Consider the following 144179-nt stretch of genomic DNA (forward strand, 5'->3'; position numbering starts at 1 on the left):
TTTTACCCCGTGCTTTCTCACTCATGGCAGGCTCAATGCGGCTTACATGGGGCAATGGAGGGTTAAGTGCACCAGATTGTATAAGCTCCTTCTCATTTGTTTTGTCCCTCCCTCTGCACTATCATTATAGATTTCTCCCTTTCTCTACTTTAAGTCCAGTCCTGTCTTTGTCTATGTAAAGGTTTGTTTTCAGCTTAATATTATTTTAGACTGTAAACTGCCATGAAGGGTCCCAAAGGGCAGAGTAGCAAATGGAAAAACTTGGAAATATATCAAAAGTCTCTAAAAAATCTTTGAAATTGTTCATTTACCAAAAACTCCAAATGTTTAGCCATCCAAGGAATACTAGCCACAGGCTGATAATTTTCAACTTTAGTCAGGTCTCCATTAGGAGACTTTGGTAAAGGAGTTAGGATAATTTTGGATAACAGCCTTCCAATAATCTTAATTAATTCTGTCAAAGAATTTGAACTGGAACATTGCCTAGCAGATAAGAAAGACATGTATCTAAAAAACAACTTTTCTTGGATAATCTAAGAAGTAATTTATGAACAGAGTCAGAAGTTACACTTTCAAAATTTTCACAATTTCTATCTATTGGTATAGCATTCAAAAGATCATAGTGTGTTCAGAACATTTCAATACATTTGAACTGTTCTGAAAAAAAAAAAGACTGCCTAACTTTATTTACTTTATCCTGAAAATAAATTGTCTGCATGAGGCTAAAAAGACTTAGTCACCATAAGTATTTGTTCAGTATTAGTTAACTTCTCAAAATTTTGAAAAAGAAGTGTAGAAGAATTTCCTGGGTTCCTAATCTCTTGACTAAAATAGGCCTTTTTGGCTTCATTAACATGATATTTATACTTGGTTATCTCCTTTCTCCACAATAAACGAAATGTATCATCACCCTTTCTTTTCCAAATTTGCTCTAACCATCTACAGTTCCTTTTCATCAAAACCAGTGATTCATTATACCAAGTATTACTAATAGTTCTATTAGAGGTGCAAACCTATCTAATGTGCTGTTAATCAAATCTTCCCAAACACTAAGGGGTCCTTTTACTAAGGTGCACTGAAAAATGGCTTGCAGTAGTGCAGGCGCGGGTTGTGAGCACGCGTTGATCCAAGTTTTATCGTGCCTGTAAAAAAAGGCCTTCTTTTTTTTGCTGAAAATGGACGTGTGGCAAAATGAAAATTGTCGCGCGTCCATTTTGGGTCTGAGACCTTACCTCCAGCCATTGACCTAGCGGTAAAGACTCACGTGGTAATTGGGCAGTAATGACCTAGGCATACCAAATGCCACTTGGTGTGCATCTGTTACATGCATCCAAAAATAAAAAATATTTTTTCAGTTGCGCGTATTGGATGCACGCCAAAAATGAAATTACCGCATGAGCCACATGGTAGTCGGGCGGTAACTCCATTTTGGCACACATTGTGCGCGCATAGATGCTTACGTGGCTTAGTAAAAGGACCCCTAAGGTTACAGTCTGCTTTCTCACTACAGATTACAAGAGATACCGCATTCCAAAGTTTTAAAGGTTCAGTCCTCCTCCTTTGCAATTTTTTAGTATTATCACTCATTTTTTTAGGTTGTTCATTAATCACTGAAAACCAACCTGTTTAAGAAGGCCTATTCCCCTGACCCAAATAAACTTTCTACTTCCTGCGACTCAGAAAAACTATGGACTGTATTGGACTTTTATCACCACCCCCTCTTTATTTCTTTGTTGCTCTATACTTATGTTTCTCTCAAGTTGTTTAATATATTGTGCATTTGTATTTTATCGAACCGGAACCAGCCTCTCTGGTATTGTGTAAGCCACATTGAGCCTGCATCTAAGTGGGAAAATGTGGGATATAAATGTGTTAAATAAATAAATCAACTTTACATAAAAATAAAGAACAAAATGATTGGACCATATAAATTTGTCCCACTGTACGTGAGCTAAATTATCCTGAAAGCATCAGCTCTTGTTACTGTCCAGGCCTCTGGCCTGCCAATAACATGCAGGCTCTGAATTCAAACATGGAAAGTTCATGAAAAGAGAGTACCAAACAGTTAAAACTTTTTTTTTTTTAATAAATAAATAAATAAATAAATAAAAATCTTCCAGATTTCAGATTTATGATAATTCACCCACCTTTCTGCAAGCTACCCTGCATCCAGTGTATGACTGCAACTTAGAGATCCTGGATTTTATCTCAAGGCAATTTACATTCAGTTACAGCAGGTATTTTCCTGTCCTTGAAGGGCTCAGAATCTAGGGATTGATGTTCAAAGATTTATGCTCCTAACTTCAGAGTTATGCTTTTTAAATTGGACTTTACTAGAGCTGAGTGCAAAACTTTATAGTTAAAGGGCATTTTGCTGACTGCCACCTGGAAATTCAATGCCGAGTCATTTCCAGGCTCTGGCATTGAATTTACAGGTATATGGGGCCAGCAAAAACAGACAGTTAAGTGCAATATTCAGCCTTTAACCGGCTATGGTGAACCGTGTAAAGACAGGACTGACTTTTATGTGGTCCTATTTTTATGATTACCTTGACTGGTTAACAGGCTCATTTTCGAAAGAGAAGGACGCCCATCTTTTGACACAAATCGGAAGATGGGCGTCCTTCTCACAGGGTCGCCGAAATTGGCATAATCGAAAGCCGATTTTGGCTATCCCCAACTACGGTGATGACCAAAGTTTACTGGGGCGTGTCGGAGGTGTAGCGAAGGCGGGACTTGGGCGTGCCTAACACATGGGCATCCTTGACCCATAATGGAAAAAAAGGGCGTCCCTGATGAGCACTTGGACGACTTTACCTGGTCCTGTTTTTCTTATGACCAAGCCACAAAAAGGTGCCTGAACTGACCAGATGACCACCGGAGAGAATCGGGGATGACCTCCCCTTACTCCCCCAGTGGTCACCAACCCCCTCCCACCAGTATGCAGGTCCCTGGAGCAGATTTAGAGGGTTGCAATGTACTTCAGGCAGGTGGACCCAGGCCCATCACCCCCTACCTGTTACACTTGTGGTGGTAAATGTGAGCCCTCCAAAACCCACCAGAAACCCACTGTACCTATATCTAGCTCTAGCTGCTCCCCTTCACCCGTAAGGGCTATAGTAGAGCTGTACAGTTGGGGGTAGTGGGTTTTGGGGGGCTCAGCACACAAGGTAAGGGAGCTATGTACCTGGGAGCAATTTCTGAAGTCCACTGCAGTGCCCCCTTGGGTGTCCGGTTGGTGTCCTGGCATGTCAGGGGGACCAGTGCACTAAGAAAGCTGGCTCCTCCCATGACCAAAGGGCTTGCATTTGGTTGTTTCTGAGATGGGCGTCCTTGGTTTCCATTATCGCCAAAAATCAGAAACGAACAAGTCTAGGGACGACCATCTCTAAGGACAACCTAAATTTCAAGATTTGGGCGTCACTGACCGTATTATCGAAACGAAAGATGGGCGTCCATCTTGTTTCGATAATATGGGTTTCCCACTCCTCCAAAGGGACGTTTTGCGAGGACGTCCTCAGCAAGACTTGGGCGTCCCTTTCGATTATGCCCCTCTAGTGTTGAATACTGGCACTTAACCAGCCTATTGCTGACTCAGCCCCCAGAACACCTCGAAACTAGCTGGTTTTGGGTTGGGTGCTAATCAGACATTTTCAGTGCCTATAGTGCAGCTGAATATGCCCAGTTAGCCCCAGACAGCTGATTTAAACAGCCAGGAATCTTTCCTGGCCATTTAAATCATTTCAAATATTGGGCCCAGAATTTAAATAAACTCTTACATTTAGCAGCATAAAAAGTGTGAGGTAATGGGGCAGATTTAGGGTGGGGGAAAATTAGATGCTTTGCACTGATTTTCAGCACTAGGTTCATAAATCTAGGTAAATGAATGACAGGCCTAAGTTTGTAAGCATAACTGTTAGGCCCCTAAAGTATGATGAATTTTCAGCTGAAAACTTTTACAAAGCCACACTGCTGATTCTCGGTGCGGCAAATGAGAGGAAGTCCATTCAACTCCTATGGGCTTCCTCTCATTTGCCGCACAGGAATCGCTAGTGTGGCTTTGTAAAATAAGCCCTTAGGCTCCCAAGTTTGGCCAACAATAGGCTAGAAATTTAGGAGCATAACTGAGGAGGTCAGCTGTTTTTTTTTTTTTTAATATTGGATCCTCAGTTTGTAGTTGAGGCAATTGAGGGTTAAGGAACCCTTTTACTAAGGCATGACCAAAAGTGGCCTGGTGCTGGTGTAGGCACATGTTTCGGATGCGCACTGGTCCATTTCCTCAGTGCACCTGGAAAAAAGGGATTTTTTAAAATTGTGGCAGAAAATGGACATGTGGCAAAATGAAAACCAGCGCATGCCCATTTTTGGCCTGAGAACTTAACGCCTCCCATTGACTTGGCGGTAAGGTCTCACCTGCTAACTGGGGGGGGGGGGGGGGGGGTAAGCGTGCAGTGTGCACCAACTGATTACTGCCTGGTAAGCGCCCCATGGTAGAAAATAGAAAATATTTTCTACTGCATTTTTTGTGAGTGCGCCAGAAATGGAATTACTGCCCAGGGCATGCGGTAGCTGGGTGGTAATGCCAATTTGACATGTGTTGGACACGTGTAGGTGCCTACACACCTTTGTAAAATGGCCCTTAAGTGACTTACCCAAAATCACAAGGAGCTGCAGTGGGATTTGAACTCATCTTTCTCTGGTTTTCATCCCACTGCTCTAACCATTCTGTCTAGTGAAGAAAGGCCGGCTACTTTTTTTTTTTTTTTTATAGGCATACTTGGCTTATGTGTTTGTCTCTTTATTTACTATGAAACCTGACACAAACCTTAGCTATAAATCACATGACTGCAATCCAGAGCTGCCAAGTTACCCATTCCAGGAGGGAGACTTTTTGGCCGGTCCTGATTTTAAACTTACATCCCAAAGCAGTGTAGTATTTTTAGTCCATGATTCTAGCCATTGAAATCAGTGCTGCAGATCCCATAATGCACCAGGATGAGGTTGGTAAAAAGTCTCCTGGAATGGGTAACTTGGCAGCTCTGTTGATGGTGCCAGGTAAAGAGTGTGGGGGATGCCGTTGAGTGACTTTTAGGGATGTTAAGGCTAGGGTTGGGGTGGGAGGACCAAATCTGCTTAGTAGAGAATGATGGGGTCAGGCTTTGAAGGGGGTGACAAGAAGAGTGAACAGGATAGCTGGTGAATTTCAGCTGGTCTCACCTAATATAAACAAATAACAGATGTCCTTGGTGGTTGGAAGATTCATCTTTATTCTACAGGAAGTGACATGAGCAAGACCACAGTCTCAGTAGAATGCATGCTGTAGACAGACCAGGCTCTGCTGTGTGGTGTTACAGGACTGAAGTGTAGGTCACTTACACAGGCCTGCCCATTGCAATAATATTGTGGGATGCATAACACTGGATTGTCTGTTTAGTGCATTAACACCAATTATTTGATGAGTTTTTCTGGTTTAAAAAAAAGTATAATTATTTGATATATATATAAAATCATGGAAATTTCTCCAAGTCTTGGCTTGCAGATAGCCTATAATTCAGCTGATGTATGAACAGAGGATAGATTCATCACTGAGTGACACACTGGCTGTGGTGCAGGAGCCCACACACGGGAAGCTGGAAATGGAAGATCCCACAGCGGACGGCTGTATTGTGCTGTAACTGCTCAGAGAAGGCAAATCGCTCAATAACCCATCCAGCTGCTGGGGAAGACATAAAGGAGGTTTTCTTTGCTTGCCTGCACAAGGTTCCTGTTCAGCAGGCTCTGCAAATATACCATGCATTGAGCGAAACATCTAATGCTTACATTTGGTCCTTGTCATCTGGAATTCTTCTGTGTCTTGTCATTTTCTGAATTTGGTTTAAGAAGAGCTTTCTCCTTGTTTTTGTTTTTGGATGTATGGGACTGTCCTTTTAAAAATTCTGGTCCCGGATCAAATTAATTCAGGGTCTGCACCAGAAGCCATACTGTATGAGATAAAACTTATGGATATAGATTGTTGCACCTACATTTAGGCACACTGATTGGGGTTTCTGAGATGCCACGTTACCCAGTTCCAGGCTGGAGACATTTTGGCCAGTCTTGCTTCTGAACTTATATCCCACAACTCTTTGTTTGACATACTACACTGGCCACCCTCTTTACTTATCTAATCTGTTGACTCCTTATGTGCCTGGTTGATTACTATAATCGGGCTCCCAACAGTGTCTGGTTGTGCCATCAGCTTTGGATCACTACGCATTAAGATGTTCAGCATAGTTGGTCTGTATCTCTGGAATGCGCTGCTGCCATACTTGCGACTGGAAGGGTCATTACAGGTTTTTAAGCAATTGGTAAAATCTTATTTATTCCAGGAATGCTTTTGGGACCTAATGTGGGTTTCTATCCCTTCTTCCACTTCTCATTGGCCTGCTGATTGGGACTGGAGTACTCAGCACTGGATGAGGTTGAGAATCAATGTATGGTTCTGCATATATATCTGTTTGTATTTTTAACTTTACATTTTTATCTTTTCCTATTTTAACTGTGGTATTCTTTTCGTACTTTTATAATTAGGTTTGTAAACCGCTCAGGGAGTCATTCCAATGGGCAGTATATCGAAACTTAAATAAACTTGAAAACTTGATCCTGCCCATTAAAATCAGTGTTGCAAGTCCCATCATGCACTAGGATGCAGTGGTCAGAAATCCAGGCCTCTCCTAAAATCTCCAGCCTGGAATTGGGTAACTTGGCATCTCTGGGGTTTACACTAGCATTCTATGATGGATTTTGAATGCCCAGATGCCGTTATAGAATAGGTGATCCTCATGCTGCTTTGGGGCTCTTACGTCTAGGTGTCCCTTTATCGAATTGCCACTTTACTGTGCACAAAATTGAGCCAATGAGTGCTAACCTAGGAATTAACGCAGAGGTGGATAACCATGGTCCTCGGGAGCCACAACCCAGTTGGGTTTTTAAGATTTCCATGATGAATATGCATGAGACTGATTTTCATGTACTGCTTCCATTGTATGCATTTAGATTTCATGCCTATTTTTTGCAGAAATTTTGAAAATCTGACGGGATTGTGGCCCTCGAGGACTGATTCAATGTATGTTAAAAAATGCTTATTAACAAAAATATTGAAACCAACTGAAATAATAGCACAAAATTATGAAAAAGTTCAAAATAACCTTAAAATGAACTGAAAGTTTTGTAGTTGCACATTTCTGTATAGCCGGAATATCTAAGGAGAGACAGATTTAGGAGTAGCATGCGTTTTATTTCTAGAAAAAAAGGGGCTGGTACTCGCATGCAGGGCTACCGTTAAACAGTGTGGTGACCACTGAGGGACCTGCCCCCACTATAACCACAATCCCTGCAACCAGGCAACCAGGCACCCAGTCCAGGAAAACCAAATATTACAGCAGTTCTTAGAAGACACAGCTTATTAGGAAGAGAGAAGAAGCCAGACTGCTGCAAATCCCCACATAGAAACTACATGCTTGCAGAACACCTCACCTTGATCACTGAATTTTATAGGGGGTTAAATGTTCCCCTCCCCCAGGCTCTGTCTGGTAATGCCATTCGGTTTTCCACTTACCAGAGAGAACCTCTAGAAGGCTAACCAGGTAATCATCTGACTCCATATTTGTGTGGGAGTATAGAAGTATTTCTTAATACCCATTTGAACCCAGGATAGTTACACAGAATGTAATAAAGGAGAGAGAGAAGATTAGTTTTAACGATATATAGTTTTATTTGTCAACTTACCAAAGTAATACAAGATGAGAAGGTACACGAATATTTCAAGGTACAGAGGTCCTGTGAGGGAGGGGGGTTGAAAAAAAGGATTATTTTACTGTTGGGGGAAATAAAGAGACTAGAATATTATAAATTACCAACATAGGACAGCAAGTGACACCAGCTGTAATCTAGTATATCAGTGGGTAACTCAGGGGCGTAGAATAGCGCATGGCAAGATGTGCACGCAAATTCAAAATGTTGCCAATTAATGGCAATAGTTGATCATTGGCACCCAATCATTGGTACTAACTGGATCATTAGCCAGTTTATTTGCATGCGCATCTTAGCGCAGTTTTGCACACAGAAATTCCCCACCATTTATAGTTGACGTCTTGTATTAACACAGAAACATAGAAAATGAAGGCAGATAAAGACCTAGCCAGTGCAATCTATTTATTTATTTATTTTATTTATTTATTTGTTACATTTGCATCCCACATTTTCCCACCTATTTGCAGGCTCAATGTGGCTTACATAGTACCGGAGAGACGTTCGCCGACTCCGGTATGAACAAATACAAAGTGATGTTGTGGTAAGGTAAGGTTCATGTGGAACAGACACATCGGGGAATCGTAGAGCGGAAGAGTTGTGTTATGTCCATTATGTACTTTGGTTTCATTGTGTTGTAGAGTTCAGGCATTTAAGTTGGATCGGTAGGTTATGCTTTTTTAAACAGGTTGGTTTTTAGTGATTTCCGGAAGTTTAGGTGGTCATACGTTGTTTACCATCTACCATCCCTTTCTCTACTTTATAGATCCTATGTACTTGTTCCAAGCGTGCTTAAATTCAATTCAATTCATATTCACCTCCTTCACCGTGAGGCTGTTCCACAGCATCCACTACCTTTTCCGTGAAGAAATATTTTCTTTAGTTACTCCTGAGACTGTCCCTTTTCACCATCATGCTATGCCCCCAGAGCTTCATTTCAAAGCAAAGATGGCAGTGCCGAGGTAGGAGTGAGTGAGCATTGCTTTTGCTTCTTTCAAATACAAGGGATCGGGGAGGGGGGAACAAGATGCCAGGGAGTTTTCTGGAAGTCAGGTTGGGTCAGGCATCACTAAACACTATGACTTTGGGAGGGGGGGTGAACACCTGAGCTTTTCTTAAGTTGGGAGGGAGGGTTGGTCACATTGGGGGTAAGGGATGGGGGTGCCACTAGGCACCAGGGAAGTGTCTTTTTAAATAGGGGGAGGGGTGTGGTTAGGGCACAGGGTGTGATCTGGGTGGGGGAGGGAGATAACAAGGAGTTTATTTTAGTTTATGGTGAGGCAGGGGGTCAGGTCAGAGGGAAGGCTGATGCAGACCTGGGGGCATTATATGCCATCTCAGACATGAAGGTAGGTTTCTGGTGTTGTGAACCTGCAGGTGACATCAACACACACGGCCAGTGTTAGGGGTGGGCAAACAGGGAAATTGCAATGGGGGCCTCCAGACCTGCCTGAAGTTGAAAGAGGGACAATCTGCAAGCAAGCTTTGAGGGCCCCCTTCTTAGCATCTGCTCTGGGCCCCATCATATCTAGCAATGGTCCTGTGCACAGTCCTGCATTGCTGCGGGGTAACTAATAGGTTCTTTTACATACATTTTAATACGCTGTGTGCTGAAGTCTACCATGTGAGTAAACCAGCACAGAAACCTTGTTTGCATGCAGCAGCCATTAATGAACAGGTAAACTGCTAGTTAATTATGCACTGCAGCCCACCTAGCTTTCTACTGACCCCTAGGACAGAGTATAAAATAACATATTGCAATCAAAGTTCCCCCCCCCCAAATAAAAATCCCCTCTCCCCCCCTTCTGTCTCAGAAAGGGGATGCCTCAATTCTCTTTGAAAACTACTACAGGAGCTCCAGTGCAATATGATAAGCATATCAATAAGTGAAAGTCTTCATAAACATAAAGTGATGCTAAAAATCCAAGCAAACAACCAAAAGGAAAAGAGCATTAGTGCTCCAACCATCCAACCAAGTCTGTATATACACACTCAAGCTATACTTTGTGGTGGACTTTCTTTCTTTATTATGCACCACTCTTTTATTTCATACCACAGAGAACAAAATTCATTACAGATGCCAATAGATAAGCAAAATAAGTCAAGGTCCCATTTTTCATTCCAAGTTACAGAGCCGACTGCAAAGCAAACAGGCGCCTGGGGTGGCACATTTCCAGGGGTGGCATTTTGGCCATCATTTTGACACGTGGAGGGTAATTCTATAAAGAGGTATCTATCTGGATCCTAGTCTATAAAAGAAAGTAGGCACCCACTTTTCTTTATAGCATACTAGGGCAGGGGTTCTCAAACCAGTCCCCGGGACACACCCAGCTAGTCAGGTTTTCAGAATACCCACAATGAATATGCATGAGATAAATTTGCATGCCCTACTTCCATGCTATGCAAACCTCTCTCATGCATATTTATTGTGGGTATAATGAGTATGAAATATTGAGTGGAGTGGAACAGGTAGACGTGAAGCGTCTGTTTACTCTTTCCAAAAATACTAGGACTAGGGGGCATGCAATGAAGCTACAAAGTAGTAAAATTAAAACAATCGCAGAAAATGTTTCTTCACTCAACGTGTAATTAAACTCTGGAATTCGTTGCCAGAGAATGTGGTAAAGGCGGTTAGCTTAGCGGGGTTTAAAAACGGTTTGGCCAACTTCTTAAAGGAAAAGTCCATAGACTATTATTAAAATGGACTTGGGGGAAACTCCACTGCTTATTTCTGGGATGAGCAGCATAACATGTTTTGTACTTCTTTGGGATCTTGCCAGGTATTTGTGACCTGGATTGGCCACTGTTGGAAACAGGATGCTGGGCTTGATGGACCTTTTGTCAGTCCCAGTATGGTATGGTGCTTAACCTCTGTACTAGAGTAATAAGGCAAAGAAGTGTCTATATTTTATGTATGACAATTTATACCGGCCATAGGGCTGGTGTAAATGCTCATGTCTAGATGGCTAAAAGATGCATGTAAATGATAGTATTCTATATTTATGTTTATTCAAACTTGATATACCGCATTTACTTAAACAAGATCAAAGCGGTTTACAATAATAAAATAAAACATAAAACAACAATACAATCAATATAAAAAATGCTAATAAAAGTAAAATAAAAATTACATTACATCATAACATGTCATGTAATTAAGACTCTGTCCTCAATCCTGTCACAGTGGAACATCCAACACATCAGCCCCAGGCCCCAAAAGCCAGTTGAAAAAAAATGCAATTTTAATTTAATTTTGAAAGTTGATAAGGAAATTTGGTGTGAATGTCCGGGGGGGGGGGGGGGGGGGTAGATCATTCCACAGTTTAGGTGATAAAAAGAAAAAAGCTGATGATCTAGTAGATTCTAGGTATACAACTCTGGGTGAAGGTAGAGTAAGACGGTTGACATTGAGAGTTCTGAGATTATGAGAAGGTGTATATGGAATAACCATCTTTGACAAATAAGAGGGCTCTCCAGAGTGAAGAATTTTATGAGTCAAAAGTAAAACTTTAAACTGAATGTGGTAGAAAATAGGCAGCCAGTGAAGTTTAGATGGCAAAGGAGTGACTGAATCAAAACAATTAGTTCTAAGGAGCATTCTCTTAGCTGAAATTTGAAGTTTGTAAGCGATGCAATTGAAATTTAGGTAGACCAGCATAAATGGTGCTACAATACTCAATACATGATAAAACAAAAGCATGAAGGAGAGTATGAACTGAACGCAAATCCAAGTAGCTTCTTACTGAACGGATCCGTTTCAGCCAAAAGAATCCTTTTCTTACCTTGTCAGAAATATGTTTGTCGAAGGACAGCTTGGAGTCAATGGTAACCCCGAGTTAGCGGAAAGAGGGAACTGGCACAATTGGCAGATCCCAAAAAATTAATGGTGAAGTTGGAGGAGATAGAGAACCAGTTATCCAACAAGCAGTTGTTTTTGCAGGGTTCAAAACCAATTTATGATTATCCACCCAGCACAAAAGAGCAAGTAGTGCATTCTGAAGTGGGACCAGATTAAGAGAAAGAGAAGAAGTAGGATAGACTATCAAAATGTCAGCATAAATAAAAAAAACTGAACATTGTGATCCTGTAAAAGCAATGCCAAAGGATTATGTTGGTAAGATGGAGCCCTGGGGGATCCCACATACAAGAGGAATGTCAATAGAACTAGAGCTATGATTATGAACAGAAAATGTGCAGCCTTTCAGAAAGGATAAAAACCAAGAAAGTATATATCCAGACAATCCAATGGATTGTATAAGGGAAAGCAAGAGAGCAACCTAACCTTTCTCAAGAACTGAATGTAAATCGCTGAGTAATGCAGTTAGTCGTTTCTGTGCTATGATGCATACAAAAATCAGTCTGTCTTGGATGCAATGCATGGACTTTATCAGCAAAAGAATAGAGTTGGTCAAATACGACTTTTCAGCAATCTTAGAAGTGATACAAAGATTGGAAACAGGGCAATAGTATTTGAATCAGACGGATCACTAGAGTTGTTCTTGGGGACAGGCTTAATTACTGTCTTTTTCCACATTAATGGGACAATACCTGTAGAAAGACTAGTTGATATCATGTGAAGAAGTAATGGACTTAATCCATGTCGAGCTATTTTTAACCAGGGTGATGGAAAAGGGTCTAAAATGGAAGTCGTAAGTTTTGTGTGTTGAAGAAGTTTATCAAAAACAGTGAGCGATGGAATAGTCCCAAGAAACTGAACAGGGTAGATCCTCAGAGGCAACTGGATCAGGAGAGAATGATAATGAAGGGGGAACGCGGATTATTAGACACCCTGTCTCTTAGTTTAAGAATTCTGTTGTGGAAATAGAAAGCTAAATCATTTTTAGAAGGACTGTGAAGGTTCTGAGAATACGTAGACCAGATAATTCAGAAAAAGTTTGAAACAGAACTTCTGAATAGTTGTTTGATAACCTACTGTTCTAAGAGAATTAGTTCATCTTAGCCTTCTTTAATTCATAATTAAAGTGATTATCTAAATTTGTATACTCAAGAAGCAGAAGATTCTTATCCTTATTTTGTCTCCAACAACGTTCAGCTCTACGTAACTGTTGCTTTAATAAGATAGGGCCACTATGATACCATGGATTTTTTACAGAACGCTGTGTCAAGACAGTAGAAGAACTGGTCTGATCCGGTGGTCTTCACTGAGTAGCAAGGGAAGAATCCCAAGCTGACACCATACATATCATCTAGTGAAAGTTCTAAGAAATCAGAGGGCAGACAAATAAACAATGGATTACAGGTAGTAGGATCTTGAGAGGAAAATGTAGATCTAGGCACAACCCATGAGTTGGCAAGAGACTGAGTAATGTTATTAGTGATGGAAAAAGCATGGGAAGTTAGCAATAAAAAATGATCTGTCCACAGTAAAGGAATTGTATAAACAGAGGAATAGGAAAAAGAGGTTGCAAGGTTGCACTTTTTTTTTTATATTTAAATTTCTTTATTGATTTTCAATTTCACAAGTACAACAAACTTGCATAGGGAACACAGAAGGCAATGATTTCAAGAATCAATTACAATACATTTCCTTGTCTAAAATATGACAATTTTCATTCTTCCTTAGACCTCAAATGTGGGAGAGAGGGGCAGTTAAGAAACGTTGAGGAGAAATTTTTTTTTAAACATAACTATGTTGAATAAATCGGCTAGCCTTTATTCCACATACTATCTTAATTGGTTTGATGTTGTTATACTGTGGGGGTCTGAATCTTCTTAGCTTCCACAAAAACATTTAGCTGATATGGTTCAGAAAAAACATACTTATTTCTCTGGAAGTTAACTCTGCACTTACAGGGATAAGCTAACAAGAACGATGCTCCCAAGCTTTAACATTCTTTCTTAAATCCAAGAATTGTCTCCTTCTCTCCTGAGTTGCCTTCGCAACATCAGGGTACATCCAGATTTTTTGTCCATAAAACAATTTAACAGAATTCTTGAAATATAACTTAAACACATGATTCAAATCTTTCTCAAATACAAATTGAACTAACAACGTTCCTCGGTCTGTAATCTCAAAGTTTGAGTCCTCAAGAAATGCAGTTAAATTTTGAGGTTTCTGAGCCTCCCCTTGTAACAATCCTACAGAGTCCACAGATGAAACTTTCTTTTGGGGTAAATAATATATTTTTGTATAAGGAGGTAAAATTGAATCTGGTAACTGCAGGATATCCTTCAAATACATTGAAAATAGCTCACTCGCTTTCAATAAAGAAGAAATGGGAAAGTTCAAAAGTCTCAAATTCAAACGTCTATTATAATTCTCCATTGACTCAATTTTCCTATGAATTATTTGTTTGTCTTTAATTAAAGCCGTCACTGAGGATTTTAAACCGGTCATTTCCTCATGTGTCTTTTGTGTTTGGGCATCCACATCGTTCTTAATTTTTTCCAAAGATTGATCAAATTTTTCAATTTTACTCACTATTGCAGCAAACTCTTTTGTTGAGTTTGAAACAGCTAACGTCAGTGCCTGTACTGCCTTCCAGACCGCCATCATGGTAATCTCTCCTAGTTCTTCCTGGGACCCTAAGTCCTCCCTGTCCGATCTTTGAGGTGCCTTGCCGACCGAAATCCCACCAGCAGCGCCTTCCGCATCCAGCGGGGTTTCAGGCCCTCGAGACGAAGCAGGGCAAGGAGGCGGAACCAACTCCGGCGGCGTGAGAGAAACCTCGCAGCCCAGGAACACCGACGCTCCTCCGTCAGGGCTCAACAGCGGGCTCGCCATGCCGGTCACTGGTGGAATATTCTGCCAGAGTCTATCGAGCGATTGCTGCACTGGGGTCGACGCCATAGCCTTCGGCATCACGCTTTTCGTCGCCCCTTTCCTCTTGGTATGTGGCATATTGTTGAAGGAAAAAATTTTCAGCGTCCATTCGTTTCCTCTGGCAGTGCTCAGGCAGCCATCTTGTAACGCCCCCCTCTGAATGCCAGTTGGCGTCTCAAGGTTGCACTTATGAAGAATAAGATCAAGAGTATGTCCTGCAATATGTGTTGGTCCTGAAACTAAAGGAATAAAATGAATACGAGAAAGAAAAAAGAGAGAAAATTTAGGATGAATGTACGAGTCCACCTGCACATTAAAGTCTCCTACAATGAGTGAATAAAATTATCCCAAGTAGAAGAAGAGGGAGAAGGGGGAAGATAACAGACTAGTAGAGTCAAAGAATAAGGAGCAGTAATTCTAATCAAAAGTAGTTCAGTATAAAGGTAATTTGAAGAAGGGAGCTCTAAGGCAGAATACAAAGAGGGAAAGCAGACTGTAACACCTCCACCACATCCACCTTTCCGTGATGTTCTAGCAGAATGAAACACTGTAAACCCCAGAAGGAGACATTGAAAAAGATAAGATTCCTCACCGTCATGCAACCAAGTCTCGGTGAGACACAGGAGATCAAGTTTATAGAAATTGAAAAGATCCAAAATTTGAGTAGTTTTAGAGTGCAAAGACCGTACATTAACTAATCCTAGCTGAACTGTAGTACTACAGGGCAGTGTCTAGAGGTTGAAGGAATGCTACAACAAATTAACTGACAAGTGGAATGAGAGGTGTACCTAATACTTAACTTCTGTCGTAGAAGAAGGTGGTAAAGAGGGCTCAATCCTTAATCTCCGGCCCCAATGGATGGGAATCGGTAGTCTTTCTGCAGAGATTGAAAATGAGAGAACCATATTAGAATAAGAGAAAAAAAAAAGACAAAGAGTAAGAGAAATAACTGCCCCCATAATTCACCCCAAGGAGCATAACCTGTTTCTTCTGTGTGTGCCTTCAGTGTGCGCCCATGGCGCCGGACGCCACAGGAGAGTCAAATATATCCAAAGTTTCCAGGTTTGTGCTTAAGCAGCAGTCACGTGACCAGGAGATAGCTTGTAATTATGCACATTTTGGAGCCTAGGTGGGGCACACCATGTACATTCACCTTCAAACTACATTCCATTGCATTTAGATGCCATTTTACAGAATAGTACGTAGCTGGAATATTGGCATTTATCCATCTGTGTCCACAGGTATAAGCCTATATGCCGGTATTCTGGACATCTGCGTGCATTTTTGGTGCCTAAGGAGGGAAGTTATCAACATGGGCTACCGTTAGACATGTTATTTTACTTTTAACCCCAGTTATTAGTAACTAGGTCTCACTGCATAAAATGGGACCTGTGCTAAAATAGCAGAGATTAGTGGTAAAATGGCACATCTTAATAGTAGCCCATGTTGATAACTACACCCCATGTTGGTGCCCTCCTTATAGAAGTACACCCATAAATACGAGAGATGTGCGTTTGTTAGCACACATTCAGTTAGCTGACATGCATGATTTTTTAAATTCATTTATAGATCAAATGATACAGAATAGCATGCTAGTCAAATTAAAGAAATTACTATACACTGTAATGAGTCCCTTGGTTGTACTGCTGGTATAAAGTCTGATTAGGGTATTTTCTTGTCTTTGGAGAGGCTGCTGAATAGCAAGCCTCAGAAAACACAAAACAAAAAAAAACTTACTGCAATCCCAATCCCATAATCCGGGCAGCTCTCTCGGTAGAAGAAAGAATCAAATTAAAAAATATATATATATCCTATATAATAAAAAGCACCCTCAACATTCTGAAGCTGACTCCGTGGCTTCAGTGAAGGGTTTGAAGCTTCTGAAGCTCAGGCTCCATCTCTGTAAGCTCCGCCTTCGAGTACTTCCGGGTTCGTCACAAGCAGAAGTAACCAACCACATGAGGTTTCTCGGCTTCAGAATGTTGGAGGTGCATTCTATTAAATAGGATTGGTCAGTTCCTTGAAGCACAGCCAGAGCTCAGCATCCTGCACAGTAACGCTCAGACACCAGAGAGAGAGAGAGAGGGGGGCCTGACACCAGAGAGAGGGAGGGAGGGGGGCCTGACACCAGAGAGGGGGGGGGGGGAGGTATCTCTGTCACACACACACTCTCTCACAGTCAATGTCTTTCTCTCTCTCACTCTCACACACTGTCTCTCACACACTCTATGTCTCACACTGTATCACATTCACTCTCTATGTGTCACACAGTCACTCACACACTCTCTTAGTCTCATACACTCAGTCTCACAGAGAGTCTGTGTCTCACACACACTCTCTCTCTCGCACACATGGTATCTGTGTGAAACGCACTCTCTCTATCACACACTGTGTCTCACATACGCACTTGCACACACTCTAATTCTCACACACACACTCTCTCTCTCACAGACACACTTGCACCCAGACTCACTCTCTCTCTCACACACACACACACTCGCACATTCACTCTCTCTCACACACACAGTCACTCTCACATACACTCTCTCAAACATACACACTCCGAGGAAAACCTTGCTAGCGCCCGTTTCATTTGTGTCAGAAACGGGCCTTTTTTACTAGTGTATATATATATATATATAGATATATATAGATATAGATATAGATATATATATCTATATCTATATCTATATCTATATATATCTATATCTATATCTATATATAGATATATATATATCTATATACCTATCTATATATCTATATATAGATATAGATATAGATATATAGATATATATATATATATATATATATAGCAATCAGGGTTAATTATAGTTCCATGTAACCTTTAGGTGACACCCTTGGAGCAAGCATTACCCTTACACCAGCAATTCTTTGGTATAAACAGTTCTCAGTAATACTACTTGTCTATTTGTTCTTTCACCATCCCAAGAAACAAAGGAAGGAACACTTCACCCTTCCCCCTCAAGGTAAAGCCCTTTTATAATCAGTTGGTTTTAAGCATTATCCTTCAGCAGTGCTGGAAAACTCAGAGGGAAGTTTAAACGTCTCCCTCCCCTGGCCTGAGCACAGTCTTGTCTCCAAAAACAAAACACAAAAACAGAACCAAAGCACATCCACTGTTTGCCAGTTTAAGCAGGGGCGTAGCCAGACCTTTCATTTTGGGTGGGCCCAGAGTTTGGAAGGGTGGGCCTTCTAAAATCTCCCCTCCTTTGTTCTGCATCTTTCTCCCCCAGATCCAGCATTCCCCTCCCCTCCCTGAGGCCCAGCATCTCCCCCCTCTCTGAAACTACCCCCATACCTCAGTAGTTTCGACAGCAGCTATGTATATTCACTGCCTGGCTAGCCCCGCAGGCTTCCCTCTGCTGCGTCCTGCCAGGGAGGAAACAGGAAGTGATGTCAGTGAGGGCAGGGTGTGGCAAAGGAAAGCTGCTGAGGAAGGTGCAGAGGTAGAACAGGGAAGGGGTGTGTTGTGGAGCTGCAGGCAGGAGGCAAATGCCAGATCTGGGAGTGATGGAGAGGGGCGTGAGGCAGCCGCTGCTGAACTATTTTGAAGGCCACACAGGGTGGCCCACCCATAGCTACGCCACTGGTTTAAAGTTCACTTCATAGTTTCAATTAGTTAATAGCTTTTCACACTTTCACTGACAGCCTCAGCATATCTCTAGCTGGGCTTGTCCCACCACCCTTTTACCAGAGAAAAGCCAACACCGGTCCTCCCTCTGGGACTGTGTGAAAATACCAGAGTGCTTCCAGCCACTGAAGCACCCAACAGCTGGTTTCATTCACTCTGGAGACACCTCCATTTTCTCCTCCTCTTCAGGAACCATTGTCTCTGGGACAGTCTGAGATGCCTCCTGGTAAACCCACTCCATCTCGGTCTCCTCACTTCCTATCTCCTCTTTCTTGTTAGCCCATGGGGGCCCCTCCCCTTTCCAGCTGCGGCCTGTGTCCATATTATATTACCTAGTCAGCCAGAGAACCTGGGCTAATTTGGGATCCTGTGCTGTCTGTAGGGATTGCCTCTGAAATTGCCAGGGATCTACCTATCAGGGTCCCTTCTCTTTCTCTGGTCATGCCAGGTTTTCCACCTCTTTCAAGATACTATGCTGTGGCCGGAGGTAATACGAGTTAGATCTTTCCCTTCTCTGCCTGTCTCTCCTGGGTAGAGTCCATGAGTTATTACAAAGCCATATATACTAGCCCACATTATGAAGGACCCTACTAGAAAGGAAAAAGCAAATAAGAAAATCCCTAAAGGCTATCATTCAGGCACATCTAGAGCACTCTGGGTCATCTACAGGCAGAATGATGAATGGCCTCTTTGTTCAGGACTTCTGCTGAGGTCCCCAGTCCAGCTACAAAGGCACGTCCATGATGTGCAGTGTTTGAGGACTCTCTGGAGCACTCCAGGTCATCTGCAGGCAGAGTGGTGGACGGCATCTTTGTTCGGGACTTCTGCCAAGATCCCCAGTCTCCAGCTACAAAGGTGCATCCTTTCCATGGAATGCAGTCTTGGGTGTCTGGTTGAGGGTATATGCCTGGAGGGGCAGGTTCCGCCCTTTTGGAGCCGCTTCTGAGCCCTTTCGGAGTGTGGAGTGTGGCACTCTACTCCACTCTGATGGGGAAGTGAAATGGTGGATTTAAGAAGGTGATGGTCCTAGTAGTGGTGAAGAGACCCATGGACTTACATCTGCAGTCCACACCGGCCTGGCCTTCTGAAACTTTTTTGAGCCCTTCCTCTCCTGATGTTTCCCTTTCCATGGGGGGGGCCAAACCCTGCCTCCACAACCTGTTTCAACAGAGATCACTAATGCCCCCCAAAAGAGGGGGGGGGGTGCAGCGGTGTCTGTACAAGCTGTGCCTGCATTGGAGGACTCTAAGGATGAGCTAGGATTCGTTGGAGTTCATGTACTGACTGCTGTGCTATTACCTATAATAAAATGATAGACACATCGATTCCTGTTGGACAGACAGAGGTCTCCCTGAAAAATGTTTTTGAAGTACTGTCTAGGATGGATAAAAACTTACAAAATAGTCTTGCAAAGTTTAGTAAGTTTAGTGAGGAATCGGTTTCTAAATTTGCGAACCAGGACTTGAAGATTTCCAAGTTGGAAAAGGGTATGGAAAATTTAATTCTCAGACTGTTCTGTTTCAATCTGCCTTAGCAGCTATGACTATGGATTGTTTGCTGGTCCTTCTACAAATGGAGGCCCTGGAAAATAATGCCGGGACTAAAGGACTTGTAATTTGAGACTACTGAACTTTCTTATTACTCATTTTCTTCCTCTCCTTGAATTAAAAAAAAAATATGGTAAGGACGTTTCACAGCTTAATTTGGATGATTTAGGGGTTAAGACTCTATCTTCCTAGAAAGATGAGATCCCAGAAGAATGAAGAGGGTATGGATAATTTGGTGTCACCTGATAGTTTAGATCTCTCTCTAATTTTTTGGAATCTTCTCAGGACAATATCTCAAAGAGAGCTACTCTGTTGATTACTTTAGCTTCACCTGAACAAAAGATGTTAATTCTTAAATCTTTCTTTTCTAAAAAGGCGATTCCCTTCTGTGGTCAAACAATTTGTAAGTTTTCTGATGTGGCCAGATCTACTCAGCTGAGGAGGAAGGTCTTCCTTCAGCTGAAGCCTAAGGTTTTGGCTGTCGTGGGCATCTTCTTCCTCAAATTTCCTTGTAAGTGCCTGGTCACATATGAAAATAATTCCTTTATCTTTCCTGACCCTAGTCATTTAGAGAATTCTCTTTTGACAAAGGCAGCTTAATTTTCCTTGATTAATGTGTTCTCAGGTTACTTTATTAATGGTTAGATTAGAAATTCTGCAGAAAATCGATTTAATGCATATTAACCTTAGTGCACAGAACATTGTTTTAATGCACATTATCCTATGAATTAACAAGGGCACGATCAATTTTCACTGTAAAAATGTTGATAGAAACCTTAAAGCCAGCTCTGCCTACTTACATTTCCTTCCTGTGAACATGTTGTTTAAGATTCTCCTGAAGCTTTCTATACTTAGTTTAAGAATCAGATGGGAATATTCAGTGAAGTCAAAGTGTTGCTTTGCTGTGCTTTGTTGATTCTTATCATAACTCCCTGCAGGCATCACAAGGATATATCTTTCAAGCACAAATATAACGCAAACAGTGTGAGGTGATGACTCAGGCAAGAAAACTTTAAGAAAAACAAACAAAAAACAAGATTAGTTTGTAGTAGTAATAAAAGATATGCAGTTTTTGTTCAAAGAAAGTATAAAATGACAAGAAATTAAATCAAACAAACACATCAACCAGCAAAAAAAAAACAAAAGGAAAGGAGATCTTGGAATAAGAGCAGACAAATGTAAGTGAATATTTGGAAGACTGTATTTTATTTATTTATTTATTTTTATTTTATTGCATTTGTATCCCACATTCCCCCACCTATTTGCAGGCTCAATGTGGCACTCTTTGAAACACTGCTAGGTCCTGATCTCCTCAGCTCTCTTCTCTCACAGACACATAGTGGAAAGAAATGACTCAGGCTTAGGGTAGAGGTGAAAAGATGTGGCAGGAGGGAAGGGAGGAAAGGGAACTGATTACACAGCAGTGTGTCAGGAGATTGTCTGTGGTCTGTGCTCCCCTCTTTCTTCTTGTCACGGACTCCACATAATATTACACAGCATTTATTTAGTTATTGGGATTTATTAACCACTTTGAACAGATTCACCCAAGGCGGTGTACAGCAAGTACAGTTTAACATAAAACTTACAATTTTGTTAACATCATTACAGTACTACTACTACTACTTATCATTTCTATAGCGCTACTAGACGTACGCAGCGCTGTACACTTGAACATGAAGAGACAGTCCCTGCTCGACAGAGCTTACAATCTAATTAGGACAGACAAACAGGACAAACAAGAGATAAGGGAATATTAAAGTGAGGATGATAAAATAAGGGTTCTGAACAAGTGAACAAGGTTTAGGAGTTAAAAGCAGCATCAAAAAGGTGGGCTTTTAGCTTAGATTTGAAGACGATCAGAGATTGAGCTTGACGTACCGGCTCAGGAAGTCTATTCCAGGCATATGGTGCAGCAAGATAAAAGGAACGGAGTCTGGAATTAGCAGTGGAGGAGAATGGTGCAGATAGATTTACCCAGTGAACGGAGTTTCCGGGGAGGAATGTAGGGAGAGATGAGAGTGGAGAGGTACTGAGGAGCTGCAGAGTGAATGCACTTATACCTGTAGGTCAATAAGAGGAGTTTGAACTGCATGCGGAAACAGATAGGAAACCAGTGAAGTGACTTGAGGAGAGGGCTAATATGAGCATAATGACACTGGCGGAATATTAGTGGTGCAGCAGAATTTTGAACAGATTGAAGAGGAATAACATGTATAGAATGTTTATACGTTTGGGATGCTTGCCAGGTGCCCTTGGCCTGGATTGGCCACTATCGTGGACAGGATGCTGGGCTCGATGAACCCTTGGGCTTTTCCCAGTGTGGCATTACTTATGTACTTATGTAGGAGAGAGATGGCTAAGTGGGAGACCTGTGAGAAGCAAGTTGCAATGGTCTAAGCGAGAGGTGATAACCAAGTATAAGAAAACAATAAATTGAAACCTAATAATAGGACTACCATGAAACAGGATCAAAAATATACACATTTAACAGCACTGAAATTCAAATACCAGAGATATGATAGAATGTCAGCATAATACTAAAGAAATATCTAATAATCACACTTTTCATCATTGTGCACTATGTGGAATATTTTCCTTCACCTTGTTACAATTCATCTGTGGGATAACATCTTACTGCAGACCTTATCAATCTTTCCGTGGCTGTGACCCCATGATCACGGTCAAATAAAATTGTTTGACTCCATTCCCCAGAGGTGTAGAATAATGGTGCACTTATGGAGAGCCCATCCAGGTCATGACTCCATTTGGGCTCTCAACCCTGGGAAGCTCCACCTTATTGGTATCTCCCATTTCAATGAAAAGCACTGTGTTAATTCTTAATAGTGCATTACAGAACAAAATGGAGCACATTTCCAGAGAATCTAATTCTGTTGAATAAAAACAAAAACTGAAACTCAGTAGAAAACATGATATGATGGTTTATATTAGAGGGAAGGCATCAAGTGAGAGGTGAAAGGAGGAAATAACAGGGACTACAGAGATGCCTAAAGGTGGGCCATCCCAAAGAGTGAAATTTTTCAGGTGTTGTGTCCAGGATGTAAATCTAGAAAGATTTAAAGTGTGTTATTGCTTTACAAATGAAAAAAAAAATCAAAATTAAATCGTATTTTGTTTTCTTTGGTGTCTCTGAAATGATATAGACAGAGGGGGGAGGCACTACAAGCCCAATTTTCAAAGCTACAAGGAAAAGGGATGAGGCAGGGGGAGGCACAATGCAGAGGAAGGTGTGCACTGATTTTTTTTCTTACTGCTTGGGCCACTTGGCTTTTCTTCTCTAGTCTGGCCTCATGAAGCAGTGGTCAGGATGTGTGCAGTAACACTGCAGGCTCTAATGAATGAGAGAAAGGGACTCAAAGGACATGAGAGTGAGAGAGCCTTCAAATGAACATGACACAGTCCTACTGAGATAGACTTGGCATTTAATTCTTTTTTTGTGAAACATATATGACCATCTCTGGTAAAAGATGACTAAAGTCACCAGAATAATAATTTTTTAAAAAGTTTTATTGAATTCTGTTAGAGCAAATGATTTGTAATAGAACAGTCCAAACCCCATCCCTTTATGTGAAAAACAATTTAGAGAAGTTCAAACATGTAACTTTTGCAAACTGCTTATGGACCCATGAAATGAGTAATCAGCCACTCTCAATATTTTGGATCTGCTCCTTTAGTCACCTTTTTCCAGAGAAGTCACTTCTTGTGAGAACATACTGGCTGTTGGCACCTGAGGTATAGTTAGCAAGTTAAGAGTGTGAACTAAGGGCCCTTTCACTAAAGAGCGCTAAGCCCTTAACATGCAATTAGCACAAGCAAACAGGCTACTGCACAAACACATTAAAGAGTTTTGTGGTATTTTGCCTGTTTGCATGCACTAACCCATGTGTTACCGAATTTGCAATTTGTCATGAGGGGAGAGCAGGTGTTTCCACATTATCCAGCTAGTGCATTAGGATTAGCGTGCGCTAACTGGATAAGGGAGAGTTAACATAGGACCACTTAGTGCATCCTAAGTTACATACATACATAGGTATTGCCATACTGGGACAGACCAAAGGTCCATCAAGCCCAGCATCCTGTTTCCAACAGTGGCCAATCCAGGTCACAAATACCTGGCAAGATCCCAAAAAAGTTCAATACATTTTATGCTGCTTATCCCAGAAATAGCAGTGAATTTTCCCCAAGTCAATTTAATAATGGTCTATGGACTTTTCGTTTAGGAAGCCGCCCTGACCTTTTTTAAACCACTCTAAGCTAACGGCCTTTACCCCATTCTCTGGCAATGAATTTGAGTTTAATTACACGTTGAGTGAAGAAATATTTTCTCTGATTCGTATTAAATTTACTGCTTTGTAGCTTCATCGTATTTTTGCAAAGAGTCACGTCTACCCGTTGGAGGTGGTAAGTACTCTTGCACTGATTCTATGCAGATACCACATGCTAATGACATTAGCACATGACCTGTAATAAAATATATATATTTAAAATCCCCCAAAAGTGCTGTGCTAAATTTGCGCCTAGCACATGGTAAAATCCCATATTACCATGCATTAAGGCCAGATTCTAGTACATTTTACTAGAAGGGCTCTAAGGGGCCGATATTCAGACTGAGGGAGTTAAGTTGGACTGCCTCCTGCGGTCGGCACTGAGCCCAGATATTCAATGCCAGGCCATTTCCAGTGACTGGTGTCGAATGCCCAGTTTATTTTTGGCCAGTTTCAACCTAACCGGCCAAGTCGATATTCAGTGCTGGTCGATTAAGTTGAAACCTGTCGAATATAGGCCTGTTATTTCATTGGCCTGATTTGGCTGCCAAACTTAGCTGGTGATGCGCTGAATATTAGCAGATAACTGTTATATTGCATGATATAGCTGGTTATCCACTAAGCACTGACTGGGAATGTTCAGCAGAAGATAGCCAGCTATCTCCCACTGCATATTCACGGATTGCCGGTTAAGCACTATTTAACTGGTTAGGAGCCGTTCCTGGTTGGTTGATTAGTATTGAATATTGGGCGGTAAGTCCCTAAATTTTAAAGTTTAATCTTGCAGCTGACTAAAAGAAAAGATCTCACTTCCAGTGTAATGCTTTAGTGGCTAGACTGTAGTTTTTTAATAAACACAACAAAACAAAAAACAGTCTGATGGAAAACCTGCATTGTTCAACCTGTTTGTGAAAGGTGGTATAGCAAAATTCAGATAAACATACACATACAAATTCTTGTCATTGTATGTCTGAATCCTGGGCTCTGTTGGACATCAACTCATCATCCATCTTTTTCAGTACAGTGCGGGACAGGATGACAGTATGAATCACTTCTGCTGTGGGGCACAAGATGGATGCCCCTGATAGAGCGTAGGTGCAGGATTTTCACACTGGTTTAGCACCAAAATACAACCTCCCCATATCACAAGAACCTAGGAAGCTGCTACATTTTAGGGCTGCCCTTCATATGGCAAATCTATGAAAGTTTCTTTTTCAAAAATTTGATAAAACATTAACCACAGAGGAAAATGAACTTTGAAAATATGAATAACATGTAAAAGGAAATCAATTTTTATGTTTTTAAGCAAAATACGAAGGATTTGGTCCTATTATGTGTCCATGGGAAAAAACGCAGTGATTCAGGCATTAAACGTGGGTGGGTTCTTTTAAGTAAACCATAATTCCCCAACGGTTAACCTAAACTTGATCTGTTTCCTTCAGAGTTGCCTTTGATCCTGCTGGATGCATACTTCTCATTAAAAATAAAGGCATCTTCAAAAGTTGCTGTATAAAAACTATAAAGCATAAAGGGCTGACCTAAAAATAAACATCTCAGCAGCACAAGTAATAATCCACCAGAAGTTCACCCATAAAAGTATACTGCCCGTTCATATCGATGGTTCATTATAGTCCCCGGATACTCCAGGAAAGTTAGTGGAGGTCCTTATGAACAGCCCTGCTGCGATTCCTTGGAGTCAAAACCGTTCACTGCATGGATGCATTTCTGAGAGCTACACTTGACACTCATTGGAAATGCTTTGTGGGGTTAAGTGGTGGGACTAGATATTCTTAGAATTATGATTCCTATACTTTGACTCCAGGGATGTAAACTGCTGCTAACAACACTTTTTCTCTTCATGCTCTCCCCGTAGACTTTACTAAAGGTTTGTTACTTCTGTTCTTAAATATCACTTTAAAATAGAAGGATGTTATCTTTTCTTCTTTAAAAACAATGGTTTTGAGATTGTACGAAATCAGCAATTCTGATTTTATTTTACCTCTGTAAGAACTAGCTGTACTAAGCTTTTTTTTTTCTTATTCTTTCCCTACCTTTCTACCTACTTCTGCTCATATCTGCCACATAGGCCCCTCCTCCTCCACCCCCCAACCCATACACAATCCCTTAGGTGCCATGCTCCAAACAACCCATGCCTCACCCCCACTGTGGGACCCAAACACTACAACATGAAAGTTTCTCCTTCCACAGCCTGATGTTTTCAACACTGCTTGAGTGGCTGAAACAGCCCAGCTTCAGCTCCCAAACCCTGATCTGGCCCTGATGCTCAGAACTTCGTTACTAAAGTGAACACTGCCCACCCCAGACTGCGGGAGACAGTGCAAACTCTTAGCTCCGCAATGCTCAATGCTAATGACATGCAAATCATATGCGCACTCTGAGACCAGAAGTAAGAGGGAGGAATGTGCCTGGCACATGCACACAAGAATTTCACAGTAAGTGCAGCTCTTGTAGGCATGCCCAGGCAAACCTGGAAGTGAAGCACACATTGGCGGCATTCTTCTGCACCTTTAAATATAAGGTTTTCACATTTTTTTTCACTTGAAAAACATATTTAAGCGCAGAAAACAGGAGCCAGTGTGTGCTTTCACTTTTGGGTTTGCTTGGATTCACACACATTTGTTTCTCAGTACTGGCGCTTTTGAGGTTTGCATGGGCTTCCTTCTTCTTCCAAAAGAAATCAAAACCAGCAGATTTTAAAGAAAGTCATAAAAAAATCCTCTCTTTAACCCCCCCCCCCCCCCTTAGGTTTCCAGTGTTAAGAGCAGGGTTTGTTTATGCACTGTTTTCTGAGCATTGGGCGAGATTAGCAAATTACTTCAATAACATCCATTTAACCAAATCCTCTTGCTCCTGCTGGAGACTCCCAGGGCTGGCAGCATCACACTGGGGCCTTTTTAGCTCTCTGCCTCAGTGGTAGAGGTTCCTGATCAAAACCAAACTTGTTTTGCTTCTAAGATCTTTGTCGGTGCCAGGCTGAAATAATCACAATGATATCAATATTCAGGCAGCGATGGCAACTATGTTATTTTAAACACCGGTGTTGGTTTCTAAATTAGTGATTTAAACACATAAAACTATATGAGGTCAGTGGATTCAAAATATCAAATATTCACAACAAAAACTTCCCTCCAATTATGTTCTCGTGCAAGGCTAGTCCATTGTATTAGTAGTCAATACACTCAACATTACATGAACCAAATAACCAGATACAAAAAAACTTGTAGCCTGGGTCTCATCCAGTTCTAGCTCTGGTCCTGGGTACATAACACAGTCACTGCTCATTCAGGCCACACTTACAACACTCGAGCCTTCAGTCAAACTCCAGTTCAGCTGGGAGTGGGTCAATGGTCCAGAATACGAGGGTTTGGAAGACACTTTACCAGGCAGAATTCCTTCCTGCTCTTCAGTCCAGGAACCACGCTGCACTTTGAGAAGTTTATAAATAAACAAACAAGGTGAAATTAGGTCTTACCTGCTAATTTGCTTTCCTTGAGTCTCTCCAGACCATTCCCTACGAGTGGGTAATATGCACTCCTACCAACAGAGGGAGACTGAGAATTATTGAACAGCGCTCCTGTATAAGGGACTGTGCAACCCTGACCTGCTCAGTAGATCGAATAGCCAAGCAACACTTAAAAAAACTTCAACCACAAGGAACTGAACACTTAAAACACCACCAGAAATTGAGCTCCCAAAAGGAACTCCCCAGAAGGAAAAGAGCACCAAAAAGAATAACTGGAACAAACATTAATAAAAAACACAGATGCCGTTGCAATCCCAGTCGGAAGAAACCTCAACGATCCCACTATTCCTGGGTGGGCTCAGGAATGGTCTGGAGAGACTCAAGGAAAGAAAATTAGCAGGTAAGACCTAATTTCTCTTTCCTTATTGTCTTCTCCAGACCATTCCCTAAGAGTGGGAAGTACCAAAGCAGTACTCACCAAGGGTGGGAAAGCCCCCGGAGCAAGATGGACGCCCCAAAGGAAGCATCCTGTCGTGCCTGCACGTCCAACCTGTATTGCTTGACGAAGGAATGCAGTGAGGACCAAGTTGCCACCTTACAAATATCCTGTGGTGGAATGAGAGAGTGTTCTGCCCAGGAAGAAGCCTGCGCACGCATAGAATATGCCCAAAGAACCGTGGGCACCTGTTTCTCTGACAGCAGGTACATGGAAGAAATTGCCTCCTTGATCCAACGCGTGTTGGAAGCCACCTCCCCTTTTCAAGGTCCCCCAAACAAGACCCAGAGGCGGTCGGATTTCCCAAAGTCCGCTATACGATGCAAATAGCACCACAACGCCCGACGAACATCCAATTTAGATAAAAGAGGAGACTCATCCTCCAAGAAGGAAGGCAAGGAAATAGACTGGTTGACATGAAATGGAGAAATCACCTTAAGGGTAAGATCCTTAAGCACAGCCTGCCCTAAGGGCTCAAACGGGGCTTGAGCCAAAGCTGACAGCACCAAATTCAAGTCCCAGGGAGGGACCACCGGGCACATGGGAGGCTGCAATCGCTTAACCTCCTGGAATAAAAACCAAGAGACATCTGGATGAAGGGCTAGCGATTTCCCCTGAAGCGAACTACTGAGCAGGTCAGGGTTGCACAATCCCTGATACAGGAGCGCTGTTCAATATTTCTCAGTCTCCCTCTGCTGGTAGGAGTGCATATTACCCACTTGTAGGGAATGGTGTAAAGAAGACAATAAGAAACTTTTATTGAACTCAACTGCAACAGGCAGTTAGCAACTTGAATTTTCCTTCAATACAATCCAAATGTTTCCAACTTTCAAACAGTTTTTAGTGTCCAGACTGTTGATGTCCCCCAACCCTTTCTCACAGGTATATATGTAAATGGACTTCTTGAATCGGGCTATTTACATATAGACAAATACTCCTGTCCATGCCTATCCTGGTAGCCAGGTGTCGGTTTTCAAGGGTTATAAATTTCCTTCTTCCAATCCCTCCTCATCCACCTGGCACAGACCCCTTTAGGGCTGTCCTCCTTCCGCGAGTGCACCACGCTGGGTCACACCACAGCCTTGAGCAGACGCTTTTCTGCTCTGAGTACCGCTCCTGGATAAGACTCCCCAATCCCACCAGAGCTCTTACTCCTTTTTCAGTTATTGTGAAAACGGCAATACCTGCTCCTTAATTTCAGCCCAATTGTAAATGGCGATCCAGGATCCCCCTTCTTCTTCCTGGTCACTTGGCAGTGGCTTGCATGCAACCAGAGATCACTAGGTACCCTTAGTCAGAGGCAAAACAAAGGGCATCTTCCTTTTTTATTAACCCTTAAGGCCACCTTCCCTGTCATTCTTCTCTCCAGGGGTACTTTTCCTCTGCATTTTGTTTCATAAACACTCCCATGGGCTGGGCTTCCTCCCACCCAGGGACCTCCCAGCCACTCACTTCAGTGACTCTAGTAATCCGTAACTAACAGGGGATTACAATATTGAGGCAGGAAAAAGACTCAGAATATAGAAACCATATTATTTTTCAAAAGGTCATCAACCATTCAACCACCACCTTCTAAAAATGTCTCCATTTTTATTCAGAATTTAGAATATGTATTACATATAGAACTTATCTGAAAATAGCCTCTTTTCTTTGGTTCATGTAATTCTAAGTGTATTGCCTAGTTATACAGTGGATTAGCCTTGTACCCGAACACAACTGGAATGGAAGTTTTTGTTGAGAATATTTGGTGTTTAAATGAATACATATATTTAGTGGCGCTGAATATACATGTAGGACTAGATTCTATAAATGGCACTGAAAATTCAGCGTTGAACACTATTCAAGAAAGGATACTCTGGGGAGGGTACACTTTACAGAATAGCGCTGAGCGCCAAATTCGGCACCAAATTTGGCACTTAAATTTGGGAGTGAGGACTTACACAAGCTGAAACCTGGTGTAAATCCTGGAAAGCAAATGGGATGCGGATCCCCGCTATTCTGTCACACTGCGTACATCTTTTGTGAACACACCTGACCTGTCCATACCCCTCCCATAGCTGCACCTCCTTTTGAGTTGCCCATTATTACAGAATAGCATGTGGCCAGATGGCCACCCAAATCATAATTGGTGTCAATTAAGTGCTTGCTAGTTTCAATAATTAAATCATTGGAGTCTATTAATTAATTAATTATTTTGGGCGCTGCCCCGTTCCCAAGTTTGGGCGACTTTTATAGAATCCGCGGGGTAATGTGGTCATGATTGCCACAACTCAGCAGGGCCTAAACTAAATATATGACTTATCCAGGGAGTGGCTAAATATTGCTGTTATCTGGATAATATTTATGGCCCTCCCTCGCTCTGTTCTTCTCCCTCCAGCTCTTTAATTATACAGATAGTATCGAGCCACTTAGACAGATTTTCAGCTAATACTAACCATATAAGGGCTCAAAATCTCTGGGTACTAGAGTTACACATTCAGCAGATGGTGATGGGCAATAATAATTATATTTTATATCACTAGAATAGGTGTTTATAGTTATGTTTATTTTATCAATTGGTAAACCACTCTATCAACATCAGCTCTGAGTGGGTAATTGAACATACAATGGAAAAATGAAGTTACTTATCTGTAGCAGGTGTTCTCTGTGGACAGTAGGACATAAATCTTCAGGTATGAAGTGCTGCGTACGACTGGTAGCACTATAGAAATGATTTATAGTAGTAGTAGTAGGTATGGGTGATGTCAGTGATGTAGCCTGGTTTGTGAAGCACTACTCCATGCATGCCTGTTCCTGCCTGCCGCTCTTGGGCAGCACCTACTACTACTACTATAAATCATTTCTATAGTGCTACCAGTCGTACGCAGCCTTCACAATTGAACATGAAGAAAAGACAGTCCCTGATCAAAAGAGCTTACAATCTAAATCAGGACAGACAGACAGGACCAATAAGGATAAGGGTAGGACAGACAGAAGGACACATAGGGAAAGGGACTATTGAAGAGAGGAAGACAAGATAAAGGTTACAAGCAAGTGACAAGTTAGGAGTCAAAAGCAGCATCAAACAGGTAGGCCTTTAGCCCGGATTTGAAGGTGGCCAGGGATGGAGCTAGATGTAACGGCTCAGGAAGCCCATTCCAGGCATAAGGTGTGGCGAGACAAAAGGAACAGAGTCTGGAGTTAGCGATGGAGGAGAAGGGTGCAATTAGGAGAGATTTGCCTAGTGAACGGAGTTCCTGGGAAGGAGTGTAGGGAGAGATGAGGATGGAGAGGTAGTGAGGGGCTGCAGAATGAATGCACTTATAAGTCAATAAGAGGAGCTTGAATTTTATACGGAAATGGATAGGGAGCCAGTGAAGCACCTCCACAGTCCATTACAAGATAGAGGAATATAACATCTGGGGGAGGATGGAGAGTTCTGAGGATTTATACCCTACTGTCCACTGAGAACACCTGCTACAGATAAGTAATTTTGATTGCTCTAAGGACAAGAAGGCTTATAAATCCTCACATCTGGGTCTCCCTAGCTACAGGTTGCCTTCAACAGAAAAAGGGGGGAAAATGTAAAATTTCATGCCATAACTGGCAGACATTGCTTTCTTTTTGGTGACAACAAGCTATATTTGTCATTTTGTTTTCCATAAGGCAGCCTGGAACTGAAAGAGAAGAGCCTAGGGGAGATGGAGTTCAATTCTAAACCCCAAATATTTATGGAGAAGTGTCTGGCCAAACCTACTGTCCCGTCAGGAGTCCTAATCTAGGCAATAGTGGGATGTAAATATATGGACAGATGTCCATGTTGCAGTTCTGCAATTCTTTGTGATGGAGGCTCTTTACTGACACATTCATAACTCTAACATTTTGTCCTGTGACATGACCCTATAGCCATGATGGCGAACCTATGACACGCTTAGCCATTTTCGGTGACACGCGGCCGCATGTGGCCGCATACAGAGAAGCAGCGGCGTTCCCCGGGGCGGATCGCCGATGCGTCCCCCCCCCAGGTGCAGCGCGACCTCCCCCCCCCGGCGAAATCACCCCCCCCCCCCCCGGTGCATGTTTACCCGCTGGGGGGGTGCCGTGTGTGCTCCTATTGGCTCCCTCCGAGACCTCCGCTTGTTCCCTCCCTGCTGCTCCCTCTGCCCCGGCTCCTGCAAGGCCGTTAGGGGATCTTTGACCTCACTTCCGGCCGGCGGAGCAGAGAGCAGCGGAATGCCGTGGGGGACGCATCTCTGGGGGCCCTGTGATCGCCATTACCACATAACCACAGCAACCATCATCCAATCTACTGTTCTGGGGTGTCGTGGATTTCTAATTGACCATCATTGCTGAGATAGGTGAGGGGGAGGCTGGGAGAGGCAAGGGCATGTGCTATGGGTGCCGTTTCCCGCCATTAGAAATAGCGGCAGCCATCTTAATTTACATAAGGTGGTCAGTTAGGCTAGTTAACCCCTAATTGCCTGCAGGGCTAACAGGCTATCTATAATTCTATCTTCTGTTACTGCCCCCCTGATGGAGAACCCAAAAAATAAAAAACCAAGGTTAAGTAAAGGAAGTGGTAGTAGCAGTAGCCGACCCTTTCAAGAGACATGGACCGAGATGTATGGCATTATAGAAAAAAATGGCAGATCATTTTGCGTTCTATGTACTGAAACGGTAGTAAGCAGAACGTGGAATATAAATAGACATTTTGAAACTAATCATTCCCAGCTCTTGAAAAAAAGTGAGGATGAAAGGAAGGAATACATTTCCAGGCAGCTACACTTTTATAAGAGCCAATCTAAGTCCATCCTTAAATTTGTAAAAGGTTCTACAAATTTAACATCTGCAAGTTTGAGCATTGCTCACTCCATAGCTCAGCATGGAAAAGCACTCAGTGAGGGAGAATTTATTAAAGAAACTCTCCTAAGATGTGCACCAGTTCTATTTCACGATATGCAGAATAAAGATGCAATTATTAAGAGAATATCTGAGTTACCAGGAAATTTGGAGTGCCTGGATCCGATTACTAGACACTTTTAGCACCCTGAAAAATATAGCAATGGCTTTACTCACAATTTTTCCCTCTACGTAGTTTTGTGAAACCTTATTCTAAGCGTTAAATAATATCAAAACCAACAAAAGAAACAGATTGAAAGATGAAGTTAGTAGTGCTTGCTTGGGCTTGAAGTGTACAAAATACCAACCTTCAATTGAAGATTTAGCCAATGAAATTCAGCAACAAAAAAGTCACTAATAGGCAGATTAGTTAAAGAATTCCCCCTCCCCCTCACTTATCTTAGTTCACGGCACCCCACACAAGTTAAATAATATCAAGACCAACAAAAGAAACCGACTGACAGATGAACAAAGAAGTCACTAAGCAGGTAAGTTAAATAAATAGGTTTTGGTTTATTAAATACAGTTATATATTACAATTATACATTTTTGTTATTTAAACTATAAATATCGCGAAATTATGTTTTTTTTCTCGAAGTGACACACCACCCGAGTTATGCTCGGTTTTTTGGCGAATTTTGACACACCAAGCTCAAAAGGTTGCCCATCACTGCCCTATAGCTTGGATATATGTGAAGGCAATGCAGTCTGCTAGCCAATTGAAAAGTGTGTGCTTGCCATGGCATCCCCCATCTTGGAAACAAAAAGCTGAGTGGACTTTCTATGGGCTTTATTTCTCTCTAAATGGAAGGCCAAGGCTCTCTTGCAGTACAAATTGTGAAGTGTACTTTCACCTTTGTTGGCACGAGGGTTAGGGGAGGAGGGAAAGGCTTTAAGGACTATTGACTGGTTATGATAGAATTCCAACACAACCTTGGGAAGGAAATTTGGATGAGTGCACAGAACCACTCCATTGCTGAAAACTTTACTGTTAAATGTATCAGTTACTAGGCCTGTAGCTCACTAACCCTGTGCACTGAAGTAACTGCAACCAAAAATAAGCCCTTCTAGGTCAGGTCCTTTAAACAACATTTATCTAATGGCTCAAAAGAAACTTTCATCAGCTGGGTAAGTACACCATTGAGGTCCTATGACACTGTATGAGGCATGATGGAAAGCTTCAGATGATGCAAGTCTGCATAAAGAGAACTACAGAGATGGACGTATTTTCTATGCAATGATGATAAGCTCCTAGTGCACTAAGATGAACCCTAGCAGAGTTGGTCTTGAGACCTGCCTCTATTCAAGCAGTTTTGGGTAGGGCATGTGAAAGGATCTATAGACTCTATGTTGGGATATAACAGTTATGCCCTGCTCTTGCATGATCAGTGTTTATAACACTCCAGCCTCGTAGGACTTCTGATGGTCAGGTCAACAAAAGTGGGAACCACATTGGCCTTGGCTAATAAGTGGCTATGAGAATCATGGTTCCCCAATCTTGCTTGAGCTTCAGAACAGTCTTTGCTGTGAGAGGTGTTGGAAGAAAGGTATATAGAAGGCCCTTGTCCCAATGCAGGAGGATGGCATTCGAGACTAGTTTGCCATGCAACCACATCCTGTAGCAAACTGAGGAATTTTCTTCTTGAATGGCATGGCAAAAAGATCTTTTGAGAGGATTCCCTACTCCTGAAATAACCTGTGAATGACTTTATTGTGCAGTGTCCACTTGTAGGGTTGCAGGGCTGACTCAGTTTGTCTGCCAGGAAATTGTCCTTGCCAGTCAGACTGGTGGCTCTGAGAAACATTCCATGAGAAATGGCACATTTCCACATTCTGACAGTCTCCCAATACAGGAGTTATAATCCTGTTCCTTTCTGTTTGTTTATGTAATATATGGCCACCTGGTTGTCCGTTTGAAACCAGAATAACCTTGCTGGATAACCAATCTCTTAAAGTCATTAGAGCATTCCATACTGCTCTTACCTGTAGAAAGTTTATCTGCTGAAATCTTTCCCCAGTAGACCATGTACCCTGGTTGTGGAGCCCACCCAGATGACCCTCCCCCCACCCCCGCACAGTATGGACACTTCCTGTTATTAAGAGCTGCTTGAATATGAGAAATTTGGAATGGAATTCCTTTCAGATTCAATTGATTAGTCATCAGGACAGTGAGTCCTGGAGATTTTCCATGGCTGGCAGGGGAAGAGGAAGTGGTCTGATGCACAGCTGCTTGCTTCTTCCTTATGCCACATAATCCATGGGGGTGGAAATGTTATTTTGGCTTGCCCTCCCCTCCCCCACATACCTAAATATTTCTGTCTAGAGACCCTATGCCGCCACCCCACTTCCCTCAGCTGATTGACCTCCCCATTCCAGACACTCTCCTCCTGTAAAGAAGACACCTTCCTTCTGAAGTCTCTTTGGAAACCAAACCTTCCCCACCCCTGGCAGGGACAGAGAGGGGGGAAGCCTCTCAGAAGGAAAAAAAAAAAAGAGCTGCTTTCCTCACCTCATGTGCTCTTTTCTGCTGCTCATCAGTCTATAGCTCATTATCCAATTTATGTATTTTGAATAGATGGCCTTAATAAAGTATACCGTGGCTGCACTCACAGTAAATATGGCAGCTTAAACCCTGTAATAAGGGCTCTGTACTTTGCTCTTTTTGAAAGAATAATGCTAAACTTTTCTAGTGCAAGAAATAAAAATAGGCCCCGCTAAAGAAAGAGAGAACCTTCTTTCATGCCTTGGGATCAGCTTGGAACCTTGATCTCAGTGGCTTGTACCCTCAGAACTGCTTCCATAAAACTCTTTTTATCTGTGCTCCTTCAAGTCTGCACTGACTGTGTTGAAGTAATACCACAAACCACAGCCCTTCTCTTTGCACAGCCCTTGAACTGGGCTATGAAGTGGGAGAAAACATGGTGTGGTTCTCTGAAGAGCCTAAGAGGAAATGGAAGACCTCAGAATACGTATGACTGTACAAGGTTGCACATCTTTTTCTGTCTGTACATTGGTAATATTCTTTTCCAGTCACAGCAATAGCTGAGACATGGTCTGACACAGGGTAGTTTTTACAGATATTTATCATTTTTATTGTGCATCAACAACCGGCCTTTCCCCCATCAACTCCCACAAACAAATCACGAAAGAAGTCTTTAAGCCATAATTAGCTGAGTACAAGAAACACAGTGTCACATCTAGTAGAACTGACTTCCAGAAGCATATTTTCCCAGTGAGGGAGTGTACTTTTCAGAGAGATATGTTCCCTTTGCATGGGAAGGGGTGGGAGTGGTGATAATGGTTCCATTCCCTTACCTTATACCACAGTTTCTTACTTTGCTTTCCCACTTAATGCCACTCTTAAATACACTGATATGTAAATCTTATAAAGAGTCCACCTGCTATTCAGCCCATGCCAGTAAGCAGTGCCTGAGCTGTTCACAGCCGCGAGCTGAACTGAACCTGGATATTCATGCCAGGGCCTGCATGGCTCTCAGCATTGAACATTTGGGTATCAGCAGTCGCCTGGAAGTTAACCAGGCACCGGTCAATATTCAGACCAGTGCCCAGTTAACTTTATGTAGTTACTTAGCTGCTAAGTAGGCGCTCTGCCCTGGCCCACCCCTACCCTAACCAGTTAGGAGATGGCCAATTACCGGGGATATTCAGTAGCAGTAATCGGTTAAGTGCCGCTCAGTATCATGTGCCAGGATGCTCAGTGGGGTTTAACCGACTCCTGCCCGGTTAAATCCTTTTGAATATCAGGTATAGTCATTTTATAACAGGTCACATATGTGTGAAGGCCTATCTGTAGCCTATTTAATAAAGACATATGGATACCTGTGTGTTTTTATAAAATACTAGGCGAAAAGTATTTATTTTATTTATTTGTTACATTTGTATCCCACATTTTCCTACCTATTTGCAGGCTCAATGTGGCTTACATAGTACCGTGAAGGCGTTCGCCCAGTCCGGTAAAGAACAAATCCCGTGTGATGTGTGGTAGGATAAGGATCATGTGTTACAGACACATTTGGGAATCGTAGGATAAGGTTCATTGTGAGCTTTGGTTTCGTTGTGTAGCAGGATCCAGGCATTTAAGTTGGGTCCGTAGGGTATGCCTTTTTGAACAGGTTGATTTTTAGTGATTTCTGTAAGTCTAGGTGGTCATAAGTTTTTTTCACGGCTTTTGGTAGTGCGTTCCACAGTTGTGTGCTTATGTAGGAGAAGCTGGCTGCATAAGTTGATTTGTATTTAAGACCTTTGCAGCTCGGGTAATGGAGGGTTAAGTATGTTCTTGCTGATCTGATTATGTTTCTGGTTGGTTGATCTATGAGATCTGTCATGTATCCCGGGGCGTCGCCGTAGATAATTTTATGAACCATTGTGCAGATTTTGAAGGCTATAAGTTCTTTGATTGGGAGCCAGTGCAGTTTTTCTTGGAGGAGTTTGGCGCTTTCGAAACACATTTTTCCAAATATGAGCCTGGCCGCCGTGTTCTGAGCGGTCTGTAGTTTCTTTATGATTTGTTCTTTGCATCCTGTATAAATTCTATTGCAGTAGTCTAGATGGCTTAGTACTATTGATTGTATCAAGATGCGAAATATTTCTCTCGGGAAGAATGGCTTCACGTGTTTGAGTTTCCACATTGAGTGGAACATTTTCTTTGTTGTAGATTTCGCTTGGCTCTCTAGTGTGAGGTTTTGGTTGATTGTGACGCCGAGGATTTTCAGGCTGTTTAAGATAGGGAGGGCGTAATCTGGGGTGTTTATATTTGTGGGTTTGTTCATATTGTGTTAGGATGATAGGATGAGACAATGTGTTTTTTCGGTATTGAATTTTAGTTGAAATGCATTTGCCCATGAGTTCATGATATTCAAACTTAGATTGATTTCATTGGTGATTTCAGTCGGATTGTGTTTGTAAGGAATGTATATAATGACATCGTCTGCGAAGATGAAAGGATTAAGGCCTAGGTTGGATAAGGACTTGGCTAGTGGGGTCATCATTAGGTTGAAGAGGGTCGGAGATAATGGTGATCCTTGAGGAACTCCACTGTCCGCTTTCCACGGTGATGATATGTTTGTATTTGATTTCACTTGATATGTTCTAGTGGTTAGGAAACCCTTGATCCAACTAAGCATTTTCCCCCAAACCCGAAGTAATCCAGGAGTCTTAGTAGTATATTGTGGTTTACCATGTCGAATGCGCTAGACATATCGAATTGAAGGAGAAGTATGCTTTTTCCTGTAGCTATTTCTTGCTTGAATTTGGCTAGGAGAGTAATTAGTACTGTTTCAGTGCTATGGAGAGGGCGAAATCCTGATTTTGAGTCATGTAGTACAGAAATCATATCAAGATTAAAGCTGTGGGCTCAGGAGCAAATGTAAATGTGTGTGTGTGTGTGTGTGTGTGTGTGTGTGTGTGTGTGTGTGTGTGTGTGTGTGTGTGTAAACGATGTGAGCTTTGCCCCTAAACATGCTCACATGCAGGTTACATTAAAGTGTGCGCCTTATTGTCACCTTTCCCCTGATATTCAAAACTGTTTAACCAGCCAGGAACGACTCCTGGCCACTTCAATAGCATTTAAGCGCCTAACCGCAGAAATTCAGCAGGAGATAATCGGTTGAGCATGGATATTCAGTGCCAAACTGGCTATGTTGAGCAATCAAACTAGGCCATTTAAATATCAGGCCTATCTTCAACCGTTAAAATGTTAACTGGTTAGCACTGAATATTAGCATAGCTGATTAACTTTTTAGCTGCCAAAATAAACCCAGATCTTCAATGCTGTTCACCAGACACGGCCCGGCATTGAATATCCAGGTTTAACACCGGTGGCAGGCAGCAAATGTGGCGGCTGAATATCAGGCCCCTTGTGTATTTTTGTGTGTATAACCCCCTGGGGTTATTTTATAAAAGCCCTTTTGCACAACTACAAAGACCATTAAGTGCATAAATCCCTTTATAAAATTACCCCATAATTATTTATTCACGTAGGACATTCCCAGACCAGCCATTTACAATCAGCAGCACAGCAGAAGTAGGGAAGATTTATTTTACAACTCATCGCACAAAAATGTATTCAAATTCTGGTGTCATGTTGGTAACAGCAAGGGGAAAACAGGAGCAGAGGATGACAAAATGACCTCCAGCCTGGGAGGAGAGATTCGGAAGTTCTTTATTTATAAAGCACCAGTAGAATTGTTTCGGTGGACACAGCCGCCTGCCTCGGGGGGGGGGGGGGGGGGGGGGGTGTCACAAGAAACACTGTGTATAAGGAGTAAATAACTCTGTAAACAATAATACAAAATGTATGTACACATATTAAAAACATAATACATTAAAAGCACAAAACTGGATAAATGTCCATATGTATACGAATAAAATAGTGGACTGCAATAAACAAATATAGGAAGAGAGTCATCTGTATAGAATACATTAAACAAAATACTAAGGAGATGACCAGTATCCCAAAACTGGAAACAAGGAGAAAGGGTATTAATAATCACAGCTATGTCATCAGTAGAATCTGTGTGCCTCAGGACTCGATTAAAAGGAGATATGGTATGAAAGCCTTCACTTTTAAAGGGATTGTAAGCAAGGGATATATGTATACACTTGTAACGGGATATGCTAAAAGAGGATGTACTAAAAAGGAGGGGCTCCTACTTCTTATGTTCAGATGGTGATGTTTGAACCTGGTGCATCAAACTGCACTCGATGTACTGTAGAATAAAAGTAGGGATATTGTTCATAAAAAGCACTTCTGGGTCTGTATCCTCCAACTCATTAAACTGGAAATATTCCTGAATCTTTTCCTTTAGGAAGACATCCAAACCTTTTTTCAACCCCATCAAGCTAACTGCTTTTACTACATTCTCTGGCAATGAATTCCAGAGTTTAATTATACATTGAGTGAAGAAATATTTTCTCTGATTCGTTTTTGCTTTGTAGCTTCATTGCATGCCCCCTAGTCCAAGTATTTTTGAAAAGAGTGATTCACATCTATCCATTCCACACCACTCATTATTTTATAGACCTCTACCATATCTCACCTCAGCCGTCTTTTCTCCAAGCTAAAGAGCCGTGGAGGGGTATAATCGAACGTTGTTGGCATTGGCGCTACAGCTGGCCGGAACCGTATTATCAAAAAAGATGGCCGGCCATCTTTTTTTTCGATAATACGGTTTAGCCCGGCCAAATGCCAGAGTTCGCCGGGTTTGAGATGGCCGGTCTTGTTTTTCAGCGATAATGGAAAAAAATGCCGGCGATCACCAACCCGGCGATATCCAAGGCATTTGTTCATGGGAGGAGCCAGCATTTGTAGTGCACTGGTCCCCCTCACATGCCAGGACACCAACTGGGCACCCTAGGGGTCAGTGCGGTGGACTTCAGAAAACGCTCCCACATGCATAGCTCCCTTACTATGGGTACTGAGCCCCCCCACCCCCCCAAAACCCACTACCCACAAATGTACACCACTACCGTAGCTCTTAGGGGTGAAAGGGGCAACTACATGTGGGTACAGTGGGTTGTGGAGGGCTCCCATTTACCAGCACAAGTATTACAGGTAGGGGGGAATGGGCCTGGGTCCGCCTGCCTTAAGTGAACTGCGGTACTCACTAAAAGTGCTCCAGGGACCTGCATACACGCAGGCCTCTAGGACTTGTTGCTGCTGTATAACCTTGGCACACCAGTTGACACCTGAAGACTAATCTCTTTGAAAAAGTCCTTTATTTGAATAAGCATGTTTACTCACAGTTAACTGCAGATCAGAGGTTGTGCCCCACTGGCAAACAGTCTCCCTGGTACTGAGATTAGCAGTAGGTCAGAGCTGGCACAATGGTGTATAATGCCCTCTTTCAGCAACATTCAAAGTAATAACTAAGTTCTCTAATGTGGGTAACACATGAAAGGGATCTAAAACTGGCTTACAAAAATGGCCACTACCTCATGGACTACCGGAAACAAAACTGGACACACTCTGACCCAGTTAGCAGGGGGAAAAGCACCATGGGAGTAGAGCCCACTACCCTACACCCACCACAATGCATTGCTGATGTGACTCTGCAGTGCACCTAACAGAAAAGGTGTCACCCTCACCCGAGAGCCACATCAGAACCAGGGAAAGGCTGTCAGAGGATAGAACACATTCTGCTGTCATGGAGGTGGGAACGGCATTTGAGGCTGGCATACAGGCTGGCAAAAAAAAGGTTTTTAGTTTTATTGTTTTAGTGTGGGAGGGGGTTAGTGACCACTGGGGGAGTGCGGGGAGGTCATCCCTGATTCCTTCCGGTGGTCATCTGATCAGTTGGGGCACCTTTTTGAGGCTTGGTCATGAAAATAAAAGGACCAAGTAAACCCAGCGAAATACTGCTGAGCTCCATTTTTTGTTTTCCATTATCCGCAAAAGCCGGCCATCTGGTAGCCACGCCCATGCCTGCCCATGTCCCGCCTTCGCTTCACCGCCAACACACCCCCTTGAACTTTCGCCGGCGAGGTGACGGGAAAGCGGCAATGCTGTCAAAAAATACACTTTCGATTATACCAATTTGGCCGCTTTTGCGAGATCGCCGATTTATGTCGGAAGATGGCTGGCGATCACTTTCGAAAATAAGCTGGCTAGTCACTTTAGCCTTTTCTTATAGGGAAGTCATCCCATCCCTTTTATCATTTTCGTTGCCCTTCTCTGTACCTTTTCTAATTCCATTATATCTTTTTTGAGATTCGGTGACTAGAATTGCACACAATATTTGAGGTGAAGTCGCACCATGGAGCGATACAAAGGCATTATAACATCCTCATTTTTGTTTTCCATTCCTTTTCTAATAATATCTAACATTGTATTTGTTTTTTTAGCCGCTGCTGCGGCTGCCACACACTGAGCAGAGGGTTTCAACATATCATCAATGTGTAACTTTGCATTATATAGCTAGAATTTGAGTTCCTCTTTCCCACATGCATCAGTTTGCACTTGCTCACATTAAACGTCATCTGCCATTTGGACGCCCAGTTTCATAAGGTTCTCTTGTAATTTTTCACAATCCTCTCGTGATTTAACAATTTTGAATAACTTTATGTCGTCAGCAAATTTAATTACCTCACTAGTTACAACCATCTCTAGATTATTTTTAAATATGTTAAAAGCAGCGGTCCCAGCACAGACCCCTGGGGAACTCCACTATCTACCCTTCTCCACTGAGAATACTGACCATTTAACCTTACTCTCTGTTTTTTGTCTTTTAACCAGTTATTAATCCTCAATAGCACATTATCTGCTATCCCATGTCTCTCCAATTTCCTGCTGTAAATTTTTAATAGCGGTTTTGAGTTCATCCATCCAAGAATGGAGTTCCGCTCTGTTCGCGGGACGCTTGTCATGCTCTTTCATGTGCCACTCGCTATCAGCATTCCCTTCTTCATAGTCTCCACCTGTGCCTGTGCCATATTGTCCAGGAGCTGCTCTGGTGAGTATGACGAGTGGTATGCGAACCCCTTGAGATCCAGCTTAGATTTTCGGCTTGCCATGATCCCTGCACCTTCCACCTCTGGTCTTTAACCAAAATGCCTGAAATCAAGTCGTTCAATATTGCTTATAATTGCTAGTTGTGTCAGGGTAAGGAGGAGCTTGACGGCTAAGCAGCCATTTTCACAGTGATATCACTTCCTCCCCCACTCAGTAAGCATAAGATAACAATATTAGGAAACAGAAAGTAAATGGCCTTTCCAGATCCTCGTCAAACTCAAAAGGCTAGATGCACTAAACCTTAATGACCCTCTAACAACCCTTTAACGAACGAAATTCCTAACCGTTGCATGCATTAAAGGCCTTTTTCCAATGAATCAAGCAGCTAACTAAAACGGAATAAAAAACAGCAAAAACCATTGTTCTGCGAATGATTCGGGATGCACTAACAATACCGACGATTATACTGAATCATTTACCGGTACATATTAAACGTCTGGTCAGAGCAGTCGTACAGACCTAAGCTGTCATACAGCTGCATCATAATACGTGCTTTAACAACGTGCGTCTTCCACGTGTGTGTGTGTGTGTGTGTGTATACATACGCGCTATGCACGTGCCCAAAATTGTCTGACGAGTAATGGCTGCAAGGGGTAGGAAACCAAATTTTTCAGACATGGATGTGCTGTGGCTTCTCTAGAAGGAGGAGTGGAATTAAACCAGAGGAGATTAATAGGAGCTCACAGAAAAAAGGAAACAATGCCTTTATGAGTCCAACTGTATCACATCAGTCAATGCAAATTAAAATTTTGAACTAATGTAAGCCACATTGAACCTGCCCATGGGCGGCAAAGTGTGGGATATAAATGCCAAATAAATAAAATTAAGCAAAGACCAGCCCTATCAAAGGAGACTACATAAATTTTATCACTCAGAAAAATCACTAATTGAAATGGCTCAAAAATATTCTTAACATTATTGTACCATTTGCAAGGAAATTTAGGAAGAAACTGAACCCCTAGCAAGTCTCTCAGCCTTAAAAGCCAAAATTGTTTTCTATGCTTCTGTGTTACTCTGGCAACAATTGGAAAGACCCAAATTTGCAAATAAAAAAAAATGAACCCTTCAATGTTTGAAGAATAACCTCAAAATTAAATCTCTGTCTGATTCAAGGAAAAAAGTAACTATCATAGTTGCAGGTGATACAGAGAGCCCTGAAGAAACTTTATAAAAAACAAAGTCTTTATTAATTGGTTAAAAGCTCCCAAGTATTAAACATAAAATGCCCGACATGGCCAAGATTCGCCAGTACAAGAATGGCTACATCGGGGGCAATAGGTCACTGTGAAAGAAAATAAAACATTCAGTATCTAAAAACAACATATAAAAGACATGATAATAAAAAAAAAAGAAATAGATGAATAAATAAATATATAAATAATAGACTAAAAACACCCAAGGAACACTCAGAGGAACCCCAAGCCGAGAAGGCTCTGGGTACATCTCTCTATATAAAAGGCAAAACCAACGTTCTATGAAGCCTCCAGCCGGAAGTGTGAAGGGGGCGAGATATCCGGTTTCCCTATGAGTGTCTGCCCCGCCCTCTCTGTAACACAGTCAGTGAAGGAAAACAGCAGAGCACGAAATCAAATCGCTGGCTCTGTAACAGTGAAGGACTCAGAGGGGAGAGAGGCCAGAGGGCAACCATTTTGTGTCCTCTGAAAAAGAGGACACATGTCACGCCCCCTACCCCGCCCCCGTCATGCCTCATGCCCCGCCCCTGCCCCACCCCCTTCAGGTCCGGGTTCCGCCCCTATTCCCCGCCCCGCCCCCCCCCCATCACATAGTCCCCTCCCCCCCATCACATACCCCCCCCCTCACTTACTATCTAGCCCTGGTGGTCTAGTAGCGTCTTCTCTTCGGGGCAGGAAAGAGCCCCCTCTTTCCTGCCCGGAGCGCTGCCTGCCCTTGCCTGCTGCATCCTCCTCGGTATGGCTGGGGATTCAAAATGGCCACTGAGAGTTGAAGCGGCCTCGCGAGAGTTCAACTCTCAGCGGCCATTTTGAATCCCCAGCCAGACTGAGAAGGATGATAGACAGGGGAGGCAGCACTCCGGGCAGGAAAGAGGGGGCTCTTTCCTGCCCCGAAGACGTCACTAGACCACCAGGGAACATGGTAAGGAAGGGGAGGGGACGGGAGACCAGGTCACCAGACCCACGTGACGGCGCCGATCGCCCGCCCACACGCCCACCGCATGCACGTGCCTGCCCGCACCCGTGCCCACGTTTGTCCAGAAATCCGGACAAACGTGGGCACGGGCAAAATCCGCCGGACGCCCCGGACATGCCCTCAAAAAGTGGACATGTCCGGGGAAATCCGGACGTATGGTAACCCTAGGGTCACACACACTCCCACATGCACACAGAAGAAAACATTGCTAGCCCCCCGTTTCATTTGCATCAGAAACGGGGCTTTTTTACTAGTAGGTAATAAAACAATGTACAACTCTGAGTAAAGCATATCTTTAAAAGCATAATTAAATAAATAAATAAAGCTTTAAGAACACCAGAGAAACTCTTAAATAACAGCACCTTTAAAACACTGGATATCTAGGTGCTAAAAATGATGTACAATGGTGAAACAGTAAAACAAACAGAGAGGCTTTCCCAGCTGATAAAAATGTCAAAATAAACCAGGCTGGTGTGGCTAGAACATAGAAAGCTGTAAAACAGAAAAGCAAACACCATAGAAGTAAGAAGTTGCCTAACAGGGCATAGGAATAATATAAGTCCATGAAAAGTTCTCAAGGTACTTACAAATTGTAGGAACAGTCTCTCAAAAAAACACTGTGGTTGCAGTGATAGCAAACTTGCTGTATCAACCAAGTTTATATGTATGCTGAGGTCATGCATACAAAATTAGTGTAAAGGAGAAACTTAAAAATCAGTTCAAAATATCTTAGCTTAAAAACTGGTTAGAATCACGTGCCTGTAATACTAATTCACTAAAAACAGCTAGAGAGTGTTCATAAAACAAAAAATCACCACTGTTTACATCCATGGAAGATCACTTAAAATGATTAAAATGAAAACATAAAATGAACATCCTGAGATGTTCTAGGATCCATAACCAGTAAATCACTGCAAGAAAACTCCTTAAAATGTCTTAGAAACAAAACTAATTGATAAAAATCATGGTGGACTGCATAGAGAGCTAAAATAAATGAACTAATCATGTCAATGTGTTCCAATGATGTTATCAATGCGTTCCAACTGTGGATGAAACCTCAAAGTGTTAGAGATTTCTTAAAATACTTGTGGAATATCTTAAAAGCTTCTAAAAAGGTACAAAACCTAATGGAATTGATTCAGAACAACTAAATAGGGATCCTATCAGCCCATAAAATGAAAAATAAGAGATTAAAAAAATCGTGATTAAAAAACAGCGTAAGTCATCTCTTACAAACATATTAAAAATGGCAATCAATTTAATATGTGTAAAGCATCTCAAAAATGAAGGAAACCAACCGAGGTACAGTCCAAAAAGTCCCAAACCATAAAAGCAATATAATAATAACAATATATAAGCAGTGCCAGACAGAGGCTGTATATAAAGTCCATCAAATTTCACAGAGAAATGGTGAGATCAAGTTCCTGGTTCAGTCCATGTGGAGTTACTGTACTGAACTTAAATATAAACCTTTGTTCAGACTGTTTTAGTTTCTCCAATGTCTGCCCAGAAATTCTCGGAAAATTAAAACGTAAATTTTTTGCTCAGGTCCATTCTCCTGTGCTTCCAGTCTCTGCTGAGTAACCAAAGCATCTTTAATACAAGCATTTTCTAACGTCTCCATCTTAGATCGTCCTAAATCCAAAACATCCAAACTTATCCTTTGATCCGTATTCTTATCTGTGTGTTCCAAGTTAGAAAGAAAGTAAAAAGAAACTAAATGCACTGTTGTGTTTTGATACAATATGTTTCTTGTATGAATGAGAGGCCCGAGAGCTGGTCTCGAAGGGCCCAGTTAAACGAGGGCTGGGCCCGTTCGAGCCAGCGATGGGCATGCTGGGAAGGAGAGGGGTCATGCAGGAGAGCAGCCAGCTCAGATTGGCTAGTGAAAACAATGCACTCTGTTGCTGGGGCAGGGCAGGCTGCCGATTGGCTGGGAAGGTGGAAGGGGGCGGGGCTGGGCGAGGGCTTAAAGGGAGGAGGGAGACGTCGGATACCAGGGTGCTGGTGATCCGCGGAGGCTGTTTTTTGGCGGTTTTCTGAGGCGTTTTTGTCCAGGGCCCTGATTCTCCAGCATGGCGGATGGAAGAGAGTCAGGAGAGGAAACTGGAGGAGCGGAGGTGTCCTTCTGTGCTAGTGATTCGATCGGGAGGAAGTCCGGAGGAAGTGAGTACTGGGGGGGGGGGGGGGGGGGGGAGGGAGGGAGGAGAGCTTGCAGGCCCCCATAGATCGAAGGAGATTGCTAGAACAGCCATAGCTGCTGATGCAGCTGTGGCAGGGAAGAAGAGGCAGAAGAAAACTCGACATCTTAGTGCAGGCAGGTTGGGGGGTGCCCTGGGGCAGGGGTTTGGGCCTGAGGAGGAAGCACAGGGTGGTCCGGAGGGAAGAGAGAGGGGAGTAGGGGCTGGCACTGGTAGGAGGGGGGGCATTAGTGGGAGCAGGGGACGGGAGGGGTTGGAGGACTTGGAGGATGGGGGGAGCCAGCAAGCACCAGAGCGGGGGAGCGGCCCAGATTGGTCATGGAGGGCAGCCCCAGGTGGCCCAGCCTCAGCAACTGGTCTTGCGGCAGGCTGCTTTGGTGAATGCCCCCTCGAGGCGTAAGTGGGGATAGGATGGGGTGGGGCCAGTACCCTTGGGGTGCTTGGCCCACGTTTGGGATGCCTTTGTGGTCGGAACAAGTAGCAGGCCAGTGGGCAGTCCCTTGGGGCGGAGCTCCGGGCTGGATGGAAAGCTGGCCGAGCTCAGGACGTCCTGGGGTGGGGGTTCGGGACCCCGGATGGGGCACACGGTGGGCTGTCCCTGCTGCTCCTCCCAATTTGTCTTTACAGGTGCAAGGAGAGGTCCACGCGGTTGGAGTGCCAGCACCGAGGCGCCCAGGACAGGAGACGGACCAGTTTGGGACCACACGAGCGGAACAGCTGGAGACCGAGACGGGAGGTCGAGCAAGGCCAGCGGAGCGTACTGTGACCACGGACCAGACGGCATGCTCGGCGGGCAGTGGCCCAGCAGCAGGAGATGGGCCAGCGCTCCCCACGGCGGGGCCATCTGGATGTGGTAACAGTGAGTGCGCACGGGGAGAGCGGGGGAGGCGAGGGCGGCGCAGGCGTAAGGGGAAGGGGAAAAGGGATAGGTCCTCGTCCTCGTCGTCTGACACATCTACAACTTCTTCGTCCTCTTCCTCCACTTCTAGGACTGAGAGACAAGAGGCGGGGAGAGTGGCAGCAGGGATGCCAGGGGTAGGAGAGAGAGGGCCGCCGGCGCTAGTGGCATTGTCGGAACTATGGGAACAGGTCCCGCGGGCGTTCCGGCGAAAAATTCAGCGCCGGAAGTGTATAGACGTATTCCGGTTGTTGGAAGGTAGGAAGCCTAGGCGCGGAAAAAAGCGAGGTAAGAAAGTAGAGGCCGATAAGGAGCGTAAGGTAGCAAAAACAATAGTTAATTGGATGCGGGCATTTTTACGTTTGGCTAGTGTATGGGGGCAGCGGGACCAGGGCCAGTATGGCGTATTACTGGCGTATGCAGATTCAGTTTTAGATGCATTCCAGCGTTTCGGGGGTTGGGCTTGGTTAAATTATGATGAAGCCTTTAGAGATAAGATGAAGGAAAACCTCCACATGACATGGGGGACACAGGACATAAACCTGTGGCTAACGCACATGGCCCCTCGTGGCGCGGTGGCTGGGGGAGTGGGAAGGGGGGGTATTCAGCAGACCTCGAGTAGTCGGCCCTTTCGGGTTGCGGGGAGAGGAGAGGGGGGCGCCGGCGGGACGGGGACGGCTTCCGCAGCAGATGTATGCTGGCGGTTCAATAGAGCAGCATGTCTATTCCCCGATTGTAAATTCAGGCACGCCTGTTCCACGTGTGGGCAGGGGCACCCGTCCATTAAATGTACCAAGAAGGGAGCAGGGGGCACAACCCTTGCCAAGTAAGTGGGCAGGACGGGCCCCCACGCCGGTGCAAGTCGATGCGATGCTGCCATGGCTCCATCGATATCCGGTGCGGTCAGCGGCTCAACTGCTGGAGGGTGGTTTTCGGGAGGGGTTTCGGATTCCTTATCGGGGGAGGGTAGAGTCCAATTGGGTGCAGAATTCGGCGTCCGTAACGAAATTGAAGGAGGTGGTCCGGCAAAAGCTGGATGAGGAGCTGGGTTTAGGGAGAATTGCGGGGCCGTTTCAGAACCCCCCCTTTTCCCCATTCATGATTTCCCCGCTAGCAGTGATCCCTAAGAAAGCGCCCGGGAAGTTTCGCCTCATACATAACCTCTCGTATCCGGAGGGCAAGTCGGTGAACGCGGGTATCCCAAAAGATTGCTGTTCGGTCCAATACACTTCATTTGATTGCGCGGTGCGGTTGGTTCGACAGTGCGGAGAGGGCGCCCAGCTGGCGAAGGTTGATATTGAGGCGGCCTTTCGTTTACTGCCGGTGCACCCGACGGCATTCCCTTTGCTCGGTTTCCATTTCGAGGGGGCCTTCTACTACGACCGCTGTATGCCAATGGGGTGTTCAGTGTCTTGTGCATATTTCGAGCGCTTTAGTTCCTTCGTACATTGGGTGACAGCTCAGAATGCAGGGTTGGACACACTGGTCCATTATTTAGACGATTTCCTGTTTATAGGAGCAGCGGTCGGGGGGGCGTGTGGCCAGTTGCTGGCTGCCTTTATGGCAGTGGCTGAGGAGTTTGGTATTCCTTTGGCCGCGGACAAGACAGAGGGCCCAACTTCAGTCCTCACATTTCTGGGGATTGAGATTGACACGGAACAAATGGTGACGCGGCTACCGCACGGGAAAGTCGAGCAGCTAGTGGTGCAGATCATAGGGGTGTTGCATGCAAAAAAGGCCACGCTCGAGGCCATTCAGTCGTTGGTTGGAAGCCTGAATTTTGCTTGTCGGGTGCTTCCGATGGGACGCGCCTTTTTGAGGCGCCTGGGGGCGGCAACGGCTCACGTATCACAGCCGCATCACCACATCCGTTTGTCCGCAGGGGTGCGCAGAGACTTGCGTATGTGGTTGGAATTCCTTGCCGAGTTCAATGGCACGTTAGTTTTACAGAGTCCAGTTGTGGCGCACGTGGATTTGGAACTGTTTACAGATGCAGCTGGGGGTCATGGTTTCGGAGTGTACTGTGCGGGTGCGTGGTGCGCGGCCCCCTGGCCGGGTTGGTGGGTTGCGTCTGGAATTACAAAAAATATCACATTTCTGGAGTTGTTTCCATTTGTAGTAGTCTGCGAGTTGTGGCCAGAGCGACTACGGAACAAAAGCGTTGTAGTCTGGTGTGACAATCTAGGGGTAGTGGAGGTGGTGAATAAGCAGTCAGCGCGTTGTTTATTAGTTAACTCGTTAATGAGGGAATTAGTGCTGCGCTGTTTGCGACTAAATGTTCATTTGCGGGCGAGGCATGTTCCAGGAGTGGATAACCGGATAGCTGATGCGCTGTCCCGTTTTCAATTGCAGACGTTCAGAACATTAGCGCCGGGGGCGGATCAGGAAGGGCAGCGAATGCCGGAACAACTTTGGCGACTCGGAGACCCGAGGTGTGGCAGTTGTTGAAGTCTTCAGTTGCCCCAGCTACATGGACAGCATACGTATGTGGCTTCGACAAAGTGACTGGTTTCCTACACAGCCAGGGTTGGGAGGATGGTCGGGCATCTGATGAATTGTTAGCAGCTTATGTTGCGAGTGCCCGAGGGGCGGGGACTTCGCGCAGTGCGGTCCGGAGGCATTTAGCGGGTTTTAATTTTTTCAGTAAGGCATATGGGTGGGGGGTTCCTGAATCACAGTTTCTGGTGGGGAGCGCATTGAAGGGATGGGGGAGGGTCGTGCCACCGGTGGGGGACACAAGGCGGCCAATTACACATGGGTTATTAGTGCGCGTGTTACACGCGGTGTTCCAGGTGGCGCGGTCGGATTTCGAAGCAAGGCTTTTTCGCGCGGCTTTTGCGCTGGCATTCTATGGGGCGTTTCGAGTGGGGGAGTTAGTTGAAAGACGCCGGTCGGTGACGGAGTGTTCAGGTATATTACGGGAGAATGCATCCATTCAAGACGGGCAGTTACGTATCAGATTGCTGCGGTCAAAAACGGATCAGAGAGGAGTGGGCAGTACAATCGTGTTGAGAGGGGTGCCGGGCGTTGACTATTGTCCGGTAGCATTGGTGGCGGCGTACCTCGAGGTCCGGCCAGCGGGGCCGTCATCCTTGTTGGTGCACGCGGACGGGCAGGTCTTGACGAGGTACCAATTTGCAGCAGTATTGCGCCAGAGTCTTATGGCGGTGGGGGAAGATCCCCGGCAGTTTGGTACTCATTCGTTCCGGATAGGAGCGGCGACCAGTGCACATCAGGCTGGGCTTGGAGCGGCCGATATTCGTCGCATAGGACGGTGGGCGTCGGGGGCATATCGGGGGTATATTAGGCCCACATAAAAGGGGTAAGGGGGTGTGTAGGGGCGCGGGGCGACGGGGGGGTGAGGTTCTCTGGTCTGCTGTCGGTTGACACGGAGTGGGGACTCTTTGTGTTGGTTGCTTCCCTTGTAGATGGAGGAGTCGCGGAAGCTGTATGGATTGTGGGACATTCCTTTGTGCATTGGGCCGGTGCTCGGGCAGCCAGGCGCCCGGGTGGACTCCATCTGGGATTGGCGACGCGGGACCTCCGAATATCGTGGTGGGGCGATCGCGGAATGAGGTGGAGGCAGCTGGTGTCCTTGCTGTATCGGGTGCGAGGAAGACAGCGATCTCCGCGGATATTGCTGATTCATTTGGGAGGCAATGATGTGGATAGTTTGACTGGCAAGAGACTGATCGACATGGTGAAGGATGACTTGCGCCTGGTCATGATGTAGTATTCGGATACCAAACTGGTTTGGTCAGATATAATACCCAGGCCGGCTTGCCTGCCAGCCCGCAAATGGCGGCGCGGGCTAAGCAAGATAAATCGGCAGGTGGGTCTTTGGGTTACAGCCAGGGGGGGGTATCAAATAAAGCACGATTGGGTGGATACATCGTGTGCGGGGCTATTTGCCAGGGATCGAGTCCATTTGTCTGATGTGGGGCTAGATTTGTTTTTGTTGGACATACAAGAGTGTTTAGAGTTCATTTGGGGTCAGCAATGAGGTAGGCCGCAGCTTCTTTGGGGGGAGAGGAGAGTCTTGCAGGTGCAAGACCCTCCTCTTGTGGCAAAAATAAAGAACGAAAACCCGAGCTACAAAAGACATGGCTCATGGGGGGGCTGAGCCGGAGCATGAAAGGCGGGTCGGGTGACCCGGGAGACAAGTGTGGAGGTCCACACAAAGTCGGCCCCTGCTGCGAGGGCGGGGCTTAGACGAGAGTGCCGATTTGCTGACAGGGCGATCGGCGGATGGGGGGGGGGGGGGGGTCCAGGCTTATGGCATGGCCGGACCCACGTAGCTCGGGTGAGGGGGGGATGATAAGTTGTACAAGTTAACTAATTTGAATTGTTAATAAAGTAAGCTGCGGCCTAAGTTTTCCCAACAATGGTTTCAAGAATATTATTACGGTGAAGGGAAAAGGGGGGAAGATGGGGTGGGGGGGGGCTTGGTGGTGAACGGGTCCTAGCTCCAAGGTTTATGAGAGGCCCGAGAGCTGGTCTCGAAGGGCCCAGTTAAACGAGGGCTGGGCCCGTTCGAGCCAGCGATGGGCATGCTGGGAAGGAGAGGGGTCATGCAGGAGAGCAGCCAGCTCAGATTGGCTAGTGAAAACAATGCACTCTGTTGCTGGGGCAGGGCAGGCTGCCGATTGGCTGGGAAGGTGGAAGGGGGCGGGGCTGGGCGAGGGCTTAAAGGGAGGAGGGAGACGTCGGATACCAGGGTGCTGGTGATCCGCGGAGGCTGTTTCCCACCCACCCGCCCTCAGGTGACAGGGGGGAGGGGGATGTGCTGTAGGAGGATGTGTGTGTTTTTGTGTTTTTCAGGTTGAGCAGGTGATGTCGCAGCGGCAAAAATAAAGAACGAAAACCCGAGCTACAAAAGACATGGCTCATGGGGGGGCTGAGCCGGAGCATGAAAGGCGGGTCGGGTGACCCGGGAGACAAGTGTGGAGGTCCACACAGAGTCGGCCCCTGCTGCGAGGGCGGGGCTTAGACGAGAGTGCCAATTTGCTGACAGGGCGATCGGCGGATGGGGGGGGGGGGTCCAGGCTTATGGCATGGCCGGACCCACGTAGCTCGGGTGAGGGGGGGATGATAAGTTGTACAAGTTAACTAATTTGAATTGTTAATAAAGTAAGCTGCGGCCTAAGTTTTCCCAACAATGGTTTCAAGAATATTATTACGGTGAAGGGAAAAGGGGGGAAGATGGGGTGGGGGGGGCTTGGTGGTGAACGGGTCCCAGCTCCAAGGTTTATGTCTGTATTATCTTTCCTGTCAAAATTATTGTAGTTCTTTTCTTTTAATTTCAAAATTATTATAAGCAATGTAAACTGCTTTGCTCTGCTTGCTAGTTAAAGGCGGTATATGAAGCCATAAATAAATAAAATAAGTAGAATGTAGAGTATACTTGATCCTTGGTTGCTTTGAAATCCCGAGACAACACTTTCACCAAATTATCTATGGCTAACCAGAGGGACTCCAGTGTAACCATATGAGGTTTTTCAAGTATTACTCAGAGGACCCATTAACAAATCTGCAATCTGCTCTCCAGGCTGTATAGATCATTCAGACTCAGAAGCTGATATTAGATCTGACCTGCTGGGCTGCTACATCGACACTGAATCCTCCATGGGGCTCCCAGTCAGGCCAGTTCTGGCCTGAATGCCCACTTCTCACCTTCACCTGACTCAGATCATGACGTGGCTGGATACAGAGGAAGTCAGGTGAAAAAGATACCAACAAGGCCTTGGGAGATGCCGGGTCTCCATAAAATAGCACTTCTCCCAGCCATTGGCTCTTTGGAGCCTCTGACACACCCAGTCTTTGCCAACAAAAGCATCTATAAGATCAGCTACTGGGGTCAAGGTGGGAAGAGGGGACCCAGGACACCTGAAGTACATACCTCCCTCTTGCCCAGAGTTGCAACAAGGAAAATCCAAAAGGTAGAAGATGGTGAAACACTAAGTCTTGGAGCACTGTCACCATCTTGCTCTGTTCATCAAACAATTTGATAATAACTGATGCCTTAGTTATGTTTTTTACACCTCTTCTAATTGCCTGTTGACCCTGAAATCCCATTTTTTTTTGACACATTGATGAGTCTCTTCCTTCTATAGCTGTATTCTAGAATATAAGAATAGCCATACTGGGTCAGACCAATGGTCCATCGAGCCCACTATCCTGTTTCCAACAGTAGCCAATGCAGGTCACAAGTACCTGGCAGAAACCCAAATAGTAGCAATATTCCATGCTACCTATCCCAGGGCAAGCAATGGCTTCTCCATGTCTATCTCAATAGCAGACTATGGATTGTCTGGCTACAGTCAGACAGGTTAATTGCAATCCTGTAGCGCATCCAACCTTACATTAGAGACAGTTTCATTATCGTGTACAAAAGAGTTGAAAGCACTTTTTTTTCTATAAATGAAAATATTGGCCACAGCCCAAGAATAATGCCAAACAGAGCATTTCTCCGGTGCAGTGAAGCAGAAAGACATGGCTTCTTAAAACCACAATCACTGGAGCCCCATAAAATAAGCACATAGGAAGGAAAACTGTTTTGTGCCATTACTGATTGCAATATGCTCATGCATCACAGTGGGAAAGATGCAGTGAGGTTCCTGTGATTCAGAGAAGCAAGGTTTGGCTTTGAATTTCATCCAATGCAGAACATTTCTTTGACATCCTCTAGTAGGCAGCCCTATCATATACCTGATCAGTAACGGAGAAAGGATAATGGTTGGAAGGCCTGCCGAGAAACAATACACGTTTACTTAGAGCTTCAGGGAAAAAGAATTCAACCCAAAGATGACTTACAAAGCTAATTTCTTCATAATCCACGTATGTAGGAACCTGTGGATTTTGCACAGAATTTATGCATAAAAAGTTCCTACCAAGTTCCTTCAATGGAAAGTATAAAAGAGAAGTTGCTGATCTCACTGGTTGCCATGCAGCAAGGTACACTGAATTGAGCTATAAGATAAAGCCAGTAACAGAGAAAATGGGAGTGTCCCAGTTCCTAATTGGTGAAAGTTAGAAAGCTAGGAGGAGTTTCAGTCCTGGAAAGTTAAAAATAAATATAAGAGAGCTCCGAGTCCTAGCTTTGAATTTTGTCTATTGGCTTCAGCCTCCCGAGCCCTGACCCATGTAACAGGGAGAGCCCTCCAGTAAGATGTCTCAAGCCTTTTAGACACAGAAGACATGTTTACAGCAGTGTTGTACTAACCTAGTCAACACATTTAAACTTTCTTTTTACAGACAGTCTTCAGAAGTGTCACACAGACCTCTAACCTGCTGTTTCCTGCCTATCGTGTGAGGCTAGAAATAGGGAAGCCACCTCTTTACCTTTGGGCTAATACTAGAAGGAGAAGAGAGACATCTATGCTGTACCACCAGGCAGCTCTTTGGCTATCAACCCAAATATTGCAGAGGCTGTCAAAGCCAAAAGCACAAGCTAGAGAGGGGACCTTATACTGTTCCTGAACCAAAACTCTAGCGCCCATGGGCTTATCCTACTGACCTCCCAATTACACAGAGGGGGTAAGAACTAGTACAGTCTGATTCAGTCAAAACTTTTTTGGTTTGATTCGATTCCTTCCTTTGAATTGTTTTTTTTATTTGATTTAGCTTAACTGAAATAGAGGGGCCAATAGCCACAGGCCTATGTCAATATTATAACAGACAGAGTAACACAAATAGGCATCAACAATTAAACAAGGAGGGGCCACTAGAATTGTTAACTCTTCTCTTGTGGAAGGGCAGCTGCCAACAACACTAAAAAGAGCTATGGTGCGCCCCCTACTGAAAAAGAGCTCCTTTGACCAGGACAAGCTCGAAGACTACCGACCAGTCTCTAACATTCCTTTCTTGGAAATAACTCCCTCCCTTCCCCTAGTCTCTATTTAGCCTATCTTGTGATATGTAAAAGATTCAGGTGGGAAGCCTTGTCTTAGTAGGTGATGGAAAATTTCAGCCCGAGTAGTACAACTATACGAAAATAGCCGGTGAGAATATGATTCAGCAAGATAGATATATCATGGACTATCCTTGAAATAAAAGGCTAGTCATTCACCCTTTGTACCTCTCAACACAAATAGACAAACTCAAGAGCACAGGCTTTACACTCCGAGGTATATCTTGAACCGTTGTGCAACTTTTTGTTCTAAAACTCACCCTTCTTTCTCTCCCTAGTCACATATTATAAACAGGATATAGAGTAATCACCCATTTCACCAAACCAGGACTCCAAGTCCTTTCTGAAGGAGATGATGGGCTCAGACGCTGGGTTCTGCCCATTGCCCCATGCTAAAACACAGAAAATCCCAGCTGTGTTTCAGGACAGCCCCCTCCTCTCTAGCCATCGCCCCATATACACACCCTCCCTCTTTCTAGCCATCGCCCCATATACACACCCTCCCTCTCTCTAGCCATCCACCCAAAGCCCCCCTCCTTCTCTCTAGCTGTAAAAAGTGTTTAAAAAAAGGGGGAAGGGGGAAGGGGGAATGAAGGGATATATTTGAGGAATTACAGTAACCTGCACTGTAATGTTTAAGGACATGTGCTCAGAACATAAAGACCAGATATTTAACTTTAAAATGTTTATTTACAATACAGGTAATGCAATGATGCAGTTTTTAGTGATTTTACACAAGGGAAACGTGCCACAAGATAAATATTGTTAGAAAGTCTGAATTATCAATTAGGCTGGATTAATAGTAACTCACTTTGATGGAGGCTGCTGGTTGGAGTGGTGAAGGAGGTCCTTGCTGGAAAAGAAGTCTTTTTATTGCAGAGTTGTTGCTGGAGCCTGAAGAAAGTCTTATCTTGTGAAGTCCAGCAAGGCCCAGGGATTCAGTGAAGGTCCAGAGAGGAGCAGATCAGGAAGAAGAAGCAGAGCAGAGAGAGCTGAGAATGTTCCAGGGTTTTATAATTTCTTGTTGGACCCTAGGCTGAAGTCAGGTGGGGTGTATTTGATCCAATGAAAACTCAGGGATAGCTGAAAACTAGTTCCATCTAGTTTTGAGATGGAGCATGGAAACTGGTCACGTTTAAATGACATCATAAGAGTTCCTGTCTGGCTATCTGCTGTATTACACATCCATATTTGACAGGATTAAAAGAGTCATTGTCTGAGAGTAGATGGGCTTTCTTTTGTCAGATTAGGTGGAGTTTCGCTATCTTTTGTTAACTCCAGTTTCTGTGATTGCTGTCAATATGCAGACTTTGTTCTTTGGAGATATGGTGATTGACTTTGTTATACTGATATCAGTGGTCTCTAGGGGGAGGGTGAAGGTCAAACCAGTTTATCTGATACTGTTCCATGAAGTACATTTGTATCTGATTCCAGCAAATCAATAACTCTAACAATTAAACTCATATCATGCTACACATTAAGTTCTAAGTTCTGGGTCAATCTAGAGTATAGAATCTAGAGTATAGAACTCATATCATGCTACATATTCACCCACCACAGAAATAGGCATTTGTTTCTTTTAAAAGGATACAATCTGAATGCTTTATTTTGCTTTTAGCACTGTGCTCACCTGAGAAATATTCAAGTTACAGATAAGCAAACCTCTCACTCCCAGACCCCCACTTTTTTCTTGTTTATCACGCAGTCAAATATATAAAAACATAATAACACATGGCAAAGCTAGGCTGCCTGCCATGAGTGGGAAAGCGCGGGGTACAAATAACAATATATATATATATATATATATATATATATATATATATATATAATCAATACCTATAAGGCAAAGTCTTAAATTTTGAATCAAAACCTGTTTATCATACACGACACTTTGGATTTTTTTCAAGTACACGAGATTCAACCTGCCACTGGGCCTTGTTTCTGACTATCATTTTTTGCTCAATGTACAGCATGCCCAGTTGTAAAAGAGGCTATGAGGATGTTAGTGTTATCCAGTGGTGTACAAAGTTTCTTCATGCACTTCCAGGTGATGCACACCGCATCATCGTCTATTAGATCACAAGACGACATGGTGTAATCAAGGGAAAACACATACATATACAGCTCATCGGGCACTCTTACGATGCTAGTGTCAGGTAGATTTCTTCTTTGACCAAACTTCCTCCACAAAGAGTTTAAGTACAGTTTTGCAGTTTGTCGTTTTGCAGGGTTCACGGTTATCTGATCAGCACATAAAAGCACACCTTCTTTCTGGTAGAAATCATCTATGTATCTGTTTTGTTGTTCAGCATCGGTATACCACTGAGGAAACCTAGATGCTTCCTGCTTTTGTCATAGATGCATGTTTATGTATTCTGCAAAGAGTTGTGTAGATGTCTGTTCAAAATGCCAGACGTCATAGATTTCCCCCACCCTGTACCCTTTAGAGATAGCCATTTCCAATTGTATGGTACACCATGTCCCCACCAGTGTGCTGAGACTGTTTAGTTCAGGGACTCTTCTGACAGCCCTGACTGGCTAATGATCAAAACTCCAGTGTTATTCTGAATAGCGCCAGAAAAATACTGCCGGAACAGCGCAGAACAACGCCCTAATGTTCAGAGCTAATGAGATGCAAATATAGGCGCGTCATAGCTTTCAGCATTAGGGAGTTTGACAGGAGGATTGTGCTTGGCGCATGCGCAGAAGAGCTCAGTAGTAAGCTCAGCTCCTGTGCGCGTGCACCTGGTAAAACCTGAACGTGAAGCACACATTGGCATCTGTTTTCTGCAGCCTAATTATAAATGTTTAAAAAAAAATTTCTGGATGCTTATATTTAGATGCAAGTAACAGACACCAATGTGTGCTTTGGGTTTTCTTTTAAAGCATGGATGCTTTCCAATTTAGACGCAGGACAAGAACACCAATATGTGCTTCATGTTTGGGTCTACTGTTTCTCACAACCAATGCTCAATGGCTTGCACTGGCTTTATTTATTTATTTATTTATTTTGCAGAAAGAATCATGAGGGAAGCATGAGAATCATGGGAAATCCTCTCTTCCAACACCCTAATGCCTGCTCCGACCTGGTATTATTTTTTACAGCGGTAAGGCACCTTTCTTTCAGGCACTCTTTACTGATCATTGAAGAGGAATACAAAATGACCTTACTTACATGAGCTTGACTACATTTGCATGCTTTCTGCGCTAAGGCCTGGCATGTTTATTTGCTGCGCTAGACCCCACTGATCATTTTACGCTGGTAAATGCAGGTGCTATTATGGCGCTAATTGCCTCTAGCACCCACATTTACTTTTGTTTATCGGCTTCTCAATGAGATAAGTTCTTTGATCTCCTGCTATCCAGCACTGTATATACACTATCATAAGTACATGAGAAAAACTGTCATGAGTCAGGGCGAGGTCCACTGAGCCCCATCCTGTCTCCAACAGTGGTCAGTTCAACTCATAAATACCTGGCAGAGCCCTCCCCTCCCCCCACCTGGCACCAATAAGGAGTGACGTTTGTGCTGCTCACCCTTTTTTCTTGTCCGTGTAACTCTGTATGTACTTTTCTATCCAAAACTGGGAGATACTTTGCTTATAAAAAAAAGATTGTTGCTGTAAACAGGTTTTACAAGATCCCAGCTTCACTGAACAAAATCTTCATTGAACTTTTTGTTAGAAAAAATCTACAGGTACAATAGCAATAACTGCCTGCTGAGCTGCTAGATACACACCTTATCCATGAGCTAAAAGATTCCAGGACGCTGTTGAGAAACAAAGGTAGAGAAGTTGTAAAGAACAAGCAAGTTGTTTTGAGTAGGAGTACCTACCTGTGTGTAGTTCCATTGGTGACAGTTGCAGTCACATTTTTGAGAAGGGTGTGTGTATGCCCTCATGTTGGAGGAAAAGTGTATTTTCTCTCTGCCCTGGAGCAGTGCCTTCTGTGATTTCAGGGGCAGGGTGTTGAAGCCTTCTTCTCTGTGTTTACTGCTCCCAAACCCACCTCTCCAACAGAGATTTGGCTCCAGTCCATGTTGACGCTGCCTACAAACACTAAGACTACCGGACACAAGAGGACATTTCTGGGGATTTATCTTTTTTCTAGGAGCTGTGCCCCTTCTGTCTCAAAGTTTCAGCTCATCTAGCCCAGCAGAACAAAAAAAAACTCCAGTGGTAAGTGAACAAACAAAGGAAGTGAGATTCAAAATATTTTATTTGTTGCATTTGTATCCCACATTTTCCCACCTCTTTGCAGGCTCAAAGTGGCTTACAGTACATCATGAATAGTGGAGATAGGACAGTTTAGACATTTGGCATTACAGAAGGATTTTGGGTTACATGATAATGATAAAGCATATATGACTCCCTGTTTCTTCTTTTTCCTTTCTAGTTTTCCTTTTCACATAAACATCATTAATACTTAAAAGGAAAAAGGAGAATGATACTGTAAACAATCTCTCAGTAAGGAAATAATGCACATGCACTAACATTCTGGGGGGAAAATCCCTCCAAATTCCTTCACATGAACTTCCAAAAAAAGAAAACCCACAGAGGGTGGTGGTGGTAGGAGGATCAAATAGAAGAGCAGTAAAAAAAACATAGAGAAAGGCAAAAAGGATGGGCATTTATATCAGAGAAGACAAAATCTTATATTAGCACAGAGACTTTCTAGTCCTACATCCCGCCTCTGTCAGACCAGACTCGGCCTTCAATTGAGAAGGTTTAAAGAAAATTTATCAAACAGAACCCAACATAACCAAACATTTACAGGTCCTGAGAACCTTCAGAACCAAGAAATAGAGATGAGTGCGTTTGGAAAACATTTTCAATATATGATCTCTGTCCTGAGAGAAAACAAATCACCAGCGGAGGTTCTCCTGTGGATAAAGTGGTGCCGTTGAGAAAGATAAGTGCTATATGAACTTTTAAGTAAAACGAAGGAGTAGGAATTCTGATATAAAGGTTAGGTGATTGTGGGTTGATCTATGAAGATTTGCGCCTCAACCATTTTCCAGGATGGATAAAAGAACATTGAATTTTATGTTCACATGGTGAGAGCAGCACTAGTATCTGACGATCCCTGGAAAAAAAAGGAAAGAAGATTAAAAGAAAAGGAGAAATGGATTGCTACAGAGTGCTGTATTGATGCAAAGATTATATACAGACGGTTATTAAAGTAAATAAGATTATGTAAAGACTATGGTGGTTTGGGACAAGGACTATAGTATATTGCTTTGAAAGTCCCCACATGTAAATTTTTGTGGTCTACTCAATTGAACCAACCTTAAGTAGCAGGAAATAACCCACCCACTCAGGGTCTCATCCTTATCCAGGAAAAAACAAGAGGAGCAGGGGGGAGAAATAAGCAAGTGATGAGTACTCTGCCCCCATCAGCCTTATATTAGTTTTATAGTGTAGTTCTAAAATGCATTTAATGCCTTTACTGTTCTCACTTCTAAGGATTTTGCTACTGCATTCACTCACTGCAAAGATATATGAGCAATGCATAATGTAGTCTCACATTGAATGCAATCACCCCTGCTTGTTTGTATAAAACTTGTTATTAGTGGTCTATTCTCCTATAAAGACCTCCTCCCTTTCTCAGCCAAGCTTGGTTCCTTTGTCTACCTACTGCCATTTCCTGATTAATCTTACTGTCTTTGTCCTGATGGGTCAGCTACGGTATGACCTTTCTCTCCAATTGAGGACTTGCCCTCTGTGACCACCTCTGCTACCTGATCTCAGGCTCTGTTCTTATTGGTCCTTCTTCCTCTCTCCCCTGGGCGTATGGGTGATCTTCTTCACCCCTCTGGCCCATGAGGTCAGACATTCTCCATCTTGCTTCAGACAGCACATGTCCTCCTATCCCTCTGCAGCAAACTCATCTTCTTACCTCGTCCATTCTTTCCCTCAAGATATTGCACAAACCCAGCACCTTATCTCTAAACTGCCTTTATCTACCTGACCACTCTCCTACCTCTGCAATAAAGCTTCCTTTCTTCAGATTTCCATCTTCACCCACTGCTACAGCTCTCAGAACTATGGGACCTCTTGCCTTGGGGTAATAACTTCTGAGGAACTACTACCTGTGAGTAAATTAGCTACATTTATTCAATAAAGTAAATTTCAGAAAATAAAGAGGTTTCAAGTGTATGCTGATGTGTCCAGGTTCTACTTCAAGGATGAAGATCTGTGGCTACTGATATATAGCAGGGAGAAGAAGATACAAGGAGCTTAAGCTTTAAGGAGAACAAACCATCTAAATAAGGAGGAAAGAGATACACAATAGCAGACAGGAGAATAAGACACCATTTAAGGAGTAGGGGACTGTCTTTTTCCAACAATAAGTTTAACAAATAGGTAAATGATGCTGGAGATGGAAATGAGTGAACCACCCGATGGAGATCAAGAATTATTTCTTTGATAAAGATCTCTTGGATATTAGCCAGTGCCTATTTGCCTTTTCCTAATGTGGTAATTGTTCCATAACCATAATTTACTTCATTTGAATTCTGGAAAGAGAATTATTGGTGCCAGTGCATTGGAGGAAGCCTGGGGCAGGGGTCAATCCACTTAAGCAATAATCTGTTTTCTGGTGATAAGTAGGGCCTTGATGTTTTAGCAAACATGAGCACTTTTTTGTATATGCAAGACCCTGTTCAAAATCACAGAATAATACTGATTTTGTTAATTGGAGTTTAAGATTAGTCATCACCTCAAACTCAAAAAGTATGAGGCTCCAGAAAATTGACATCCTCCTGAATGCCCAGATACAATGGTAGAGTGTCTGTCACTAAAATACTGATTACTACTTAGGTAATACCAGCTTTGACAACAAAGTCCAAATGTCCTTTAAAGATATTCCTGCTTAAAGAACTGTCTGGCCTTAAGGATTCTATTGAACCCAGGGGCGCAGACAGACCTTTCATTTTGGGTGGGCCCAGAATTTGGATGGGTGGGCCTTCTAAAATCTCCCCCTCCTTCATCTTTCTCTCCCTCCTCTGCTCCCAGATCCAGCATCTCCCCCCTCTCTGAAACTACCCCTATACCTCAGTACTTTTGACAGCAACTATGTACATCCATTGCCTGGCCAGCCCACAGGCTTCCCTCTGCCGTGTCTTGCCAGGGAGGAAACAGGAAGTGATGTCAGTGAGGACAGGGTGTGGCAAAGGGAAGCTGCTGAGGAAGGTGCTGAGGTAGATCAGGGAAGAGGTGTGTTATGGAACTGCAGGCAGGAGGCAAATGCCAGATCTTGGGGTGAAGGAGAGGGAGAGGGAGAGAGGGAAGTGAGGCAGCTGCTGCTGAACTGTTTTGAAGGCCACACAGGGTGGGCCTGAGTTAGGAATGGGTAGGCCTGTGCCCACCCAGGCCCACCCATAGCTACGCCACTGATTGAACCATCCAAATACAATAGGTTTAGACAAAGGAACAGAACACCAAATCAGTACAAGACTGAAGTGCCTGAGAGGAATTACCCGGAATTCCATTTCCTTCCAGTGACCCAACAACAGGAACATTTGGATAACATATTTCCAGGAGGAGGAGGAGCCCTTAGTATGGGGCTAAAAGAAGCCCTCAGACTAGAAGGAGATTGTATATGATCACAAGCCTGAGATATAGGACTCATGGGAGGGTGGGAGAGCACATGTTTATCCAAAGGACTGACGGTCAGTACAGTGGAAACAGATCTAATTCAGGTTTTCACCTTCCTTTTTCCCCATTAAGCCATGCAGAAATAAGTCCAATCAATAATAACAATATTCAAAATAACTGGCCCCTAAATACCAAGTTTCCCTTTGGTCACATACCTGCAGGGAGATTGTTTAAATAGTAACAGAAAGTGATATCACACTGGGGGTGGAACTTCTCTCTGCTGTCACTTTCGTCCTCCAACTGACTTCTGGGCTCTCCTGATGGTTTCCCTCTTTTTCACCGCAGCATTCCTCACAGTCCAGATAGCCCTCCTCACTTAACCATCTATAAGACTATGAAGCTGATAGGCCATTTTCTGTCACTAGCACAATCTGTTTAAATATGTTAAGGTAAAGGTATCTCCTGGCCTTCAAGCGTATTGTTTCTCATTTATTAAAAAACTTGCTATACCACTTTTCCAGCAAGGTCAAAGCAGGCTAAAATCAGAACAGAAAGGAATGCCATAGTTAAAATAGGACAGGATCATACAAACCAAAAAAGGAGAAAGAAAAAGATGAGAGAGAGAGAGAGAGAGAGAGAGAGAAGAGGAGCTGAAACTCCATAACAGACCATCGCACTGGATGACTCCAAAGAACAATTGAAGGACAAAACCTGCTCAAACAAATTGGTTCTCAGAGCTTCAGGAGGGACTATGATAGGGTATAAGTCCCATATAAAGGAACTGCAGGAAAAGATGAGAAACTTAAATTTATTCATGATTGTTGCAGGAACTATACCAATCAAGAACAAAACAGAAAATTGAAGCCAACTAATGAGCACCAAAACTTCCAAAATGGAAGCCAATGGGACTCTGAGGATGGCCTGTGTAATAAGTTGTCAAAGTTCAATTCAGCGTTGAGTGAGGTTTCGTTTTCCATTTGCTAATTACTTGCCAGCAGGAGTGTCCCGAGCTGGAATTGCTCCCTTGTGACACACTCCCTTCACCTGTTCACTGTATTGCGGCCATTTCAGGGGAGACAATGGATGGGGAGAGAATTTTGTGCCCCCTCCCACATCTCTTGCAGCTCGTGTTGCCACACTGTCTACATAGCTCTTGGTATGGCCCTGCCTGCCAGCTTCTTGGTTAGGGTTACTAAATAGCTCCAGAAAAAAGAAGACAGATTGAGCCAGTCCAGATTTTACTTCTATCGAATACAATGGAAGTAAAACCTGGACTGGCTCAATCTGCCCTCCTTTTTCTGAAGTCAAGTGAAACCACTGAGAGAGGGAGAAACTATAGCTATGTGTTTTTACTTCAAATTAAAAGTTGTCTTTAACAGGTAAAAGTAACATACATCCAAAATACTTGTATGTTTTTATTAATATTATTATTTATTGCATTTGTATCCCACATTTTCCCACCTATTTGCAGGCTCAATGTGGCTTACAGAGTTTGGTTATGACATAATCATTCCATGATATCAGATACAATTAGTAAAGTACCAAGACTTAGGTGATGGAAGAGAGAAGGAAGGTGTTAGGCAAGATATAAGGTAGACTGTAGTAGTTGGGTGAGTTGGTGAGGTAGTTTGTAAGGCTATGGATTCTCTTTGTAGGCCTTGTGGAATAGATGTGTCTTCAGAGATTTGCGGAAATTAGTTATTTCATCGATAGCTTTCAGGGCTGTAGGTAGTGCATTCCACAGCTGCATGCTCATGTAAGAGAAGGTGGTGGCATGTATCAGCTTGTATTTTAGTCCTTTACAGCTGGGGAAGTGCAAATTGAGAAATTTGCGGGATGATCTCATGGCGTTTCTGGGAAGCAAGTCCACAAGGTTTAGCATGTAGAATGGGGCATCTGCGTGAATGATTTTGTGTACAATTGTGCAGATCTTGAACGCAACTCGTTCCTTAAGTGGGAGCCAGTGAAGTTTCTCTCTTAGGGGTTTTGCACTTTCATATTTGGTTTTTCCAAATCTGAGTCTGGCGGCGGTATTCTGGGCTGTTTGGAGTTTTTTGATAGTTTGTTCTTTGCAGCCAGCGTACAGTGCATTACAGTACCTACGCGTCTTTTGAAGAAAGACGTCCGTGCTTTCAATAAGTTACTTTCTAGGTTCTGCTGGAATGGGAAGAAACTGAAGTGCCAGTTTATTTTCTATATGGCTCCTGGAAGCGAGGGGGGCTAGGCCTTCCTGACCTTCGGATGTATAATATTGCCTGTTTGCTTCATCATATTGGGGAATGGTTTCTTGATTGTCAAGTGTTTACCCTGACGGCTTATAAGAGAGAGTGTTATAAGCTTTGGCATATTTATTTGCAGTTGCATGCTCGTTTGAGATCTCTCCCCCAACATTTACATACTAGTGCTTTGCTTAGGCCTTTATGGGATGCAAGGACTATGCTAGAGAGATTATTGGGTGGAGACCTAGTGACATCTGACCAACTCTCAATTAGAGGTAATCTTCAATTTTCTCCAGGCAATTTTCTTCTAACTTTATTTGCTGGCAGTGGAAGGACTTTATGCTATTGGAGCATGTTTTAGAGGTTGAGGGCACACTGCATAACTGGGAATACTTTCAGTCGCAACATTTGTCTGGCATTGGGGACTTTTTTGCCTATAAACAATTACATTATTATTGGAAGCCCCTGAATGTTGTGAGCTTACAGTTTCATTTGGCGAACCGCTTGTGCCAATTTTTTGATCAGTTTCTGGAAGATGGGCTTTCTGTGTCTGTATTTCATCGAGCCTTATTTAAATTGTATGCGACCAACGATTATACTACATTAAGGGCCCATTGGCGTGTGGATTTGGGTATGCCTGTTGAAGCTTTAGATTTGTATCACTTGCTTAAGAGATTTCCAGAAATTTCAGTTAGTGCAGAACTTTGTGAATGTCAATTTTGGATGCTACATCATACCTACTTTTCTCAAGAACAGGTTTATAAAGTAGTGAAGGAAATTATACCAATATGTTTAAATGTTCTCAGAGCACTAATTCTTTTTTTCATGCCTTTTGGCTTTGCCCCACAGTGAAAACTATTTTGGCATGCTCTGATACGTTATTTGGAGGGTTTTTTTGGCCCACCTGATTGTTTTTTTTTCAGTGGGGTTTCTTTTGGATAAATATGAGATGTTCAGATTACTCCATAGGGAATATTGTATGTTGCTGTGAAAGGCGAGAGTATTGAGGAAGGTTTTACTTAGTGTTTGGACTACTTCTGAGTCACCTTCTTGTTGGGCCTGGCATACATGTGTTGATGTTGTTGGAACAAAGGCGTGCTAAATCTAATGTGAAACATAAAAGGTTATTTTTGTCAATTTGGAAGGTATATGTTCAATCACTGCCACATAGAGCATGTAGCTTAATTTTGAATTCTTTTTAATACCTATGGTTTGGATGGGGTGGGGGGTCCTGGCTATTGTCCTTAGCATGGAAAAAAATGTTTCTTTTGATTTTTCCACTATTTTGTTGGTTTGGTTTCCTGTAGCTATTTTTCTTATATTTTACAGTTTTGTCTCTCTTATTGGGTCTATTCGGTAATAGATGCAACGATCCCTTGGGGATGGTGAAGGGGGGGGGGGGGGGGGTTTGGAATGGAGGTGTTTTTATGCAGTTCCAGGTTCACTCTGTGTGTTTACCTATTTGGAGCTATTTTAATTTATTTTTTCTCTTCTAGTATATTACCCATAAGGGTGGGCTGGGCTAGTGGTCAGGTTGACAGGGGAGTATCAGAGCACAACTCCTCACATCCCACATTCTTGATCTGTAGTAATGGTTTCTACCTTTCGGTAGACATTGATTGTGTATTTACTGTGTTATCACTGCTAGTGGCTCTTGGAAGTGGTGCTCCTGGAAGTTGTGGGTTTTTATCAGTTTTTGGGAGGGGATTAGACATTTAGGGCTAGATTCTACTAAAAATCGACACCAAAGAAAAATACATCTAGGTGTATTCTGTAAAGTACACCTACATTTCTGTGCAGTTTATAGAATACGCTGAGCGCCCAGTTGCGGGAAGTTACACCAAGTAAAACTTGGTATAAATGCCAAAGCCTAAGGGGCCCTTTTACTACGCTGCAGCAAAAAGTGGCCTGCAGCAGTGCGATCACATCTTTTGGTTGCACGCCAGACCAGTTTTTGCTGCGTCCTGTAAAAATGGCCTTTTTTAAAGGGCTGGAAAATGGATGTGCAGCAGAATAAAAACCATCGCATGTCCATTTTTGGCCTGAGACCTTACCATCACCCATTGACATAGTGGTAAGGTCTCATGTGCTACCCAGAAGGTAGGCATGCATTACATTTCCACTGCCCTTTACCACCAGGTAAGTGCCACGTGGTAGAAAATAGAAATCTACCACGTGTTTTCGGAACATGACAAAGTCAGAATTACCGCCTGGGGCATACGGTAGCTGGGCAGTAATGATAATTTGGCACAAGCTGGATGCACGTTGGCCCTTACATGCTTTTGTAAAAGGGCCCCTAAATTAGGCACATACTGGGTATATTCTATAACAATTTGCATAGATTTTAGAAACGCTCACGCCCATTCCACGCTCATGCACATACCTCTTTTTCAACTATGCGACTTAGAATTTATGCACATCACGTTACAGAATACGCTTAGACAGTTGTGCACATAAATTCTAATTAATGCCAATTAGTGTCAATAATTGCCTGTTAATTGGCAATTATGGACGCTGATTGGTTTGTTAACTAATTAAGTTGCATGTGCAAATCCAGAATACAACCGGATTTGCATGCGCAACTTAAGTCACACTATATAGAATCCGAGGGTTAATGTTTTCGAAATATGCTTGGATTGTTGATTTGTACGGTGATCTTGCTACTTGACTATTCTATATTTAGTCATTATGACTTCCAAGTTAATAAAAAGATTTAAACATAAAGGAATGTAAATGACATATTTTCTACAGTTTTATTTCTCTTTACAAAACAGTAAGGAACAATGGCATTTCACACTTTCAAATCCTTTACTTCCTTGTTCTAAACATTTGTTAATTGTTACTCTCTTTAACATTTGAGATTCTTATGATAAAATATCACATCTATCGCAGCTTTATTTTGCGCAGAAGTATTTTTCTTGCAGTAACTCAGTACAGCAGGTTAGTAACTCATGTGGTAAATGAATAATGCAGCTTGTATTCAATCATGCAGGCTGCATTATTTTTCCTTCCTGGGATCACTGGGCTGCTAATGTGCAGCCTGATGCTCCAAGCAGCTGTTTAAATGGGCCAGTGCATTAAAGACATCACTTCCCAATTTCTCTCAGGCAGACTCCCAACCCCAGCACTAGACCTCCTCCTGCACAAGGACCTCCTGGGACAAAACCCTCCCTGACACACACTGGAATGATTCTCAGTTGTTCCTGACACCTGGGCTATTAACATCAAAATGGTGCCGGTGGATCAGTGGCCAGATGACAAATTTTGGGTGGACCTATGGGCAAATAGATGGGGAAAATTTTTCTTCTCTGCCCTTCTCCCCAAGCCCTGCCAGCTTAAGACCTCCTGTGAAGGCACCCAGAACTCCCTTCTGTCAAGTTGGAAACAGGATATTGGGCTAAATTAATTAATTTAATACATTTGTATCCCGCGCTTTCCCACTAAAAGCAGATTCAATGCGGCTTACATAGTATTAGGTTATACAGAATTTTGTTAGATAGGTAGGAAAATTAAATATAGCATAGGAATAGCTTGGATGGGTCGGTCAATATAGGCGATATGGGGTAATGGACCCTTGGTCTGCCCAAACTGACCAGATGACCACCTGAAGGAATCGGGGATGATCTCTCCGTACTCCCCTAGTGGTCACCAACCCCCTCCCACCAAAAAAAAACCTTTAAAACATTTTTTTGCCAGCCTCTATGCCAGCCAGCTCCATGACAGCAGTATGCAGGTCCCTGGAGCAGATTTAAAGCCAGGTGCACTAAACTGCACGGAAGAGTCCTTCCCTTACTGATTCCTTAGGGAATCAGTAAGGGAAGGGCATGCATGAAGGAAATCGCATGCAAATGAACTGCTCATTTGCACACGAATTTCCTTCCCTAGGAGTGGAAGCCAGTGGGCCAGCTCGTTAAAAAAAAAAAGGATCTTGCTGATCAGTTATGTTATGACTTACTTGCTCTGGAGTGGTGTATTTTGTGATACTGTTTTGAGAAATGTTCAATAAAGACCATACAAATTTAAAAAGTCCCTGTCGTGCATTTTCCCTTGATGGCCGTCCCTGATGTGCACTTCCCTTAATAGCCATCTTTCTCCTGGAAAGGGGAAATCAAAACTGTTTTTGCTCATAGTTTTTTTTTTAGTAGTAATAGTGGGATTTGAACCAGCCACCTCTGTATTACAAGACCAGTGATGTAACCACTTGGTCATAGCTCCACTTAGTTGGGTGTCCCTCCCTTTTGATTATACCCTTCAGGTCTCTCTCAGCCAATCACAGTGCATTTAGCTGACTGTGAGTGGCTGAGAGAGACCTGGAGGGGCATAATCAAAAGGGAGGGGCAACCAAGTAAGTGGAGCTGTGGCCAAGTGGTTACATCACTGGTCTTCTAATAGTGAGGTGGTCAGTTCAAATCCCACTGTTACTACTAAAAAAGCTGTGAGCAAAAACAGTTTTGATTTTCCTGTTCGGGGAGAAAGACGGCCATTAAGGGAAGTGCACATCAGGGACGGCCATCAAGGGAAAATGCACGGCAGGGACTTTTTAAATTTGTATGGTCTTTATTGAACATTTCTCAAAACAGTATCACAAAATACACCACTCCAGAGCAAGTAAGTCATAACATAACTGATCAGCAAGATCTAAATTTCCAGAAGTACCAGTGCACTACGAATGGGGTTTGAGATGGCCGGTTCCAGTTTCCATTATCGCTGAAAAACAAAGTCGGCCATCTCAAACCCGGCGATCTATGGCATTTGGCTGGCCCCAATTGTATTATTGAAACAAAAGATGGCCGGCCATCTTTTTCGATAATACAGTTCCGGACAGCTCTTTGCGGCGCCACCAAAATAGATGGCCGGCCATCTATTTGGCCGGCACCGTTCGATTATGCCCCTCCACATTGTTCTACTCAAGTTCAAAAGATGCAGATTAAAATGGAAGTTGATCTTGGCAATACTGCCAGACAACAGATGGTACAGGAAAAAAAATAAACTGAAATATATATACACTGCAATTATATGCAAATCCAGTGTGATAATTAAAAAAATCTGTCCGTGGGAAATTCAAAGCAATTGCAATATATATGAGAAGCCAAGACATCAAGTGGGGGAGTATTGCAATGTAGGTAATTTTTTTCCTGTTGGTTAACCAGAAAATTTGATTATTAACAGCCAACACGATTATACAGCTTAATGGTGTCTGTGTTAGGGCAGGGATGGAAATCAGCCCGGCAGCAACCCACATCCTTTCTGAGGCAGGCTGGATCCTGTCTCTCAGCTCTTAGACCTCTTTAGAGAAGCTAGATTTTACAGAGCTGCAGGACTTGAACTGTACATTACAAAAGCTGTCCTCACTTTATCTAGATAACTTATCTGGAGAGTATCTGAATATCCATGATATATTTTTTCAAAACATGGGCATTTAAATACCAACCCAATCATTTAAGAATTTTTCTTATTTCAGCCATCCAGGGATGTAGCCAGGCCTCGAGGTGGGAGGGGGCTAGAGCCGAAGGCCCTGCTGCTGCCCCCCTCTGCCACCTCCCCCCTCTGCTACCCTGCCGCTCACCACCCACTGCCACACATTTTGGCTGGCAGGGGTCACCAACCCCTGCCAGCTGAAGCACCACCACCACAAATACCTTGGCTGCTGGGGGTCCCCAACCCCCGCCGGCTGAAGCCTTCATCCAGCACTGATCTCTGGTATCAGCGCATTGCCTGCCTTGCTCTCTCTTTCCCTCATGTCTAGCATGTTTCTTTTAGTGGAAGAACAAATGGCTAGAAAGGTAAGGAGGGGTGACAAAAATTTCTTCAGGTATATTAGTGAAAGGAGGAAGACTAAAAAGGGAATTGTGAGACTGAAAGATGCTGCAAACTGCTATGTAGATAATGATGAAGAAAAAGCAAATTTGCTAAACAGATACTTTTGTTCTGTTTTCACCATGGGCGTAGACTGGGGGGGGCGAGGGGGGGCAATGCCCCCCCAAACGCAGGGCCGGCAACAGGCAGCTCTCCCTTCACCCCACCCTCTCCCCGTTCCTTCTCTTCCCCCCCTGGCCCCCACCGTGAGCCAGTTCTCCTCCCTCCCTCCGTATCCGTCCCTCACCGACCTGATCTTCGAATCCTTTGCCTGCCCGCTAGGCGCTAGCGCTCTCTCCCCTGCTGGTTCGCGCTTTAAAAATGGCCGCCGAGACTTTCAGAGGCGGCCTCGCGAGAAGTCTCGGCGGCCATTTTGAAGCGTGAACCGGCAGTGGAGAGTCAGCGCTAGCGGGCCGGGCAGGTGAAAAATTCGAAGATTGTTGGTGAGGGACGGATCCGGAGGGAGGGAGGAGAACTGGCTCGCTGGGGGGGGGGGGAAGGAACAGGGAGAGGGCAGAATGAAGGGAGGGGAGAGGAGGGTCACTGCTGGACTAAGTGGATGGAGGGCAGGGGAAAGGAGGGCCACTGGGCATGGGGGCAGGGGAGAGGAGGGTCACTACTGGACTAAGTGGATGGAGGGCAGGGGAAAGGAGGGCCACTGGGCATGGGGGCAGGGGAGAGGAGGGTCACTGCTGGACTAAGTGGATGGAGGGCAGGGGAAAGGAGGGCCACTGGGTATGGGGGCAGGGGAGAGGAGGGTCACTGCTGGACTGGGTGGATGGAGGGCAGGGGAAAGGAGGGCCACTGGGTATGGGGGCAGGGGAGAGGAGGGTCACTACTGGACTAAGTGGATGGAGGGCAGGGGAAAGGAGGGCCACTGGATATGGGGGCAGGGGAGAGGAGGGTCACTGCTGGACTGGGTGGATGGAGGGCAGGGGAAAAGAGGGCCACTGGGTATGGGGGCAGGGGAGAGGAGGGTCACTACTGGACTGGGTGGATGGAGGGCAGGGGAAAGGAGGGCCACTGGGCATGGGGGCAGGGGAGAGGAGGGTCACTACTGGACTAAGTGGATGGAGGGCAGGGGAAAGGAGGGCCACTGGGCATGGGGGCAGGGGAGAGGAGGGTCACTGCTGGACTAAGTGGATGGAGGGCAGGGGAAAGGAGGGCCACTGGGTATGGGGGCAGGGGAGAGGAGGGTCACTGCTGGACTGGGTGGATGGAGGGCAGGGGAAAAGGAGGGCCACTGGGCATGGGGGCAGGGGAGAGGAGGGTCACTACTGGACTAAGTGGATGGAGGGCAGGGGAAAGGAGGGCCACTGGATATGGGGGCAGGGGAGAGGAGGGTCACTGCTGGACTGGGTGGATGGAGGGCAGGGGAAAAGAGGGCCACTGGGTATGGGGGCAGGGGAGAGGAGGGTCACTACTGGACTGAGTGGATGGAGGGCAGGGGAAAGGAGGGCCACTGGGCATGGGGGCAGGGGAGAGGAGGGTCACTACTGGACTAAGTGGATGGAGGGCAGGGGAAAGGAGGGCCACTGGGTATGGGGGCAGGGGAGAGGAGGGTCACTACTGGACTGAGTGGATGGAGGGCAGGGGAAAAGAGGGCCACTGGGTATGGGAGCAGGAGAGAGGAGGGTCACTGCTGGACTGGGTGGATGGAGGGCAGGGGAAAGGAGGGCCACTGGGCATGGGGGCAGGGGAGAGGAGGGTCACTACTGGACTAAGTGGATGGAGGGCAGGGGAAAGGAGGGCCACTGGAGATGGGGGCAGGGGAGAGGAGGGTCACTGCTGGACTGAGTGGATGGAGGGCAGGGGAAAAGAGGGCCACTGGGTATGGGGGCAGGGGAGAGGAGGGTCACTGCTGGACTGGGTGGATGGAGGGCAGGGGAAAGGAGGGCCACTGGGCATGGGGGCAGGGGAGAGGAGGGTCACTACTGGACTGAGTGGATGGAGGGCAGGGGAAAGGAGGGCCACTGGGTATGGGGACAGGGAAGAGGAGGGTCACTGTTGGACTGGGTGGATGGAGGGCAGGGGAGAGAAAAGAAATGCTGGACATGGATGGAGGGGAGGAAAGAGTGAGGAAGGAGATGAGATGAGGGAAAAGGAAGAGAGGAGAAAAACTGCACATGGATGAAGAAAATAGGCAGAAGCTGAGGACCAGAAATGAAGAAGAAAGGAAGAAAGAAAGAAATGGAAAGGAAGCCCTGGAAACGGATTTAAGAGGACAGATAGCAGCAGAATCAGATACTGCACCAGCATGATCAGAAAAACAGTCACCAGACAACAAAGGTAGAAAAAAATCATTTTATTTTCATTATAGTGTTTGCAATATGTTCACTTTGAGAATCAGGTGCTCAACATTAAAAGTTTATATTTACTTATTTATACCACCCCCCCCCCCCCCAGGCTCTCTCCCCGGCTATAGCCAGCTCTGCAATTTGGGGGGGGGGCGCAGAGGGGGACTGGGGGGAGAGCCTGTTGTTAAACATTTGCCAGCACACCACTGCCTGTCGCCAAACCCGCTGCCTCTCTGATTCAGTGGCTATCCATTGGCAAACGAACACTGGTTATTCCCAAAAAAGCCAGCTCTTGCTCCCTTCCTTCCTCCATATTAGCATAATTTGCATATACATATATGCAAATGAATATGCTAATATGCCCCGCCCCTTCCTTTGCCCCCCCCCCCCCCCAAATGAAACAGTCAAACTACGCCTATGGTTTTCACAGAAGAAAATCCTGGAGAAGGACCACGATTGACTGGCAAAAGTACATATGAGAATGGAGTGGATATAGCACCGTTCACGGAAGAGAGTGTGTATGAACAACTTAAAAATCTAAAGGTGGACAAAGCCATGGGACTGGACGGGATCCACCCCAGAATATTGAGGGAGCTCAGAGAGGTTCTGGCGGGTCCTCTTAAAGATTTGTTTAATAAATCCTTGGAGACGGGAGAGATTCTATGGGATTGGAGAATGGCGGACGTGATCCCTCTTAACAAAAGTGGTGATAGGGAAGAACCTGGAAGAAGCGATGCTGAAGGAAAGGATAGTGAATTTCCTGGAAGCCAATAAGTTGCAAGATCCGAGACAACATGGTTTTACCAAAGGTAAATCGTGCCAAATGAATCTCATTGAATTCTTTGACTGGGTGACCGGAGAATTGAATCAGGGACGTGCTATAGACGTAATTTACTTAGATTTCAGCAAAGCTTTTGACACAGTTCCCCACAGGAGGCTCTTGAATAAACTAGATAGGCTGAAGATAGGACCAGACGTGGTGAACTGGATTAGGAACTGGTTGACGGACAGACGCCAGAGGGTGGTGGTAAATGGAATTCGACTGGATGAGGGAAAGGTGAGCAGTGGAGTGCCTCAGGGATCGGTGTTGGGGCCGATTCTGTTCAATATATTTGTGAGTGACATTGCCGAAGGGTTAGAAGGTAAAGTTTGCCATTTTGCGGACGATACTAAGATTTGTAACAGAGTGGACACCCGGGAGGGAGTGGAAAACATGAAAAAGGATCTGCGGAAGCTAGAAGAATGGTCTAAGGTTTGGCAATTAAAATTCAATGCGAAGAAATGCAAAGTGATGCACTTACTACTACTACTACTTAACATTTCTAGAGCGCTACTAGGGTTACGCAGCGCTGTACAATTTAACAAAGAGAGACAGTCCCTGCTCAAAGAGCTTACAATCTAATAGACAAGTGAACGGTCGGTCCGATAGGGTCAGTCAAATTGGGGCAGTCTGGATTCACTTAGGGAGTAGAAATCCACGGGAGACGTATATTTTAGGTGGTGAGAGTCTGATATGTATGGACGGGGAGAGGGATCTTGGGGTGATAGTATCTGAGGATCTGAAGGCGACAAAACAGTGTGACAAGGTGGTGGCCATAGCTAGAAGGTTGCTAGGCTGTATAGAGAGAGGTGTGACCAGCAGAAGAAAGGAGGTGTTGATGCCCCTGTATAAGTCGTTGGTGAGGCCCCACCTGGAGTATTGTGTTCAGTTTTGGAGGCCGTATCTTGCTAAGGATGTAAAAAGAATTGAAGCAGTGCAAAGAAAATCTACAAAACAGGTATGGGATTTGCATTACAAGACATATGAGGAGAGACTTGCTGACCTGAACATGTATACCCTGGAGGAAAGGAGAAACAGGGGTGATATGATACAGATGTTCAAATATTTGAAAGGTATTAATCTGCAAATGAACCTTTTCCGGAGATGGGAAGGCAGTAGAACTAGAGGACATGAAATGAGGTTGAAGGGGGGCAGACTCAAGAAAAATGTCAGGAAGTATTTTTTCACGGAGAGAGTGGTGGATGCTTGGAATGCCCTCCCGCAGGAGGTGGTGGAGATGAAAATGGTAACGAAATTCAAAAATGCATGGGATAAACATAAAGGAATCTTGTTCAGAAGGAATGGATCCTCAGGAGCATAGCCGAGAATGGGTGGCAGAGCCGGTGGGGGGAGGCGTGGCTAGTGGTTGGGAGACGGGGCTAGTGCTGGGCAGACTTCTATGGTCTGTGCCCTGAAAATGGCAGATACAAATCAAAGTCAGGTATACACATAAGGTAGCACATATGAGTTTATCTTGTTGAGCAGACTGGATGGACCGTACAGGTCTTTCTCTGCCATCATCTACTATGTTACTATGTTTAGTGAAACTGAGCATGCTTATTTTCACTAAAAGGAGTGTGCCGGACGTGAGGGGAAGAGAGAGCAGGGCAAGCAATGTGGTGGCATCAGAGATCAGCGCTGGATGAAGGCTTCAGTTGGTGGGGGCTGGGGATCCCCTCTGTTACAGAACTTTTTTTTCTTTCTTATGGTCACTCAGACATCTTCTCTTCTTGGAATCTTTAATATTTCCCCCATACATAAAACAGGAACACTCTTTTACTACATCTGGCCCCCTATCTGTAAGTCAGTGGTGATGCAAGAGTAGTGGGTGCCCTAGGCAAACCTTCAGCCTAACACCCACCTCCCTCAATTAAATTTCATGCTCCTAACCCACAGCCCCCCCCCCCCCCCAGGCTTAGACAATTAAACTCCATAATCATGATCAGTTTACTGAACTTTATTGGAGTTTCTGACTGTATTCAGACAGGATTAATTGATGATGATTGTTTGATTTTATGTCATGTTTTATTATGTATGTTTGATTGTTACCTGCTTTCATTAAAGCCGGATACAAATATAATACATAAAGAAATAAATCATAGAAATATCCTATAAAAATGCAGGTTAAAGTATGTGCTGATGGTTCTTTGAGTTTGTGAGACTGTCAGAATCTATTGTTTTGCTTTGACTGTAGCTGCTCTTTGCTTCCCCCCCCCCCCCCCCCCCCAGAAGCTGCTGCCCTAGGTGACTGCCTAGTCATGCCTAATGGCTGGGTTGGCCCTGCTGCAAGTCTCTACATCTACTGATTCAGAGAGTATGCTATCCCTATACCTGTCCTCTCCTCTTCACTCCAGTCCTGAGCTACAATCCCATTCAGCCTACTTACCACCTCCCATGCACTTATTCAGTCCACAGCCCTGGTCATTTATTAATGATGTATTTTTGTTTGGTATGTTTGGTATGTTATGCAGTGTCTCCATCTCAAAAGCTCACAGCCTGTGACCTGATGCCACCCGGTGACCCTTCACCACACTGTTACGGGTCTCTGATCATAGGGGCGATAGAGCCCCATGCTGTTCCTGTGCTATTTTTAGAGCTCTGTTTGGAACAGTGCAGTGCTTTTGATCATCTGCCCATAGATCTTAAGAGGTCTAGACTGAAAACTTGCTGATTGAGAAAATTATCAAGGTAACTTTATTCAGAAAACTTTATCTGGATATTCAGTGGAAGTTACTGAGCTATGTGTCTCACTGAATATATCCTGATAAAGTTATCCAGATATTTTTAGTACAGCTATTTATGTGACCAGAATTATATGGGTAAATTTAGCTGGTCAGTATTGACTTTAACCAGGAAGCTGCACAAACATTTAAACCACTGGGTTTGTCAAACCCTTCAAATTTGGACCTCTAAGTTCTATCGGCTCAAGGATTGGTCTCCTAAACCAAGCGCCTATGTGACATCTTATTCATTTGGAGATCAATTTCTAACACCATTCCGTTGGATGTGCACAGCCCCCAAAACATTAGGCTCATTTTAAATTAGTTTTCCTGATATCCAGGGGATTTCTCATGTTCAGGTCACCTATTTGTGTGTGCATTCTTATGCATGCTAGACTATTTTAAAGAGCACACAAATGGATTGTACATGCATTAATTTGTAACTATAGGATGTTCAAATGATGTATATAAACTTTCAATTTTTAGGTGTCAGGGAGGTCATATGATGGCTGAAAGGGGGTCACATGATGGCTGGCTGAGAGCAGAAGCTTTCCTTCAGAGCTCCCTCGGAGAGATCGGATTTTTGCTTATAAAATAGACTCCCAGGGTAGATAAAACTTACAAATGTAGCACCTCCTAGTGATGGTATGATGTAATTACATTACAATTTAATAGTTGCAATCCCGATCCTGTTAGACTATTACTAAAATGCTTTGATGTTCCCATGCATATCTCCTATCCACCCCCACCCTGTTAGACTGTCACTGAAATGCTTTGATGTTTCACTTATATATACTGTCATCTACCACATTTGCTTAATTCCGATCTGACAAAGAAGGGCAACCTTCGAAAGCTAATCAAGAAATGTATTAAGTTATGTCCAATAAAAAAGGTATCATCTTATTTTCTTTTCAATGTTTTATTTTGTTTTATTTCTATTGATTACCTTTTTTGATGAGGAAATTGAAATGCAGTTCCTGGTGTAGGAGATGAAGGCCAGGCATGGCAATGTGTTTGCCCTCAAGGGGCAATGACTCTTAGCCTCCACCAACAGGAGGGAGTGAGAGGCTATATGTGCCCGGGTAAAACAGTGTACCACTGTAACAGGGAAGTGGAGGATTTTAAGAGGAAATGGTACCAGCTTAAGCGTGAAGTGTGAAGCAAGGCTGGTGCCCACCCTCCTGGCAATGATACCGGCAATCTCACTCCCCTGGAGCAGATACGGCATGCTCTTCTCCCCAGGACACATTGGCACAGCCTGAGGAGTTAGGAATATTTGGTAGATGACAGCAGTGCAGTCCATCACATCTGTCCCATCATTTCTTCGTCAAGCATGCACACTGTGTGGCGCCTCAGTGACACCACCCCCATGTGTTCCCCAGATTGTGAGGTAGGTGACGGATGGGGGTAAGATGGCACACCATAGGACAAGGTGAGCGGTTTGTAATCAGGAGACATGGCCCAACACGTCAACAGGGAGTAGCGGGTATTGGTCAGCTCAGGGGCCAGTCAGCTGGCCAGGTGGAGAGCCCCTGTACCTGTCATGTTTCTGTGCCGTCTTCTCCTCCCCCCACTCTTCAGCCATTACCAACCACTGGGTATGTCTGCTTTGTACACCTTGGTCTCCCTGTGACTGTGCCCTCTGCTCCCCTTCCACTATCTTTCTGTCTGTACCCATCTACCTGTGTGGCTCTCTGGAACTTTTGGTATGCAGTGCACCATACCCTTGCCTCCTGTAGTGCTGCATGTCAGCCCACACATCTTTGGATTGCGTGGCAAAGCCATTCCTCATAATCTGTCATCTGGAAGTGCACATAAAGGGATATGTAGAGGAATACTGCAAAACTGGCAGGTTAGGTGGAGCAATAAACACATCTCCTCTGTTTTCACTATGCAGGTGATGACACTGACTCGGAGGCTGAGCTAGGACCCAGCAGCCTGCAACCACAGCACTTACATGCAGAGGGGAAGCCAGAGGACGCAGCAGAATGTGTACCAGCTGTGGCCATACAGGAGGGCAGTGGGGGTGATGAGGTGCCAGGAGAGGGCCACAGCGAGATTCCTGCAGGGGAACATGAAGATCTTGAATAGGGGGCTGCACCCTCCCCCCCCCCCCCCATTTGCTGATGGGTCCAGGGACACTAAGGAGGCAGCTGAGGAGCCACAGGCTGACCGAAGGGGGTGACACCTCTACAGGTGCCAGCTGCTGTGCCTGGTCACTTGCCTCCTGCCTCACAATGAGGAAGTTGGATCTGCTGCAACAGGGGTTGAAGCATAGAAGGCTCACACCAAACAGCTACAGCAGTCCTCTGGTGCCATTGGACGCCAACTCCTGGGGGTCTGGCAGGATCTCTGGGCATATGCAGCAGCCACGGTACGCACATCATCTGCCTCAGAGGCCACTGGTACTGCTCCACCACCACCCTCCAACAGGCCTGCATCACCACCTCCACCTCAACCATCAGACAAAAGACCCACTTTGGCACCCCCAGCACCCCAGGCCGGGCCAGCAGTCCAGAGAGCCAATGTACACAAACCCTTTGATCAGCAGACAGTCAGGTGACCCAACTTCCAGACAGCAGCAGAGTCTGTAGGCACCTTAGAGGAGAAGAGGGACAGTGGCAGCAGCAGCAGCACTGGGGAGGACAAAGACTCAGTCCCTGCTACTGGACAGGGCATCCCATGTGCAGCTGCTTATGGGTGTGGGGGCAGATGCACTTCCCAGATGGGACAGGGAAGGGAAGGGGAGGGGGAAAGGAAAAGGGAAGAGGAAGTAGGTAGGGAGCCATACAGTGCTGCTGTGCACTGGATGGAGGGGAGGGGGTGCTGGGGGAGGAGAGGGGGATGGGGAGAGGGGTATGATGGAGGTGTGTGCTGAGGGAGGGGGAGAGGGTTATATGGGGGCACAGAGAGAGGGGGTGGTGGTGGGTGGTATGTTCACACAATAAATGAGAGTTACTTTAACTAGAAATTTGTCTGGATGAGCCTTTCCCTGGCTCGGACCCCCAGCTGGTGTGCACTCTGCTTTGCTCTGTAGGCAGTGGGTGGAGGGGGTTCCTCATTGTCTTGGCCTTGGGCCTGCTGCTGTGGTTGCTATAGCTGTGGATCCTTTGGATGGGCCTGTCTTCTGCACTGGGCCAGGTTATGAAGCATGAAGCAGGCCATGACGATCTTGGTGACCTTTTCTGGCCTATCGAGGCGCTCTCCTCCAGACCGATTGAGACATTGAAACCTAATCTTTAGCTGGCCAAAGGTGCGCTCTATGATGTAGTGTGTGGTCTGATGTCTATTGTTATAGTCCTCCTTGGATGACATTTGGGGGTGCACTAGCAGGATCATTAGCCAGGTCCACTGTGGGTATCCTCTATTTCCTGTGGGGGGGAAGTAGAATGAGAGACATGGGTGTGTAGTGGCTGGTCTGAGTACCTTGTGGAGGTGGGGTGAGGATTGTGGGTTGTGGAGACACCTGGAGGGAGAGAGTGCAGAAGGTTTATGGGAGGGCAGGGTATGGCGTTTGGGGATCCCTGTTGCGCTTACCTAGTAGCCAGCTGCTGGTGATCTCCCACGCCTAAATTTAGATGCGATTCCCAGGCATAAGCACTACTCTGTAAACTGTGCCTAACTTTAAGCCTTGCTTATAGAATAATGCTTTTTCAGTGCTGATTTTTCAGCGTCATATATACAATTCACCCCATAGGACCAGATTCTATATAAGATGCCTAAAAAATCCATACAGTAAACATTTACACCAAAGCGTATTCTATAAGCGGTGCCTAGATTTAGATGTGGTACATAGATTACACTTAGTTGATATCCCAGTGCCTAAAACTATGCACCTCCATTTACACCAAAACATGGTGTAAATCCCTGTGCATAGACACGCTCAGTGGGCCTTATTCTATAACTGCATATGTAAATTTGGGAACATCCATGGAATGCCCATTTCCCTGCCCATAGCCATGCCCCTTTTGAACTGCATGCATTAGAATTTAGGTGCAGTTCATTGCAGAATACGCTTAGTGAGTTGTGTGCGTAAATTCTAATTAGTGCGCATTATTGCTTGTTAAGTGCTGTTATCAATGCTGATTAGCTTGTTAAGCCAATTAAGTTAAATGTGTTGTTATAGAATACGCCTGGATTTTGGTGTGGATCTCTAGGCATGCTATATAGAATCCAGCAGGTAACTTCTAGGAGAGCCATAGCTTGGGTGTGGTAGAGGTGCAGATCCTGAAAGCTAATAACTACAGAATGGAGAGGGAGGAGGCAGGAGAAGGAGGAGGCGAGTGAATAAAAACATGGAAGTTGGTAATTAAACCAAAAAGGGGCAGACGGAGTAATTCAGCAGGTGTGCTGGCGCAGTAGCCTGGCAGACAGGAGAGAAATCTAGAAATCGGAATGAGTGAGGTGATTAAATTTGCAGATGACAAAAAACTATTCAAGGTTGTTAAAACACGTGCGGACTGTGAAATATTGCAGGAAGACCTTAGGAAATTGGAAGACTAGGTGTCCAAATGGCACATGAAATTTAATGTGGACAAATGCAAGGTGATTGCATTGTATTGGAAAGAATAATCTGAATTATAGTTACTTAATGCTAGGGTCCACCTTGGGGGTCAACAACCAAGAAAAGGATCTAGGTGTTGTTGTAGCTAATACGCTGAAATCTTCTGCTCAATGTGTGTCGGCAGCCAAAAAAGCAAACAGGATGCTAGGAATTATTAGGAAAGGGATGGTGAATAAGATTTAAAATACTATAATGCCTCTGAATTGCTCCATAGTGCGACCGCACACTGAGTATTATTAACAACCCTACCCAGTGGCAGCCTTACCATTAGGCCAACTGAGGCAGGGGTGTCAGGCAGCATTCTTCTGAGGTGGCATTGCCTCTCCCCTTCCTGCCCCAACCCACTTCCCCAAATGTACCTTTCTTTTCCTGTTTTTTAAAAGATGGACTCCCATAGGCTGCCCTGCCGCTGGTCCCAATCCCTTCTCTCTACTGTAGCCTTCCTAAGAGGAAACATGAAATTATGTCAGATAGGCAGGCCACCCTCAGTAGAGAGAAGGGACTGGGATCGGCAGCAGGGTAGCCTGTGGGAACTGCTGTCACTGCCGCCTTTTGAAAAACAAGAAAAGAAAAGGTAAATAAAAACAGAAAAGGTAAATTTGTGGAAGGAGGTTGGGGAAGGAAAGGGGGAGATGTCAGATTGTGTCCTTATGTTTCAGCTGCTGGAGTTGCCGTCAAAGCCCACTCCAGCCTATCCGAATCCATCTTGTCATTTGCGGGACATAGATCGTAAAAGTCTGCCCGGCACTGTCCTTACATTCCAAATTACAGGAATTTCCATTAAAGCTCTCTACAGCCCATCCTAAACCGGATTGCTATATGCGGACCTTAGACTGTAAAAGCCAGCCCAGCACCAGCCTTAGTTGATACAGCCAGTTGCCATCTAAAGCGCCACTTAACATGCAAACACATATTCAACCCTCAAGTTTTATTTTTTATACCATTCATTTTCTAATTATAGATCTTCTATGTTCATCCCATACCATTTTGAATTGCACCACAGTTTTTTTTCTCCACCACCTCCCTTGGGAGGGCATTCCAGGCATCATCCACTCTCTCCGTGAAAAAGAATTTTCTGGCATTACTCCTAAGTCTACCACCCCACATTCTCAATTCATGTCCTCTAGTTTTACCATTGTCCCTTCTATGGAAACTATTTGTTTCTATATTAATACCTTTCAAGTATTTAAATGTCTTTATCTTGTCTCCCCTGTCTCCTCTAGGGTATACATATTCACGTCTTCCAGTCTCTTCTCATGTGTCTTTTGGTGCAATCTCCATATCATTTTTGTCACTTTCCTCTGGACTGCTTCAAGTTCTTTAGCAAGATACATAGAGATGGGTAGTAATGAAGTACTTGTACTTTGTTCCAGTACTTAAGTACAATTGGCAGTACTTTTACTTGTAACAAGTTCTTTTTTTTTTTTTGCAATACTTTTTACTTGTAATGGCTACATTTAAGCTGTGCTTTTGTACTTAGTAACAAAGTACAAATTTGGAAAGTAGTTTTTAAAAAAGTATTTTCCATCTCTCTGCTTCTCCCCCTCTTTTCAAACGATGTCAGACATGGCTTGCAGCTGATTGAGCCTGAACTTCTGGCCCAATCAGATGCAAGCTAGGGATTTGACATCACCTGGAAATCCTATTCCCCACCCTCTACACATGCCCAGTACAGCTATTGATTGGCTATTACTTTGTTGTCAGGCTCAGCTACCTCCCCAGCCTGACCACACCTTCACTCCTTTTCCCTTCCCATCCATCATGGTCCTGTAGCACAGTTTGCTCTCTCCCATTGCACCTCTGCTGGACTTGCGCTAATATACTACCATGGGACATGCATGGGACCTGGCTCTCTGCAGCGCTGCTAGTGCTTCCTGTGTCAGTTCCAGAAGTTTACATTAGAGGAGGCGGGCCTGGCATAGGAAGCACTAGCAGTGCTGCAGAGAGCCAGGTCCCATGCATGTCCCATGGTAGTTCCATTAGGGGTGAAGAAGAATGGAAAAAAAATGACACATGGACAGGAGACCATTGGATAGAGAGTTAAAAGAACACAGGAAAGCAGTGGCCAGACAGCAAGGGTAGAAAAAAATTAATCTTTTTTTGGATACGGTAGCAGTGTTAGTCCTCTTTAAAAGTTAATAAATATAAAGAAAACAAAAATACTTAAGGAAGGAAGTTGTGGCCACCAAAAACTAGTCAATAAATGTAATGTTAGTCCAAAAAAAAGGTATCACTTTAGTTTCTGCTTTTGTTTTATTTGTTATTTTTAATGTAGCAATTGAATATGTAAGTTTTTGAAATTTACATCTGCTCTCTTTATGTTTTGCGTGGTATAAAGGGATGTGTCACTGTTTCTGTTTCTTTGATTTTGCACTGTATGCAGAGTATGTCTTCTCAGGGGTTCAGTTTAATTTTTGTCTACATATTTCTGATTTTAGTTTGTGACTACTTATTCTATACTTCATGAGGGGCTCATGTGTGAAAAAGGCCAGGTATTCTGCTAGCATCAAGTGTCTGTGTTGGACTAATCTGTACCAATCCAGTTTGTTTTGTTTTCCAATAGGTGCATTAATGTTTTGCTGCCCACTGCAATTTTATTTTCTAGGAAGGACCTTGTGTGAATCGCTGGAAGTTAGCTTGTAAACATACTAGATTCTGCAATCCAACTTATTAAGAATACTTTTTTCTTTGTACTAAAAAATTAATTTTAAGAGCAGTACTTTACTACTTCTACTTGAAGTTTTTTGGATAAGACTTTCTACTTTTATTTCACTACTTTTGAAGAAAGTACGTTTACATTTTACTTAAATACTTTTAAAAAGTAATGAAACCATCTCTTACATACGACCTCTAAAATGAACACAATACTCCAGGTGGGGCTTCGCTAACGACTTATATAGGGGCATCAACACCGCCTTTCTCTCTATACAGCCTAGCATCCTTCTGGCTATGGCCACTGCCTTGTTACACTGTTTTTTCACCTTCAGATCCTCAGACACTTTCACCCCAAGATCCTGCCTATTAGACTCTCACCATTAGGCCAACTGAGGTTTCTACTTTTTCATGTTTTCCACTCCCTCTGGAGTGTCCACTCTGTTACAAATTTTGGTATCATCCTTAACAAGGCAAACCTTACCTTCTAACCCTTTGGCAATGTCGCTCACAAATATATTGAACAGAATCGGCCCCAACACCGAGTGAATTCCATTAACCATCACCCTCTGCTCTGGCATCTTCTGTCAACCAGTTCCTAATCCAGTTCACCACTTTGGGTCCTAACTTCAGCCTGTCAAGCAGTGGCGTTCCTAGGCTGGCTGACACCTGGGGCGGATCGCCGATGCGCCCCCCCCCCCCGGGTGCAGCCCATTCCCCCCCCCCCCCCCCGGTGAAATTACACCCCCCCTGGTGCAGCGCGACCCCCCCGGGTGGGGGGTGCCGTGCGCCTGTCGGCTCTGAGTCCGCTCGTTCTCTGCTGCTCCCTCTGCCCCGGAACAGGAAGTAACCTGTTCCGCGCAGAGGGAGCAGCAGGGAGAGAACGAGCGGACTCGGCCAACAGGCGCGGGGCACCCCCCAGCGGCGTGCACCTGGGGCGGACCACCTCCACTGCCCCCCCCCCCCCCTTGGTATGCCACTGCTGTCAAGTTTATTCAAGAGCCTCCTATGAGGAACCGAGTATGTGTAAAGGGGAAAAGGATAATGATAGGCGTGTACTACTGTCCACCTGGGCCTGGATGAACAGACAGATGTAAAAATGTTATCAGTTATTTGGGAGGATAACAAACTATAGAACACAATAATAATTAGTGATTTCAATTACCTCAATATTGACTGGGCAAATGTAACATCAGGACATGCCAGGGAGGTAAAATTCCTTGATGAATCAAGGACTGCTACCTTACTTGATTTGTGTGAATCTGAATGCAACATATCTCATTATTCTATTTTGTGTTGTGCTGGATTTACTCGTGCAATTAAAGTGTGCTAGTGACAAGGTGACATACATTAGCAAAATGTCATACCCTAATCGGTCTCCTGCAATCCTTACTGAGGTAACAAAGCTTAGCAAAATGGGCCTTTATTTAAGATAAATATTTAACCAGTTATGATTATAATTTATTTGCTGCCTATTTTGACAAAGCTTCACCCAGTGTGCATACACCATATTCAACCAGCATTCAACAGAATATAATAACATAGTAACATGGTAAGTGATGGCAGATAAAGACCTGAATGGTCCATCCAGTCTGCCCAACATTCACATTCATTATCAGTTCAAAATTAAATCAACAACGAATGTGATATTATGTACTTCATCATGGTCTTTCTTTGGTGTTTCTAGGACATAGACTGTAGAAGTCCACCCTGCTTTGTCCTTATGTTCCAACTACTGGAGTTGCCGTTAAAGCCCACTCCAGCCTAATCGAATCCGTCTTGTCATTTGCAGGACATCAAGCGCACATAAAACAATCAGAAAAGTTTCATTTTTAGGTAGGAGCAGTTGGGTTTTTATGATTATTTTTATAATGGATTTATGAACCACTTTCATTTGTTTTTGCTAATAAGTAGGCAGTATATAAGAATTGTAATGTAAAAAAAATAAATATTTGTATTTATTTTACAATATGAGCTCTTTCCTCCAGAATTCACTTTGAACGAGACAGATTGCACAATATTTATGGAGCTGCAGATATGGAAACTCAGTGAACTCTGTGGGTGCAGTTTGCAAATAAGGTCTGCAGCATTTGTATCTCTGGCCAAAAGGAAAAAATGACAAAAAAAATCATTTGAAAATAGAACCCTGCATGTTCATTTTTCGCTGTTCTTTGATGTTCAGAGTCATCAAAAATCCCCCACTGTAACTGTTTGACTATACAAGGAGTGTGTGACCCTGTTCTCACATGCTTTATGCTAATCAGAAGATGAAGGAAAGTAATGTGGCTGCAGGGGACGGTGAAGTACAGTATTCCACGAGCAAACAAGAAGGGATGAGCAAGGACTTGCTGTGGCTTCAACGTGTTCCTGAAAAAGTCTACTGTGATTGTTCCAAGAGAAAGGAGTTATGGATGAGGACCACATCAAAGTTTATTTCAAAATAATGTCTAAGTGTGGTCTGCAGTTACTTGAACTCCTAGCCCATCTCCAATTACGATAACCAAACATGGAATGAGAATTAATGACAGAGGGGTAGGGAATTCTCACTAGACATCACATGCATTTTAGCCCTCCTCCTCCTCTTCCTCTTCATCTTCATGTTCTTCTTCCATCTCCCCTTAATCTCCATCCTCTTCCTCCTCCTCTTCATCTCCATCTTCCTCCTCCTCCCCTTCATCTTTAGCCTCCCCTCCCAGTGGCGTAGCTAGGTGGGGCCACAGGGGCCTGGCCCCCCAAATTTCCTCTGGGCCCCTGGTTTGGCGGGGGTCCCCAACCCCGCCAGCTGAAGCCTTGTCCAGCGCCGGTTTCCAGTGCCGCTGCGTTGCCTGCCCTGCTCTGTCTTCCCCCCACATCTGGCACGCTCCTTTTAGTGAAACTGAGCATGCTCAGTTTTACTAAAAGGAGCATGCAGGATGTGAGGGGGAAAACAGAGCAGGGCAGGCAAGGCACCGGAGACCCCCGCCAGCCAAGGTATTTGCTGTGGCAGTGGATGAGGAGTGGCAAGGCAGCGAGGCGGCAGAGGTTGGTAGGGTGGCAGACCCACACATGTCCCTACAAATTTCTTTCTCTGACCCTATTTCTCCTACCTTCTTTCTATGACCCATGGCCCTCTCCAACCTTCTTTCTTTGACTTTCTTCTTTCTCTGACCCATGGCCCTCTATGATATTCTTTAGCTGGCCTTTGACCTTTTTATGAACCATTGCCTTCTACCTTCTTTCTCAGACCCATGGCCTTCTCTCTGACCTTCTTTCTCTGCCCTTCTTTTTTCAACCTCCGACCTTCTTTCTATGACCCATGGCCCCTTCTTTCTCCAACCTACTCTCTGACCTATGGCCCTCTCATTCTTTCTCTGACCCATGGTCCTCTCTTTCTCCTACCTGTCTGACCCTATGGCCCTCTCTTTCTATGACTTTGTCTGACTTATTTTACTCAGACTTTCTCTTTCTCTCTGTCTCTTTTTTTTATTCTGATTTTTTTTTCTATGACCTTCTTTCTCCAACTTTTTTTCTAAATCATAGACTTTCTCTGACCTTCTTTCTCTTTCTTTCTCCAACCTTGAGTCTCTTTCTTTTCCCCCCCCCCCCCCCCCCCCCAAGCTTGAGTCTCAGACTCTTTGTTTCTCTGACCATCTTTCTCCAACTCTTTATTTCTCAGACTTTTTCTGATCTTCTTTTCCTCCGACTTTCTTTCTCTGACCTTAAGTCTCCAACCTTCTTTCTCTGAACTTTTTTCTCTGATCTTCTTTGTCTCTGACTCACCTTCTTTCTCCCTGGTATGTATGACATCCTGGGACATCCTCCCATCTCCTCCAGTATACTACCTCCCCATCTCCATTCCAAGAATGGTTGCAATCCACTATGGTTTGTTTACACATTTAAAAGATTCTGATTTGGATTATAGCCTTAACCTTTGGGGACCTCTTCTTACTACTATAGTGGGGACTGAAGATCCTTATGTGTGCAACTTTATAAAGGACTGTAGCAAGTACTATGTTGGGCTGATGCACTAATGAATAAAGTATTTTGGCCTTGGTTGTTCTCTTCTTCCAGTGGGTAGATGGTGTGCTTATTATAGCACTTCACTACCCTGTCTTCCCTATGCTGGTATGTTTCCTGATCAAATCTGCTGGAAGAGCCTTGGAATGTGTGGCCTTGGTGCTGGCAGGTCAGAAGGCAAGCAGGGCCAAATTCTATTGACAGAACCATGTAGCTTTCTTCTTCTTGGTGGTATTTTGATAAATAATGTGCGGAAAAGCAGGTAGTTATGTTAATGTCATCATGGTGCATGTGCAGTATGTTTGCATATCTACATTCTAGATAGGCATATAAATATGATAAAAATGTGTGGTACTGAGCTGAGTATTTATGGTTGGTGGGGCACAATTTGGCTGGTTTAAACCTAACTGGCTAAGTCAATATTCAGTGCTGCCCGGTTAAGTTTAAACTGCCTAAAGGTAGGCCTACTATTTCAGCAGCCCGCTTTGGCTGCCAAACTTAGCTGATGCGCTGAATGAGAATACTCATGGGAGATAACTGGCTCCATATTCATGGATAGCCAGCTTAAGACTAGTTAAGCTGCCAAGAGCTGTTCCTGGCCAGTTACATAGAGCTGAATATTGGGCAGAGTGTGTTTAAAACAAAAAAACCTATACAAAGCTTTTTTCCTGCATAACTCTGTCAAAACCTGATGAATTTCAATAAAATTTGGCATATTTCATCCTGAATAAATTTCCAATAAGCCTACACTCATGCTGCCACCTCACCTAAATGACATCACTTCAATACTTGGTCCTTCCACTGTCGTGATATTTTCTTGAATGTGAACCACTTGGTCCCTACCACTTCCTGCCTGGCGATCAGTTGAGCTCATTTCTTGCAATTTTTCCAAAACATATTTTATTGTTACCCTCTTCCACCTCTTTTCTGGAAACTCTTGCAGCAGTCTTTGAGAACCATAACCTTTCTCCAGATACAAATTTTTAATAAGGACCAGATCCTCCTGAAATGAAAACCATGGTAACTGTTCATGTTTAAAGCAAAATGCATCTCAATAATAATAACTAGTGGGTGGTGACATCATTTGCAAATTTATTCAGGATGGTATATCCCAAATTTTATTGAAAATGGTCACGTTTTGCTTTGTATAGCTTTTTTCAAACACAGTGTAGAATCAGTGAAAACCGGGTTAGGGTGTAGTCTTACGCCCCTGTCCTGGTCACTCCTAGCTCCGGGGTCTGACCTGATTGGAGCCTCTCAAAGACCGTTTCCATCAGTCCTTTACTCAACGCTCAGTGCCTCTACCTGGGGAAAGAAGCGTTAGTGGGTAGGATTTCCCTCTTCTCCACCAGGAAACCCAAAGAAAAGACATACAAGTCCAAATGAAAGCTGTGGGGAATAAGGCTGGCAGTTAGTTTAGACAGGTTTGGGAGACAATTATACTCTCTCAAGTCCAAGGAACACTCTGGAGTCAGCAGCTCATGCAAACTCAACCTGTTTATTCTTCACACTCTGCAAAAATCAAAAACATCAAACTGTATGAACTCCCCAAACATTCCATGTAATTCTTTAAAACCCACAGTCCTTCCATTGCTCCTCAGGGAAATTCCTGTGTCACTTCTTTGAATCTATTTACTGATGCCTCTCTGCAGCATTATGTACACTTTTTACAGGCTCCAGTCCATGCCTATCCCAGCCAATAGTGTCCCAAAGACTATGTTCCTTTCACCTTCACAATTCCAGACTCCCCCCCCCCCCCCCGGGTCTTGACAGATAATATAGTTTAACAAACATTTTTTTGATTCTAGGGGGTTATCCTTGAGAAAGCCGCATGACGGTGAAACATGTGCCAAGTTGGATTGAAAAATCCTCTACAGCCGACAACATTGTTGAGAAGCTAAGTACAGCTTTATATAAACATTTATTTGAAGTTTAAAGTCTTAAAAATAAGTAAGATAAAAATTTATGCAATTAAACAAAAAAAAAGACAAAGACCAATGAAGATATGGGGTATGTTTAAGAGACATTGAAGTTACATAGGTCGCTGTCTACCCATGCTGAGGTCCAAGAAAACATTTTTTCTGTATGCGATAATGATACATTGGAGTTGAGTAGGCAAACCTTTGGTTAAATGTGATAGTTTGGATATTGCTTACCACATAATAATTTGATATCCATCAGCATTGTGGGACATATTTTATTAAATACATGTGTAAATCATGATTTCACCCATACTCCACCCACACGTCACCCCTGAACATGCCTGCCCATGGGTCATTTAAAAGAACATATTTTAAAAATTAGATTATTTATGCACCACCTTTCTGTAGTAAATGAAAGCATTTTTTACATATTGCAGCTTTGTAGTAATGTGATGAACTTTAAGAAACTTCTTAAAACACAGTTTGTTGATTTTTTTTGAGTTTATGGAGTATATGTCCTTTGATAAAATATGATGTCGCATTTGATTGTATATATAAATAATTGTTTGTATGTGATGTTGTTATGTATAATTTTACTATGTATGTTTTTTGTAAACCACTTAGTTGATTCAGTGGTATAAATTAAAAATAAATAAAACCTCATCTTTTGATTCTGGAGACTTTAGTCACCTTGTCCTAGAGATGGTCACAAATTACATCCTAACAGCAGAAAAGCTAAAATTGTATTTATCAGTTCCATGCTACAAAGTTAATTCTAAGCAGTTATGTAGCAGGACTCAGCTACTTACAGTCATTATCTGGATGTTGGGCTGTGACATCTCCCAACTGAAAATTCAGAAACATCCATTTTATTACAATGGACTGTTGAAAGATACAGGACTTCGGGTAAGAAAGCCCTGGTTTATGGCAGTTTTACCATAGAAACACAGACAAGGATATTTATTCTCATCATTTGGCTCTAGGGGTCCGATATTCAACTGGCAGCAATCAGCGTTTTGCTGATCACTGCCGGCATTAAACCTGGAAATTCAATGCCGAGCCATGTCTGGACACCGGCATTGAATTTCTGGGTTTCTTGAGCTATCTAACAAATAGCTGGTTAACTATGATATTCAGCACTTATGGGCAGATGGTCAGTGGTAAATGCGAGCGCTGGAGGCCATTAGCGCTAGATTAGCGCCCGTATTTACCTGTGCTTTATGATCAGCTGCCCATAGAGCCGGAACAAAAGAGCACGCAGCAGATCAATGCAAGTTGCAAGATAATGTATGCTGGAGCGCTCTTTCATTACGGTGCCCCCATGATTAATGGTAGAGCATGCTGAGCAACAGCGCTCTACTGCTCAAAACCTTACGCCAGCTTCGAGCTGCCATTAGGGCAGGAAGAGAAGCAGGAGAGCAAATGGGCAGCAGGATGCTGAAATCATAGGAGCCAACTTTTCAAAATGATTGGGGGTGCTGAAATTTTTTTTTTTTTACAGGTGGTGCATTCCCCCCTCCCTCGCCTCTCCTCCCTCCGAGTTCCAGTCACTCCCTCCCTCCCTCCCTCCCAGTTCCAGTCCCTCCCAGTTCCAGGCCCCCCTCCCTTCCTTTGAGTTGCAGGTCCCCCCTCCCTCCGAGTTCCAAATTCCCCCCTTCAAGTTCCATGGTCATCCCCCCTCCCTCCAAGTTCCAGGGTCCTTTCGAGTTCCAGGCCCCCTCCCTCTGAATTTTAAAGGTCATCATCTTACCTCGTCGGGGTTATGGCGGCAGCAGCGGTGAAAAGCATGCAGGCTCAGCACTTAGAAAGAAGGGAAGACTGAACTAAGCGCCGAGCCTGCACGCTTTTCACCGCTGCTGCCGCCGTAACCCCGACGAGGTAGGATGATGACTTTTAAAATTCGGAGGGAGGGGGCCTGGAACTTGAAGGGAGGGAGGGAGGAGGGACGAAGGGAATTTCCGGTGGGTGAAATATTGGGGGTGCTCGAGCACCCACAGCACTCACGGAGTCGGCGCCTATGGCTGTAATTGCCTATTGCTCATGTTTGATCTATTCTTTCTGTACACCGCCTTGAGTGAATTCCTTTAAAAAGGCGATAAATAAATCCTAATAAATAAATATAGAATTTTCCCCTAAGGAGGAGATTTTATATATGGCGCCTAAAAAATTGGTGCTGAAATCAATGCCGACGAAGTGTATTCTATAATCGGCACCTCGAATTAGGCACCGATTATAGAATATGCTTAGTTCAAATTTCAGCACCAATATCTCTGCACATCCATTTACACCAACAAAAACCTGGTGTAAATCTCAGCACGTAGATTTAGGCGCACTGGGCCATATTTTATAACTAGGCGCCTAAAATTTGGAATGCCCATGAAATGCCCATTTCTCCGCCCATAACCATGCCCCTTTTTGCCACGTTAGAAGCTTGGCGCACTTCGTTACACTGTACGCTTAGTGAGTTGTGTGACTAAATTATAATCAGTGCCAATTAGTGCTCGTTATTGCTTGTTAAGTACTGTTATCAGCGCTCATTAGCTTATTAAGCCAATTAAGTTATGCACAGTGTTATAGAATCTGCGCTGATTTTGGCACCTAAATCTAAGAGCACAATATAGAATCTGGGGGTAACTGCCTAAGTGAAAATGGCTGGGCAGTCTGAGAGCAGAGTTGTGGCTGAGTCGACGAATAACCAGTTAAGTGCCAATATTCAGCTGTTAACTGATTATGGGGGTCTTTTACAAAGGCACACTAGCATTTTTAGTGCACGCTAAACACTAGAGGCACCTATAGGAATATATGGGCATCTCTAGCATTTAGCGCATGCTTATTTTTAGCACATACTAAAAACACTAGTGCGCCTTTGTAGAAGGACCCCTATATTAGCCCCCCCCCAAAAAAAAAAAATCATTGATCGCTGCTGGCTGAATATTTATTCCTCAGATTTTTATGAATAAAGGGCTCTTTAAGCATCAATTTAAGCACTCAGCCCTAGTAAATTTTCAAAGAGGCCAAAGTTAGGAGCATAAATTATTTTCAGCTGATATTCAGCCCATCTAAGTGCTGCAATCAGCACTGAGCCCGGATATTCAATGCTGGGCTGTTTCTGGTAACCAGCATTGAATATCCGGTTTTGTTTTGCCGGCTTAAACATAACCGGCCAAGTTAATATTCAGTGTTGGCCTGTTAAGTTTTTAGTGGCCACAGATAGGCCTGCTATTTAGGCGGTCTGATTTGACTGCTAAATTTAGCCAGCAAAGTGCTGAATATTCGTGGCTAGCCGATTATATCACATGTATAGCCAGTTAGCCACTATGGGCGAGATTCTATATATGGCACTTGGAAAATCTGCACAGAAATCATTCTCACCTAAACGTTTTCTATAAGATTTAGGCACAGTATATAGAATAAGCTTGGTTGATATCCCAGCACCTAAAACTACGCACATCCATTTACACTAATGAAAACATGGCATAAACCCCTGCACATAGATTTACGCGGACTGGGCCATATTCTATACCAGCGTGCATAAATTTGGGAATGCCCATGAAACACCCATTTCCCCGCCCATAGCCACTCCCCTTTTGAACTGCACACTTTACAATTTAGATGCAGTTCATTACAGAATACGCTTAGTGAGTTCTGCACATAAATTTTAATTATTGCCAATTAGTGCTCATTATTGCTTATTAAGTGCTGTTAAAAACACTGATTAACTTGTTAAGCCAATTAAATTATTTTATTTATTTAGATCATTTATACCCCGCCTTTTACCACATAAAGCAGCCCCTAAGTGGCTTACAATGAACTAATGAAACAATTACAATGACAGTAGAGAGGGAAGAAGGAACGAAGGAAGAAGGGAAGGGAATATAAATACAATATTTAATCAAATAAGTAGGCAAGGGAAAAGAAAACAAAAAGAAGAGAAAGTAAGGAGTCCAAAATCAGATCTTGACTTGCTGAGACACTTAAGGCAGGTAATCAGAACCTGCGAACAGGACAGGAATGCGGGCGGTAGCCATCGGCTGGAATCAGTGATCCAGGAGGAAACAGGGCCCCTTCAATGTGCAGCACTCTCTGAGCACCGAGCAGCCGCAGAAGAGAATACGCATAGATTTCAGCACATATCTCTAGGCGCGTTATATTTAATCCAGGGTATGCACTAGTATTCAGCAGAGAGAACTGGCTAACCCGCGCTGAACATTAGCTCAGTTGGCTAAGTGCTATTTAACCTGTGTAGGGATTTATGCTAGGCTTTTGTTGGAGTGAAGTGGCCTAGTGGTTACAGCACTGGTTTTGACGTCCAGAGATGGCTGGTTCAAATCCCACTGCTGCTCCCTTGTGATCTTGGGTGGTTCAAATCCCACTGCTGCTTCTTGTGATCTTGGGCAAGATCACTTAACTCTCCATTGCCTCACATACAAACTTAGGGGCCATTTTACTAAGGTGTGTAGGTGCCTTCGCACCTCAAATTGGAACTACTACCTAGCAGTAATTCCATTTTTGACACGCGATAGAAATTTTTCTACCACATGGCGCTTACCTGGGAGTAATCGGCAGTGTAAGCACACTGACGATTACTGCCCAGTTAGCGCGTGAGACCTTACCGCTAAGTCAATGGGTGGCGGTAAGGTCTCAGGCCGAAAATGGACGCGCACTGGTTTTAATTTTGCCACACATCCATTTTCAGCCACAAAAAAAAAAGGATTTTTTTTTTTTGCAGGCGCACTGAAAAATGGACCTGTGCGTGTCCAAAACACGCACCTACACCAGCACAGGCCATTTTTCGGCGTGCCTTCAAAAAAAAAAAAGGGCCCCTTAGATTGTGAGCCCTCCAGGGACAGAGAAATACCCACTGTACCTGAATGTAACTCACCTTGAGCTGCTACTGAAAAGCTGTGAACAAAATCTAAAATAAACCTGCCAGGAGCTGTGCCTAGTAGGTTAAATAGCACTAAATAGTTGACCCACTTCCTAGTATTTTATAAGTGACTAGCCGTTGAGCCCATAAAAACGGGCTAGTAAAGGAAGGGGGGGTTGAAAGGCCCCCCCCCGGATAGGTCGCCGCTGCCCCTCCCCCCCGGGTCCCCTCCGCCACCCCTCCACCCAGGCCGGGTACCTGGCTTCACTATTCAAACCGCCGGAACGCAGCACACAGCTCACCTGAGCTGCCGTCGGCCTTCCTTCTTCTCTGCGTGTGTTCCGCCCTCGTGTGATGTAACGTCGGCGAGGGTGGGACACAGGCAGGTAAGGAAGGCCAACGGCAGCTCAGGTGAGCTGTGTGCTGCGTTCCGGCGGTTTGAATAGTGAAGCCAGGTACCCGGGCCGGGTGGAGGGTGGGTGGCGGCGGCGACTTCGGGTGGGTGGGTGGGGGAGCGGTAGCGGCAACCTGGGGGGGGGGAGCGGTGGTGACGGCGGTTCCCTCACTCGCAGGTGAGCAGGTTCCCTCTCTGTCACGCCCCCGTCATCACGTATTGACGCGGGGGCGGGACAGAGAGGGTCTCTACTGCGCATTTGCGAGTGAATACGCCTCTTGCCATTTATATGTTTGATGGGACATGGAGATTAAGTCCTCTCATCACCAGCATGGGAATAAGTGAATTTACTGAAAGGATGGCAAAAAGATTTCTTGTAGTACTTTTGCTCTCAAAGACACGTTTCACTCCATAACAAAAACAAGAACATTGACCAACACTTTCATCAGGCAGAGGGATGAGAACAAAAGGTTAAAGGTTGCACTGGGGGCTTGTAATGTAATATGACTGACCCTGGCTTGTCATAACATCTTGTGCTCCCTTCATGCTGATTAGCTGCAGCTTTGAACATGTGCAGAATACCATATCCCTCTATTTTGTTGTTTTGTGTGTTTCATACTGTTAATATAAAAGACAGTATCTTTCATAACTGAAACAGGCTACATTTTCCATGCTATTCCTGTGAACATATAGAGGGGAATTTTATAACAAGGCATGTAAAATATTGGGTAAAAGCACCTATTTATGCTTATTCTATGAAGGCAAAATAGGCACCTATGCGTCTTTATAAAATAAATACCAGCATGTGTGAAAATGCATACATGAACATTTACATCTGCTCCAAGGTAGGCAGAAATTTGTGCTTGTACTTTATTCATGTACATGTGTAGCTATACAGTACATCTGTACATCAGAACTCTGCTCTGGGAATACCTATGCACAGCATGCATAGAATTACACATGTGCTTACGTTTAAATCGTTTTATTAAGATACACAAAATAGTATATTCTTGCTTTTCAAACAAGTGCTAGAAGAAAAGTGTACAAGACATGCATAAACTTGTGTTCATGTACGATTGTCACATTTTCAAATCTGGAACTGGGTTGTGAGCCCTTGGGCCACTGCCGAGGAGCGGCAGTGGCAGGCAAATCCACCCCACACCAGGGGCAAGGCAGAACTCTGACAACAGTTAGGCTTCACCTGTACCTGGCCACTTTCCACCAGGAGTTAAGCTCCTGGACTTTGTAGGGCAGGGCAGGAGCTGGATAACAGCTAGGCAGCACAGGGACTGAGTGTCAGAGGGAAAAGGAAGGAACATGGGCAGCAAGGCAGAAAACTGGGCTAGACAATACAACACAAGGCAGGGACAGGACAAGCTAGGGGACAGAAACTGGAAGCTGCAAGCAGCCACTGAAACAGGGAACAAAACACTGACTAACAAGACACAGAACTAAAAGCTGCAGAGCAGCCAGCAGGATACAAACAGACAAGGACTAAACACCAAACTACCACTCAGAGACAAGCAAACAAACAACAATCTAATCTAACTATCCACAGACTAGCAAGAACAGACAAGAATCAAGGCAGGCAAAAACTAGAACTGGAAACAGCAGAAGTGCACCAGCACCCCAACATACCAGGGCCTTAGACGCAATGCAAAGGCCAGAAGCAGTTGGAACTCAGCTGCTGCAATCATCAGGCAGCTACGGGTGCTGTGCAGGCTCAAACGGCACAAACAAACCCGGCAGCCTGGAAGATCCGGACCGGACTTGGCTGAAATCTGGAACGGGTGACGGTCCACAGCAGCCACCGGTTCTGGCCACCAGAGGGCGAGATGAACACAAACGTAACAACGATCATAAAAACATTTTCGGTTTTAGCCCCCCTCCCACTATATTCTCCTCCCCACAACATTTCTCGTACCCTCCCTGACATGCCAATATCTTCCCACGTCCATATTATTTAAGAACATACTTTGAACTCACATTGTCAGGGCCCCCAGAAAGGGAGTTCATAATTACAAGAATTTCTTTTTTCCTACAATTCTCCTCCCCCCCCCCCCCCAAACTCCACAGTCACTTACTCCATTCTTAACAATTCATATATTTGATTGGGCCACAGCATCAAGTAGTGAACATACTTATCTGCATGTATGCAGCCATGTGGCTGTAGAAAAGCTCCTTGACTTTGTCCAGGGAGAGGTAATTTCCAAAGAGTTTAGTACCCTGTGCCTCCTGGCATTCCTGGTGCTCTCCAGTAAGGGTCTGTTCTGTCCTTGAGGGCAGAGATTAGACCATGCTGCAGCAAGTAATGTCTGGGAATCAATCCAGATTATCCTGGGACGGTGAACAGAAACATAAGCCCCAATGCACCCTTCTAGATATCCTTATATCAGAGAGATATACTTAACTGTCAGAACAGCCCTGCCCTCCTACATGAGATCCCCCACCAAAATACAGTGCCATGGTGTCTCTGCTTATTGAAACTTATTGAGCACTTCAGAGTCAGAAACAATAAAATTTGGGTGTGACTCACATGGATGCAATAGCCAGAGATGGGTAGGAATGAAGTACTTGTACTTCGTTACAGTATTTAAGTACAATTACGTTTACATGTAACATGTTACATTTTTTTCCGATATTTTTTACTTGTAACTTATTACAAATAAGTTGTACTTTTGTACAACGTAACAAAGTACAAGTCAAGAAAGTATTTTTTAAAAAGTATTTTCCATGCTTCTGCTTGCAGCTGAAATGGGTCCTAACTCCCAGTCCCCAAAACAGCTGAGCTGTGACTGGAAGTCTGGGCCCCACCCCATGAGCCTCAAGGTGCTCTTGCCTCGCCTCACCCAACCCTGCTCCTGAGCATCAGGGTGCCCTTGCCCCGCCCACCAGCCCCCAATTCCCCAACCCGAGCTTCAGGTTGCCCTTGCCCCCCCCTGAATCTCAGGGTGCCTTCCCTGAGCCTACCTTAACATACTCTGGTGAATACCCCACTCTTTCCTGTTCATTGCTGTTGCTCTTCTCAATGCCCGCTGCTTATTCAAAATGGCTGCTGAGTCTTGCAAGGCCACCACTTGAAGTCTCGACAGCCATTTTGAAAGTGGCGGTATCGAGGAGAGGAGCAGCAGCGGGCAGGAAAGAGCAGGGTTTTTCCTGCTCCAAAGAGACCAGCCAAGCTCAGCCAGCCAGCCTCAGCCAGTGAGTAGGATTCCCATTTCATATCAAAGCCACCACTGGGGAAGCTCTTGTTCCTTATAACTTGCATTTTCTGCAATGCAGATGCCTTGTTTCTAGCAGATGGCATAATTCCTTTTCTCCTCTCCAGCCCCACCTACTCCTTTCATTATGGATTGTAACTTTCATTTTTGTCCTCTTGTATTTTCCTTTTGTCTTATTGCTTCCTTGTTTGTTTCCCCCATTATTTTAAATTGTAAATTACTTAATTATTTTGCTATGATTTTGCAATATGACAAAATAAAATTGAACTTGAATATAATCTTGTTTACTTTCCTTTATATAGTCATTATTTGAACCACTGGAATGTACATCTCTGAAGTACCCTACATAGAAAGTGGTTTTCCTTAGTAGCTGTTACCTCTATGAGAAGAGTAAGAGAAAGCCATTGACACAATTTCATCATCTTAAAAACAGTTTTACATAGAGGAAGCAAACATCGTTTTGGCTGGCAGTGCCAAATAAACCATCTCTGCCCCCCCCCCCCCCCCCCGCCCTTTAGTCGCTGATGTTATGCTGGGTAAAATAAAGATAGGGCCATGGCCCAGACGGCCTACCCCACTTTCTTTGGTTCTACAAAGTCGTTCCAAGTTTTTACCTTTTACCTTTTATTGATTTGGATTTAGCTCACACCTTTTTCAATAGTAGCGCAAGGTGAGTTGCATTCAGGTACACTAGAGATTTCCTTATGCACAGAGGACTTACGGTCTATTGAGGCACATGGGAGGCTGGGGAAAAAGGTGGGGTAGGGGTGCAGGGAGGCAGTCTGGAAAAGGTGAATGGAGATTCTGTTAAAAGAAAATAAACAAAACCATTGCAAATCAGTAAATTGACATAATGTGTAAAAGAAGCCCCTAATCAAGTTTTACAATTACAAGTTACCTAACTGTTCCTGTTCTCTTTATATTTTGCACAGTACAAAGGGATGTGTCACTGTTTCCATTTCCTTGGTTTTGCACTGTATGCACTGTATGACTTCTTGGGGGTTCAGTGTAATTTTTGTCTACATATTTCTATTTTTACTTTGTGGTTACTCATTCTATACATGTGTGAAGAAGGCTGGGTATTCTGTTAGCACCAAGTGTCTGTTCAGGACTGATCTGTACTAATCCAGCTTGTTTCGTTTTCCAATAGGTGTATTAATGCTCTTCTGCCCACTGCAATGTTCAGGGTGTTTTTGTCTAGGAAGAACCTTGTGCGACCCCCTGGAAGTTAGGAAGGGTGCAGTATGGTGTGGTTATAGTGGCGTAATTGTTTGTGTTGTATTGAGAAGTGAGTACTAGGCATTGAGTTTTTTCTGCGTTGAGTTTTAGCTGGAATGAATCTGCCCAGCTATGCAAGGTTCTGAAGCTTTGGTTGATCTCATTGGTGATTTCGTTTAGATTGTGTTTGAACGGGATGTAGATCGTGACATCGTCTGCATATATGCAAGGGTTAAGGTTTTGATCAGCTAAGAGTTTGGCTAGAGGTATCATCATTAAGTTGAAGATGGTTGGTGAGAGGGGGGATCCTTGAGGAACTCCGCATTCTGGTATCCATGGAGGTAATCTTTCGGCGTCTGTTATTACTTGGTAGGATCTGGTGGTGAGGAACCTCTCGAACCACTTGAGGACTGGGCCTCCAACTCCGAAGTATTCTAGTATATGAAGTAGTATTCCATGATCAACCATGTCGAAGGCGCTTGACATGTCAAATTGTAATACGAGTATGTTCTTACCCGTAGCAATTGTTTTTTTGAATGAGTTCATTGCCGCCACTAGTAAAGTTTTGGTGCTTTGATTTGATCGAAATCCTGATTGTGACACATGTAGAATTGAGTATTTAGTTAGATAATCAGTGAATTGTTTCGTAACTATGCCCTCCATTATTTTGGTTATGAGCGGAATAGATGCCACTGGTCGATAATTAGTTAGGTCCATTGTGCTTTTCTTAACATCTTTTTGCAGTGGAGTGAGTAGGATGTTTCCTTTTTTCGTGGGGAATAAACCGTTTTGGAGTCTGTGGTTTATTTGGTCCGTGAGGTCTTTCTTGAATTGTTTAGGGGCGGCTCTTATTAGGCTAACAGGGCAAATGTCTAGTTTGCATTGAGACTTGCCATATTTTTTAAGCCAATGTGAGAGTTCATCTGCTGAGATTTTGTCGAAGTTGGTCCATGAGCGATCTGCTGGGTATTCCTCAGGTTTTGGATCAAGGATTTCAAGGATGCTTGTATAGTCGGTGGTATTCGGAGGTATCATGCATCTGAGTTTTATAATTTTTTCATTAAAATGTTTCGCTAAGTTGGTTGCGGATGGGGTGTCTATGTTGTTAGAGGTAACCGGTGTAGTGTTTAGGAGTTTGTTCACGAGTGAGAAGAGCTTATGTGTATCCTTGTGGTTTGGTCCTATTACGGTTTTGTAGTACATTCTTTTGGTTTGTCTGATTTTATATTTGTATTTTCTTTGCAACTGTTTCCAGTCGTTAAGAGTGAGTTCGTCTTTTTTCTTACTCCATATTCTTTCCAGTCTTCTGACTTGTGTTTTTAAGGCTTTCAGTTTGTTGTTGAACCATGGTATTGAGTTTTTTCTTTTTGAGGATTTAATTTGGAGCGGTGCTATACTGTCTAGTATTGCTGTGCATCTGTTGTCCCATTCTTGTAGAAATTGGGGTGAGTTTGTAGGAGTTGCCCATTCGTCAGTGTATAGTTCTTGCCAGAATGTTAGTGGGTCTATAGTTAAAGGAAATTTTAAAGCAATCTGCCAATCTGTAAATTATTTTATGTGTTAACGTGCAGATCTTGAAAGCGATGCATTCTTGTACTGGTAGCCAGTGTAGGTTGAGATGCAGAGGCTTCGCAGGAACCAAGCGCGATTTTCCCAAGATGAGTCTTGCAGCGGTGTTCTGGGCAGTCTGGAACTTTCTCAGTAGGTGCTTCTGGCAGCCTGCATATATCCCACTGCAGTAGTCTAGGTGAGACAGGACAAGCCAGTGGACGAGAGTGCGGAAGAGCTCTCTGGTGAGACAGAACCGAATACGCTGCAGCCTCCACATTGCATAGAACATCCTCTTGGTGACCGCTCGCACATGTAGGTCCAGTTGTAGATGAAGGTCCAGCTCAACGCCTAGAAGTCTTAGGCTCTTCGAAATAGGAAGAGTCTGGTCTTTGATGACAAGGTTCCTTGCAGAGAATTTGGTATGGAGGGACGAGAGAACAAGACATTGAGTTTTTTCTTTGTTTAGCTTAAACTGAAACACCCTTGCCCACAAATCCATGGTGGAGAAACACGCTTCGATCAAATCTGTGATTTCAGCTAGTGAGGAGTGGAAGGGGATGTAGACGGTTATATCATCTGCATAGATAAATGGGTTCAAGCCTAGGTTTGCTAGAGCTGCTGCCAAGGGAAACAGCATGATGTTGAACAGAGTTGGTGAAAGAGGTGAGCCTTGGGGAAACCCCTCAAGAGGCTTTCCAAGGAGCGGAAAAAGCCGGTGATCCTTTGACCCGGTAAGTTCTTGAGGTCAGAAATCCCTTGAACCAATGTACTGTGCCTAAATCATTTAAAGGTCAATTAAGTTTGGTTCAGACAGAAAAGACTGGGTATAGAGTGGATTTCTGATTACTGTACCTTTCAGGCTTGGGTCTTAAAACTACATCAGTTCATCTGCACCTGGCTGCCATATCAGCCTTTCACGCTCATCTTTAGGATAAAAGTATTGCTAATTATCTCATAGTATCCCACTTCATGAAAGGAGTAATGAATCTCAGACCTAAGTTAAAATCTCCCCCACCAGCTTGGGATCTTAACATTGTCCTGGCCAAACTCATTGATCTGCCTTTCAAGCCTTTAGGGAATGCCTCCATGCAACATCTCACTTAGAAGATAGTTTTCCTAGAAGAATAAATGAGATTCAAGCCTTAGTGCACTACCCTCCGTATACTTAATTTTTTCACAGCAGAGTTCTACTGCACACTCACCCCCAAAGTCTTGCCAAAGATAGTATCAGAATTTCACTTAAAGCGTGGTTCTTCCTATATTTTTTTCCACCACTGCATCCTTCTGAAACTGAATTCTCGCTTCATACATCGGACTGTAGAAGAGCCTTGCTCTATTATCTCTTCTTCAGCAAAGATATCAGAAAATCTTCTAAACTGTTCATCACATTTAACTCTAATAACCTTCTATGTGAACCTTGACAAACTAGATATCAGACTGTGTATCTTATTGTTTGACCTCACTCAGTAGAAACTCCATGGACATATAGGGCCTCACCAGTTGCGAGCAAAAGCTACCTCTGTGGCAAACGTTAGATCAGCTTCTATAGCTGCAAGGCAGCTACCTTGGTACTCTGTTCATACATTCATCAAGCATTACTGCCTGGACCAATCATGATCCCAAGATGCAGCTTTCAGCCAAGAAGTCCTCTGTAACCTTTTAGAGATGTGTATTGTTCTCTTTTCCTCCACCCATTAAGTCTTATCTGAGCCAGCAAGACAGCTTTTTTTTTTATGTGGCCCTCCGCTTGGGACTCACCTGCAGTGTGCCTGCATTCCCCTGCATTGGCTATGGACAAAGCGAGGTTGCTTACCTGTAGCCGTGGGGTTCTCTGGAGACAACAGGGGAATGCAGCCATACTGACGCTCCCCTCCATCCCCACATCTCCCTGAAATATTCTTTTTGCCAAATTTTCATTATAGCTTTATTATTGCCTGAAGAGAGGGGGCACTTTGGGGCAGTGTGGGAGCCCCCACGCATGTTCAGAGTCAATGCTGGCATGTATGGCTCCATTAGATGATGTCACCTTAGTGTGGCTGCATTCCCCTGTTGTCTCTGGAGAACCACTGTTACAGGTAAGCAACCTCACTTTATGGAATAAGGTGTAGGGGTGATCCACACATAACTCTTAATTACTGCCTAGTGCTTGTCAACTATAATAATTGACTGTTAGCACCTAATTGGCAAATTAGTTTCTACATGGATCTGGGATCTATGCCCAGATTTGGGTGATCTATACAGAACCTGGGGGATTGCATACAGTATTACATTAAAACCATATGCTTTCTTTTGGCTTGGAAAAAGTAGCCCCCGCTCAAGCTGATGTAGATCTCTGCAGGTACATTTCCTTCGCCCAGTTTCAAAGGGAACATGCCTGCGCTCTTTGCACTACCCTGCATAGTTTCCAAAAAATTAGAATGGTGATAAAGAATAGCTCAGGAATCTACTGCCCCCTAAGGAGACTAAAAAATATAGGAGCTGCGCTGAAGTTATATTTACAAATGAGTTGTTTTCTGAATGTCTCAGTGGGATCTCAGCTAAGTGCTTTCATCCGATTCTCTCCCTGTAATGAAGATTTTGGTGAGAAGGGCCCCCCACTCAGGCAGACATTTTCCTTTCTTGACTATGAGGTTTAATTACAGATTCTATAAAAGAAGGTTTTGATGAACACCGCGAAATGCAATTATGCCATAGCTGCTAACCTCATATCCTCCAGGGTCGATGTACTATTAAGGTCAGTATGTACACACTGCATTCCGGGTGGGCCAGCCTTGAATGAAGTACACTGGATTTATGGTTACATTTTAGGCTAGTTTTACGGGCAATCAGGTAGAAATGACATTTAAAGAGGAAGGTGGTGCTCCCAAATTCTATTTAATCACAGCTGATGTATTACTGTATATCTATATGAAGAGGCAGAGTAGTACAGGCTGTTGCTCCCTCAACTCTAAAAAATCTCAAAATGCAAGAGAGACTCTGATGCTCCGCTTACCTATTTGCAAACTCGTATGCAGGATTGCTCTATGGACACACTTTTTTTTAAATCAAATCATGAACATCGTTCATTTTTGTACCATTCAGGATGGTGCAGTTCACAAATTCACTGCAAAATGACTTGCCATCAGATTACTTCCATTATTTATAATGTATTGTAAGCCACACTGAGCCCGCAAATAGGTGGGAAAAATGTGGGATACAAATGCAAATAAATAAATAAATTACTGGATGACAACAGTATCCTGCCAGGAGGCGTCGGGACAGTCTGGGATGGAGTCAGGGAGGAGACACGATTTATGCTGGCAGCTGTATTATCAGCACCAGTGTCCACATAGCTTACTGAGCATGTAGGACCTCAGAAAAGGCAGTCCTAACTTTGCCTGGTACAGGACTGAATATCAGCAGTACTTGCATAACTTCTGGGTGCCAACAAAGACCTGGATATTCAGTGTCGATGCCTGGATAGATCCCAGCAATGAATACCCAGGTCAAATTAGCTGGCGGGGGTCAACATTTAAAGAAATGTTTTAAATTTAAATGTATACCTATAGCTTTTCCCTCAACCAGTTTAACCCTCCTATAACTCATTTTTATACAGCAACTAAAAATATGCAGCTTATAAAAGTAGATATGTACTTTTTGGTAGCTGAAATCACCAAGTGGATTTAGTCATTTTTACCCTAATTCTATATACAGCACCCAAAATTGCATACAAACTTGATATCCTGTCAACGTTAGTAGCAAGTTATCTAGGTTATCATAAAGTATTGAAACCAATTTCAATTGAGGTTTCTTTTCTAAGTATTGGAAATCTGGATTTTGAAATTATTTTATTATTAAGGTTTTTTTATGGTGTTGTTATTTTTGGGTTATTACTATATTTGTATATATATTTAATTTTATTGTACACCACTTTAAAACTTTGGTATTAAGCAGTATATCAAGTTAATAAATCCAATCCAATTGACAAACGAGCCAATTAGCGCTGATAATTGGAGGTTAATAATCAATTATTAGTTGATAATTGGCATTCCTTTAAATTTACATGTACATCTTTAGGTGCCGGGATCTACATGTCAAAAAAGAGAACACGGCCATGGAAGGGCATGGGCGAATCAGGGGCATTCCTGGAATTTGTGCACAATGTTGCAGAATAAGGGAGATCTGTGTCTAATTTAGAAGTGAGAATTTACACCATGTTTCAGTTTGTATAATTCCTCACACCCAAAATTGGGCATGGATCCTGGTGCCAAACGCTATTCTATAAATGGCACCCAACACTGAGTGCCATTTATAGAATAGCACTTAAAGCTAATTTTTATCAGCGCCATGTACAGAATTTAGTTCTTTGAGGGTAATTCTATCCCTGGGCACCTCCATTTAAGTGCCTTTAGGGTACATGGTAGGAGCTTATTCTCTAAAGGAACCTAGGCGTGTAGGTCCGATATTAAATACTAACATAACCTGGTGTCAATGTGTCTGACATTTAGGCAGGGAAATAACCACCGGGGTGGAGGAACCAAAGACCACTATGGAATTCACATAGCAGGAAAAGTAGGGTTGAGGATGGGTCTGCCAACACAACAGAAGCAGAAAGTGAGGTCACAAATGAAGAGGAAACAAAGCATGTAATTTCCACAAACTTTATTGCCTATTTCAGGAGGACTCAATACGGCTGTGTTTCACCATCTGTGCCTGCATCAGGAGTCATACTTCTGATATATTGGCAATATTAGGTGAATATATTTGAAATACTGTAGTATCAAGAAGCACATTCTCTGTATTGGATTGGATATACCACATAATTTTTCCACAATTGGCTTGTTCATTTAGTATTGCCGATATGTCAGGGATACGATTCCTGACACGGCATCTGTTGCTGTTGAATATCTTGTGAGGATTGGACCATCTCCTTTTTTGTTTTGGCTCTTCCAACACAAGACACTCGTGCACTGATGTGTTCGTGAAAGCACTGTTCCCTCTAAACTGAGCAGGAATCCTCCAACAGCATTGCTGCCACTCAGGGGTAGTTGTTTTCAATCTCTAGGGGCAGATAGGTTTACTGGAGTCCTATAGAGCTTGTCTGTCCCTTACTATTGAAAATGTGATTGTGAAACAGCACCCCCCCCCCCCCCCCCCACTGGCAGCAATGCTGTTGGAGGTCTCCTCAGCATAGAGGAAACAGTGCTCGAAAGCAGTGTTTATTGGACAGAAAGCTGGGTTCTAGCTGTCTGTCCATAACATAACAAAACATAACACTTTGTTTTTATAGCTTGCAAAACTTCTCGGTTCTATGTGGATTACATACAAAAAGCTGGAAAACCAGGAAATACAGCACAACATTTATTTTTATTTATTTATTAGGATATATTTACTGCCGTTTTGAAGAAAATTCACTTAGTAAGAATAAATCAAACATGAGCAATAGGCAATTACAGCAGTAAAAATATTCAAATAACAATAAAAAGTATGGCATAGTATACTACGTATCAAAAATTACAAAATCTGCTTAGAGCAATAAAATTAGAAACTACTATGTATGTTTGTTCTAACAACTTGGTATTGCTTATGCATATACTCAAGGTCACTTATTATGTGTATCAAAATAGACCTCATAAGCCAAGGGTACCAACTCTGTGGACACACCTACAATGGCTATCATCAAAGGTCAACCACCTCTGACCACCTCTGACAATATGCTTTCCCCATGGTCGAGGCTAGGTCTCTGACCCCCCCCCCCCCCCCCCGGTGCTCCAACGCACATAAATGTATCATCCTAGCCCGCCACTGCTGAAGGGTAGGAGGTTCCGCTCCCATCCAGTGCTGGAGAATTACCTTTTTGCCCATGAGGACTGACCGTTTCAGAAATGGTTTTAACCCCTGGACTCTCTGCACAGAGAGGTAAAATTGATCAAATAACTGTAATGCATGGGCCCTCCAGACAACTCCCCAGAGAGCCGAAACATGGCCACACATCAACTTCCAGAACTGCAAAACAGGCGGACAATGCCAAAACATATGGCCAAGGTCTGCTGGGGAGTGGCCGCACTTGGCAAACTTATCATCTTCACGCATGATTGCTCTCATCGCTCTATGCGGTGAAATATACACTCGCATCACAAACTCATAATAGAACATTTTAATTGATAATGAAGGGTAAGGCAAAGATTTATTTATTTATTTGTTACAATTGTATCCCATATTTTCCCACCTTTTTGCAGGCTCAATGTGGCTTACATAGTACCGGAATATATAGATAGGTAAGAGAGTAAGAAGAGTTAGAAAGTAAGGTGATTAATTTAAAGAAAGTTGCACATGAGGTCAGAGATGGTTTAATATTATATCAGCTAGGGTAGGAGTGGATAAACATGTCCTGCTGCAGTATGTGCAGCCTGTGTCACTCCTTGTATGTGTATGTAAGACTAACAAGTTAGTTACTTCTTCCATTAAAGGGCTGGTAGAAGAGCCAAGCTTTCACCTGCTTCCTGCTTCAATAAAAAACTAATACAATAATTTCCTTCTGTAATTCTGAAACAAATATGCCTTAAGCAAACATCTAAAATGTTTATAACTTGATGCCTGAACTATGAAAGAGGAGACTTCTTTACTTAATTTGATAGCCTGATAAGAAAGCAGAGAATCTATACTTTTCTTTGTTACTTTGCCCATCATTAATGGAAAAGAAAATAGGTTAAATATCCTTGAAACTCAGACTGTTTTAGACAGGGTAAAGCATCGTAGCAAACAGAAAGGAACTAAACCATTACAAACGGTGTACATTAAACACGAAAGTTTAAATAGAACCCTTGCAGTCACTGGCAGCCAGTGAACTTTAGAATAATAGACTGACAAATGATCAGAATATTTTAAGGAAAAAAATAAGCCTCAATGCAGTGTTCTGAATTGTTTTGAGGACAACCTAAGTATGTGATATTACAGTAATCTGAAGAGCTCAGCAATAATGCCTGAACCAACAGTTGATATTCCTGAAAATATTTATAAATACAATGCAATTTACGTATAAGAACAAATGTTTTTTGAATCACCTTACTCATTGTAGCTCCAGGGAACCCGTAGAATCCAAAAATACCCCTAAAACTCTCACCGAGGAGGTGAAAGAATAAACCTGATGATTAATAACTACATTGGGTTCATTAAACACTGTTTTCAAGAACACATCAGTACACGAGTGTCTTGTGTAGGAAGAGCCATCCTCAACCCTACTTTTCCTTCTGACATTTGGAGGGATATTTTCAAAGCAGTTAGACTTACAAAAGTCTGTGGTAATCTACTGATCTTTGTAAGTCTGAGTGCTTTGAAAATATGCCTCTTAGGCATTCACAGTTAAACCGGCCATAGAGCTTGTTTAAGTATGAGCACCTAAATGCAGCAGGGGTGCACATAACTTACAGTACTCTGTAAATTATGTATAGAAGTGGGAGCTCCGGCTATGTTTCACCTGTGTTTCACTCATGTGTACGCCCCAATGCAAATACATTCTGTGTAGGTTAAGTGGGTATTTGTAGAATGCTTTACCATATATGCACATAAATACACACTTATGCATGTAAATGTTAGTGTTCTAAACATTTATGTGCATAACGCATGCGTAAATGTGAGGGATTAAATTATAGAGTTGCTGTCATTGTGAAAAGCCAGATTAAGCCTTTGAAAATGTACCCTTCTATTCATAGTAACATAGTAAATGACGGCAGATAAAGACCTGTATGGTCCATCCAGTCTGCCCAACAAGATAAACTCATTTTACATGGTATGTGATACTTTATTTGTATACCCGAGTTTGATTTGTCCTTGCCGTTCTCAGGGCACAGCAGTAAAAGTCTGCCCAGTACTCTTTTTGTACTGAAAGTTCTGAAGCTAATGTCGAAGCCCCTTAAAATTTACACTCAAGTCCATCCATGTCTATCAGTCATGATCAGGGCATAGACAATAGACGTCTGCCCAGCACTGGTTTTACTTCCCAATTACCGGCGTCGCCACCCAATCTCCACTAAGATTCCGTGGATCCATTCCTTCTAAACAGGATTCCTTTGTGTTTATCCCACGCATGTTTGAATTCCATTACTGTTTTCATCTCCACCACCTCCCGCGGGAGGGCATTCCACATATCCACCACCCTCTCCGTGAAGAAATACTTCCTGTCATTACTCCTGAGTCTGCCCCCCTTCAACCCCAATTCATGTCCTCTAGTTCTACCGCCTTCCAGAAAAGCTTGCGGATTAATACCTTTCAAATATTTGAACATCTATATCATGTCACCCATGTTTCTCCTTTCCTCCAAGGTATACATGTTCAGGTCAGCAAAGTCTCTCCTCATACGATTTGCAAAGCAAATCCCATACCATTTTTGTAGCTTTTCTTTGCACCACTTCCAGTCTCATAGTATAATTATACTATCTTCATTAGGGGCCTAGGTCATTAGTTTGCTACTAGCTCAGTAAGCACTTTTTTTTCCTCCTTCCTCCAATCCTGAACCTCTCCTACTCTTTCCACTTTCCTGTAATCAGTTGTAGTTCCTTTCTGCTATTTCATCTTGTTATTTTTTTTTTAATTGTTGTGAATCACATGGAGGCATATTTTCAAAGCACTTTGACTTACAAAGTTACATGGGGGCTCGTTTTCAAACGAGATAAACATTTAAAAAGTGGCTAAAAGCAGCATTTGGATGTTTTGCTTGCCAAAATGTTCAAATCATAGTAACGATAGTAACATAGTAAATGACGTCAGATAAAGACCTGTACAGTCCATCCAGTCTGCCCAACAAGATAAACTCACTTTACATGGTATGTGATACTTTATATGTGATACTTTATATGTATACCCAAGTTTGATTTGTCCTTGCCTTTCTCAGGGCACAGACCGTAGAAGTCTGCCCAGTACTGTTCTTGTACTAAGTTCTGAAGGTAACATTGAAGCCCCTTAAATTTACACTCCAGCCCATTCCTTATCTATTTTTTAAATCAATGTTGCAGACGTTTATCTATGTAGTTCATCTGCACTGTGTCCAAATCACAAGCGGTTGTGTCGTGGGCGTGTTGGAGGCGGGATTAGGGCATTCTTAATACTTGGAAGTTTTTCTGCCATAATGGAACAAAACCAAAACATCCAGGACTAAAACTAAGGCATTTTGAGCTAGATCTGTTTTAATAACCACTAAGGCACAAAAAAGTGCCCTAAATGACCAGATGACCACTGGAGGAATAAAGGAATGACTCCCCTTACTCTCCCAGTGGTCACTGACCCTCCCCCCCCCCAAGATGTGACAGAAACAGTACATACCAGCCTCTATGACATCTTCAGATGTAATGGCCAGGCCTACAGCAGCAAGCAGGTCCATGGAGTAGTCTAGTGGTCTGTGTAGTGCAGTGTGGAGAAAGGGATCCAGGTTCATAATCCATTCTAACTGTTACACTTGTAGTGGACAGTGTGAGCCCCCCAAAACCCACCAAAAACCTACTGTACCCACATACTCAAGAGGCAAAACTCTTATCTAGCTACCCACATGAATACCTGCCTAACACCATCAAGTAACCCTTAAAACTACTACAACCACAAACAGATCAGTACTTAGAAACTTGGGCCTAGTAAATGCCAGATCAGCCAATTAAAATTTTCCTATGATCCATGATGTCATCAATGAATACCACTTAGACATTTTTGGGAACAACTGAGACCTAGTTGGATGAAAGCAGAGGAGTACCATTGGCTGAACTATGCCCTCTAGGATTCACTATCCTGCACCAACCAAGACAAGGGAAGCGGGGTGAAGGGGTAGCAGTCCTGATCTGAGAGGCAATCAAACTATGTAGAGTCTCCATCACCCACCTGTCTGAGTCAGAATGCCTGCTAATCCAGCTGGGAGGCAAGGAACCAATGTGGCTGCTCGTGGTCTACAGAGCCCCTCACAACACCACATCATCTGTGCAAGAACTGCTGAATCTGCTGACTGAGGTAACCTTGAGCTACCCTAGGTTACTGATCATGGGAGACTTAAACCTACACATTGAAACTCCAGACATCACTACAACTGCCTACCTTGATACGATGGTAGCTCTAGGATTCATTCAGGCGATCAAATCTCCAACCAATGAAAAGGGCCATATGCTAGACTTGGTGATCTGCAAAGGGGTTGATATCTTGAAACTCAAGCCTGGTGGCATAGCTATAACACCCCTATCATGGACTGATCATGTCCTAATCAAATTTTCTGTTAAGGACTACATAAAACAGATAGGACCAACCAAAGTTTGGAAGGAAATCTGAGACATAAGAAATCTGACTACTGAAAACGTCCTGGACGCCTTGTCCTACCCCCATGTGGATGAAAAGATGATGACAGTGTCAGAACAAGTTGATATCTGGAATGCATGCTTAGAAATGGCATTAGAAAAAGACGGCTCCTCTAAAGAAGGTCCTATGCTCCACAAACAAACGTTCTCTGTGGTTTTTCCCAGAACTGCAGATCCTCAAGTGAAAGACTTCAGCTTTAAAGAAAATGGGAAAAATCTCATCTGAAGACAAGCTCAGTTGTAAGAAACACATGACAATGTACCGCCAGGCTGTAACAACAGTCAAAAAACAAGATTTTTCTCTACTCATAGAACAAGCTGCAAATTCAACCAAACAGCTATTTAAAATAGTAAACAGCCTAACTGCAAACTCCACAATGGAACTAGCTCTCCCAGTCAGAACTAATTTTGCCACTTATTTTGACAGCAAAATTAAAAGTCTCCATTAGGACCTACAGACAGTCCCATCAAAGCTCCTACCAGCTAATTAAGAAAACACTCCCTCTTCCCTGCCATGCACAGTCATCTGGGGCTCAATCAACTGGGTCACAGAGAAAGCTCTTGAAAATATCCTGAAAGGTCTATAGCCTACAACCCATCCTCTTGATCCCTGCCCAACAAAGATTCTACAACGAGCGAGCACAAGCCTCATTGAAGGGACCACTAAAATTGTTAACTCCTCTCTTATGGAAGAGCAGCTGCCAACAACACTAAAAAGTGCTGTGGTGCACCCCCTACTGATAAAGAGCTCACTGGACCAGGACAAGCTTGAAAACTACCAACCAGTCTCTAACATTCCTTTTCTGGCAAAACCTTTAGAAAGGACAGTCTGCATTCAACTCAAAGACTGGTTAATTGAAAGTACTTGGCTAGACCCATGTTAATCTGGCTTTAGACCTGGATATGGAACAGTTCTTGTGTTCCTTCTTGATGATCTGCACAGAAACCATGACAGGGTATCTGCCTGTATAATAGTGTTGCTCGATTTCTCAGCAACCGTCTACACTGTAGATCATAATATCATGCTTCCAAGACTGGCACAAACATGTAGTATCAGTGTCGCAGTATTTACTTGGTTCAAAGCATATCTGTCAGACAGATAACAGCACATCATTACCTTGGGTACTGGACTGTGGGATGCCACAGGGATCCATACTGTCTCCCATTTTATTTAATATCCACCTCAAGCCTCTGGCTGAGCTGTTTTGGTCAATGGACACAAAATTCTATATCTATGCTGATGATGTGCAACTACTCACACCCACAAACCAGATCTATCCACAGCACTGAGTAAACTGACTGCTTGCCTAACCACAACTCAGGAATGGGCAAACAACAACAAACTTTGCCTGAGCCCAAATAAAACAGAGGTTATTTGGGTACCAAACACAAGTGGACAAATACCCGGCTTCTAAATACCTTTTGGGAAGTATGAACTCCCCCTAAAAGCACAGGTCAGGAATCTTGGGATACAGCTAGACTCATCACTCACTCTGATCCCACAAATTCAAAAATTGCCTCTATCACCTACGGCAGCTAAGAAATCTCTCGCCATATATTGAAAAGATGAGTTGACCACAGTGGCCCATGCCATAATAACATCACGAATAGACTACTGTAATGCCCTGTACACTGGCCAAAACAAAAAGAGTTTGTATCATCTCCAACTGATTCAGAATGCTGCAGTATGACTGGTAGACGGCTGCAAGTGGCATGACCACATCACACCCTTTCTGCAAAAGCTACACTGGCTACCAGTACCTTACAGGGCTAAATTTAAAACTCTCTGAGTTTCAAGGTGCTCAGATAAAATGGAATAGAGTACTTAAAGAATAAGTTAGCCAGCCCTTGAATGTGGTTAAATACTTTAGAACAGGAAAAGAAAACCATTGAAGCCAAAATAATTTAGCTGAAACATGAGAAGTGTGCAGTCTGACTCTAGAGCAATGCCTCCGAGCACCTACAAACAAAAGAGATTAGGGTGTGTGGTGTTTTTTTTTTTCATGCTGTCTACATTTACACACCTGCCTTTCTAGATGAAAACAAATGCCCTGAAGTGAAATATTAACCCGATTCATATTAATAATAAAAACTGGGGTTGAGAAGGAGGGGGGGGGGGAGGAGGCAGTGCATTAGCCCTGCTTCAAGCAGTCCCTCCCCCCAGCAAGCTTCAACATTGACCTTTAACTTTGCCTGCTGATAGAATTAGCTATGTGCAAGGTGTCCTCGTACTTCAAGATCATGTGTTCTTTATGGTCACAGGCCATCAGAAACAGTAATAAAATTATGCTTCCTGCAAATCCTATCATTCACACTCTGTTTTCCCTGGCAGCTCTAATGCTGAGTTTTCTGGATCTCCCAGAGTAAGACTTGACCCCTTCATTTTGAAAACTCTTGTGTCCTTGGTATCAGCAAAAGTTTTGGAATAAACAATGGTACTGGATCTCTCCGATCAGTGGGGCTGAGGGCTACCCCAAAGGCCAGTGCAGAAATATTTTTGGTCGGGATCTGTGGCTAAAATACACCAAGCTCCTCATAACTCCCTTCCTAATGCACACCGATGGTCAAAGAGTCTCCCAATGGCATGCTATAGCAGTACCAATGGGTAGACATCGTAAAGCAACAGAAAAAATGTAGCATGGAAGCTGTTCTGAATTGTAATAAAAATCCCATTTATTGGGCTCTCCAAACATGTACAAATATATACAATACAAGGCATAGACATAAGGTGAAGGAACCCACCAGGGAAGTGTTGGCACCGGATTTAATACTCATGAATAGAGAGATTGGGTCCAATATTCAGACTGCGAGAGTTAGGCGGGCTAACATCCGTGGTCAGCGCTGAGCCTGGATATTCAATGCTGGGCTGTTTCCACTGACCGACATTGAATATCCGTTTTACTTTTGGCCAGCCCAGTTCAGTCTTAACTGGCCAAGTCGATATTCAGCAATCAAGTTTGAACCAGCCAAAGATACGCCTGGTATTCTATAACATTAGCAAAATTCGCCCCTTCCTCTCTGAGCACACCACCCGAACTCTCATCCACTCTCTCATTACCTCTCGCCTTGACTACTGCAACCTGCTCCTCACCGGCCTCCCACTTAGCTATCTATCCCCCCTTCAGTCCATTCAGAACTCTGCTGCATGTCTTATCTTCCGCCTAAACCGATATACTCATATCACCCCTCTCCTCAAGTCAGATACCGCATACAGTTCAAGCTTCTCTTATTAACCCACAAATGCACTCGATCTGCAGCCCCTCCTTACCTCTCTACCCTCATCTCCCCTTACGTCCCTACCCGTAACCTCCGCTCTCAAGACAAATCCCTCCTTTCATTACCCTTCTCCACCACCGCCAACTCCAGGCTCCGCCCTTTCTGCCTTGCCTCATCCCATGCTTGGAACAAACTCCCTGAGCCCATACGCCAGGCCCCCTCCCTACCCATATTCAAATCATTGCTCAAAGCCCACCTCTTCAATGTCGCCTTTGGCACCTAACCACTACACCTCTACTCAGGAAATCTAGACTACCCCAACTTGACATTTCATCCTTTAGATTGTAAGCTCCTTTGAGCAGGGACCGTCTTTCTTTGTTAAATTGTACAGCGCTGCATAACCCTAGTAGCGCTCTAGAAATGTTAAGTAGTAGTAGTAGTAGTAGGTATTCACATGGACAAATACGGCTGCCAAACTTGCACTGAAAATCGGCAAATAGCTGGTTATATTGCATGATATAACCGACTAGCCGCTAACTGCAAATTTTTACTGGGTCATGGCTGTCCATGTCTCGCTGAAAATGTGTGAATAGCCGTTTATGGGGCATTTAACCAGCAATTATAATTGGGGTTGCAGGATGGGAGCAGGTGTGTTTGTATTTTTATGATTGCTGTACTACAGAGGTGGACTGAGAGTGGTCTGGGCCCCCCACCCGGCTGCTGCCTGACATCTCCCTACCGTTGCAGCCAACACCTCTGCTGCCCTAGTCCTAACTGAAGGGCCCTGGTGATCTAGTGGTCTCTGCAGGGGGGGGCATGTTCTTTCCTGCCCACTGTGCTGCTGCTATTCCCCCGTGTTTTCAAAATGGAAGCCGAGACTTCCTGCGGTAGCCTTGCGGGTCTCTACAATCTCGCGAGACTTCCGCAGGAACACTTGGCTTCCATTTTTAAAGTACGACGGTGCCGGGCAGGGGGAATAGCAGCAGCACAATGGGCAGGAAAGAACATGTTCTCCCCTCCCCCCCCCCCCCATAGAGGCCACTAGATCACCAGCGGCGCACCTTTAAAGGTAGGACTGGGGAGGGCTGTAGTGTGCAGTAGGCATCCGGGCAGAGCCTCTGGGCCCCCTAGAGCCTCTGAGCCCTCGGGCACTGCCCGGTTGCCCGAATGGTCAGTCTTGCTGTACTATATTGCTACGAGACCAGAGCTCCCTTACATTCTGAAACTAGTTTCAATACTTAATTTATGCTTAAAGATTAACCTGAGTGCTAATTTTCTTGTAAATGCCTTTATATTCCAGTAAAGTTGTTTGTTGTTAACAACTGTCTTCTCTGGTAAATTCTGGTGTGCAAGGGGGATTGTCACAGAGCTCAGGGAGCAACTATCTCTTTTGAAACCAGCCATCCACGCTTTAACAGGCACAGATCCCAGAGTCCTGATTTCAGGTCCTGGAGTGCTCAGCCTCAAAACAAATTCCAGAATCCTGAATGTGTACCAGAGCTGCCTTCTCCAGGACATATGCAGCTGCAGGGTGGATAGGTTGGGTCCCAGGGGGTTACACTGGCTGTAAACCAGCTCATCTGCAATCCACTGTCCTGGGCTGCAAGGATCAATCTCTCATCCTTAGGTTTCAGTTCACCTCTCCTTAACTGTGTGTCTGGTTGTGATGGATATGGGTTCCTGGAGTATCATATTGCTTTTCTCCAGGGTATTTCATTTGCCACTTGTTTTTCCTTGTTTTGCTACTTAATTCTTTAGAGTTTTTCTAGTTGTTTTGCAAATTCTGTTGCTTCCTTCTGTATCTGTATTGGTAGATTCTTACTCATTCTTTCTATTTCATCAGAATTCTTGTGCCGGTTTACCTTCATATTTTAACACTTTTTATACGTTTGGGTCTGTTGATGCTGTTTATTAGGACCAGAGACCTATAGTAGTAGCTACGAATCCATTCCTCCTTCAGCTCTAGGAAAATACAGTCTCAGCATACACTGATTCTTATATATTATCTTGTTGGAATGGAGAAATTTTCTTGTTCATACATCTAGTTTTTCAAGTCTTTATGAGGCCTATCTACAATTCCAAAGTTGTATGAGAGTATAGGAATTCCAGAAATTCATCTTTGAGTTCCTTTCAGGGGCGTAGCTACCATTGAGTGAGCTTGGCAAAAAGCCCCGAGCTACCCTATGGTAAGGGCTACCTGCGGTTGAACTGAAATGTCCTCATTGCTTCCAGCTCTCCATCTTCGCTGTCCAGCATCTCTCTCTCTACATTCCTCTCCCTGGTGTCTCTCTCTGTAGTTCCCTCCCCCCCCCCCCCCCCCCCCCCCCCCCCAGTCCTGCACACTTCCACTGGCAGTGGCAGGGATGAAAACAGGATGTTTCTAGCTGGCTCCATCAGGGTCTTGCCTCCTCTGATGCAGCAGAGGAGATGGCCTGGTGGGGCTGGCAGGAGACGGCCTGTTTATATCACTGCCACTGCCAGTGTGAGTTTGGAAGATAATGGGGAGGAAGAGCTAGATGTTGAATCTGTGGGGGATAGGGAAGGAGAAGAGGCACTGTCAGGTCTGAAGGGGGGGGGGAGAAATACTGGGCCTGTGGGGGGGGGGGGGAGGGAGAGGTGCTGAACCTGGGGAGAAGCAGAAGGAAGACAGAGAGAGAGACAGACAGACAAGCAGGCAGACATGGACCAAAAGAGGGGAACAGAGAGAGCGAGAGAGAGACTGAGACTCAGTTGAGGGAAGAGATGCTGGAATGTGAGGTGGAGGGGGGTCATGGTGAAAGAGAGAGAGGGTTTGACCCCAGGGTAGGGAATAAGGGAGGAAGGGAAAGCAGAGAGGAGAAGCTGGAGAAAGGGAGGGACAGAGACACAGAGAAGAGACGATGGGCATGGAGGGAGCATAGGAACAGAGACAGAGAAAGATGGGGACACCGAGGAGAGATGCTGAATATGAGGTCAAGATAGAGACACTGAGAGTGCAGATGCTGAACAAGGGGAAGGATAGTGTAACCCCTTGTCTGCACACCTAGGCAGCTGCCTGGTGTAAGCCCTGGGAACTGCATGGAAGGGGGGCCCACTTCACATTTGTTGGTTTGGGACCAGGGGTAGGACCAGGATTTATACTGGGAAGCAGCAGCAAGTAGCACCAGACTTTGAGTCAGAAATCCACTCTACACCCAGTCTTTTCTGTCTGAACCAAACTTTACTGCCCTTTAAATGATTTAGGCGCAGTACATTTTATCTTCACTGATCAAGTAGTGACTATTTACAGTTCTTTCCTCCTCTCTCTAGACGTAGATGAAAATACAATTAATGGTTACTTTAATTCCCTTAGACGGTTAAACCTACTCACTGGGTTGGTGAGGGTCTTTCAAGTACAGAGTTTAGATTACCTGCTGTTCATATTGACAGATGTTAAACATATATCAGTGTTTATTTATTATTCAGTTACAGTTTTCCCAATCTCCAGATGTTGGCAAGTTGCACAAGTAGATAAGATGGTAATAAATGTTAAATTAGTATACCTTCAGCCCTGTATAGATGGAAAAAAGGCACCTGGTTGTTGTTGTAACAGAAGCACAAAACTGGCCTCCTGCTCCTTTCTTTTAGGATTTTGTAGGCGTGGACAGCTTCCCCATTCCTATCCTCTAAAACAAGGCAGCAACTGTTTTAGTTCTGTTCTGTTTCTTGTCCTGGATTCTTCTTGAATCCTTGCTTCTCTAGCAAGCATAGGAGCCAACTTTTGAAAATGATTGGTGGTGTTGAAAAAAATTTTTTTTTTTAACAGGTGGTGCATCCCCCTCCCCCTCCCTCTCCCTCCTCCTCCCCTCCCCCTCTCCCCTCCCCATTCATATCCAGAAATTCTCCTCTCTCTCCTGCCCTCCCCTCCCTCCATCCATTTCCAACAAGTCTCATCTCTCCCCTGCCCTCTCTTCCATGTCCAGCGATTTCTCCTCTCTCCCCTCCCCTGCCTGTCCAGCGATTTCTCCTCTCTCCCCTCCCCTCCATGTCCAGTAACTTGCCCCAAACATCACCTGCCCCTTTTCAGCCCCCCTTTCCTCTGAGTTCCAGGCCCCCCTCTCTTCTGAGTTCCAGGCCCCCCTCTCCTCTCCTCCGAGTTCCAGGTCCCCCTCTCCTCTCATCCAAGTTCCAGGCCCCCACCTCTCCTCCGAGTGCCAATCCCAACCCCAGCCCGACCTCTTCTCCCACAACAGTCCTCCGTCCTCGCCTTCTTGCCACCCAGAATGTAAAACTCATCTTACCTTGGTCCCGGCAATAGTGAAAGGCGAACAGGCTCGGCTTCAGCTTTCCCTTCTCTCTCAGTTCTGGTCCCGCCCTCGCAGAAACAGGAAATGAGGGCGGGACCAGAGCTGAGAGAGAAGGGAAGGCTGAAGCTGAGCTTGCTCGCCTTTCACTGCTGCAGGGACCTGAGGTAAGATGAGTTTTAAATTCTGGGCGGCAGGAAGGCGAGGACGGAACGGAGGACTGTTGAGGGAGAAGAGGGCAGGCAGGTCAGGTGGGTTAAAATATTGGGGGTGCTTGAGCACCCACAGAGTCGGCGCCTATGCTAGCAAGTACCTTTAATGGCCAACCTGTGATGATATGAACCAGCTGAGTCTTTCAGTTAGGCTGCTGTTTCAGGCATATGTGAAGGGACCTCCCTGTAGTTGCAAGGTCAGAAGCAGGAGATCAACTTAAGACAGCCATCTTTCACCCTTTTGAGGGCTGCTTCAGGGGCTGTTAAAATACTGTCAATAAATACATACAAATAGATTAGTAGAATGCAATACGACCAATCAAAATTACATATTCAAATTTACATTAAAAATGTATATAAATCAAAACTATGATGCCAATGGAATGCATGCTTTGGAATGGATAGTTCCCATGGTGTTTCTTGGCAATTTTCTATATATAACGCACAAACCAGAACTAAAAGCCACCAAGCATTGTACAAAATTATTGTCACAGGACTCACCAATATAATTTCGTATATATTTTTTTGAAGTAGAGTACCCTCAGATATTCTTCCACTGTTACTGCAGACAATGAAGCTGCTACATAGTGGTATAGCACTTCTTTCATTGGGTTACTCTACAATTGTAAAGGGAAACTTTCTTTTTAAATTCTTTTCTTTTGCTTCCCAACACCATAGTGCTATAAAACTCACACCAATTTTTAAAAAATATATATATATGGTGAAGAACTGTGCACTTATCTCACCTCGCTGAACACTACTGAATTCTCATTGTTCCTGATACGCCTTCCCCTGGAACCGCGACTGAAACCCGCGGAGTCGGGCGGTTCCAGGGGAAGCAAAAGAAAATAATTTTTTAAAAAAGTTTCCCTTTACAATTGTAGAGTAACCCAATGAAAGAAGTGCTATGTAGCAGCTTCATTGTCTGCAGTAACAGTGGAAGAATATCTGAGGGTACTCTACTTCAAAAAAATATATACGAAATTATATTGGTGAGTCCTGTGACAATAATTTTGTACAATGCTTGGTAGCTTTTAGTCCTGGTTTGTGTGTTATATATTTGATGTTACCAGAGACATTGATATCATTCATTCGCTTTCTCTTGGCAATTTTCAGCATTCGTCTGGTCAGAAAAAACACAGCTATTTTGTTGCCCATTATGTGCTTTATCTATAAACCACTTTGGTTTTCAATTTTAAGTACAAAAGAGTTTTCTACCACTTATGAGTTTTCAAGTCCATTCAGAGATTAGCTTTTGGTGTAAAATCATTTTTTGCCATGCTATACCTATTTTAGGGCCTCTTTTCCTAAACTGTGCTACTGATTCTTGGGGCACCAATGCTGACAAAGCCTATGTCACTTTGAATGGGCTTTGTTGGAATTGCCGTGCGGGAATCATTAGTGTGGTTTGGTAAAAGAGGCCCTTAGTGAGGTTTTATACCATTTCACATGCTTTAAGCCAGATGATATGGCATATTTAAGTTATTTTAAAGCAACACCACTTCGTGAAAAACTTCACTGGCTCCCTATCAAGGAAAGAATAAACTTCAAAACCCACACAATGATCCACAAGATTCTCAATGGTGAATCTCCAAGCTACATGTCCAATTTGATCGATTTTCCAGCCAGGAACTGGTCCAAATCTTCTCGAACATATCTCGATCTTCATCTTCCCAACTGCAAAGGCCTCAAATACAAAACCTACTACACATCCAACTTCTCTGTTATAGGCAGCCAACTCTGGAACGCCTTACCTAGACATATCCGAAAAAAACAATGAACACCTACCCTTCCAAAAGCTGCTGAAGACTTACCTCTTCAAACAAGCCTACCCAAACGACCCAACTTAATCCTCGAACCTAGACCACACCACCAGTACTACCCACACTCCAATTCTTTCCCCACATCTTTTACTATTGTCCCACTCTATATAGCCATATTATCTCTGTGATACATTGTACCATACTTTGTATTACCTCTGTGATACAATGTAACATACTTTGCACTGTCTCTGTGATACTTTGTAACATACTTCGTATTGTATCTGTGATACTTTGTACCATACTCTGTAAGCCACACTGAACCTGCTATCGAGCGGGAAAGAGCGGGGTATAAATGCTATAAATAAATAAATAAATAAATAAATAAATGTTGTGACCTTTGACCATCCAGCAGCCTCTATATCAAACTAGCTAAAGCGCCACAATGGTAGATTCACCACATGCTGCTGCTGCATAGAAGAGAAGGTATGTGTGTTCCATTTCTTTGTTTAGCTGATTCCATTTGTGATTTACTTTGTTGTTGAAAAGGTTCTTTTCATAAAAATAAGGGGGATGGCATAGAAGAATTTTAAACTATTGGTCTCATTTTTTTGCTTGCCGTTTTCAAACCAGTAGATGACATTCTGACACTACTCCTCTGGAGTATGTGACTCGCATGTTTTTATGAATAGCTATTATTTATTGTCAAGATGCATGTTCTGTGGCTGAAGTCTGTTATTTAATTTATTTATAGCAGTGGTGTAGCTACAGGTGGGCCTAGGTGGGCACAGGCCAGCCTATTCGTGGCTCAGACCCACCCTGTCTGGCCCCCCCCCAACATATTTCTGGGGTGGCCACCTGGCTCCCTTTGCTTCCTCTCTTCTTTCCCCAGATCCGTCCATGGCCTGACAGCTATGGTTTGAGTTCACATGGGAGGTGCTTCTTGGGGGAGATCAGACTGAGTGAAGGGCTTCTTGAGGAGGGAGATGGTGGTGTGGGGGGGGGGGGGTTGTTGGGGGTATTAGACAAGAGTAGCCCCCATTCTCTGGAATTTACTCCCAGAGGGACTATGTATAACTCGAGACTACCTCCACTTCAGGAAGCAGGTGAAAGCCTGGTTCTTCTCCCAAGCCTTTAATACATAGGGTGACTGACTATACACTCATTCTGCACCTGGACTAGCTTACTACACACACTGTAACGTAGACCAGTTCCTTATCTCTTGCTTAACTATACAGCGAACTTGCCTTTTGATTTTAGCTCAGGGGCGTAGCCAGACAATAGATTTTGGGTGGGCCTGGGCAAGACGTGGGTGGGCACCAAGTGTCCCCCCCCCCCCCCCCCCCCACTACCACGAAAAAAATATGGCAGGAAAATGCTTCTTTCCACTTTGGGAGTCTGAAGCAGGCATGCACTGAAAACTGAGCATGCGCAGGTGCCAGTATCATGGAGAGTAGCATTTTCATTGCCATCAGGGGGAATTCTTCAGGTGACAGAGCTTGGGATCCCCACCAGCTACCACTAAACGTGTGCTACTATTGGGTGGGCCTGAGCCCTAAGTGGGTGGGCCCTGGCCAACCCAGGCCCATCTGTGGCTACGCCACTGGTTTAGCAAACCATCAAATTATTCTAACTAATTCTGTACCGCACATCTTGTTCTCAACATATTTCTACTTTTGGTCCCACAGATATATGGTAAGCCATATTGTAGAAAATCTTTAGCATTATATCTGTTAGTTGAATGTTCTAATGTATGCTTATTATGTGTATCATTAATATTATGCTAACATTGAATTATATCTCTGGTATTTGAATTCCAGCGCTGTTAAATGTGTATTTTTTGATACTATTTCATGGTAGTTCTATTACTAGGTTTCAATCTACTTTTTTCAAGTTTACTTCATTTATCGTATTTGTTTATTCTCGGTTATTTTACTATTGTTATGCTGTTAACAAAATTGTAAGTTTTACATTAAACTGCACCTGCTGTATAGTGCCTTTGGTGAATCTCTTCATAAAGGTGGTTAATAAATTCCAATAAATATTTTTTTTTTGGTTTTTTTGTTACATGGGTTGGCATTATGTTACCTGCTTTGGCAGATAGTGTGGGTGCTCATGCACTAACTGCCACTTGTGTAGTGAAGTGCTGTGTGGTAAGTGTCTTAGATGGATGGCAGATGATGCTGGGCATGACCCCTGCATTTACTGCACAGGCTTTATATTTACTGTACACTAGTCACTGTACCTAATGCACAGGAAGTAGAAAAACATACCACACTTTAGTAAAAAGGGAACAAGATTCACTGGAGACCATGGTACCTTTTTGTGAAATCAGACAATGTTTACTCAAATACTACATTTCTCTATGAGCTTTTTAGACCAGGAAGGTCCGCTCTTTGCTTGTGACTGTCTCTCAGAACTGTACACTTTGAAATAGCAGAATGAAATTACCACTTTAAAGAAAGGGAATGTTAATCCTGTGTAGCTGCAGACACTCTTCACTGCTCACTTTGTCCTGGAAATGTTTCATTAGATTGCAGCCTTGGTGATAGATGTTGCCATTTGTTAGAATCATCAAAACATTTTAATTCTCCACAAATTTTCTCTAAGAATACTTTGACTGGAAGGGAACTTTATCTCACTGTGGCCTTTCCAGTGATGGACTGCTTGGTATTAACCTGACTTAAACCATCCAGCCTTTTAAAAGCCCACATAGGAGAACTGCTTTTCTGAAGAGATTTTCAAACCCCCGCCATCAGGTTAGCCCACAGGGTTTGGATGACCTGTCTCAAATATCAAAATGTTTCTGTAATGTTTTTCTTCTTAAGGACTCCGGATCCATCTCCTTCTTTGAAATTCCTACACTGAGATCCTGAGCAGGGCTATCATGTATGCAGATTTATGATGTGGCTATTCTGTGCACTTCAGGAGGTTCATATGACTCGTAAAACTACAACAAATTGCTACTTCAAATGCAGCAACTGATATGGGGCTTGGTAGAAAGAATATAGAGAAGAAAAGTCCTTACTATTTTTTGAGGTGGGGGGGGGGGGGGGTGATTCACTCATATTTGTGGTTTAGAAAAATTATAATACTACTCAAATAGGGACACAATAGATCTACTGGAGCTAACCTGAATATTAAGTACAAACTCGCTCCAGTCTATTATTACAAGTATCTTTATTGAAAAAATGTGCTCCAACACTAAGCACATGTCATATTTAAAAACAATAATAACAGTAATACTCACTCATTCACTCATTACCCATTCATTCATAATACCTGTCTAATAGCATTTCCTTTTATGTACTAATAATTTTTATATATACAAAAGCTCATATTATTCTCACTTATAATTATTTGAGTTTTTACGTTCTACTGCAGTATCAGACTATTAATATCTTCTTAGATATCTTGTCCCAACTGTTCACATGGGTACTTGCTACTTCACAGTTTCAAAATTGTCTCTGACACAGTTCTCGATGTAAGTAAAACAACTTTTCAGTAATCCCCAGGTACTTGATGAACGGAATGAGTTTATCACTCCCACATTTGATGTCAGCTTGTTCCTTATACCAACGTCGGTTCCCCTATGCAGGACCGCATTTCGCTCACTTCGTCAGGAGGAACCACCGCATCATCTACAACAACACAATCCTATTATCACTCCACCAATTCAAATGCTAAATATTTAATTTATACACATTGAATTACAATGCCATCTTCATCTAAATTCACCTACTTTAATCGATTCAAGTCGGCTGCATGCCTGGAAGAGACTTCTCAGCTCGGGAGCCAACTGCCGTGTCTCTGAAACTAATGGGGAAGTGAAAACGCCATATTTAAATCCTCCCATAATGCACTGCCCCACCTATTAAATTTAAAGAGACATTCCCTCAAACCCATTCTACTTCCTGATTAAGGCCCGCTGGCGTCACTGTATCCCATGTGTAGATATACCGTTGTTCAATAGTTAACAAGCGAGTACTGACATCGCCCCCCTTACTACTATTTGGGGGGATCTGCATTATGGGAGGATTTAAATATGGCGTTTTCACTTCCCCTAGTCCTAGTATTTTTGGAAAGAGTAAACAAGCAATTCACGTCTCCCCTTTCCACTCCGCTCATTATTTTATAGGCCTGCTTAATTCAGCTACTGTAAGTACCAATCCTTTAGGTTATAAGGTCTTGCATTGCCCAAGAACTAGTAAAAGAGTGGGACGCTTAGGTTTAATTTATAAGGCTTTTTTTTTTATGTGAAACTTATAGATTCAATCATGATTCCTGGTTTGGAAGTGATGGTTTGTCAAGTTACTGTCTATGCAGATCGTTGGGAACTATTCTTGTTTATAGGCCACCAGGAAATTAGACCCAGGTACATACTCAATTATTAGAAATTATCGGTAAATATTCTTCACGATTTTCTAATGTGTTATTAATGGGTGATTTTAATGTCCATTTATTTATTTATTTTATTTATTTGTAGCATTTGTATCCCACATTTTCCCACCAATTTGCAGGCTCAATTTGGCTTACATTTGCCGTAATGGCAGTTGCCGTTTCTGGGTAACAGAATACAAGTGGTGTTGCATTAGGTGCATACATACATGGTAACATAGATGGAACATAACATACATGGAACAGTTCATGGTATATATATATATATATATATATATATATATATATATATATATATATGTATGTATTATTTATTGCTTTTGTACCCCATATATACCATATGCCTACATACATGATAAAGAAGAATACATTATGGTATTGCATGAAGGTTCCTGAGTGACAATTGGATTATAACATTCATTAGTTCGTCGATTATGGAGAGACCATATTCGACATAAATGTGCATAACTTTATACAATTTTTAAATACTCTGCAATATGAATATGGTGTTACCAATCCAACTCATGAAAAAGGCCATAGATTAGATTTGGTAGCAACTTTGTCAAAAAACAAATCGATTCAATTTATTTCTAAAGTAGATTGGACGAAGGTCCTTCCTATTGTTAGACAAGATCACTTTTTGGCATATTTTACATTGTATTGTTTTAGTAATTTGAAGTCTGGAAGTCAGAAATTTTAAAATTATGCTCCTAGAAGAAAGATTAATGCTGAACAATTTTGGTCATATATTAAAACTAATTTGATAACGGATGAGTGGTTGGCTGATTGGAATAATTTGGTTGAAGATTCTTTAGATCAATTTCCTATGGAAAACTATAAGGTAAATCCTAGGAAAAGTAAATCACCCTGGTATTCTGACTCTTTAAGAGATTTGAAAATGTTGTGCCTTCAAATTGAAAGGGCATGGAGGAACACTCGGGATACTAGGACCAGAATTTCTTGGCACCTTAAGATCAGGGAATTTAAAGAAGCAGTGTCAGAAGCTAAAAACAAAATCATATTATGGAAATTTAATAGGGAGAGATAAGTTAAATCAGAAGGCTGTGTCTGCCATTTCAGAGCTTCAACTAAGGACTTAGGGAGATATTTTGTGGAAAAAGTCATGAAGATTAGGACCTCTTTAAGTGTTATTGGATCTTATCCACAACTGTTGTCTGTAAGTATGACCAATCTACTTAGTAACATTGTAACATAGTAGATGACAGCAGAAAAAGACCTGCACGGTCCATCCAATCTGCCCAACAAGATAAACTCACATGTGCCATTTTTTGTGTATACCTTACCTTGATTTGTACCTGTCTTTTTCAGGGCACAGACCGTATAAGTCTGCCCAGCACTATCCCCGCCTCCCAACCACCAGCCCCGCCTCCCACCACCGGCTCTGGCACAGACCGTATAAGTCTGCCCAGCACTATCCCCACCTCCCAACCACCAGCCCTGCCTCCCACCACCGGCTAAGCTTCTGGGGATCCCTTCCTTCTGAGCAGGATTCCTTTATGTTTATCCCACGCATGTTAGAATGCTGTCCCCCCCCCCCCCCCCATTGAGCACAAAAACATCTAGCAAATGGCAATTTTCAAAACAAAAAATGGGTTATTTTTATGATTTAAAAATGGCCATATTCACTATTGGATAAGATCCACAATAGCAGGGGCGTAGCTATGGGTGGGCCCAGGCCCGCCCAGCGCCAGCCCCAGCTCCCATTGCCGGCCACTGCTGCTTTTCCTGATGAGCAGCAGGGCCGGCGCTACAAAAAGAAGAAGCGCTCAGCTGACTGAGCTGAGCGCCAACGCTAAGACTCGATGAGAAAAAATGTTTTAAAAAAAATGTGGCAACACAGGCAGCCTCGAAGCATTGGCTGCTGGCTCTGCAGGCTCTGCAGGCTCCTCCCATCTCTTACGTCACTGCCCCTGGAGCGAAACAGGGGCAGTGACGTAAGAGACGGGAGGAGCCTGCAGAGCCAGCAGCCAATGCTTTGAAGCTGCCTGCGGTGCCGCGTTTTTTAAAAAACATTTTATCTCGTCGGGTCTTAGCGTTGGCGCTCAGCTCAGTCAGCTGAGCGCTTCTTCTTTTTTTAGCGCCGGCCCTGCTGCTAATCAGGAAAAGCAGCAGTGGCCGGCAATGGGAGCTGGGGCTGGTGGGCCTGAATCGGGAGAGGTAAAATGGATGGCAGGATGGGGAGAAAGAGGGAAAATGGAAGGATGGGGAGAGAAAGAGGGAAACAGATGGGAAGATGGCAGAGAAAGAGGTAAAATGGATGGAAGGATGGGGAGAGAAAGAGGGAAAACAGATGGGAGGATGGCAGAGAAAGAGGGAAAACGGAAGGATGGGGAGAGAAAGAGGGAAAACAGATGGGAGGATGGCAGAGAAAGAGGGAAAATGGAAGGATGGGGAGAGAAAGAGGGAAAACAGATGGGAGGATGGCAGAGAAAGAGGGGAGATGGATGAAAGGATGCAGAGAAAAAGGGGAGAGACTGGAAGGATGTAGAGAGAGAAGGGACACTGAACAGAAAAGGGTAGAGAGATAGACACTGGTTAGAAGGAGGGAGAGAGACATTAGATGGAAGGATCAGGAGAGAGGGTAGATGGGTGGAAGGATGGGGAGAGAAAGAGGGAAAACGCTGGATGGAAGGGTAGGGAGAAAGAGGTGACACGATGGAAGGATGCAGAAAGAAAGAGGGGAGACTATTGGAAGGATGGGGAGACAGAGGGGAGAGACTGGAAGGATGGGGAGAGAAAGAGGAGAGCTGCTGCATGGAAAGGGGGAGTAGTGAAAGATTGGAGAATAAGAGGAAGGGGCATGGGGAGAACAAGGGTGAGAAAAAGATGAAAAGCCATAAGTAGATGAAGGAAATTAAAGAATGGATAGTAAGAATGAATTAAATCTGGACACAGAGAGAGGCAGAAAAATATTGAAGAAAGCAAAGAAAAAGGAGAGAAAAATGACAAATGGCCAGGAAACCCTGACAGAAGAGTTAAGCGAAAACGAAGGAAAGCAGAATCTACAGACTGGGAGCAACACAATGAGAAAAAGTAAATGGCCATACAACAAAGGTAAAGAAAATAATTTTATTTTTAATTTAGGATAAAGTAATATGGTGTTAATAAAGTTTCAGAGACCAATACTTCCTTCCTTAGGTCAGGAGAGGATACCGTAACAGCACTATACTGACTTGAGGCAGGAGGTTTTGGCCTCTGAAAACTCATTGAAAAGGGTGTTAGGCTATTAAATAAATTGTCTGAAATTGGACGCACTGAAAAGCAGAACTTTACCCTGTGTGACAAATGCATCTGAGTGTGAATAAATTTTGCTTGGGGGGGGGGGGGAATTTGTGCCCACCCACTTTGGGTTCAGGCCCACCCAAAATTGGCAGTCTGGCTACGCCACTGCACAATAGTTGCCTGTAAGTAATATGAGTGACAAAGCAGATGATGTTCCTACTGATCAACTATGGTCATTCTTCCATATTATATAAGAGCAGCAAGTTTGTATGAAATTGAAATCTATGGCAATTAAATTATGTCTATCAGATAAATGTCCAGCATATTTACTGAATGATATACCTCTAGAGATGATCAGATGGCTAACAGCATTATTGAATACATTATTTGAAGAAGGTAACTTCCTATCAGAATTGGGAAAAATTATTCTGACACCCATACTGAAATCAGAGGGTGCTGATCTTACTATGGTATCTAACTTTTACCCAGTAGCAAGTATACTTTAGTTTACTAAATTAATGCAGGGACACCGAGAGACATAGCCGGACCAGGGGCAGAACCAGACTGCCATAAGCCACCCCCCCCCCCCCCACACACACACACTCATACTGCTGCTCCCGCCTGTCCGCCCTCTTACCTTTCTGTCTTTGCCTCCCAGTGGTGTATCAAGGGTGGAGTGGTGTGGACGGTCTGCCCCGGATGCAAATAAGAAGGGGGTGATCTGCTCCCGCTGCTCCAGTCCCTCTATTCATGCTGCTGCTGTTTCCTCTCCTCCATAGTCCCTAGTCTCCACCTGCCCATCTTCAGCTCCATCAACAGCCCCCTTCTCATTTCTACCACCCATCACCCTGCAATTTTAAAATCTAATCTTTGAATCGGCAGCACAGCGCCAGCGTACAGCATCTGTGAAAGAAGCAGGTTGCCTCGGGCCTTTTCTCACTGTGTCCTGCCCTCGCAGAAATAGGAAGTTACATCAGAGGAGGATGGGACACACTGTCTCTTTTACTTTTGTTGACAAAAATCAAACAATGGCAGAGTAGAAAAGTTATATTTACAGGCTCTTAAGTTAACCTTGGACTTTTCTTCTTTTTCTCTAGCTACTTTCCCCAGAATACCTTGTGGAGCTGACCTGATCTCAGATGTGGGCACAGATGTAGTGTTTTTGTGCTGCCTGACCATTCTTTCCCAGATGCAGAGGATATCTGCTATGTTCTAGCCTTATTTTCCAGGATCTGTGGCTCCCTCTAGCTCTTTTGTGTTCCAGAGATGCTCGCATCTTCCTTTCTCCTTCACACTTCTCTTAGCAGTGGTGCACTGGCTTATTCAGCTACAACTCCCTCTTCTTCAGGGATGCTGTTTTAGAGCATAGAAGCCAACTTTTCAAAATTATTGGCGGTGCTATGCCCAATAGAAATAACCACTCCCTGGATACATACAAGGAATTGTCTCAATATTGGGGGTGCTCAAGCACCCATAGCACCCACAAAGCCGGCTCCTATGCTTTAGAGAACCCCATATGTGCACCTTGATGGTACAATGAGTTGGCCAGCCAAAGACTCCTTTCTCCATCAGTATAGTACAATGACTGGGGGAGCCAATGACAAATACCAGTTCCAGTTTCCCTCTAAAAAGTTCTCCTGATTACATAGTAACATAGTAAATGACGGCAGATAAAGACCTGTACGGTCCACCCAGTCTGCCCAACAAGATAGACTCATTTTACATGGTATGTGATACTTTATATGTATATCCGAGTTTGATTTGTCCTTGTCTTTCTCAAGGCACAGACCGTAGAAGTCTGCCCAGCACTGTTCTTGTTCTAAGTTCTAGTGGCCCTATGGACAAGCATTTGTTCCCCAAGGGCCATCCTTCTGCTCTGGACACCTCAATAGTTTGAGCTTAGATGGGAGTTTCACCCCATCTCTAGGTTTCCTTCTCCTATCTTTGGAGAGGGGTAATCTTCCCACGATGGTATCTCCTCACAGACTAGGGTATCTACTAGTTTATTTGGTCAAGCCCCCTCAGATTTACCACCCACAATCATAGCCGCCAAGAGGGGGGGCCAGGAAAGACAAAATTCCCTGGGTCTGGGCCTCCAAGGGTGGCCCGGCGCCGCAGTCCCACCCGCCCTCCGTCGTCGACCGTCTGCCAATGGGCCGGACCCCCTGCATTGAAATCACAGTGCATCTCACCTCCGTGTGAAAGCGCTGCAGGCAGCAGAGCAGCAGATCACCTCCCTTTGGGCCTCCGTCCCTCCCTGTGTCCCGCCCTTGTCTGAGGTGACTTCTGCGAGGGCGGGACACAAGGAGGGAAGGAGGGCCGAAGGGAGGCGATCTGCTGCCCTGCTGCCTGCAGCGCTTTCACCCAGAGGTGAAAGGTGCTGTGATTTCAATGCAGGGGGCCCGGCCTGGTGGCGGACGGAGGGGTGGAGCAGCAGCGACCTTGGGGGCGGCGGGGGCGGCCTCGCTCCAGACCCGGCCCAGTCTCTCAGCGGCCCTGCCCACAAATATGCCAATGCCAAGCACAGTTGCGTGTCTAGTGTTTGCTGAGGTTGGCAGTGATGCCACAAAAGCAATTACCTTGTGTGACATCTACAAAGTGATGTTCAGGAATAAGTTTGGATGAAGTCGACTATTCTTCACTTATGTCACTTTTCACAGCAATTGAAAATTTTACTAAAATTGATTTTAAAAAATGCAACTTTGGGGGAGGAAATGATGTCATCGGGACTGATGGCAGCCTGTTCTAGGGGCTCCGCTTGAGTCACGTTGGTTTTTCCCCCCATAGTTATATTGGTATAGCGGTACAGCGATTATAGTTAACATGATGGCATTAAAAAATCGTGGCGGAGGGGCACACACTGGCGAAATCAAGAGAGAAGAGTTCAGTTAGGGGGCCATGTGGTTCTGCGGTCATGAGCGCTCTGGATCTGCAGCGGGAGATCTTGCTGGCGGCAGGAGGTGAGATGCAGACAGCTGAACTGGCGGTTTCAGTGGGGCTCAAGGCTACAGAACTCCAAGTCTGGTTTGAGGTCTTTTTTTTTTAAATTTTTTATTTATGCATTTTCAATTAATATCCAAAGCAAAGCTTTGTCCAGAAATATCAGTAGTTAACAAAATAAGTACATACAATGGGAAAATCCCTTGAAATAAATTCTATATTAACTTAGTCCTCAATTAGGAAGGGGGCTGAAATACATAAACCTTATAAGAGGATTAGGTATTATTAAAGCAACAAATACAAAGAAAAAGATGGTGGTTCCTGGTATGTTACATCAAAACTATTACAAGTCCATACTTAGAAGTCCTTATGGTGGTTTAGGGATTCTTGCGTTTAGGAAAGATCAAAGCTGTAAAGGTTCAAAAAAGTGGTATGTGTTAGTCTCATAGAACACTACACATTTACAGGGAAAACGGAGTTGAAATTTAGCCCCCAGTTGTACTGTCTCTTGTCTCATTAGCAAGAATTTCTTTCGCTTTTCTTGTGTGGCTCTTGATACGTCCGGGAAGATTTGAACTTTTTCACCCATAAAAGTAACCGAGGAAATCTGTCTCAAATATAGCCTTAATAGGGCTTCTTTGTCCGCAAGAAAGAGAAATGATACCAGTAATGTAGATCTAAATTCAGCTTCTTCTTGAGATTGTTCAAGGAGATCGGATACATCAAGGGTTTGAGGTCTTAAAAACTGATATCGCCTCTGTCAAAACGCAGATAAAGAAGGCGGCTTATAATATATGTAAACCACTTTGGTTATACCACAGAAAGGCAGTATATCAAATCCATGACCCTTGGCCCTTTATCCTTTGTGGTTCCTTATAGAATATGTGAAAAGTTGGCTTCTATGACTGAATCTGTTTACATTGTTTTACTCTGAAACCTCTGTCTCTGAAGTAAGAAAATATGTGTAATCAATTAAATCCTGAATCATGCAATCCAGGACATCTGTGGAAGTATATAGTCAAATAGAGGACAGCTTTAGAAGTCTGAACAGAGAATACTTTATGCTTCCACACGAAGAGGACAAGCATGACTACAGGACAGGAGTAATTGGTTAGCTGGCAAGGGTCAGAATATGCCAGAAAACAAAAATAAGTATAATCCATAGCTGCAAGCAGACAGACTGTCTCAAAGTAGAACAGAGGGAAGTAGCCAGGCAAAGTGTAGCTCTGTTGGCATCATTGCCCTGCACATCTTTTGCAGATGTCAGCTGGTTTAAATGTAATCTTAGTAAGAGATCACAGGGACCTTACAAGTTGGATCAAGTTTGATTGTGATACAAAGAGATGTAACAGCCTGGAACGCACAGCCGCGCAACTTAAAAACGATCCTTGAACTAACTAACTTCCGTAAACTACTGAAGACCCATCTCTTTAACAAGGCATATCACAAAGATCTACAAATGTGAACTCCTATACATATATCCGGAACTGTCTTATAATATTTGCTTGTTAAACTACTACCATGTTTTATCATTATCATGCTACCCAAGATCCTTCTGTAATACTAAATGTATATTTTCTTATGTATTTCCACTATTCATGATGTATTGTAAGCCACATTGAGCCTGCAAAGAGGTGGGAAAATGTGGGATACAAATGCAATAAATAAATAAATAAATAAATCTATTTGGTCTCGCATAACAGTGAAAAGAAAAAATAAATGATGAACTTTAAACTTTTCTGAGCCTTCAGGTCTTGTTTGGCCTCAACTACAGTGGTCAGAGGTAACAGAGACCCTGAAAATACACATGTTAACTTAGCACCGAGGAGCATACTCCATCTCTTTATGACTGGGGGCATGGTGGTTGCTGCTTTCGCCAACCTCAGCACATTCTTTGGGAGCACTGCCACTGCTATGATCGGAATTGCATGATGTGCATGAGTGAATTGACAATACAGGGGCCAGGGCAGGGTCAATGCACAGGAAAGCTAGGAAAATGCCTATGGCCTAATGTCAAGAGGGGCCCTGCAGACTTGCCAAGTCTGTCATGTGTTAGGCGGTGAGAGTCTGATAGGTACTGAGGGGGAGAGGGATCTTGGTGTGATAGTATCCGAGGATCTGAAGGTGATGAAACAGTGTGACAAGGTGGTGGCCGTAGCGAGAAGGTTGCTAGGCTGTATAGAGAGAGGTGTGATCAGCAGAAGAAAGGAAGTGTTGATGCCCCTGTACAAGTCGTTGGTGAGGCCCCACCTGGAGTATTGTGTTCAGTTTTGGAGGCCGTACCTTGCGAAGGATGTTAAAAAAATAGAAGCGGTGCAAAGAAAAGCTACGAGAATGGTTTGGGATTTGCGTTGCAAGACGTATGAGCAGAGACTTGCTGACCTGAACCTGTATACCCTGGAGGAAAGGAGGAACAGGGGTGATATGATACAGACGTTCAAATACATGAAAGGTATTAATCCGCAAACAAATCTTTTCCGGAGATGGGAAGGCGGTAGAACGAGAGGACATGAAATGAGATTGAAGGGGGGCAGACTCAGGAAAGATGTCAGAAAGTATTTTTTCACGGAGAGGGTGGTGGATGCTTGGCATGCCCTCCCGCGGGAGGTGATGGAGATGAAAACGGTAACGGAATTCAAACATGCGTGGGATATGCATAAAGGAATCCTGTGCAGTAGGAATGGATCCTCAGAAGCTTAGCCAAAATTGGGTGGCGGACCAGGTGGGGGAAGAGAGGTTGGTGGTTGGGAGGCGAGGATAGTGGAGGGCGGACTTATACGGTTTGTGCCAAAGCCAGTGATGGGAGGCGGGATATACTGCTGGGCAGACTTGTACGGTCTGTGCCCTGAAAAAGGCAGGTACAAATCAAGGTAAGGTATACACATATGAGTTTATCTTGTTGGGCAGACTGGATGGACCATGCAGGTCTTTTTCTGCCATCATCTACTATGTTACTATGTTACTATGTATCTGAAATAGTGATTGTACAACAGATGTGGGCCAGGATAGGTTGCCAAAGGAAGAGAGAAGAGATGCAGGAGAACCAGAGTCACATGAAGAAGGCCCTGTGACCCGAGAACTCTGTGAGGAAGTTTGAAACCTTCTGTCATCATTCTCTTTATTTTTGTGAACTGTGTGTCTTATTGTTTTCATTGCCCTACTTTGCCTGGGAGGCCAGTGGCAGGCCAAAATTTAAACCAGCAATATAAGCACTATTTTGTAAGTGTGCACCTTACTGGCATTAGGCATAGTGCATAAATGCAAGGAAGGCATTCATATGGGTGGAGCATGGGAAACGTGGGTGGGTACTACCACTTATGCACACAACTTAAGAACAGCGGGTTTATAGCTGGCATAACTGTGGGCGCATAAGGCATGTCAGGTATGCTAGTATTCTATAACTGTACCAGTTCTTCCAGATCCTACCTTAATTTACACTATCCAGACTGCATTGGCCTTAAATACAAATCTACCTACGCCTCCAACTTCTCCTTCATAGGTACGCAACTATGGAATGCTTTACCCAAATCCTTAAAATCAACTCAGAACTATTTAAATTTCAGAAAATTATTGAAGACCATCCTCTTCAAGAAGGCTTACTTCCTAGACTCAACCTAACCTTACTTCTTCCTGGATTAAGCAATATTCATGGACCCTATTACCTTGTATTACCCTTGTTATTCTTTGTTGTTTATATGATACATATATGCCTATTGCTCTTTGTTAAATTGTACAGCACTGCGTAACCCTAGTCGAGCTCTAGAAATGTTAAGTAGTAGTAGTAGTTTAGTTGTGCTTTTTTTGAACTGTAGCCTACCCTACGGTTCTGTGTAAGTCACATTGAGCCTACAACTAGTGGGAAAATGTGGGGTATAAATGTATTAAATAAATAAATAACAGAATCTGGGCACCCAGATGCGATTTAGAATAGGGTCTCACTGCACAGCATTGGGGCGCCTAAAAGGAGGTGCTGGCTTATATAATTGCCTACTTTGGACAGCTGCTTTGAGCTAGGTAGTAGCACAGGGAGATGCTCTCTTTCAGCCTGTAGGTACATAGTCCTGGTAGTTGGTCCCTTCCCTGATGGAGTTCACTACTGGGGTTCTCTATCCTGATGTTTCTCTTGGATGAATGGCCTCTACCACACCTCTCCTTAACTTCTCCTTTGGAGGCAGTGTGGTGGTCCGATTCCTATCCCTACCCACCTGATAATCAGTGCAGCAACTTAAGTGGTTCTATTACTGTTTCCTTCACTGTTCCCTCCCCTATGCACGGGCTGCGTTTGACAGTCACAATCTCCCCTTGCTTATTGGTATATTAGCCAGGGGGGCAGAGCAAAGACAAGGCCACACCCTTCACCTAGGGCTTTACAGTCCCTCAGCTTCCTCCATGTCCACAGGGATGTCTCTCCTCTCCTAACTGTTGTTGCCGGGCAAAAAGATCAGCTCTGGTGTTTTCTGGAAATTTTGAGTTAATAATGCCTATTGTTAGGGCTTATACCTGCTTCTTTCCTTTAAGCCTGAAGTAAAGGAGGTAAGAGGGAATGGCAGAGCAACTTCTGTGAAGAAAAAAAAATTATTGGGAAGTGTTGAGGAGGGTCAGGAATATAACTGATGGAGGCAGGAAGATTGGGCACAGGATTGCCTATATTAATTTGAAAGTGCACACCACTCTGCAATCTAATTGGCCTCCAGAAGGAGACAGTATTGCAATCCACTTTGCTTGAGTGCAACCAATTGGGCTTCCAGATTACTTTTTCAAGAAATGAAGATAATTCTTTTAATGGTCCTAACATTTAGAGTTTTCCCTTCATGTATCAGTGGATCTATAGTATGAGAAAGCATTGGGGGGGGGGGGGGGGGGGGGGGGTCAACCTGCATGGAGTGGCAGCTGTAAACCTATAGGGGTTGGTGTACGAGAAAGCATTGCACTGAACAGCATTTGCAACCCTAAAACCAGTGGATCCATGAGAAAGCATGGCGGGGGACGGGGAGAGGCAAATTGGATGATGTAGCAGATGAAATCCTGCAATGCAATGTCATTTATTTAATAGGTAAGGTGTCAGTTAGGGACAAGGGGAAAAGGAGCGTGGTTGGTGTGCTCCATATGAAAATTTATGTACATCTACTCATTTTGAAAAAATTCACTGGTGGGCAGAATAGATGAGCCTTTTTCATCCATTTCTGCTGTTATGCATAAATAGGGGGATTCTATATATGGTCTATGCATTTTCACTGATTTATGAAAAGCTATGCAGAAGAAGAGGCAGGAATTTTTTCTTTTTCATTCTTGAGTCCAATCCCTTAGATTTTTGTTAAAATTTCCTTGTGCATATGTTCTATATTGTTATCCATGTACTCCATGCAACTCTAATGTATCACTTACTCCAGAATGGCGAATGCCATAACAGAACTTTGTAAGCTTAATTCGATATTGTCATCCATGTATTCCATGTAACACCAATTGTTTCTTTTACTCTGGAATGGCGTATGCCATAACGGAATAGTGCAAGCCACATTGATCCTGCAAATAGGTGGGAAAATGTGGGATAGAAATACAACAAATAAATAAATAAATAAATAAATAAATAAAATAACGTTGGGAGGTAATTATTTTATATTTTTCTGACCCCAAACAAGTTAATTAATTTTTGAGGGTAAGAGAATGAATTATTTAACACTAGTAAATGAGGCCCATTTCTGACACAAATGAAACAGGCGCTAGCAAGGTTTTTGTCGGAGTGTGTATGTTTGAGAGTGTGTGTGAGAGTGACTGTGTGTGTGAGAGAGAGAGTGAATGTGTTTGTGACAGAGTGAGACTGCTGGGTGCAAGTGTGTCTGCTCTGTCCCCTGCCCCCCCCTGCAGCCACCCAGCGATTATCCTTTTTTCTTGCCCCCCCCCGTATCCACCCAGGGATGCTCTTCTCTCCCCTGCCCCCCTCCCGCCACCCAGCGAGTCTCCTCTGTCCCCTGCTCCCCCTCCAGCCACCCAGTGATTCTCCTCTCTCCCCGGCTCTCCCCTCCAACCACCCAGCGATTGTCCTCCGTTCCATGCCCCCCCTCCAGCCACCCAGCGATTGTCCTCTCTCCCCTGCCCCCTCCAGACACCCAGTGATTCTAGTTTTTCCTGTGGCCCCCCTCCAGCCACCCAGCGATTCTCCGTTTCCCCTTGCTCCCACCGATGCTCTTCTCTCCCTGGGCCGTGCCCCCCCTTCCAGGCACCCGGTGAATCTCCTGTCTCCCCTGCCCCATCGATTCGCTGCTGTGCACCCGCCCTCCCACCTGTGGTTGGTCAGCTGTTGCGTGTGACGTGCGTAGGGTGAGCGATGCGATTCGGTGTCATTGCTCCGCCCTCGACGTCATCACGTTGTGATGCGAGGGCGGGGCAGACACTCATGGGCAAACAGCAATCTACACAACTACACACTACTTCCGGCTTCTGGCTTCCGGATTCATTATAACGTTGGAGGTGCATTTTATATAGAGAGATGTCTTGAACCTCCTTATGCTGTAGAATGCTGGCTTCTTCATCTTCTCCTGGTAGTGTCCCTTTAGGGGCAAGGTATGAGAGGTTACTGGAAAAAAAACAAACCAATATTTTATTCATCTTACTGATGGTGCAGGGACAGCAGAGTGAGAGAGACCTGCTAGTTCAGGTATGCACGTGCATGCTGGTTGCCCTGGTAACCAGGGGAAATATTCAAACATCTGTGTTGCTACAAAGTAACATTTGGCAGGGAACCGCTGAGAGAGTTAGACCTGTGTAAAATTGTTCTTTTGTCAGGACTACTAAAACAGAAGGAACATATTTTAACTGAATAATTTTAAAGATTAAGTAGTAGTAGTGCTAGTGGTAAAAATTGTGTGACTGAGATAAGTTAACATAAATTTGTCCTGACAGTGGTAAGTTAAATTGAGTGAGAGTGTCTGAAGAGGCAAGGAACAAAGCTCTGAAGTGAATGAGAAGCTAAATTAGAAGTTACAAAATGTATATTTTATGTAAACAGAATTAATCATTTGTATGAAGACTACTGAGATAACCCTTGCTGTGTCAGATCCTGTTGAAAAAAAAAATAATGCAACTGGGAAAGAAGGGTCAAAGGCTGTAAAAAGCTCTCAGTAATCCATTTAGAATTAGTTCTGATTAGGAAAGCCTTATTGAGAGTTGCTGCCCCAGTGTCTGAAAGGGACAGACTAACCTGGCAGAAAGCTAATTAATATAATAGGCTCTCAAAATCCTAATAATAAAAACCTGAGAAGCCAAGCATAAGTTGTAACGCCACAAGGTTTATTCTTTCAAGTGAAGCAAGTGTGAGCCGTGAGCGAGAGAAAGAAAGGTCTGCTAAAAAAAAGGAGCTGAGGGACGGATCTAGCAGAAAAAAAAATTATTATTATTATTTTGGGAAAGTTAGGGACAGTACCTTGCCCACTCTCAGATCACATAACTTCAGAGACCGGGATCACTCTTTCCTTACTTTCACCATGTCTCATACACCTTCACCAATACCCTTCACTTTGAAACCATCCCATCATTCATCCATTCTCTCCGTTTCCCAATAATACACAAATACGTGTGGAGTGAACTAAAGATCGCAGCTTCTTAATTGTAAACAACATAACTTGAAAAGAACAAAAACTACTGTAGACCTTAGCCCAAGCTACATCAAACCTACCCAGCTTCAATAGTATCCGTACCATTCGCCCCCATTAAAAAGTGGTGTAATTGTCCCTGGGCCCGCCTCAGCCAAGCAAGAGCCTATGTAGTAGGTATGCCCCGCATGCCTGTTTAATCACCCAGGTCACCAGACCTTCGATTACGCTCTGGCTCAACCCCCTGAGTCTGAGGCCTTGTAGCTTGGGCTCCCGTCTGCTGCAACAGCCACCATGCCCAACACCCCCTTTCCCGAACCTTCTTCACTGCCTTCACCATGGGGAGGGTGGGCAGGAAAGCTGCCTCCATGGACAGGAAGAGCCCTGATCCCCTTTGGTGCTCACTTTTAGTAACTTCCTCTTTGACTCCCACCTATGCCTGAGTGACCATCCCTGCCCACCAATCCGCTTTTCTCCTGACCACGCTTGCTTTTAAATTAGGCTATGGCCCACCACCTGACCTCTTTTACCCCCCTTCCCTCTCCCATGCTGGAAAGGAGGCCCCCTGTCCTTCGGTAATGGGCACCCTCCAGACTAGCTCTTGGGCTTACTAATAACTTCAGAAATGGGGATCCCTCTTTCCTTACTTTCCCCATATCTCATACAACTTCACCAATGCCCTTCCCCCAATACCCTTCACTGTTCAGGATTCTCAGAGACCGATTACTCATGCCTTCTTGCTTGCCCTCCTGAGCAAATTGCCAGAGCTCGTCTACTCAGAGTATGAGACATCCCTCTTTCAGGCGGCATTGTCTTTGGAGTTCTTTGGTGCATTCCAGGTGGGGGAGTTTGTACCTCAGTCGGCAGCATCAATCAGCGTTCATGGTATTCATCCCATCACTCACTCACTTTCTCCATTTCCCTCCATTTCCCAATAATACACAAATACAACAGTGTGGAGTGAACTAAAAGCTACAGCTTCTTTGTTGTAAACAACATAACTTAGAAGGACTAAAAAGAACTGTAAGCCAGAGCTACATCAAACCTACCCAGCTTCAATAGTACCCATACACTCGCCCCCATAGCAAAGTGGTGTAATTGTCCCTGGCCCCACCTCAGCCAAGCAAGGGCCTATGTAGTAGGCATGTTCCCCCATGCCTGTTTAATCCCCCAAGTCACCAGACCTTCAATTACGCTCCAGCTCAACCCCATGAGCCTGAGGCCTTGTAGCTCGGGCTCTCGCCACAGGGGCCACCAGCCTTTGCAGCTGGCCCCACCCCAAAAAACCTGAAGCTGTGACCTCTTCCAAAACCATGCATGGAGGCACTGCTCGACAGCCTCCTGGAAATCATTCAGCAGTAAGTCCAGACCTATATCAGACAGATGCACTTAATCCCTGTGACACAAACCTGGACAACCCAAATCCACCCACTTATGCCTCTGCTGGTAACTGCCCCTAGCTTCTAACCAGCTGTCAATCTGCCTATTGACCATAGCCAATCCCCATGTCCATTTCTGAATCCTTACCCGCTTTGGCCTGGCATTGATATCAGACCAAATGAATCTGGTCGCCGGGAACCACAAACCCACCAGTAGTAGGCCTTCGCGCACTGTATCTACCAGTTTTCTGCCTGACCAGTCATCCACATCGTTGCCTCCCAGGTAAATGATCAGGATATCTTGTCAGTGTGGCCTGGAGTGCAAGCTGCAGAGCAAGGGAATCAGCTGACACCAGCGCATTCCTCTCTTCCCACACTAGGAAACTCTCACACCCTTGGAAGCGACACCAAGGTGCAGCCCTCCTGGCCAATGCCTCGCTCAGTGCCTAGCCCAATGGATGAATGAATGAATGAATGAATGCCCGATGATCCAGACAGAAAGTGAGTGCTGAGGTGCACCTGAAAAATAGGAGTAGATCAGCAGAAGCAGCAAGACAACAGCCTCAACGTCACAAGAGGCATGTTTAAACAGGAAAACAAGCAACAGGCTCTTCAGGAAAGGGAGATGTGATAATGTCCCACCACCAACAGGCATGCTATGAACAGCAATTGGACCCTCTCCCCAGCAAATACCTATACCCCCAACCATCAGTAACCCTGAACGCTGGAGTGAGCCACTTTTTCGAGTGATTTGTGTTGATTTTTTTAAAATTTATTTTGAATCATTGCTCTACTTGCAGTGAATCCTCGCCTTGGAAATAACCCCTTAAAGCCCATGAGGACCACCTGCCAATTTTGTAAAGCACCCCGCCTTGAGTCTCAGAATTCCACCAGGGCCTCGATAAAATATAGATCTTAAGCACTCCGACATACCCGAATGGTGAATTCCAGAGCAGAGGAGGTGTACAATGCACTAACCATGTCGCCCACCCTCAGAAGATGGGAGAGGAAATTAAACTAAAGTTAGGATTTTGTTGTTTATTTCCCAGAATTTAATGGAACCAAACACAGAGTGTTAAGCAATTTACAATTTACTTTATTTAGAAACAATTTACTTTTAACCCTAATGGACATTCAGTAAACACATTTATTCCAAATGAAGAGTGTATGAATTTTCCAAAAATCAGCAATATTACTAGCACATTTTACTTTTCCTTACAGCCTAAATCCCAGCCACTGGTTGATCGAGATACCTCAGATAGGTATTTTGTTTTTATTCCTATTCCCTTTAACCACTAACAAATGATCAATTCATGTGCTCTAATCCTCATGTCAAGAATTTGATTCTTTGTGTAATTTTGTGTATTACAGAATCTTCACTCTCCAGACTAAACTAAGACTCCAAGGAGTACCAGGTAAGTATTTTTCCCTTAATGTTATTGTTTCCAGTCCACTTGGCTGTACAGGTTCTTTTATTTGCAGTTCTCATGAAAGATGCAGTCTTTCTTGCGTGGGGGCCCAGTCGTCCGCTCTTCTGGATATTTGTTCTTCCTCCTAAACCTCTCTTAACCAAATAAAAAGGAAGCAAAACCCTACTTCCCTAATTTATTTTCAATGCAAATTTGTTTAGGTGTCAGGCAATTAACAGAAACTGTGGCCCATTGCACTTTTAAAACAAAAATAATTAAATTGACCTCTGCTTCCAGTCCTATTCTTATTTTGGGAGTCCCTACTCTGGAGGAGCACCTGGAATACTCACACACTGCTTTACTCTTTCAGCCAACTAAACCAACACCCCAAGGGCCATACCTAATCACTCTACCAAATTTAAATGTCCCTATTCCCTTTGTAGACTCTCATACAACCCCTATTGTTTTTTTCTTGCTTCTCCTTTAATACAAAGTAACTCCCTTTAAAATCACAGGGAGAATTAGTACCATTACCAGAAACTCACACTTAACTCACATCTCTCACTTACTATTAACTCCCAAATAATGTCTTACACTCCCCAATTCTAATATTCAGGTACGAAATTTATTCCAGCAATCACAGTGACTCAGACACCCTGTATCACACAACCTCTCTCTTTCACTGCTTCAGCTCCTCTGCCCAACTGTCAGCAGCGCCTTTGCCCAGACAACGGAACCGTGGCTGGAATTCCGGAGACTCCCCAGCCAATCAAATGTCCCCCTCAGAATTCCAATTTTTTTCTCTGCCCACGGAATTCTGCACAGCACAACTGAATCTCCATTTTAACTTTTATTTTTCCCACAGGAATCAATGGAAAAAATAAATAACTTCAAACAAAACCCAATATACTTAACCCAGATTACCCCAAATTTTCCCCAACAATTAAACCCCTCATTCCCTACTAAATTATATTTTTAGATTTTAAAATTAACCATTTTTTAAGTCCACCCCACTATTATCTTCTCAAAAACCCCTTTAAAAATCCCAAATTAAATTAAAATATACATCAAAAATTAGATTAACCCTTTCTTTACCTACCACATCAAATTTATTTTTTAACCCTTAAAGTACCCCTTTAAATTAGCCCCCCCTTCAAAAACACCCCCTAAAATATTTAAATTCAAAATTTAACCCACCAGAAAAATTCAGAAAAATTCCCTGAACCCGAATCTGTGAACCAAATTCAAATCCCATTAACCCTGAAATTTTTAAACATCAAAAACCCAATTTTCACATTTTAAAAATAAACCAAATAAAAATTTTGGGTTAATAAACCCCTTACCCGAATCTGGAATTTTTCCTTACCAAACGACCACCATCGGATCCGGTCCTGCTGATAAGGATTTCAAAACGGAGCCCAAACAAAAAACAGCCCCAAAAACCGCCATTTTGCTGGAACTCCGGCTGAAAATCCAGTCCCAGGCCTCAGTGAGGCCTGTCGGAGTTCCCGGTTTAGACACCTCCGACACACCTCAGCCTCTCTCTTTCCGGCCAAACAGGCCACCTGTCGGTCCCCCTCTTCCAGATCCAGGCTTCTCCCTTCACTCCTGCGTCCCCGCTCTAATGCAGTTGGACGCCAGTCACAGCACCTCTTCCCCTTGGACCTCCTGAAAACCGGCCATTAAAAACGGCCATGAGGACGCCCAAAGCTCCGGACCCGGTCCCAAAACTGGCCACGAACCAAGGCCTTCCATCACTCCCGGGCCGGCTCCAGAACTGGCTATGAACCAAAGACACCCAAAATTTCCCAACATCCCCGCTCCACACCAAAATAGCGCTGCTGACTCCTGCAGCGCTGTATCCTCCTACCACTTACTCCCCTCCGTTTCCTCTGGCCTAAACAGGGCCCGAAAACACCACAGGAGCCCAAGTCCATCGGGACACCCCAGG

Source organism: Microcaecilia unicolor, chromosome 2 (genome assembly GCF_901765095.1).
Source record: "Microcaecilia unicolor chromosome 2, aMicUni1.1, whole genome shotgun sequence".
Taxonomy (NCBI): domain Eukaryota; kingdom Metazoa; phylum Chordata; class Amphibia; order Gymnophiona; family Siphonopidae; genus Microcaecilia; species Microcaecilia unicolor.